This window comes from Anastrepha obliqua, chromosome 2 (genome assembly GCF_027943255.1).
Source record: "Anastrepha obliqua isolate idAnaObli1 chromosome 2, idAnaObli1_1.0, whole genome shotgun sequence".
NCBI classification, from domain to species: Eukaryota; Metazoa; Arthropoda; class Insecta; order Diptera; family Tephritidae; genus Anastrepha; species Anastrepha obliqua.
In genome coordinates this window covers 29,131,152-29,275,330 of record NC_072893.1, presented here as the reverse complement: position 1 = coordinate 29,275,330, position 144,179 = coordinate 29,131,152, and the positions used below count along the sequence as shown (strand labels likewise).

The 144,179-nt window shown below is 37.4% G+C and overlaps 1 protein-coding gene across 1 annotated transcript; it reads left to right on the top strand.

The window, feature by feature from the left end:
- The first annotated feature begins 50,505 nt into the window (after positions 1-50,505).
- On the top strand, positions 50,506-133,642 carry LOC129238072 (ubiquitin-like protein 3). The gene is made up of 5 exons (XM_054873111.1): positions 50,506-50,535; positions 97,073-97,087; positions 97,519-97,627; positions 125,500-125,664; positions 132,266-133,642. Exons 1-5 carry the CDS (start codon positions 50,506-50,508, stop codon positions 132,328-132,330), a joined length of 384 nt encoding a protein of 127 aa, XP_054729086.1. The 3' UTR covers positions 132,331-133,642.
- Positions 133,643-144,179: the final 10,537 nt, after the last annotated feature.

Here is a 144,179-nt window from a genome sequence, read left to right as displayed (position 1 = left end):
AAAGTTTAGTTTTTGTTTCTATGAAAACATGCAATTTCTCTTGCAAGCAAACTTTTTGCCATTTTCGCACTTGCAAGACATTATATTTCGGTCTCCCTCTCTCGCACTCTCTCTATCTCTCACTTCCTCTCTATGTTGCGGTTACAAAAAGTTGTGTCAGGCCAAAAGCCGTACAAACATTCCGCTTTACACCGCCCCAAATGCCACATTTCCGTGGCAAACCAAATTCCATTCGTCACCCAATTCCTTTTGCCTTGTGTGCCTTGTTGTTGTTTTCTATGCAGTAGCTGTTGTTACGACAGAATGGCAGTGTTTTTGTTTGCTTTTGTACAACAAATTGGAATCGTTATTCTAATTTCAAAACGTTTTGCGAGTTCCAAGTGTTTTTTGGTTTTGATAGGAATTCTTGATATTTTTATATTCGTATTTGGATATATGTGCTAGGTGGCGTAGAATTAATCACCCTATCGCAATAATTTTAATTTTTGCAAATGCGTTGTACGTCAATTAAACTTGACATTTGAGAAGTAGGCAGCAGCTGCAGTATGCAAACAGGCAAGCAATGGAGCGCGTAAAAGTCAAAATGAAGATTTCCATCACTCAAAATAATTTTTGTAATTTAGCAAAAAACTTTTAAAACTAGAATTGGATGATTAATTCTGTGCCGCATTATTGTATCACTTAAATATTTCTATTTATTTATATGCTTTTTGTTCTACGGATCGGAATATGCTTATTAAGAATATTTCATTTCTTTCTTTTGCAGGTAAGGAAAATCTTTGTAGCAAACGACGATAATTTCGGATTAAATGTAAGTTGAAGTAATAATTTTTTTATATTTTTTTTAATATTTTTTTTATATTTTTTTTACTTAATCCGTTACTACATTTCGTCGAATTTATCTCGAAAAGCGCTCGCACATGCATTTTCAGACTTACATCCGAACTCCCCGAAATAAAAAAATGTAAGTTTAATGTTTTTTTGTTTTGGGCGGTACCATCAAGAAAAACAAGTTTTTTTTGACCTCCCTAATATACCTGAAAACACACATTGCTCATAAAAATTGAGAATACAGCATAAAAACATGGTGAACAGTTTTTTAGAGGTGTACTTCCTAGCAGACCGTTATTCGGCTCTGAGCGAATTTAACAGATATGCCGACAAAATTTAGCTTTAGGTTAGTGAAACACAAAACAAATGATGTAGAATCCGCAGATCCCTCAACATTTTTTTCACTATACCTAACGAGCAAACCTGGCATAAAAAATATGTCGCTTGTTGCATATTGACCACGAAACCCCGAAGTGTGAAACTGTATTTGCTTCAAAATTTCTACGTGCTTGGGGAAGATATGCTTGTGTCTAAAAATCCAGATTACTAGGTGTGGTCAATAACTATGGTGAAAAGCAAAATTGTGAGGGGAACTTCGGATGCCACGGAAGTGATTCGCCAGCCGAATTCTTGGGCTACAGGCTGTGGCCTAAGTTTGAACGCGTGTAAAATAGAACTCATGCTATCTACGACCAGATATAAGGTACCAACTTTTACCCTACCAAATATTAACGGACAAACTCTCTCACCATTACCCAGCGCAAAGTACTTAGGAGTAATTCTGGACTCCAAACTAAGCTGAAAATTAAATGTTGAAGAACGGGTAAGGAAGGCAGAAATTGCTTTATATGCCTATAAACGTATGCTTAGAAGAAGATGGGGTTTTCAACCTAAGCATACATTATGGCTGTATAAGACGGTTATACGACCTATTCTATCGAATGGTTCGGTAATTTGGTGGAAGGCTCTAGGGAGAGAGTACAATACCAAACTACTCGGCAGAATACAAAGATCAGCATGTGCAATAACAGTCGGTGCAATCAGACCATGTCCTAGGGAGGCCCTGAACGCTCTGGCACACGTTATTCCGGTAGATCTACATATCAAGAAATGGCAACCATGAGTGCATTTAGGTTAAATGAAGCGGGTCGTTGGAAGGAAAAAACTAATGGCCATGCTAGTCTATTAGTGTGGTGTTGGAGCCTATATATATTCTCATAGACTTGGAATTGAAAAATCTGTGCGTCTCCCTAATACCAGCAGTGTCTTCCAGGCGGAAGTACTGGCAATTGGGGAAGTTTGTAGGTTACTAATCACAGATATCTCTTTTAAGGGCAATATCGCTTTATTTCGGATAGCCAGCTGCAATCCAGGCACTGGGTTCGGCGACAACAACCTCTAAACTGGTGGAACAAAGTAGAAATAGCCTCACCACCTTGAGAAAAAACCATAAAGTTACCTTAATCTGGGTCCCGGTACATCGGAGCATTCAAATTAATGAAAAAGCAGATGAACTGGCAAGAAGGGTATCGAATCGCGGATTGTCGATGGAGAGACCAAACTAAATGCAAAATTAGCAGTACGTTATGGCCAACCTACAACCTTAACAATCGTCAACATTGATAATACATGAAACGACGGGACGCCTGGAAACTAACGGCAGTCATAACTGGCTTTTGGTTTGTGGGAGAACAAGCAGCCAAAAGGGGCATACCTCACAACACATACTGTCCCAGTTGCAAACAACCGGAGAAAAAGGAAACAAGCTTCCATTTCCTCTGCGAATGCCCTGCCCTATGGAAGGACAGAATGTTAACCCTGGGCAAACCACTGTTCGAGAGTCTGGAACAGCTGTCTGGGTTAGATGTCAACAACCTGATAAGGTTCCTGAACCGCACAGACTGGATATAGTCATGCTGTAAAGCGCTGGTAAACAAATTGGTAACGAGGATATGGCAACAAAATGGCGCGGAAGCGGTAGTTGGATTCTGGACGAATCACCACTAAAACCAACCAATCAACCTTAGCATAAAGTTATTAAATATATCCACCTCGCTGCTAGGGCCAGCCATTTAGTAGCTTATTTTCTCCACCCATTTATCTTTAGCTTTTGGCTTTTTTTTAGAAATATCTCGACTCCAGCACCACCTAGCGAATTCAAGTAAACTTAAAAATCTTCACTTAAAATCTTATAAGAAAATACCAATAAATACTTGGCTAAAAATATGAAATGCCTGCCTTTCCAAACGATATTTCTTTGGATCTAAGGAAATGGATGCGACCTAAACAAATCGAAACAAAAAACAAAGACATCTCACGAGTACAGTAGTACAATAATAAAATGGCGCTAGTCGCTAATTATGTATATATATATACTCAACCACTACAACAACAACAACAACCTTTCACAAATGCTTCTTGTATCCCAAAGTTAAAAATACTTTTTTATGTAAATTTTGGTTTTTCAAGTCATGTGCATTTTGCACTGCACTTATCATTTCATTTGTTTAAGCCATTCATGCCACTGAAATAAATATACAAAAATATATTTCAGCAATATTAATATCCAATCTCATTTGGTCAACTTAAAAAAATCATAAAATTTCAATTAATTGATTTACCCCAGTTTGCGAGCCTCCCAGTATTCGCATGCGGATGCCACTACTTTCATATGTGCACTCGTACACATACATACTCACACATGCATAGCAATTGCAGGTTATGCAATTTCTTGTGTATTTACTTGGGTTTAAATTTTGCTTATACTCGTAATGAAAATATTAATTAATTATATTTCAACACGTAAGTTCCGTCTTATTGCGCAATTTTTGCACAGTTGCGTTTTAAAATAACTTCTCACATTTCATTTCATATCAGTACTCGCTTCCGTTTGCCAGTGTTGCCTTTGGCAAATTTTTGCGCGTTATACCTGCACACACTTGAGCTTACATCACTAAGTCACTTCACCTTTATTTGTTTTTCTACAAAGCACATTTTCGGAAGCCTTTGTATATGGAAGACAATTCTCTGCATCGTAAGCGACAAAAATTTTCAAAAATCAATCCAATTTTTGGATGACTTCAAACTTTCCTTTTATTATACCGGGTGAACGATATGAAGTGTTACCAACTTCACATTGCTTGCATCTGTAAAACAGCTCATGACATCAACGTCAAAATTGTTCTAATGACAGTTCAATATATTGTATAGGGTTATTCAATAGGTGCGCTTCAACTTTTTCCGATAGGGAGGGCGAACGACGCAATATTTTTTATTTTTCGCTTGTCATTTGTAAACTTCATTAGTATACATTTCATCATGGAACGCTACACACTTGAGCAACGATTGCAAATCGTGCAAATTTTTTATGAAAATAATCGTTCTGTTGCTGCTACTTTAAGAGCATTACGGCCATTTTACGGTCCATTTAACAAGCCGTCCCGTTATGGGGTTATGTGAAGTCATTGGTCTACAGTAACAAGCCGGCACGATTTGTGAGCTCAGAGCCAATATTGAACGCGAAATTGCTGGAAGTTCGGCCGATTTATGCAAAAGAGTGGTCGAAAATTGGGTTCAACGATTGGACTTCGTAAAACGTGCACGCGGTGGTTATGCAAAAGAAATCGAATTTCATACTTAAATGTATATGTTTAAACTCGATAAGAAAAAAAAATTAGTTAAAAAAGTCAAACCGTTTGTGTTTTATTCAAAAAAGTTCAAAAGTTGAAGCGCTCTTACTGAAAAACCCTATATATAAGCCATCAAAAGCATTTGCGTCTCAGTTTTGTTGAATCTTTTTTCTGTGATGGAATTCAGACGTAATAGTGTGATTGCGTTATATTTGGCTGGAAAATCACAACCAGCCATTGTTCGTGAGCTCAGTCACCTCAAAGTGAATAAAATGTTTATGCATCGCATTATAAAACGTTACAATGATACTGGTAGCATTGCAAAACGCTGGACCAAAAAAAAACCGCAACAACGCCAGAAATGGTTCGGAAAGTGAAGGCTCGACTTGAACGAAATCCATAAAGCTCGTGTGAATGGTTAAAAAATCATGTTCCACACTTCATTCCGTCCACACAATGGCTTTCGAATTCGCCAGACGCAAATCCGATGGACTATTCCATCTGGTCCATTTTGGAGAGCAAGGTGAGGACTAAAAAATATGCCAGTATGGATGCGCTGAAAAAAGCGATTATACGAAATACCTCAAGATCACATTCGTGCAGCATGGAACTCATTTTTTGACCGTTTGAAGGCTATAGTCAAGGCAAAAGGTGGTCATATCGAGCTAAAGTGAATATATGTTAAAATTGTAATCATTTTTGAACAATTTTGTCTTTGAAATCAATAAAAACTAATTTCACACAAAAAAGTTATGGTGTTTTGAATAGGTAACACTTCATATCGTTTACCCTGTACTAAAATTTAATGAGCTATAAAGCTGCATGCCCAGAAATTTTCTAAAGATTCTGATTAAAAGCCCTATCATAGAATGCGTCGTAGACTGTTTTTCGTAGACACTAAGAAATTGTAATCATACAGGTACAATTCGTATAGCTGCGAACGTACATTCGAAATTCGTGGAGTAGCATTCACCGAATACACTCGTAATGTCAAATCTTAGAGTTTCGTACAATTTTTCTACGACGATGTTAAACTAACGGATAAAAATTAGAACAAGTAATAAAAAGAGTATTTAAAAGGAAACAAATAAAAAAGCTGTAAAATATGAGTCCCATATTAACTAAACTATCTGACTTCCACAGGTTTAAAGTTGAACAACATGTTAGCAGTATGCCACTTTGTTAGAGCTAATAAAGGAGAAATCAGTCATGGCATTGATCCTTTAGTAGCCCTTCCGGTTGTAATAGAGAAATGTTTCCTTTGGTGGGGGAAATAATTTTTATGTGCATCCTGTCTACACACAAAATGATGCCAGGAAATCTATATTTTTGATAGAATACCATCTTGCTTTGCCGTTTTTCATTGGCTCTCATGCCGAAATTTACCCACTGAGGACACAACCTTGTTTGTAGTGACACCAATACGTCGTTTAGTACACAGCTAAATGTGAAATGCCCCATTGGCACGTTGAAATCTTTGCCAACTCCGTGTTGATAGCCTCCCTTCGCAAGAAACCGCGCCACAGAGGATAGTCGGAGTTATGGACGATGACCTTGCTGAGCTTGCGCTGTCTTGAATGAAACTCCAAACATATGTAAATGTAGCTTTATTTAACCGGTAATTTTTGATAAACGGTATTAAAGTAAACTTTTTTTTTACCAAAAAGGCAAGCACTTACAATGGTTCGTCCATATCGAGAGGGTTGCTGGCATCTCTTAATATTTTTCGCTCAATTTTGAGACTCCGTTTATTTCTCTCTTCCTCCATTAACACAACCGCACATGCCATTTTAATATGAAAATTCAGCTAACTTGATTATTTGCCAAATTGTCTTCTTTACATTGAAGTGAGCTGTTGTCGTAATATTAAAATTTGACATTTGAGTTTGGCAGCACTTTTTTCGTGTTCACATGGAACCCACGATTACAATTTTTTCGTATTCGTAGTAGACATTCGTATTCGTAGGTTTTTTGAAATCTGTTTTTTTTGTCAATTTCATGCAGCGCTTGGAATTTTAATTTATGTGGCTTTTGTTATATAAAATGCTATAGTAAAAAAAAAAATTAAAGAAAAAAATTGTGCATAAAAAATATTAGGAATATTGTAAAAAGCTGTCAAGTGACTTAAGTTTGTGAGCACAAGTGTGCATTCATATGCATATACACATACTTGGCTGAAGCAATGGAGCAGAGTGTTTGTCGGCATTGTTTTTATTATTTAATTAAATTCATTTTTCATTCAGTAAAATATAAAAAAAAAATTAAATAAAAAAACTATAGTCAAAAATGTAAATTAAAACCGTATAGCAAAAAAAAAAAAAAAATAGACTCCCCACCCTTCTTGTGGATCGCTGTGGATCGCGCAGAGCACGCTTATATTGCATTCGCCAGATATGCGCTCTTTTACCCATATGCTGTTGTAGTGGTGCTGCATACACCTTATGAAGCTCTCTGCATTGCATTTGAATAGCTCTGCTAACAATGACGTTAACTCTCGTGAGTTGTTTGTTTTTGCAATTCATAGGTACTTTGTCTTACTCTTGCAAGCAAGGGACAGGCATCTATTAAAGGTGGTGTCGGGGAAATTAGCTGTGATTTGTTTTTTTTTTCGTCGTGTCAATGTGGCGGTCAGCACAGAAAGAAGCAAAGCGATTTCATTCCTTGTCTTCTACTTAACCAATATTTGCCAATGACAATGAAACGTGCAAAACATTGTTGTTGGTCTAGTGCCTGGTCACCTTTTAATTAATGCGCCTTGATTATAAGTAATAGATGAGGTTTTTCTGTGTATTTTCTTGCAGCATTCAGACAAGTGAAAATGTGATTGATCTCGCAATAAGTACAAAAATAAGTTAACTCTGATCATCAGAGCAAAGCTCATTGATAAGAATTTGGATGTGACTTGAAGTCTTCTTGTAAGCTATCGAATTTACAGGTTATATGCAGCTTTTTGTGTTTACTTTGTGAGTGGTTTTGTATATTCCTTTTTTCTCCTTCGAACAAAAAAAAAATTAGTTTCCCTCTTCACCTTACGATTTCCCTCTTCACATCATAGTGCTCCAGTTGCATCCGATAGTCGTGTAGATAGACGTGTAAGCATTTTTTCGTATTGTATTGTATATATTTTTGGCTTCGCTTGCTTGTTTTTACTTTTTCGGTCTTTTTAACATCCGATATCTACCTTTATATATACAGTTGCGGTCAGAATTAGTGCTTATGGCTCAATATATTTAAGTGGCCACGTTTTTTTTTATCACAACAATTTTTCGCCATTAACAGTAAAATCCGTTAGATTAAGAAGTCGGCTTCAAGTTATGCAATCACTTGTTAAACTGAACCTGTTCGTTTCGTTAATTGTGCATGCAATTTTAGTTGCAACGCTTTTTTAGTCAGTCAAAATCTTAGTAGAGCGTGAAAAAGTGTGTGACAAATTAATGTTATCGCGACTATCTTTGTGAAAATTAAAAAAAAAAAAAACAACGGTGAGATAAGTTTATTTAATTGATATTATGTAGCTAATGGCCAAATTTTTATTATTTCTCATTCAGTAATATGCAGAAGGAAAAATTGCGCACCCGAGTAACGCGCCCTCGTAAAAAATTGATTGCTGATGGAAAAACTTATATGGAAGTGCAAAATATCATTGGTTGCTCACCATCAACAATGGTACATAATGCTATCAAATACAAACCAAATGGCAAAAAGCGTAGAAGAAAGCTAGCAATGTCGGCAAGAGAAGTTAAGTCTATCGTCAGATACTCAAAGCAGTTTCCAATTGCGGAGGCTACTGAGATAAAATATACCTTAAAAGTGTCTTCGAGCGTTGAGACTGTTCGTCGGCGTTTGCGGGAGCATTACCTGGGTGCCCACAGTCCAAGAAAAGTACCGTTGTTGACAAAAACGCATGTAGAAAAGAGGCTTCGATTCGCCAAAGAACATATAAATTGACCTTCGACCAAATGGCGCAACATTTTATGGTCGGACGAGTCGAAGATCGTAAGGGATCGCGCCAATATGTAACACTGAATACCAGTCAAAGTATACAACAAAAACAATAAAGCATGGTGATTCTAGCATTATGGTCTGGGCATGCTTTTCTTAGCTAGACGTGGGATCCATTCATTGGGTTAAGGAAATGATGACTAGCGCTTCATATGTGGATGCACTCAAGGAAGTCATGCTGCCATATGCCAGAGATGAAATGCCGCTTGTTTAGACGTTCCAACAAGACAACGACCCCAAACACACGTGCAAAGTTGCTGAAAGATGGTTTGAGGAGAGTCAGATGAACCTAATGGAATGGCCGCCACAGTCACCAGACATAACCGCCATTGAAAATTTGTGGGTTGATGTCAATACAAACCAACATCTAATACGCAACTATGGGAAGCTGCAAAGAGCGCATGGGAGTCGATTTCGATTGAAATATGCCAAAAACTTGTTGACTCAATGCAACGCCGTTGCGCTGCTATTCTAAAGAATAAGGGTCATGCGACAAAATACTAATTTAGATACTAAACAAAACCCCCCATAGAAAAATAAAAATAAAATCACCATCATATAAAAATATTGTGAACATTTTTCTTACAATTTGTTACACTACTAAGCTTTTGACCGCTCAAAATTCGCTGCAGTTTTTCTAAATGTAATCTTTACTGAAATAAGATAAACGTTGGATTTTGTTTTTTGCGATTTGTTTTGTTTAACATTTGGGCTATAAGAGGGAAAAAATAAAATTTTTTATAAAAGCGAGTACACGCACTTTTTTAACCCATTCCATTTTACGTATGTATGTGCGCTACTAAGATATTGACCGCAACTGTATATATGTATATAAAATCACTCTTAATAAAAAATAGTTATTTGTAAAATATATAAGGCAATTCTGTGCAACCCTTGCCGCATTCTTCCCTTGCTATCTTTTACTTTTTATTCTGTCCATTTACTTTTTAACTGCCACGAAATATTTAACTTCAACAGTTCGACAATTGCCTTCAACTTTTCCTCTAAAGTATGTAGGTGTATTTGTTTTTATGTAGATGTAGAATGTAGGGAGAGCGCCTGCTGGCTAACTTTTTGCGCTCACTCAATTCCCGTTAGTAGTTATTCAACACCTTTGTTGAAAAGTTTTTCACTTTACCTTCCCCTTAAAACACTTAGGAAACAACTATGTGCAAGTCCATTATGACGAACTTATTGCTACTGTACATAGACTGCACCACTTTACCTTAACGCGTTTCATATTTTCCCCTGTTTTGGTTGTGTGGGCTGAGCCTTAAATAGAATAGCAAGGTAAGATAAAAGGTGTAGCTACTTTTTTGTTTGCACACTTATAAATTTTCATTTGTCCCCCTCTCCCTCTATCACTCTTTGTTTACTTGGTGATATATAGATTTTGTACATTAAAGTTTGCGGACTACAAGTTTTTACTTTTCGATTTTCTCTGTTCCTCTTTTATGTGCTAAATTGCGCTTTTCCTTATTTATTTACTTTCTCAAATACTTTTAGCACTTGTTTTCTAATTTATTTCTTCTTTTCGACAAAATGTTGCTTTGTTTATTTATTGAATGTTAAAAAATGGGAAAAGAATATCTCAAGGCCTTCTTCCCATTATGCGATATGACTGCGTGTAATGGATTGCCTTTTGGTGGCTGGTTAATATTTTTGTTCTTGTTATTAAGTAAAATGAATTGCAAGCCTCCGGAAGGCTCAAAACATCACTTTTTTATTATTATTCGCGCTTACACCTTTTTTGGGTGTTTGGCTGAGCTCCTCCACCTATTTGTGGCGTGCGTCCTGATGTTGTTCCACAAATGGAGAGGCCTACAGCAGTGATGGTAAATGGTTTTTTGAAAAATCCCTACACAGCCCAAAAAAATTCCCTACTTTTCCCTATGCTTACAACAAATTTTCCCTACGAAATTCCCTACATTTTTTTCTCCTGTGTTTACACTATAATGGGGCAATTGCAACGTCAAAATTGAATTGTTTGCTTAAGATTTTTTAAAAATTCCGTACAGAGCTTCTGCAGTGCAATCAGTTCTTATTGGAATTAGATCCAGCAGCTTAACCACAAGCCGCTCGCTTTCCTCGTCGAAAAATCTCACCATGAGACACATATGCTCATTGAGTCCGATGTCTGTGCTCTCTTCGATCATTATGGAAAATTTGTTTACTTTTAATTTTTTAGCTAAATTGTCTTTTTCTTCTTTTGCCAATTCATTTTTTATTATGGTGGTGCACTTCTTTCTTCCAAGCTTAGATTTTTTTATTATTTCAGAATCGGGCACGATTTCTTTTAAGAGTGGGATTAAATGGTCCACCACTTGCAGCGCAACATTATGCTCAGTGAAGAACATGCTAAGTCTTATCTTAATTGCCTTAATATTTTTTGGTGCATTTTTGTTTCGGCGTGCTTCTGTAAATCAGACTTGCCACAGTTCAAAGCTTTGTCGCACGCAGTGCATTTGCATTTGAATGGATCGTTAGCCACAGCTTCAAACTAGCCACTAAAATTTCGTCGTCAAGCCACTTATTATTGAACTTTTGTTTCCGATACTTGCATTGTTTTTCCTGGTGTTCCTCCGAAGAGTCAGTCGAAGAGCTCATTTCTGTAAAATATATGCATTTTAAATATAAAAAAAGCTAAACCTAAAATAATTGCAAACTTACTTCAAAAGTGAAAAGCACCAGAAAACGTGGGACAACTAACAATTTTCGCGCAAAGAAAAAATCGTGCTAGCGTTAACGAAGTAAAAAAAGGCAATGTGCCGTATTAACGCTTTTAAAAGTATGCTGCCATAAGGAAAAGAAGTCTGGCATGAAATCTTACTGCGGATTTTTATTTTAAATGAACTTTTTTAATTTTACCCCGCTATTTTAAAATTTTTTCTGTCCTTCTTGAAAATTCCCTACATTAACAGAATTTAAAAAAAATCTGTCCTTCTTTTCGCTACACCCACATTTTCCGACAAAAATCCCTACATGTAGGGAATTTTCCCTACATTTACCATCACAGGCCTACAGTTTCAAGTCGACTCCGAACGGTAGATATTTTCATGGTGAGGAGCTTTTTCATGGCAGAAATACACTGAGAGGTTTGCCATTGCCTGCCGAGGGGCGACCGCTATTAGAAAAAAACTTTTTCTTAATTTTGGTGTTTCACCGAAATTCGAACCTACGTTCTTTCTGAATTCCGAATGGTAGTCACGCACCAGCCCATTCGGCTACGGCGACCGCCCAAAAACATCTCTTACTCATAATAATAACTCTGTCTAGCAATTAGTTCTCTAGCGTGCGATAACGGGCAAAAGTACAGTTGTTCCCACGACAATCGTTTCTACGTTCCCGCTACTTCCAGAATTTATAACCAGCCAAGGACTACAGCAATGTTTATGCTGGAACAACAACAGTATTAATCTAGGCACGATTCCATTACACATCTTTGGCGGTTTCGTCCTACTCCCTTCAGAACGATTTAGAGTGTATTCCCATTCCATTAGAGTATATTCCCAGCTTCGTAAAACGCTGACTCTCTGCATGATCCTCTTTTTTTCCTCTACTTTCTGAATAAGAGTGGAGAAGTTAGAACCATTTAGAGTGTATTCCCATTCCATTAGAGTATATTCCCAGCTTCGTAAAACACTGACTCTCTGCATGATCCTCTTTTTTTTCCTCTACTTTCTAAATAAGAGTGGAGAAGTTAGCCTTTCCTAGGCCACAAAATGGCTCCGTCCCTTTCCTGGCTATCCAGGCTTTCCTGGTTATCTCACATTTTGTTTCCAGTAATTCCTATGTGCACTGAAATCCATAGGCTCCGTACCTGATTGTATTGGCCTAAGATATGTTGCTTCAATTTTAATGTAACCGGGTAAGAATTGAGAGTCTTGATTGCTGTCTGGCTATCAGTAAAGATAACTTTTGTTTTTATAGTTGGTTCAAGTTTAGTCAAGGTTAAAGTGAGCGCATCTTTCTTTTGCGTAGACTTCCACTTGCGATGTTATCTATTCTTGTCTGTTGAGTATCTTTTTCTCGGCCCGCAGGCAACTGCCCCTGCATCTCCTTCCATGAGGAATCCATTCTGTGTCATTTTATTTATAGTTTAAAAATAACCCTTCCCAAGTCCTTTTTAGTGCCCAGTTCAATCCGAAGCATTTGACAAAACTTCGTGCAATTTTGATAATCACTTGAGCGAATGGCAAGTTTGGTTGTTCTTGGAATGACCCTCTTCGCTTGGGCTCGGGTTTCTTACGCAAGAAATTTTTGTCATATGGGTGATATTTGTGTTGCTTACAGGTACTCAAAACATTCATATTGGCCGAAAACTGGAATGAAATCTAGAAAACGTCAACTTCTTCTTTTTCTTAATTGGCGCGATAACTGCTTACACGATTTTGGCCGGGTTTAACAAAGTGCCCCAGTCCTTTCTTTTTCGTGCTAACTGGCGCCAGTTGGACACACCAAGTGAAGCCAAGTCCTTCTCCACCTGATCTTTCCAACGCAGAGAAGGCCTTGCTCTTCCTCTGGTACCACCAATTGGTACCGCATCGAATACTTTCAGAGCCGGAGTGTTTGTATCCATTCGGACGACACGACCCAGCCAACGTAGCCGCTGGATCTTTATTCGCTGCGCTATGTCTATGTCGTCGTAAAGCTCATACATCGTTCAATCGCCTGCGATATTCGCCGTTGCCAACGTGCAAAGGTCCAAAAATCTTCCACAGAATCTTTATCTCAAACACTCCAAGCGTCGCTTCATCGGATGTTGTCATCGTCTAAGCTTCTGCGCCATACGCTAGGACGGGCATGATGAGAGCCTTGTAGAGTGTTAGTTTTGTTCGTCGAGAGAGGACTTTACTACTCAATTGCCTACTTAGTCCAAAGTAGCATTTGTTCGCAAGAGAGATACGCGTGTGCGCCAACTGTTTGTTTTATGACAGGAGGTACTTCATTTTGTCCTCATTCACCACGAGACCCATTCGCTTTGCTTCTTTATCCAGTTTGAAAAAATCCGGAACTAACAACGTCAGCTTAACACGACCTTATTACGCTGATTTTCGGGGCTCAGTGGTAGTTGAACTTCGCTACAAGAAAAATCTCGTTGAAATCGTCCAGAATTGGTTACTATTCCAAAGAAAATTAAATTGAAAGTTCGTCATGTAGAGTAATTTACTTGTCTATCTCAAAACTTTAATAGCAATCCTCGTATGGTGCAATCACTTTTTACAGGTAGTTAGGCCGAGTTTCTACTCCAGTTTGTAGTGTGAGTATTCATTTTGTTTTACAATAGTTTTATGTCTCATCCTTGCAGCGCATGGCTTTTTTTCTTTGTTCGACAAAAAATAAACTCCAATTTTTATTTTTCTTAGAAACATCATCAAAGGTGCCGTTACACCAGTGGTATTTGGGGCATGCTCCCTCCCCTCCCGGCTGATTTCACTCCGGGAGCGCTAAAAGCATTTCATGAAGGTGGAGCCGCATTTGTGCTTTTTAGAAACATCAGATACCTCTCCTAGTTGCGCATGGGGGTTGTTCGCTATCAATAGCCTCCATTACCACTTTGTGGCCAATAATGGAGGGGGTCTGAAAGTTGCAATATCGTTGTTCGTTATTGAATTGTCATCTGTTTGGGTTCGTCTTGAGGCTTTTATCTCAGCCGTTCGTGTTGGTCGTATGTTCGTAAATACAACCATCCCCACAGGAGATCTACTTCTGTAGATGACGCATCTGTTGGATGTTGTAGCTCGGTCGCATACGCCTTGCTTTCGCTTCACGCTTCCATTCTATGCTTCAGAGTTTTATTACAATTCTTGCTGCAAACTTTTACTGCTTCCTACTTCTCCTTCGAGGGCGGCCGCCGTAGCCGAATGGGTTGGTGCGTGATCACCATACGGAATTCAGGTCGTCGGTTCGATCTCTGTGAAAGCAAAATTAATAAAAACATTTTTCTAATAGCGGTCGCCCCTCGGCAGGCAATGGCAAACCTCCGAGTGTATTTCTGCCATGAAAAAGCTCCTCATAAAAATATCTGCCGTTCGGAGTCGGCTTGAAACTGTAGGTCCCTCCATTTGTGGAACAAAATCAAGACGCACACCACAAATAGGAGGAGGAGCTCGGCCAAACACCTAACAGAAGTGTACGCGCCAATTATTTATTTTTTTTTTACTTCTCTTTCGAGTTCGGCATTTGTGCCAGGTTATCTCGCGTGAGGACGACGACGGGGACATTTGCGGGCTCAGAGTGCTCTTCGTAAAATCGAGAGCAGTGAAGAGTCACTAGTTCTGCACTCTCATCTTCGCTGAGACGTTCCGGGCAGGTCGAATTATCTGCTAGATTAAAACGGTAGAGGTATGCAATAAATCCATCATGTCCGCTGAGAATCTGGGTTCGATAGAGATCTGTTTAGCCATGCTTTCTACCTATCCATTCATCTTGTTTGGGAAGAGTGCTGCCATCCATCCAATTTTAAAAAGGCTACAGTGCTTCTGCCGTAGTTGGCTGAGGTCTTTTAAGTAACAGTAACTTTTTACCTAAATTTATAACAACTCGAAGACTGTGGTAAATATTGCAGTGGGTGATGAATCTAGTCTGTGCTTGTCTGCCTATTCGTTCTTCGATTCTTGCGGAAAATGTATTGCCACAGCAGAGAATAGTACACAGCCTGCCTACTTCTTACAATCGGCTTGATTGCTTGTTTTGTCTTCTATAGCCACTTTGCATGTGACTTATGACAGCGATTGGCAGCTTGTCTGTGTTTATACTCACTGTTTCTATTCCTGCTGAACTCTCTGTATAAAATTATTTCAAGATGATTAACGTCCGCGGCGAGTATAAGTTCCATGCAGCTTATGGAGAGACGCTCTTTAAGGGTGGTCAAATTTCTTATCTTACATGCAGCCAATTCGATAAATATCAGAATTAATTGAAATTTTTCATTTATCTATAGCATCAAATTCAAAGCTTTTTACTTATCGTCTTTTACTTTTACACATCCATTTGCCAGCACCTTCCATTTGCTTTGGCATACGGCTACATCTTCTTACTTTACAGTCTAAATGGATTCAACAACTGTCAGCAATTGGTGTTTCACGCGCAGCATGGCGCCCATAAATTTTATTGTGCATATGTTATTTATTTCGTTCTTTGACATACGAGCTCAAACCCAATTTCGGGAATGGAGTTTCAATTCACTTAACAAACTTACGCGTCACTTATTCATTAAAGCTCAATCGACGAACTGCCAAGTCCAGTAAGCGCATGGCCACCATGCCAGCCATGCACTGACGCGTTGTCACATTTTCCCCAGCAAATACCTCATACGAGTACATAGCAGTGCCAATGACCTTATGCGCTTTCAGGTGCGCTGGACCACAGTGCTCGTGTGCGAGTATTTGCGGGCGTCAGCTATGAATAATTGACACTTCCAGATGGGAGCGCGTTGGGCGAAAATTAGAAAATATTACCACATTTTGCACAGTTGATTGGAAAACGTTGGTGACATTGACAACCGTTGCGATGGGGGAAGTCAGCGCTCGTATAATAAAAGCTGCAAGTAAGATATGCAAGGCCCCAGCAAATGGAACAGCAAAAGAACTACAAATACTCGTCTTGAAATCGAAGAGAGGGTTGGCAAGCAAAATTGGAATAGCAAAGGTAGAGCGAACATGGAAAAGTAATATAAAAATGGAGTGCTACTTGTATTTGTGTGGGGCGGAAGTGTGCAGTGCTTGGTTGGAGTTGGAGTTTATTACAGCGGTTTACGTGCGTCAATCAGTTGGCATTTAGGGGAGCTTTTGCGTCTCGAACAAAAGCATTAGCATTGACGTTACGACTTTAGATGCAGCACACAAGCCTGACCGCAATTTGTTTATTGGGGAGTTATTGTGTCGGATGAGGTGAAATGTACACAGAATAATTGGTTACATGATTGGCTGATGCTGACTACGGAGTCAGTTGGTGAAATATTTGCCCAGTGATACGGGCTACAGTGCATTTGTAGATATGAAGAATTTAAAGAAATATACTCGTGAGAAAACCTTGGTGTTAGCTGAGGGCACACGTATAATACATCTACAATACTGCCAATTTTTCCACGTAGGCAGGATTGGAACGAGGGGAAAATCTGCACCGAAGTGGATTATTGTTATAGCAGCATAAGCATTTCCCATATGCTAAGACGAGGACAGTTCTTGGCCGGATATAAATCCGGGTCGTTCGTAGTTGCGTAGAACCAACTGTCGTGGAAATGGTGGTACCTCTGTCTTCACTGACGGCTTCAAAATGGAATCTGGAGTCGGAGCAGGGTCATCAACCAATTTATCTATTTCCTTAAAATGGCCGCATACTGATAGTGTTTTTCAGGCAGAAGTCTTTGCGAACTTGCAGGCATGCAAAATGCTTAAGGAACGTGGGAGCGAGGCGACTATTAACATTTTTTCCGATAGTCAAGCCGCGATGAAAGCTCTGACGACGCCATGGTGCGGATCAAAACTAGTCAACTCCTGTAAGGAGGAGATCAAATCTCTTGGGTTTGCAGGTAACACATTTCTGATCTGGCTTCCAGCACATATGAACATAGAGGGAAATGGAATTGCTGATGAGCCTGCCAGGGAGGGGACGGAATTGGGCGCAGACACCTTCTACTGAGTCAGCCATCCCCTGAGTGTTGTTAAAGGAGAATTACCACAACTTATTTCTTAGGAAAGCACAGAAAAATTGAAGCTCCATTTCTTCATGTGGCATTTTGAAAACCATGTGGCCCCAGTACAATAGACGGAGGACTCAAAAAGTCCTGGGGACTCCACGCTTTCAATTTCCAAACTTGTAGCTGTGTTTACCGGTCATTAGATGATCGCACATACGCGAAGAAGCTAGGTTTACTATTTAACCCCATTGCAAAAGTTGTGTGTACCTTTCAGAGAAGGAGACCATTGAACCAATTCTCTGTGAATGTACGGATTTGACAGCTAGACGATTAAGGTCACTGGGTGCTCCTTTCTTCGACAGTCTGGGGCAGTGCTCCGACCTAAATCCTATTAATCTCTTACATCAACAGTTCTGGCTGGCTGTAGATATCCGGCCGTTGAAGGTCTCGCAATGGTATCAAAACGGCGCTTTAGTGCTACTTGGGGAATGCCAGAATGGTGCTTCAACCATTTCTCTCCTATCTACCTACCTAACAGGTGAAGAAACTTAGTTCTTTATGAAGGTTCCTGAAACCAAGGAACATCATTCGATGGTGCTAATCCACCCATGAGGGTCAAGCTGTGAAGCCAAAGACGTCAACTTATTTAGCAAAGCAAAAGTTTTATCTGTTGTTAAAAATATAGAATAATTAATGGAAATTATAAAAAAAACACGTAAAATGATGGATATTCAAGTTATGGAATTAAAACTGTTTTTAGTGTTTTCTATATAATCAACAAATACAAGTTTTGTTAGTCCTCTCGTATATTGAAGTTGGCCTCAGAAGCCACTCTATGAATGTAAGTTGTTGAGGCTAAACTTCGTTGCAAGATGGAATACGCTCGAACTTATTTGGGTGACGGGACTCTGCGGTATTCAGTACAAAGAATTACTACAGCTGATGAATTCTTTGGAGCGTCCAATGGAATCGGAACCAATTTTAGGGACAAGCATAGCAAAAACAGTTGGGTACATCAAGGTTCTCATTAATAAAGCTCATGAAAACCGTTCGTACAGCACCTGCAAAACAACCAAGTGTTTGCATTAAAAGTTTGACAGAGTGGTAACAAATTTCCTTCGGTCACAAACCGACTGGTCACTGACGACTGGTCATCGACGATCCACTTTGTACATCTTGTTTGGAGGATGAGGATTGTACAGAACTCTTTCTCTGCCTCTATTCAGCCTTTGCCAGCCATCTTGTTCTTTGCACATCTTGTTTGGAGGATGAGGATTGTACAGAATACTTTCTCTGCCTCTATTCGGCCTTTGCCAGCCATTAATGGTGCATTTTTGGCCGTACGCATTGAGAATGGATTAGCTACAATCTGTTTGGCTCGACAAGCTGTTATGATTCATTAAAGAGTGTGGGCAGTTTACAGAGGAGCAATGAATTCTCTCCACACATGTCTCTCCCTCTTTTTCAAAATTCTCTCTTCTTAGGTAGTAAGCAAGGATGATAGATGACCAGGTTTGCTATTCAGCTATGGTGAAAAAAATGGTGAGGAGAACTTCGGCTGCCACGTCACTTGGGAGATTCGATAGCCGAATTCTGCACGATCATTTCACATGTATTCACACACTCGTCCAATCAGTCGTTGTTCAGACGGCAACGAAGTGTCATTGGTTGATTTTTTTCGTATATCATCAACGCAAGCTAAATTTTATTGAACACATCCCAAATGACGTCAGCCCAACAGCTGATTCTGTCAAATTTGCTCAAAGCTGAATAACGGTCTGCAAAATAGCACCCCTTTCAAAATATTTTCAGCATGGGTATTAAGTGAGAGGTGGCGTAAAATAAATCACCCTATTGGTAAATATATAATTTTTACAAATGGCCTCGTACGCCAAACAATTTTTTCACTTGTCAACTAGACTGATTAATATGTATATAACTACACCCTTTCTGGATATTTGACCGAGCTCCTCTTCTTATTTGTGGCGCGCGTCTTGATGTTCTTCCACAAATGGAGGGACTTACAGTTTTAAGCCGACTCCGAACGATAGATATTTTTTATGAGGAGCTTTTTCATGGCAGAAATACACTCGGAGGTTTGTCATTGTCAATCCATTCGTCTACGGCGGCCGCCGTATTTTTTTTTATTTAATACAAAAATTATTAAAAAGTAAAATTGGATGATTTATTTTGTGCTCCTTGTATAATGGACAATATTGTGTGAGTGCTTGGAAATTTCCTGACCGTTGACAATTCCATTCCATAGTGGGTACATTTATGTGTAGTCTTTCGGCAAAATAATTGAAGTGGGTTTAGTGCTTCTATGGTAAAAGTAGAACCTACTAAAGCCATTTAGTAACCTGCTAAGACCTTTTTTAAAGTAAAAAATCCACAAGTAACGTCACGTAGCATAACCACCGTTCCATTCCCCTTTAAATATTTTTATAAAGTACCTAGTTTTCGTAATTCTAAAAGTTGGTAACCCTGGTCGCAGTTCACGTGGAATAAGATAATCGACAGTTGCTGTAAATCTTTCATTTATTTGAAAGTAAATATGGAGCGTTGCCAACAACGCATCTACACACATACAAACAGATGTGGCTAAGCTTTTGAAATATTTGTCGGTGAAAGAAGGTAACACAGAAAACACTGTTAGGCAAGCAGCCAGCCGAGTCGAGCGTCGAATGGGCGTATGCGTCAGTTGTGTGTGGTGTTGTGGAAAACTAACAGCCAAACTAACTGTTAATGCGCCAGAAGAGGTACGACGAAGTCTATATTGCGCTGCGACACGCACCGACGCGCAAACAGCCATGAACTCGCAGGCGTTGCCACAGTACCACCACATAACACTGCTGCAAATTAAAGACACACAACATCAGAGCGAATTAAAGAGTTGCAACAGACATTTTCCTTTTTCATATTTGCATAGTACATTCAACAAACACTCCACTGTAATGCAATCTGCCCGGTTTTGATTTCATTACTTACAGTAGAGTGTTTTGTTGAACTACGAGTCTACACACACATGCAAATATATGCAAATGAAATGAGGTTAGCTGTGTGGGTCACATTCAATAAAACTTTTTATTTTTCGTGTTAACTAAATTACCTCGTTTAGATCTTTTCCTCCCTCCACCCCCACATGCAAATGTACAGCGCATTTTGGTATATCCTAATTTCAACTGAGAGTTAAAGTTTACTGTTATTGATTCACGACGTACCGGTTAAATAGAGTGGCTGATTTGTAGTTGGATCATACGATTGCGATTTGGATCACAAGCAAATTTGGACAATTTGTGCAAGCTCTGAATGAGTTTACAAGCAGGTCAAATCACCACGAGGTGGAAGTACATAGCAAACTCTGACCTTTCAAAGTGGAAAAAGTATAAAAAGGATAGAGATTCTCCTGCCAAGTGATTCAAGTAATTCGGACTTTGTCATTAATTCTGCTAAAAATCGGTTTATTTCTAGGCTTCAATAAAATAATAACAAATCGTACAAATATTTTCTTTAGCGATGGGTCCAAGAGTGCAATAGTTTCTGAAGCCGGATGGTACTTCAACGATAGTAATACCTAAGTATAGCTATGCTATGGGAGGAATGGCAACTGTTTTCTAAGCGGGAATTCCCGCCATTCTGAAAGTAGCAGAATGGATAATTCAGAGTAGATGGAGTAGGAAACAGATTGGAGTCTTTAGTAACAGTCAGGCTGCGCTAAAGGCCCTGGAGAATGCAAAGCAAACCTCAAAGATGATTGTTCAACAATGTAAGAAGAAGCTTAATTCTGTTGCAAGACGAAAAAGGCCTGTTTTTTCATGGTTTCCAGGACACCGCAGTGTTCAAGGAAACGAAATTGCCGATGAATTGACCAGCTGTGGATCAGCGGTTATCCCACAGCGACTAGAGCCAATAATCGAAATTAGTGCTACCGGAATCATGAATTGGAGCAGCGATTATTTATGAAATTTAGACAAAGAGCGATAGTCCAGTCAAAAGGCTGGAGAGGTGCGAAGTGTTCGAACAGAAAATTGTCGAACTTTCTTCTAAAAGACGGTTCTTTCTTGGAAGAAGAGACGTTCGGTTGGTCAGCATATAACCACCATTGGAATCATGGAGGACCCAATTTGTTTTTCTTAGAGGATCCGGATAGCACTCAACATTTTCTCTGTGAGTGTCCTGCCTTTGCTAGCCCAACGCTACGAATTTTGGGTTCCGATTTCATGAGAATGAGTAAAATTCGTTCGCTCAAACTGGATGATATTTTCAGATATGCCAAAGATTCTGGAAAATCTTCACGGGCTAACTATCTTTGTCTCTATCTCTATTCTTTCTTATCTCTTTCTGACACTTCTCTCCTTTCCTTTTACTTTCCAGAGCTTCGAATACATGGGCTTTTTAGCCTGAGTGTTTGGGAGTTACTATTTTCGCGGTGTTTCTTGTCTCTCGTTTTTCAAATTTGAATTTTTAATATTAAGAAGTAAAAGAAAAGAATTAAATTTTTTTTTTATATTTACTGCTGAAACTTTTGGTAGACTTGTTTAAAGCTAGATTTCTTCGGTTTCTTTTTAATACAATATTTAACATTTTTGTAGGATAAAATATACTTTTTTTTTTTTTTTTTTTTTTTTTTTTATTTTACATTGCGACTAGGTACAAAGAAAAAATTTTATTAACTAACGAGCAATTTGTTTAGAATTTAGAAAATAAGGTATATACAACAGTTAACGCTAAGGTGTGGTTAGTACATTAAGTCTTTGGGCTTTCTGCGTTTCAGTCTTCTTCTCCAATTAGCTGGATTAGCGAGAATAATGGCCTCCGTATTGACGTGGTTTTTTAACCTTTCATCATGGGCTTTTGCTGTCTTTTTTATCGTGTCTACCACCGAGTCAATATTTAGGTCGCGTTCAAGATCGGAGCTACGGATATACCACGGAGCACCGACTGCACATTTAATAATTTTGTTTTGGAGCCTTTGTATAGATTGAATGTTACTTTGGCTGGAGCAACCCCATAACTGTGCGCCGTAGGACCATACAGGCTTCAGAATTTGTTTGTATATAATCATTTTATTATTGGTGGATAGTGCTGATTCCTTTCCCATAAGCCAATACATATTTCTGTATTTTAATTCCATTTCTTCTTTCTTTTTCTTTACATGGGCTTTCCATCTTAGCTTGGCGTCTAGAGTCATGCCCAGATACTTTGCAGTATTTGAGTATGGAACCTGTCTACCATTTAAATATATTGGAACATATTTAATTTTGTTTTGGGTGAAATTTATATGCACAGACTTGCTTTGATTTAATTTAATATGCCATTTATTGGTCCAGTCATATATTTCATTTATGGCTAATTGTAATTTTGATGTCGATGTGTTTTCCGTGTTTCCTATCGAAAGAATAGCTGTATCGTCCGCAAAAGTAGCTGTTACGCAGTTTGAATTGCATGGCAGATCGCATGTAAAGAGCAAATACAATAAAGGGCCAAGTACGCTTCCCTGGGGCACCCCTGCTTTGATTGGTTTGAGACATGAATATGAATCTACTTGTTTTACTCTGAAGTAGCGGTCGGATAAATACGAATGTAGGATGGTGGAGTACTGCTTGGGTAGCAACGCATTTATTTTCTTCTGTAGCCCATAGTGGCATACTTTGTCGAACGCCTTGGATATATCAAGGAATACCGCAGAGCAGGTTTTTCTTTCTTCGAAAGCATTTTCTATTATTCGCACTATCCTATGTACTTGATCGATAGTCGAATGCTTCGTGCGGAATCCAAATTGGTGCGTCGGTATAATTTTTTTGTTTTCTATTATTATGTTGATCCTTTTAATTAACAATTTTTCCACCATTTTCGATAGTATTGGAAGAAGGGAGATAGGCCTGTATGATGTTACATCGTGAGTATCTTTGCCTGGCTTATTGAACATAACGACTTCCGCTGTTTTCCAATATATTGAAAAATATTTTAGCTTAAATGTGGTGTTGACGATATTCGTCAATACAGCAATAATATTGTTCGGAAGCTGTTTCAATATTTCAGCAGTAATGAGGTCGTAGCCTGGCGATTTTTTTATCTTTAGATGTGAAATTTCTTCTAATATTTCGTCTTGTGAAACCGGAGGGATCTCATTTATAGCATTGCTACCGCCGTCGTGATCCATATCATCAGCCATTACCGATCCATATGGTGTGAACGTCTCCTCGAGGTAGTTTGCGAATGTATCTGCTTTTTGTTTATTTGTTTTGGCCCACTTATTGCCATGTATCTTGATGCGTGCGTTCTGAGATAACGGTTGTTTTAATTTTTTAGTACATTTCCACAGTGAATAATTTGTCTTCCGTTCATTTGTTAACTCTTGCAGGTATTTTGTGAATGAACTGTTTTTGTACGCTTTAATTTCGTCGCTAAGTGTTTTGGTTATTTTATTTAGCTGAGCTTTGTCAAGAGGTGATCTTGTTTGATGCCATCTTCTTCGTATTTTCCGTTTCTTCAATACCATTTCCTTTATTTCTTTGGTATACTTGTGACCTGAAATCATTTTCGTTATAGTTGGTGTACTCTGCCAAGCTGCGCGTTGGATGTTATTTGTCAATCGAAGTACTTCGTCATCGAGTTGATCCTTTGTGCTGATTATCGGCAGGTGGTCATCTGGGCCTTCCAAAATGTGTTTAAAGTAATCCCAATCTGTAAGGTGGTTAGTCAGTTTGAATGGATGTTGTATTGTCGTTACATTTTCGTGCAGTGTTAGATAAATAGGAGAGTGATCTGATGACATATCCATGCCATTCTCAATGTTTACATAAGCGGTTGATACTTTTTTAGCGATGAAAAAATCAATTAAGTCCGGTGTTTTATGTGGATCCGTTGGCCAGTACGTTGGGCTGCTCGTCGATATAGCAATGCATCCTGTCTTCTTAAGTGCATCGTAAAGTTCTCTTCCTTTGGTTGTTGTGAGTCGCGATCCCCAGTGAGTATGCTTGGCATTGAAGTCGCCACCCATTATAAATCTATTCTTGTGGCTGTTTATCAGTTCAATATATTGGGCGCATTTGATTGTATGTCGTGGAGGGCTATATACCGCGGAAATTGATATTTCATTTTTGGCGTATATCGTAACAGTTGTTACCTGGAATTCTTCCGTGTATATTTTTTGGTCTTCGTGATGTTTCAAGTTTCTTTTGATTATAATTGCACTCCCTCCTCTTGCACGGTTGCTAGGGTGGATAGTGTGATAAACATTGTAATTTTTAATTTTTATTGATGACTCCTTTGTGAAGTGTGTCTCTGCAATCAAAACATACATCCACTTTTTGAGAATCTAAAATAAATTCCAGCTCTTTTTGATGCTTTAAAAGCCCGTTTGCGTTCCAGAGCATTACTTTCAGGAAGTTTGGCATTATGACTTATTTTGCAGATATTTTTCGACGTTTTGCAGTCTTTTTTCGAGTACCAAATTGAATTCATGTTGTTTTGTTAGTTTCTCTAGGATCAGTTTCAAAATGTTATCTTCCTCAATTTTGTTAGCCTTCAATGCTTCTGCAAATGTAAGCACCTTTGGTGCCGTATCTGATGATAGCAGAGTTTGCTGTTTATTTTCTGTTTCAAGTAGCCCATCTTTATTATCGGCTTCAGCTACTTCTTTGTTTGGGTGTAAAGTTCCGGTAGTAGCTTTATTTTTGTTAGTTTGCTTGTCACGTATCTTTTGTAGCTCTTTTGCTACAATGCAACCTCTGTAACTAGCCGGATGGTCTTCTCCACAATTGCAACATTTCGGTTGATGTTCCTCTGGTTTTGTGCAGAGAGAAGTTTGGTGCTTGCCTGCGCACTTAACACATCTAGGTTGCTTTCCGCAGTAGTTATGTGTATGTCCGAAGGATTGACAGGACTTACATTGAGGTATAAACGTTGGTTGTCTAACTGGTTCAATATTGACTACTGAATGCAGTATGGTTTTTATATTATAAATTTTATTTATGTCTTCCGAAGTTTCAAACGTAAGAAGGAACATATCAAGCGGTTGCTTAGTTTTCCATTTTAATTTGTTTATCGCGTTGGTTATTTTTAATCCCTGTTTATTCAAGTCGGAAATTATATCCTTAGGGTCACATGAGTGGTGTAAATTTTTGGCTATGACCTTAATTGGTCTTGAATGCTTATCTTCATAAGTGTACCATGAAATATTTTTGTTTTTCAGTGCTTTCGTAATTTTCCTATAATCATTTGGGTCCTTGGTAGATACTTTGTAATATTTGTTGCTAAGCAGTTTAATTTGAAACTCTTCGCTTGCCTCAGCTTTCGCTATGTTAAAAAGCTGTTGGTAATTACACTCTACCGAGACCATTATAGGTGGAGGTCGATGGGCCTTTTTTTTTACTTCCTTGGTTTCTTGAGGAAAAGTTTTTCTGAAAGAGAAAAAAAAAATTCTAGAAACAAACAATTTCTAAAAACAAAAATGTCTCTAAAAATAAAACAAAATAGAAAGGCTTTTTTAGAAAATTTTTGAGAATTTTTTTTTTTGAGAAAATTTGTTTTTTTTGTTTGAGAAATTTTTTTTTTTATTTTTGATATATGTTTTTTTTTTGATACTTTTTTTTATAAACTTACATCGGAAACCTATCTCATACAAACAAACAATCAGAGAGTAAATTTTCTATCAGATTCTTAATGGCAATGTGAAAAAATTACTAGAGATTTTGCATCTTCCTCTAACTTATGGATTTTGTCGACAAATTAAACATACATATAACTTATGCTGCTCCCTGCATCAGTGATAGAGGTCATTAGGATTCCTCTAAACGAACTGTAGACTGCGAGCTGTTGAGATGAAGAAGAAATTGAGTCATTACAGCACCTCCTCTGTGAATGTCCTGTACTTCAAAGAAACCGTGCCGAATATTTCTTTGAAGACCTGGGAAACTTGCAAAGTGTCTCTTAAAAAAATCCAAGTGGTTTAAGCAACTTAGGGGAGGTATTGCAATAGGCCTTAGGGTCACCGAGTGTCTTGATAAGCAACCTGGCTAACCTAATCTGCTGCTCCTTCTAATTCCTCTTTGTATTGAAGGATGAAATAAATATTCGTCACAGTCGGCAAAACAAGCTTGTTGTAAATATTAATCACATATAAATGAAAATCGAATAAATCTATTTTTTCCTTCTTTCTCTTAACATTTTATAATAATTATCCCTATTTTTACTATTATTCGAACTTCAAAGCATTTTGGCTATTTCGTTTTCCGAGTGATCCACTTTTCGGATGACCTCCTTGCATGTACGTTGACATATCCGCATTGTAAGAGTTTAGTTTTTAATATTTTTGGTTGGAAATGAACCATCAGAAGGTTGTCAAATACTTACGCGAAATTTCAATGGAGCGCACCAAATAATTATCTATTTGTATTTTTTTTCACTCTGTCAGATACATTTTTTGAATACAATGGATTCTCTTGAGCACTAAAAAATATTTAAAAAAAATTGTATTTATATTACAGTTTTCATCATCGAATTCTTGTAGGACTGTGTAATCGAAGAAAATCTCGATTTTTGAGCGACTTTGGCGTGATTTTTTCTATTTCTGCTCGCCTCTCTTATAAGAATAAATCCATTGCTCAGATCTTTGGGGTTAGATTGGTGTACGCTAATGGCTCAAATAAATTAAGCAGCAAACAAGCTCGCACAGAAAATGAAATAATATTCTCGCTATCCCCGGTTCCCCCACTCAGCCTTAGCTATTCGCCAGTTATGATGCGTTTCATGACAGCCTCGTAGCCCGAAATCATTGAAAAAAAAATCATTCTAGAAAAGATTTTATTATTTTGGAGCAAATTGAGATGATACCCGTCTGAGGCACAAATAAAATGTGCTAAAAATTACAAAAAAGTCGCTAAGTAAATTTTCGATTTCTCCTAAATAAAACCAAAAAACAAAGTTCACTATGTACCAGACCCTTATTCGACCAATCCTAACATATGGTTGTGAGGTATGGACTCTTAAGGTTGATGATTGTGCTCACATTGCTCGCATGGAAAGAAAAATTTTAAGAAAGAAGAATATTGGCCCAATAAGAATGAATGATGGTACCTATAGAATCCGATTGGTCTCTGAACTGAACGATCTAACTCAGAACGAGACAGCTGTGCCTTTTGTTAAAGCGCAGCGCATAAGATGGCTAGGTCATGTGATCCGTATGCCTGTTGACTGTACCGTGAAGAAAGCCTTGACAGGAAAGCTAATGGACGTGAAGGCCAAAGGCAGACCGAGGAACCGTTGGATAGACGCAGTGAAACACGATCTTAAGAAGCTGGGAATACGTAACTACGAAGCAACAGCTCAAGATAGACCGCTTTGGAGGAGCATTTTGAAGGAAGCTTTGACGCACCCCGCGTTGTAACGCTATGAAAGAAGAAGAAGAAGAAGAAGAAGAAGAAGAAATAAAACTAAATAAGAAATTCACACATTTTTTCCGAATCTATGTACCTATAAAGTTTAGATTGAAAAGCCACCTTTTTTTTGTTATTTATGCACTTTAGTATTTCTCTCGACAGCTTTTTATTTCACTTATTACAATCCACATTTTCGGAAATTGAGTGGGTTGATAAGTTTTGATTATTTTGAAAATATTTTTTTCTTTCATTTTTTTTTAAATTTTTTTTTTAATATTTTTTTTTATTTTTTTCTCAACCTCTTAAATTTTTAACTATAAAACTGATTTTAGTTGTTGTTTTTTTTTATATAAAAATGTATTCCTTTTTATAACAAAAGCGACATAAATCCAAATTTCAAACTTTTTTGTAAAATTTTTAGGTATCCTATTTCCATCAAAATTCCACAATTTTTTCACCGAGTTTTTAGAAAATTTTCGGCTATGCAGTTGCAATCGTATTTAATTCTAATATAATAATTTGCGAGTTTGAAGTCGCTCAAAAATTCTCGTTGATTTTTGTTAATTTTTTCCCTTGACGTTGACCGATAAAACGGCCGTCCATTTGCTTTGAGTTGTTCCGCGAACAGCTTTTGTTGGATTAAGCAATGCAATGAAAAAAATAAAAAAAATAAAGCTCGTAAGTGAAAACGTAAAACAATGTGAAGTCCAAAATAAATAAGACTCAGCTAAAATAGAAACGACATCAGCTTTGTTCTGATAATTTCAAGTTTATTTATAAAAAAATAGTCCCCTCTGGCCTCGATACACTGTTTTACGCGATCTAAAAGCTTTTCGAAAGAGTGTTTCAGGTCATTGGATGGCCTCTACGGACACAAAACGTTTTCCTTTCATGGCCAAATATAATTCTCCGAATACGTAGAAGTCACAGGGAGCCACGTACGGCGAGTACGGTTTGTGATTGATGGTTCAAATGCGATTTCTAGTCAACAAATCAGTCACAAGAGTGGATCGATGAGGTGGTACATTATTATGCAATAAGCGTCAGCTTCCTCCTTCGCTGTATTGAGGGCGAATTCGATGAATGCGATGCAACAAACGCTTCAAAACGCCAAGATAGAGATAGAAGAATTGCATTGATGGTGTATCCCATTGACACGAACTCCTTGTTGCCAATTCCCATTCGGCACTTTGACGCTTAGTTTCAGGTTCTTGTTGGAAACGCCACGTTTCATCACCAGTTACAATGGTATAAAGGCAGCTCTCGTCTTTTCTTGTATCTTTAATTATGTCTTTCGAATGTTGAATTCTGAGCAATTTTTGGTCCTCAGTTAACCTGTGGGGAATGAAACATGCACGGACCTTTCGTAAGCCCAAATGATCAGTTAGAAAGCGATAAATCGATGTTTTGGAGATATTCAACTCCGATTCCACGAGTTTCAGCGATGATTTTGGTTCAGTTTTGATAAATTTACGAACAATTTCGATGGAGCTTTCGCTGATTACTGATTCTGGACGGCCCATTGTCATTTATGTCCTCACAACCAGCTCTGAAACGTGTAAACCACTCATGAACTCTGGCAGGACATAGAAATCATCGCCATAAACTGTTTTCATCAATTCAAATGTTTCGTTAAACATTTTACAGATTTTAAAACAAAATTCGATATCAGCTCTTTGGTCGAAACTCATTTTTGTACCGATGACACAAACATACTGACACTTTAGACGCAGTAACTTCGCTTCCACTGAACCGAATGTCACCAAGCTTTCAATGGAAGTCAGCCAGGGATGTAACTTCCAACGCACTAACTCATTAAAAAGATGGCGCAATCCAAAACATTTTTATGACACCGATCTTGTTTATTTTGGACTTCATTTTGTATGTAAGTTTATGCTAAAAAACACCAAACTTTTCGATAAAAGTAATAAATATTAGAGCTCATCACAGGTAGTGATGCAGAGACGCAAAATATAATAGGCATCTCTGGTACAAATTACCGTTTATTTAAAAATACACAGATAGTATAGTTAGTCTATTAATGCAGAAAGGCAGAAATTCGGCGAGAATTTTTGAAATTTTAAGGGGTTAAGGGTAGTCAGAGGCCCGAAAAAATTATGATTTTCAATAATTTTTGTTTGCTAGTCAACTGCTTTATTTTACAAAAATAAAAAAATGCATTAATACGTCATGTTTCGACTTGACTTTAGCACAATTTCAAAAAAAAATTAATAATTGTAAAAGTTATCGTTGTTTTTCTTTCAAAATTAACAATATGGCAACCTCAGGAAATATTTTTCAGATTTTCGAGAAAAAACACACAATTAATTGTTAAAAAAAATTGAAATTTTTGAAGAAAGAAAATCCTTCGATCAAGCACGAGTTTTTTATGTTTTTCGAAAGCAGTATAAATTTGATTAAAATTTACCAAGCGGGTTTTAAGTTACAGTGATCACCAGTTCCAAAAACTCAAAAAAAAACTATTTTTTGAAAATTCTGATTACCCTTAACCACTTAATAAAAATCTATCGAAATTTTATAAATCTCGTACAGAGCTGGAAACCTGGATCATTGTGGTATTTGTGATAAAATGAATTATAATTTTTATAAAAAACAAAATAGTTTGATATAAAAAAATGTATACTATGTAGTCAAAACTTGTCAACGTTTTCTAATTTCGTCACTAATTTCATTTCAAATAGCAAAATGTTATGTGCCTTGCAATTAAATGAGCAGCAACAACATTTTCCCACAAATGACCACTTGAAGCAACATTTCGCTGCAGCGCCTTAGCCAAAGCACTTAATTCCATATATTAAGGTCCAACTAAGTGTCTACTTGTAAAATTTTATGTTAGATTGGCATATTTTTTGTTTTTGAATTTCACTGCAACTCGCGTTTTGGTAATTGAATTTTTTTGCTGTTGCTTTGCTTGCTTTTTTGCTCTTTTTAGCGCTTGCCCGTTGCCGTCTTCATTGCTCATTGCTCTTAATACAATATTATCTGTTTTTATTTTTTTACTTTTTTCAATGTTTTTGGTTTATGCCCTAGTACGCTGAGCGTTGCAAAATCCGCCTTGCTTGCGCTCGTTCTTGTCGTTGCTCTAATTCTATTTTTGCTCCGCCTCGATTAGCCTTTTTCATTTGGTTTGTTTTTATTGCGCTCATTGCAACAACATACAAGAACTAGATTTTACTCTTGTGGTGCTCGTTGCGACTCATTTGGCAACTTGCAGCACTTCTGACCTTATTTCACTTACGAGCAGAAACAGATTTACCAAACATTATTATGCAGCATTACCCACTTACATGCATACTTTGTACGCGTACTTACATACGTTTATGGTTGTGTATGTGTGTGTGTGTGTGTTTTGTGTATATATTTTTTGTTACTTATATTTGCCTTGTACGATGGCTTGCATGCGCCATAGTCAGCGAAAGGCAGAAATGCCCCACCGCCACATCGGCCGACTGGCCGGACGGTGGCTGGTTATGGTCATCACAGACGACAGAGAGCAGGCGACGGGCGATGGGCGTCGAATGTCGGACTACAGACGACATTTTCTCTCGGTGCGTTGCGAACGATGAAGGCCAAAGTCGTATATTTTTGTTCGACTTGACTTTGGTGTTTACACACCTACGTATTCACGTACATACATATGTATATATGTGTGTGTGTGTGCATCAAAGTATTGCAGTTATGGCTATTCGCCAGTCGGTTTGATCATCTGCCAGCCGCTGCTCGTTCTATATATCTCGCTCTCTGTTGTGATTCTTACACTTTTTACAGTTGTATTGGTCATTTGATTGTTTTACCTTTTTTGCATTTATTTATTTTTTTTTTTTTGTTGTGCCAACACAGTTTGTCAGTCTGTTTCTTATTGTTATTGCAACTTGCATTGCTGGCTGTTACCGTGCGATGTCATAAAGTGGTTTAGAAACGCAAAAACACAGCAGAATAAATACAAATACAAATGCAAACACCAATACAAATACCAGCCGTAATACGTCCTGAACTGAACGACAACTGGATTTCGCCTGTTTGCTGAGCCGGTACTAGATGGCTTGATTACTCACTGCAAGTTTAAATAAGAAAGTACCTGCCGCAATCGTGTCTATAACTAGGAGACCAACTACTCTATGCACACACACACACACATACATCCATGCATATGCACGTGGATAGCAGTTGGCGCATCTCCATTGCAGATTCGAATAGTTTGCAGAACATTTGGCTGTACAATTGAACGCAGCTGGTTGCTGGTTCTTGTGATTGTTAACTCTGTTTGTGGACAACTGTAAACACTGTGTGTTTGTGTTGTTTTTCGGCTACACGCTTCGATTGCTGTTCTGCTTTGCGAATGCAATTGCAAGCTGGTGAATAACCTGTACAGCTTTCCTACCTAGCACATACATATTACACCTATAAAATAGATTTGTTTTTCTGCTTCTTTGTTGTGTTTTTCTATTTGTAGTTGAAAATTTGTTGCTCTCGATTGCATATCGATACCCGTTGCGGCTTGCTGTTGTGACTTTATTAGTGTGGTTGGCAGCTGAGGTTTGGTTCCTGCAATTCAAACATTTAAGCTTTTTTGCTAAAAAATGCTCCAGAAGTGAAGTGTTTTTGGGATACTTTTTGCAAAAATATTTCTGTTAAATTTTTCAATATCAATCATAGCGTTTCATATTGAACAATTCATTCCAAGAGATAAACTCCTCACGCATCAATAGTCCCTTGTCATGCAACCAAAGGTGTAGGGAGCTCGCTTAGAGACAGAATTCAAATGAAAAATGCTTTAGTATAACAAAGTGCGAATTTGATGTTGCTAAAAATTTTGGTTGATTTTTGATATTTTTCCCTAACGATATTTCGCATTTTCTCCCTATCAAAAAAAACAAAAGTGTCGTGTATTTGTTATACAAGGTGATGTCCAAAATAAACAAGACTGGCGTCAAAAAATGTTTTTGATTTCGCCATATTTTTAATGAGTTAGGGCGTTGGAAGCTACATCTGTAGCTGATTTCCAGTGAAAGCTTTGTAACATTCGGTTCAGTGGAAGCGAAGTTATTGCGTCTAAAGTGTCAGTATGTTTGTGTCATCGGTAAAAAAATGAGTTTCGACCAAAGAGCTGATATCAAATTTTGTTTTAAAATCTGTAAAATGTTTAACGAAACATTTGAATTGAGGAAAAAAGTTTATGGCGATGATTGTCTATCTCGTGCCAGAGTTCATGAGTGGTTTACACGTTTCACAGATGGTTGTGAGGACATAAATGACAATGAACGTACGGGTCCAAAATCTATAATCACTGAAAACTCCATCGAAATTGTTCGTAAATTTATCAAAAATGAACCGAAATCATCGTTGAAATTCATGGAATCGGAGTTGAATAATTCCGAAATATCGGTTTATCGCATTTTAACTGATCATTTGGGCTTACAAAAGGTCTGTGGACGTTTTATTCCGCTCAAGTCAACTGAGGACCAAAAATTGCTCAGAATTCAACATGCGAAAGACCTCATTAAAGAGGCGAAAAAAGACGAGAACTTCCTTTACAATATTGTTATTGATGATGAAACGTGGTGTTTCCAAAAAAAACCTGAAACCAAGCGTCAAAGTGCCGAATGGAAGGCCGCAGACGAGCCACCAGCCAAAAAATCGCGTTTGGAGAAGTCAAAAATCAAGTCGATGCTCATTTGTTTTTACTATTCCAAGGGAATTGTCCACAAGGAGTTCGTGCCAACGGGCCAAACCGTCAATGCAATTTTCACTATTTGCGTTTTGAAGCGTTTGTTACATCTCGTCCGTCGAATTCGCCCTGAATACCGCGAGGGAGGAAGCTGCCGCGAATTGCATAACAATGCATAATAATGCAAACCATCTCATCGATCCACTCTTGTGTCTGGGGTCCACCAAAGAGTGAGAATTGTGTTTTTTTTTTTGAAACGTGGATCCAGCCACTGGCCACTTTGCGTACGGTTGTCACAGAGAAGGATCGTAATGAAGCCTCTGATATGGTCCATTGTCTTTTCTGTTGCTGTTTGTCAAGGAGCATCTCCAAAAGTAGCCTGGCAGCTAGCCTGTTTACTACATCACGGCTTCGCACTGGCAGAGCTAAGGAAGATCCGTTCTGTTACTTTAGGTAGACCAAATCTGTTTAAAAGATTTGCAGATATACAGGCATCTGTATCCGGCCAAGGACTAGCACTCCAGCAGCATTCAACGTACATGATGGGGAATGTTTAAGCTGATACAACAACAACAACTGCAGCACTTCTCTAGCCAGGTAGTTCATAACGACCTAATTTTAGATTGTGAAACAAAGAAGAGGTTGAATATTGTATCACCTATTTATCTATAAAGAGTTTCTAGGGAAAATGGAAGAGTTGGAAATTCCAACAAGAAAGAGATTTTTTTTATAATCCCGAATAGAAAGAAATCTCGACAACCAATTGAAGGGCAAAACCATAGGAAAAAGACCATCTGTGGGGCTCTATGAATCAGTCCTTAAAAATGGGCATCGGCAGCTAGAGCTCCATAGAGAAGTTGAATATATTCAGTTAGGGTTACAAAAAGCTCACCTTGTTCGAGCTAGTGTAGATCGGTTATCACCATCATCTCTTTCAAATAAGATTAGAAAAAATGGGTTATTTGAGACTAAGAATCAGTTTAATTGTTATGATCGAGTATCGGCAGGAAGGATTAGAATGTGTGAACTCTTTAGAACTCCCTGTAGTTTTGTTGAAGAGAAAATTCGTAGCAATCGAATCAATTGGACATATCTGACACACGACGGACTGCAATTTTGGTTGCTTCTGAATAAGATGACGCAATGGTAGCAATAGAATTTGAGTAGCCGATAAAATGGCAAAACATTTTTTCGGTACGGACATAGGACGTACGGTCACCCTATCGTAATGGAGCGGCTCTAGCAAAATGGCTTGGAGCGTTACTATCATTCGTAAGTGCGTAGGTTCGAATCACTGTGCATGAAACACCAAAATGATAGAAAAACTTCATTCTAATAGCGGTCACCCCTCGACAGGCAGTGGCAATCCTCCGAGTGTAGGTAGGTGAAATGGCTGAAGTACCACACTGGAACATCAAGAACAACAAAATTGAGTGATTAATTTTGTGCCACTTAGTATAAGTGGTTCTACCTGATACGGGGCACTACATAAAAGAAATTTCTTTAATCAAGCAGGGACTTGCATCTGCTCTGGATATAAATAATATGCGAGGGGTGTCAAAAAGTAAGGTGATTTTTCAAATTTCGCAGTTTAGTGTTTTAAAAAAACCATAATCTTGTCCCAACCACCGTATTCAGTGGACTTGGACCCTTGCGACTTTTTTTGTTTTGGTCCAAAAGCAGAAAAGACTTGTGAAGGAACGGGGAGATTTGTCACAATTTTGGAGATTAAGTTCGCAAAGCTGGAAGAGCTCAAGGCACACCAAAGCGCTTTTTAATCAGAAGTCATTCGAGTATTGGAAAAGCGTATTCCAAGGAGGATTTCTTTCAAATTTTTCCAGAATAATTAAAAGTCACCCTACTTTTTGAACACATCTCGTATACTGCGATGATTTTTCTGTTCAATGATTGACGGAAGGCGGTCGTGGGAGCTTCTGCAATTACAAGCGCCAAGCCAGTAATTTAATATTTTTATACAAAGTTGCAAATGTATTCGTTCGCCTTTTTTGTGGCAAAAGTTTACTGTTCTTCTACTAAGCGGTTTCGCAAGTTTGTTTGACAGCTTTAAGCTGTTCAAGTTTATTTTTATCAAATAATTTTCGGCTACATTAACAACAACACTAAAACTTCAAATTTAATTAAATCCTGCGGAGCTGGCGCCATGTAGGCTTTCTATCTGCCGCTCCAATCTCACTCTATGTGCACATGTATGTATGTATGTACGCGCGTGCTTCGAGCTAAGTGCATCTGAAACATAGAGAAACTCCGGCGTTGCACTTGTAGAAGTAGTGGCAAGTTGCCTTGCATTTCCGTCCGCATAAATTTCCATTACCGTAATTAAAATTCCTTCTTGATTTCGTACAGAAGCTCAACCACTGACTGGCTGGGGGAGTTGCGCTGACACTTTTAGATATTTCTATGTTATTTAGTAAGAGCATTAAAGCTTAGGGCGCAGCTTAGGATTTGTTGTTGTAGAAACTTGTGTGGAGAAAATTGTGTCTAAAGCACTGTGTGTGTGTATGAGTGCTCTTTCACAGTGTTCCAGGCGTACTAGTTCAAGCATGCAGGTACATACACCTGTGTGCACAATAATAGCAGCGCGATATTAGTTTTGTTTTAATAATATATATATATATATATTTTTAAATATAAAATCATTTAACCCAAACTTTGTACAAAATTTTAACAAAAATTCAACAAATTTTCGATCAAAATCTCAAACTTTGTAGTTAGAATTTTATTTACAAGTTTTGATGATTAATTTATTTCTTATTTACATTTTATTATTTTCTTACAAAAGTATACTTTATTCTCCTAAAAAATCCTTATAAATCCAAAGTTTAAGTTATGTACAAAATTTAAAAAAAATTCAACAAATTTTCACCAAAAACTCAAACTCGTTAGTTGGAATTTTATTGACAAGTTTTTACAATTTATTTCTTTCTTCTTTAGTTTTAATTATTTTTAGACGAAAGTATGGTTGATTCTCCACAAAAAAAACCTGGAAATCCCAGTTTCAAAAATTTCAATAAATCTAGGAAAAAAATTCAACAAATTTTCATTAAAATCACACACTTTTTGATCGGAATTTTATTGACAAGTTTTGATAATTTATTTGTTCCTTATTTAATTTTAATATTGTTTTACAAAAATATATTTCATTCTCCTAAAAAATCCAAGTTTTAAACTTTGTGGAAATAAATAAAAAATTACACAAATTTTCAAAATTATTCTTCTACAATAAACATGTAAATCCAAGTTTCAAAATTTGTATAAAATTAAAAAAAAAAATAATAAAAATTAAGAAAAAAATTCAACAAATTTTCATTAAAATCTCACACTTTTTAATCGGAATTGTATTGACATATTTTCACAATTTCTTTCTTTCTTCATTAATTTAAATATGGTTTTTACGAAAATTCATACTCCTAAAAACCAATAAACCCAAGCTTTCAAACTTTGTATAAAATTAAAAAATTATTGACAAGTTTTGACAATTTTTTTATTCCTTATATAATTTGAATAATTTTTTTACGAAAATATAATTTATAATATAATAATCTCCTACAAAAACCATATGAATCCAAGTTTTAAACCTTAAATAAAGAATTCAGCAAATTTTCATCCAAATCTCATAACTTTTAGTCAGAACTTTATTCACAAGTTAAGACAATTTATTTGTTTCTTATTTAATTTTAATTATTTTTTTCGAAAATTCAGTTGTTTCTCTTGCATAAAATCCTAGTTTCATATTTTTTTTGCAAATTAAAAGAAATAAATGCAAAAATTTGCTTCAACATCTCAAACTTTTTAATTAGAATTTCTATATTGCCAGTATAAAGTGGACCCATTTTGCGTTGATTATTTTTTTTATGTGGAGAAAATGCACAAGACTGCCAGCAAAAAAACAAAAATGTAAAATTCAACGCGATTTTTGAGCCACTTCAAACTTGCTCTGTAAAAGCTATAGAATTATACTCGAAATTTTTCTACAAATTTTTTTTGTTTAAATTCCACAAATTTGAAATTTTGGTGAAACTTTGCAGAATTTCCATCATTTTTATAGCTTTTGCACAAATAAAGCCGAAACTGTTAAAAAAATGTCACACACCTATTTTATTGCTCCTGAGTGTGCATGCTCGACCATTAGTATGCACAATCATACAATTTGTACTCATTTTTTTTTTTTTAAATAATATTTGCCCGCAATTTAATTTCCTTACCGCTTTGACGCTATGCAAGCAATTTTAATTACACCGCAACAACTTAACGAAAGCGAAAGAAGAAAAACAAGAATAAAGAGGAATAGACGACATCAACAACTCCATCACCAACAACAAAACCCAATATTTTACTCAACCTGAAATGTGGTCGCTTGTCCCTTAGCCGCTCACCGCGGGTTAATACGGGTACATATCGCCCAATTGCAGCAAGAAAGGTCATAATCAAAAAAATATTTTTAGGCAAGTGCGCAGAAATGACTACCGGAGAGGTGGTAAAACATCAATGGCGATATCTATTAACAGTCGGTATCTCATTTTTTTTTAATTTTTAAATTTAAACAATTTTTTTTTTGTTTTTAATTTTTTTTAATTTTTTTTTTTTGTTTTGTTCTAAATAATATATTTTTTATATACATTGTATTTTTATATACATTTTATATACATAATTTTATTGTTGTTTTGTTATTTAATTAAATTTTTTTGTGTTGTTTTTGTTTTATTATTTTTTTTTCGTTTTGGCATAGTAAAATGCAAGCTTTGCGCCGGTTTTCTCAAATTTTCAATTTTTTGCATTATGACGTTCTTTCAGCAAATGAGCGATATGCCCATGTGTATAGTAAATGTAAATAGTACATACCTATTATGCACAATTATATAAATTTGTCTGCTCACAGAAATAACACTTCCCCCATGTCCTTCTGACGCTCTGAAAAGGGTGCTTTTTGTTTCTATGAAAATATGCAATTTCGCTTGCAAGCAAACTTTTTCCCACTCTCGCCCTTGCAATATATTATATTTCGGTCTCCCTCTCTCACACTCTCTCTATCTCTCACTTCCTCTCTATGTTGCGGTTACAAAAAGTTGTGTGAAGCTAAAAACCGTACAAACATTCCGCTTTACACGGCTCCAAATGCCACATTTCCGTGGCAAACCAAATTCCATTCGTCACCCAATTCCTTTTGCCTTGTGTGCCTTGTTGTTGTTTTCTATGCAGTAGCTGTTCTTACGACAGAATGACAGTATTTTTGTTTGCTTTTGTACAACAAATTGGATTCGTTATTCTAATTTCAAAACGTTTTGCGAGTTCCAAGTGTTTTTTTGGTTTTGATAGAAATTCTTGATATTTTTATATTCTTACTTGCATATATGTGCTAGGTGGCGCATAATTATTCACTCTATCGGTACATTTATAATTTTTGCAAATGCCGTTGTACGTAAATTAAACTTGACACTTGAGAAGTAGGCAGCAGCTGCAGTATACAAACAGGCAAGCAATGGAGCGCGTAAAGATCAAACTAAAGATTTCCATCACTCAAAATAATTTTTGTAATTTGGTAAAAAAAATTTAAAACTAGAATTGGATGATTAATTCTGTGCCGCCTTACTGCATCACTTAAATATTGCTATTTATTTATATGCTTTTTGTTCTACGGATCTGAACATTCTTATTAAGAATTTTTTATTTCTTTCTTTTACAGGTAAGGAAAAACTTTGTAACAAACGACGATAATTTCGGATTAAATGTAAGTTGAACTGGTATTTTTTTTATTTTTTTACGCAATCAGTATCCATTTCTACAAAATTTTGTACTCAGGTATCGAGGTATCTTTATGGATCAATTTCTGGTCTATGTGCCATCTAACCTATTTTAATATAAAAGGTTAATATCGGGAAATCCGCGTCTTTCCTTTCCCTCAGATAATAGTTTCTGCTCGAATTTGTATTTCAAATAGTACAGGGACCGGCACTCGAACTATTAATTGGCCATAACTTTAATTTGGAAAATTACTTTTATTCAATTCAAAGTAAAAAATGTGTGAAAATAATACAAAATTAATACTAGAAAGACTGAAAGTTAGTATATACCTATATTACCCAAATGCAGTCAAAATGCTTTATGAAAGAATAACTAATGTGTAAAGAAATTTGTTTAAAGTTAATTTTTAATATTTTTGAATGGCTTTGAAGTGAAACTTCTTAGGCGTCGATGGACGAGCGAGAATGGAGAGTACAATTTCAAGGTCATGCAACGTTTTGGGCATTTTCGTTCCGCGAGAGAGAAAAAAGATATAACGTAGAGGAAAAGGAGAGAGAGAGCTATACCTTATATATATCTTAGATACACGTTAGGCTATTTTTCCTGAGTTTTTCCTTGTGGTTGCTAATTTCTAGTGAGAAATAACACTGCCTACTTTTTGGCGTTATATTTCCTTGGAGCCTACTATTTGGGGTGTTTTTTGGTCCCAATTTTTTTGGCGTTTTTTTTTGTGCCTCTTTTTTGTCGCTTATTTCCAGTGCTTGTGCGTACTATAAAGTGCTATCCACTCCGGCGTCGAATTTATTGGTATTGCCTTGCGGTAATTTATGCGGTCCTGGAATCGCTGCGTTTGTGTGGGAGATAAATTCTCGGAGTAGTGCGCGTTGTTGCCACGGTTTGTGTCCGGCGTTTACCTACACCGGTCGACCCTTCTCCGTTTTTTGTAAATTTTGTCTATTTGTATTCTCTGCAATGTTGTGAATTTATTTAGATATACCTATACTCTTTCTCTCTCTCTCATTCTCTCTCGGGTGTCTCCCTCTTTCTTTGTCTGCCTTGAAAGTTTCACTTCTGTTATGTGTACTACGCTACACGCACTTTGTTTTTGTTCTTCGGATGCGCTATTGCTATTCGTATTTGCCTAAAACCGGCTCACGGGACCTCAGCATTCCGTCAGTCACGTTTGGGAGATTCAGCATAGTGGGCAAGTGTTCCCTCAATAATTGAAAATTACTCTGGACATCAGTCACCACATTCTTACAAGAAATCGACGCAGTATTGAAACTTACTGTTGTAAGCCGTCGAGCAGACAGGCAATGGCAAACCTGCGAGTGTTTTTCTGCCATGAAAAAACTCCTCATAAAACTTATTTGCCATTCGAAGTTGGCTTAAAGCTGTAGCTCTCATTTCTTGAACAAAATTTCTGAGAACTTAAATTTTTGTTCAAGAAATGAGAGCTACAGCTCATAAAAAATCACCCAGTAAATATTTATACATACATGCAAGTATATACATACAAGTACGTCTGTCCGTCTGCAAGGCAATAAAATTAGCAAAGTTCAAGCATCGTTTTGCATTTTTTCTAGTTTTTTTTTTGCGCCCTCTAAGCACATTATACGAATCCAAATTGGTTGAAGAGGCGCGGGGACTTTAAAACAATTTGACCCTGAAAAGGACAAATGGTGGCGACAGAGCATCGAAATTCAACCAAACTCGCATTCGGCAAAGGCCACCACAAATCAGTGCCATTTGGATAAAGCCAACTAAGATAATTTTATTACACAATGCAGACTACATAAAGAAGTGTTCTATATACATATATACTTTCATATTACATGTATTTTTACGTCTACATACATACATACTCATTTATGCGACAGTGATGTCGCTTGAATGTAAGTAATATAAATTGAATAGAAATGGGGCATTAAAAGGCAAATTCACTTTTGTTGTGTAATGGAATTTTATTTGATTTTACATGCATATGCATGTATTGTGTATGTGTGTGTATGTAAATTGCGGTATTCGTTGCGCGTGGCTCATTGCAAAAAATCAATAATTGGCATTCTCTGTGCCATGACTGTCATTCGATATCTGTATGTATTTGCACTATACATGAGCATGTGTATATGTGTGTGTGTGTGTGTATATATTTAGTATATTTTAACATATTTACAAATACCAGTATTAACCTGCATACATACATATATATGACTTTCTATCACGTTAGTAGTTGCTACAAAATTAATTCTCTGCCGAATGGACAGTGAAAATGTTTTTAATTAAAGGAAATTCTGTTGATTGAAGCAAACAGGGAGGAGTCTTGATGTGTAAACCTCATATCGCATCATACGGTTTTCGATGAAATTTAAAAATAACGAAAAGTTGTATGCATCAAAGCAGGCGGATACGAGGGTGGGTCCAAAAGTTGGTAGAATGGAGGAAATGGAGGAGTGGTAAGACCATTTTTACATAGCACAACTTAGCAACACAATGCAACTATAAATACTAAGTGGAACGACTTAGACAAGGTGGCACAAAATTAATCACCCTATCAGAAGATTCGTAATTTTCGCAAAGGACATCGTGCATCAGTATGTATACGAACAGCAGTATAGAAACAGAATCAAAATCATTTTTTTTATTTAGTAAAAAAATTATTAAAAAACCAAATTAGATGATTAATTTTGCGGCACACATATTAGGTACAGCTGTTTAATATGACGGTAGAAAAATAGCCACTGTGTTATTTTTTTATTTTTTCCCCCCTGTTCACTCCTCTCGGAGCATAGGGCCTCAACAAGACTCAGTTTTGCGTTGGTTTCATTGATCTATTTTTGATTTCTGACAGGATAGGTTATTAGCCTGCCACTACTAGTCCTAAATAGTGGGAATGCCCACCTGTCGTTGTTTAGGAACAACGCCTTCTTACTGCTTGGAGCGTCATCTGTGTTTCACATTTTTCTGGCAGAAGGATCGCACAGATGGTTGAGGACTTCGCTAAATTTGGGCGTGTCTGCACTATTACCGCGGTTGCTTGCTTCCTCTTGCTGGCGCCACTGATGCAATGTGTAACTGTGCATTTTTTCTTTGTTTTTGCTAGTTTTAGTAGCCACAATGCAACTAATGCGCTGACTAATGTGCGGTAGTAAGGATGGAAAGGATAAATTGTTGGGGTTGAGGTATGCGATTTTTTGCTTTGTTATTTAACTACCTAAATTTTTATTTCATATACGATATGCTGTCCGAAACCAATAGTTTAAATTCGAAACCAGCTTACTTACGAACCAGCTACTTACTTACTTAATTGGCCGTAACAACTCGTTACCCAGTTACAGCTTGCCGAATGAAGTCTCGCCAGGTGTCGCTATTCTCCGCACACCTTTTTCAGTTTCTTAAGACAAAAGAAGCCAAGTCATCTTCAATTTGGGTCTTCCACACGAGAGCGTCCTCTTCGCTGTCCACCGCCAATTACCGTCTCAAACACCTTCTTCGCCGAAGTAATTCCTTCCATACGGACGACATGACCCAGCCACCTTAGTCGCTACAGGGTGACTGGTTTGACAGCTCGTGGTTTATGCGAATACTACCGTATCTACGCGAGTAGAGCCGAAAGTTGGTGTGCATGATGTCTGCCATACACCATTACACTTACACAGTGTAACAAAATCCATTGAAATTGCACCATTTTTACAGATTATCTCATAAAAAAAACTAAAGGGCTTTCCAATAACAGGTGTTATTTTGAATCGGATTGCTCTATCGAGAGATGATTAACGAGATATTTTATGCCCCGAATCGGATGGTACTGGTTTGGACAACGTTTATTTTCAACAAGGCGACGCTACGTGCCACACAAGCAACGAAACTATTGATCTTTTACGGGAAAAGTTTGCGGACCGTTTTATCTCTCGAAGAGGTGATCACAATTGGCTACCGAGATCTTGTGAATTAAAACCTTGTGAATTTTTTCTTTAGGGCCACGTGAAATAGAAGGTCTACGCCAACAGCCCAGGGTCGATTCAAGACCACAAGATGGAATTCGTGAGGATATCGAGGACTTAAAAAGGATATTGTCCTGTAAGCGTGATCGTGGTGGTCATTTGCCTGATGTTATTTTCCACTATTAACGGCATACCTTCCGCTTTATAATGAAATAAACATCCGATCATTTATATTAAAAAATAGCATTTTTCTTTGAATATCAAAATAACGTCTCTGATTGAAAAACCCTGTATTAAGCGTATTTTCAAGTTCTGTAGTTCAATAAGACTTAAAAATATTTTGAATAGTTTTGCATGATTTTAGATAGGAAATCATTCCATAGTATCTCAGAATTGTATATGAAACGAGAACTGCAAAATTTGAGGTGCCATAAAATAAAAAAAATCTGGTAGAAATGTTTGGTAAAATTCGTGTTACGTGCCTTCTTATTTTCCGAAACCTATCGGAAAATGTATGAAATCCTAGGATTAAAAATTGGTTTCATTTTGTTGCATTGTGTAATTGGAAACCTGTCGGAAACTGCAATACGTTCCACTTCTTACGAAAATTATTGGGGCATTAAATTCGAGCCAATCTGTTCCATCGCGAGGTGATTTATGATTGACGAATATGAATCGCAAGGTGTTCTGATGGTGGTAAGACATTCTAATGAATCCAAAGGTTGCAAGCAGATTATTTCCTTTTCTTGTTATACTGAGGAGGTCGATTTCACTTACCCAACAATACAACACCACACTTTGTTGGGTCCCCGGCTACTCTGAAGTGGGCGGAAATGAAAGAGCGGATGAGTGAGCAAGGAAAGACTCTGAGTTTGACATTCACCGAGTGGTAGAGAACATTAGTATTCCTATAAACTAACTGTAACTACTGCGATTGACTTGAGCGTAACTGACCACTGACTGCAGGGTCTCCAAAGCGCTCTGGCCAAAATTGAGTCTTAAAAGCACATAATGTCTGCTTGGATTCAATAGATCAACCACCAGCGCCCTCACAGGTGTTATAACGGGTGACTGCGCCATTGGCACCCTAGCCAGTAGAATGGGTGTACCTCAAAATGACTTCTGTAGGAGCTGTGGAGATCAAAAAGAAATTGAGTCGGTACAATACCTCCTCTGTGAATGTCCTACACTTCAAAGAAGCCGTGCCAAATATCTTGGCGATTATTTCTTTGAAGACTTAGGAAACTTGCAAAATGTCTCACTGGAGGGATTAGTTACCTTCTTAAAAAGATTTAAGTGCTTAAGCAACTCAGTTAGTGGAAGGAAATCAAATGCAGGTATCACAATGGGCCTTAAGGCCACCGAGTGTCTTGTCTTAAACAAACAACTGGGCTAACCTAATTTTGTTCTACTTTCAGTTCTAACGTGGGCATTAGATGATAAATGTAACTTTCCTTCGCAAGACAGATCTTCCCCCAAAATTGTTTGAATCTGTACTCCAACACATTTGTTTCTGAATAGCACTCAAATCGCATGCTTCCAGCGACTGCCTTAGTGAGATCTAAAGCGCCGTATCCATACAATGACATTAAAGCAACGAAAAATGTGAGAAAATTCCGGAATATTTACGTTTACCCAAAATGTTTATGAAGCTTTGTTAACTCTGCTTTTCCCCCTTTTTGTTTATTGATGTGAAACATTCAACAAACTTCTACTTTTTTTCATTTTTTTTCCTTAACTTTTACACTGAGGGAATTCAAGTGTATTCGCTTCATGCGACTTTATGGCGGGTACACATATTTTGTGATACAAATCAAAAATTGGCTAGCTTGACAAAGTAACTGACGCGACCGACTCAACAACCCTCGACACGTCTTAGCGATAGACCACAAAATGTAATTCAATCGGTTTGCGGTGGCAGATTTGGAAAATAAGGTTAGCTGCACAGTGACTGCCTGCTGCCACACATGTAAGGGTAAATATATGCGTGTGTATATACAATATACCTAGAAAATAAAAAAAACGTTAACTGCTTCACATTAAGAATGCTGCTCAGCATTGCCAACTTCAGCAACACCAGTACAACGTACATGTAGATTTCACGTTCACACATAAGGGCCAAAAGCGGGTAGGAGAAAAATTGCATTGGGAAAGGGTTAAAGTTATGTGAATTTAGGCTTGCTTAGCGCTGTAGTTACAATATTTTTGTATTGTATTTATGTGTGTGTGTGAGTATTTTTGTAGGTTTTGTGAGATTTATGGCTTTTGAAGATGTAGTGAATTGTATATTGTGTGCGCATGGCGTATGAGTAACCTGATACCGCCTCGAAGCTTTTCCCATGCAGCCTACGTTTTGGATAACATCATTTGAAAATTTCATCGTGTAAAATATATGATTAATGCGAGTTAAAGGCTGCAAGATGAATAGCTTAGAAATATGCTTAATGTCATGGCCTCCACACTACCTGCTGTCTACCTGGCTGGCCCTTTTCGCTTCAATACATACACATACCAATGTATGGAATGGCTTAGGGGCCCCATTGCGTTGCAAAAGTTTTTGATTTATTTAAATAGCGAAATATTTTCAGTTTCAATTCCACCTTCTAAAGAATTTCTAGTAAGAACTAGTTCCTTTTAATGTATATTTACTTGTATTTACTTACAAAAGTACTACCCACACAGGTTTTCTTTCACGTGCATACCCAGCAGGGAAGTCTACTGCTTTCAAATCAGACTTGCCATTCACTGGTAAATTTTGCACTGAGAGTTTCTGGGGTATGCTACTTTTTGTCCCTTTTATTGTTCAGAAATAGCGTTTCAATTCGCTGAGTAACGCACGAATTCCATTTTATCAGAAAACGAACGACTTTTCGCTCTGGATTGGAAATAGGCTACTATTTTATATATATATATATATATATTGAAAAAGTTAACTTAAATTAAATTAGTGATATTACAATTCAGGTAGCAAATAAAAAAGGGTTTATGGGCTTAATTTTGAAAATATTTTTGTAGAAGGTTGCCACCTGTTTGAAAAGTAAAGCTTAAATAAAAATAATAAAATAAATGAAATACAAAAGTATAGGTCTCACGGGAAAGAGGTTTGCAAAATCTTCATTTCAAATAAGTTTTTGTGTAGGGTTGCTACCTATTTGAAAATTAAATTCAATAAATTAAATAATTAAAATGTTGTTTATCGGCTGTTAAAGTAAATTAAATATTAAAAAAGATCTAGATTGAAAATAGACTATTTTTTAAGAGAGTTGCCACCTGTTAAAAAGTTAAACTAAATTAATAATATTACAATTCAGGTGCCAAATAAATAAAGATTTGAGCTTAATTTTGAAAATATGTTTGAAGAGAGTTGCCACCTGTTGAAAAAGTTGACTTAAATTAAATTAGTAATATTGCAATTCAGGCACAAATAAAAAAAATATTAAAGAGCTTAATTTTTAAAATATTTTTGAAAAGAGTTGCCACCTGTTTTATAAATGAGGGTCAAATAAAAATAATAAAATAAAAGAAATAGAAAAAATGGATGTCAAAGAAAATATCTAGATTGAAAATACTACTTTTAAGAGAGTTGCCACCTGTTAAAAAGTTAAACTAAATTAGTAATATTACAATTCAGGTACCAAATAAAAAACGGGTTAAGATCGTAAATTTTAAAAATAGTTTTAAGAGAGTTGCCACCTGTTAAAAAGTTAAACTAAATTAGTAATATCACAACTCAGGTGCCAAATAAATAAAGATTTAAGAGCTTAATTTTGAAAATATTTTTGAAGAGGATTGCCACTTATTGAAAAAGTTGATTTAAATTAAATTAGTAATATTGCAATTCAGGTGCCAAAAAAAAGGTATAAGAGGCCTTAATTTTGAAATTATTTTTGTAGAAGGTCTGTTTGTCGTCTGTTTGAAAAGTGAAGCTCAAATAAAAATAATAAAATAAATGAAATATTAAAAACTGGATGTCAAAGAAAATATTTAGATTGAAAATAGACTACTTTTAAAGAGAGTTGCCACCTGTTAAAAAGTTCAACTAAATTAGTAATATCACAATTCAGGTGCCAAATAAAAAAAAGATGTAAAATCTTAATTTTGAAAATATTTTTGAAGAGAGTTGCCACCTATTTAAAAATCAAACTCCAATAAATAAATTAGTAAAATAACTGAAATATAAAAATGTGGGTGCCAAAGAAAAGAGGTTTAAAAAATCTTGATTTCAAATATGGTTTTGAGTAGGGTTGCTGCCTATTTAAAAATTAGATACCATAAATTAAATAATTAATAATTAATAATTAAAGTGTTGTTTATATATGTAGTAGGCTGAGTAGAAATAAAAAATTTAAAAAAATAATTTGGTTCAAAATTTTTCTAATTGATTGTTTTGACTTTATTAACCCTCCGTTGGGCACCCTTTTCGACTTTTGATATAAATTTAACATATTTATATTATAATTAACGACTTGAACTTCCAGGTGGCGTCCTAAAATTTAATTTTCTATCGATTTAAGGGTATAGACTTTTAAAAAGGATCCTCGAACAGGAGGAAAAAAGGATTTAAAAAGTTACACCATCGGTTAGGCACATCGGATCTGGATGGGCCCCTATACATTTACATGCATTTGTATGGGAATATGTTGCAAATGCGCCACATTTATAATTCATTTTTAAGTATCGCAGTTAAATATTTTCAATTTCATTGGTTTGGTTTGCATTGAAGCAAAAATAATCGCTGAAAATATTTAGGCTTGTGAAAAAAAAACAATTTTGGTTTTCTTCTTTATTTCGACTCATTTCGAAGAAGATTGAAGAAAAAAAGTAGATTACAATGAAATTTATGGTAAAATATGAAAAAGTATTTACTTATGGTTTCGTTGGAAGGTAAGTAAAAATTGTATACGAGATTTTTAAGTGCTGTTGCCATACTGGATTCTTGCATAAAATACAATAGAAATGAGTTTTTCGACGAAGCTTTTCGTCTCCTTGCAGACAAAGGCGACAAACTTTCTTCGCTCTCAGTGTTTTGGCTCCGGTTGATTGTATTGGATTCCCAGTGATAGTAATTGGTATTTTGAAAAATGATTCCATAGCCAAACGAGTAGGGAATTGAGAAATAACGGCTGTTTGCAACGGCTGTTCGATAAAGTCGTCCAAAAATTTCGTCTCGCATCACTTTTTCTGAGCCCATCATTATGAGTAATGTAAATGAAAATGCAGTCAAAAATTAGACTGATCGAATGTACCTACATGGCTACCTACTCGTAGCCGCGGTGGACACATGCTGGGCATCATATTGAAAAAAAAAATGCCATGAAATTATCTACTAGATTATAATAAAAAAATGCATTCTGACAATATTCTCAATCTTAACCCCTTAAGAAACACGCGATATTTTCATACAAAATTAACAAAAAAAAAAATTATCAGTGTGCCAAAACTTTTTTGACTGCCTGTATGTGAGACCTTATCTTGGCCCCTTGGCTCAACCTAGTGCAACACAAACGTTTTTTGTTACACACAATTTATCAATACCGCAATGTTTTAGTACATTGTCTGCTGGATTTTGCATTTGTCCTACAGGGAAGCATTCAAAGCTCTCACATGGCGAAGGCAAATATTTGTTGTATACGCATATGAGAAAACACAAGCACAAATATACGAATGTACATACAAACATGGTTACTTAATTATGCAGATACGAGATACTCTGCCGCCTGCATTATCCACCCACACACTGTCATGCATATCTGTGTGAAAGGATACTGCAACGCCGCCTGACGTAACCTTTATAGTTGAAAACAGCCACAGCAGCCATATGCAGTGAAAACACTAAAAACAAAGAACAAAACATTAACAAGAAGTACAGCAAAAACAAAAACAAAAAATGAGAATAATGTAACTGCAAGTGCAAATTTTAATAGGTCAAGGTCTTTAGAAGCGAATCGCCTCCTATAGCATTTGCGTAAACAACAGCAGCACCAGGTACAACAGCAACTACAACAACATTGATAAACAGAAATATAAGGACCGCAAGCGTTTATGCAATCTGAGCACTGAAAATATCAATGACACATCGCACATATGGATGCTTTTATTCATACTACATGCATACATACATACATATGAATGTGAATGGGGGTGCTATTTGGTTGGAAGTGCATTGCGAGTATTGCAAACAATTTGAAGTGCTTTCCTAAATCTATCGGAATTCTGTCAACACTCACAATTGTTTTATTGCTTTCAAAATGGCTACTACAATTGAAGCGATTTGAAATATGCATGTATGTATGCATTTAAAAAAATGGGACTACGAGTTATATTGAGTAGTAATCTAATGTTTATATATAATTAAAATTCCTCGCCAATGAATTATGGCTGATGCTGACAATTTCAGTTGTTGACAGAATTAAACGAATTTTATTAAAATATTGTAGGAAAAAATTATATTGAATCGTTATTAGTGATGTGCAGATGTACAGCTGCGTTCAATATGAAGAGGCGCGACAAATTATCGGGTTTTAACAATTTTTTTTTGCTATTTTGTTTTTGTGTTTTTATAAAGGTATAGTACTAACCGCACTCCTATAAAATTCACAAAAATTCAGCAAGTTTCAAATCAAAATTTTTTAAATTTCGAATTTTTTGCAGATTTTAAAAAAAAATTCTGGGTATGTCGTTTCATAGGACATGCAAAAATAAATAAATTCAAGTTTCAAGTGGCTCCAAATTCTCGTTGATTTTTGACAACTTTTTTTTTCTCAGGTATTGAGCATTTTCTTCCACATAAAATTTGTCTACAATCAATTCGATTTTTGATCGACTTCGAGCCTACACTTTACGAAAATTGAAAGGGCTTAAAGCTGCATTCCCAGAAGTTTTCTAAAGATTATGATGATTATTTTTTGAAGCTTGTTAAAAATTTAGAAATTTGCATAAAGCTGGGGGTTTTGGATTATACTATGGCTTCCATTGTAGAATCCACTTATATTAAATTAGCAATATTACAATTCAGGTGCCAAAGAAAAAAAGGTATAAGAGGCCTTAATTACGAAATTATTTTTGTAGAAGGTTGCCATCTGTTTGAAAAGTGAAGCTCAAATAAAAATACCAAAGTAAATGAAATATAAAAAAATGGATGTGAAAGAAAAGATCTAGATTGAAAATAGACTACTTTTTAAAAGAGTTGCCACCTGTAAAAATTTTTAACTAAATTAGTAATATTACAATTCAGGTTGGCATGCATTCTAAGAGCAAAGTGTAGTTTTGTCCTGCTGGATTCCAGAGCCGGAGCCGTGCTCGGTCCTGGAGCTATCCGTAAAAATGCGAAAACAGTGTTTGCCGGGCTCATTTTCAGAGTTTGAACACAACTGAGCCTCTGGCAGCACCACACTGTATCTCTTTTCAACTACAACTCTTGATAGCATAGAGTCAAGGGGCCTGGAGAGAATCGTTGGGTCGAAGTCCATGCCTTCTCTGTTTTCCAATGCCGGACAGGGGCCGTACCAGTTCCCATTGTGTTTCAGCCTGCAGATGGCCTTCAAGACCTCTCCTTAGATGAAAGCATCAAGTGGTGGTAGAGCAATCAGAGCATCTAAATCCAATTCACCAGCACCCGGTCTACAACATGTCTACTGGTGGAGCTGCACATACTGTCGTAAGTGGCATTATCAAAGGCCCCTTCTATATCCAAAAAGATGCCCATAGCGTAGTCCCTCCTGTCGATGGCCTGATCTATCCTAGCAACAAGGTTTTGCAGTGCCGACTCGTAGGATTTTCCGCTTTGGTAGGCATGCTGAAATGGAGAGAGTGGGTGAACCTTCAGCGACCTCTGACGCATATGCAACTCCACTAGTCGTTCGAGACTTTTCAGCATAAAAGAGGTCATGCTGATAGGTCTAAAGCATTTGGGGCTGGTGTAGTCATCTGTCCCAACCTTAAGGATGAAAGCGACCCTCACCATCCTCCACGAGCGTTGTATATAAGCCAGTGCTAGGCATGCAGTGAAGATTTTCTTCAGGGATGCCGTCACTGACTCTATGCCTTCCTTCAGCATAGCAGGATAAATGCCATCTGGTCCGGGGAACTTATAGCCGCCAAAAGATTCGATAGCAAATCGAAGGGCGGCTTCATTCACCATACATCTGACAACGTACCAATCACTTACAATGATAGTCTTTTTCGATGAATTTGCATTCTCAGGCGCTTCATAACGATCAAATAATATTCTTTATTTAATATCTGAGTTTTTTTTTGTATTTATTAAATCTTTTCAGACAGGCTTTAAACAAAAATAGTTCCGGTTACTTTTTTGACAGAATTTATATCAGAAATCTATTATCTGAATTTTATTTTGGCATGATTTTTTGCAATGGCGTGGAAGTACCCTGCTTTTCATATAAGCCCAGCGAACATCGATAGCCTACGAATTCAAAGTGTTCATGCTCCACTTAGCTGTATTGCGCAGTGCCTCGTCCTGTGTGAAAATATGAAAATATATTCGTCCTTGGAATGACATAGTCTATCTATACATAAGTATTAAGCAGTTTGGAATAACTTCTAAAGTTCTGATATTCCCAACAGAGCGAATTGTTTCCTCCACGAAGTAAATGGGTTATGGAACTTAAAGCTGTATAAACACGCTTCAGATCATCACTGCAGTTGGCAGCCATAATTCAGATCTCTCCCAAAGAATCAATTAAAGGATATTAAATTACAAGTACAGCGCAACTGAAGCCAGCTCTGACTTTGTTAATATTTTCTGAAAGTTTACTTATCTGTAATTAAAAAATCGACAAATTTGCAAAAGTTAGTTAACATTGTTTTTAAGGTCTACTAAAGTTTGCATACTCCGGCTGAATTGTTTCCAAAAAGTGTCAAAAATGGTTGGAGTATTTGTCTGAGCGAAATAATATGCAGTAAAATGTCACTGAAAATATTTCCGTTTAACATTTTAGCCCATTCGCTTCCACCTAAAAAGGTCATTTTGCCATTTATTTCAAGAAACCGTTCAGAAAACAAATTTCGAAAGGATGAAAATGTTGGAAAAATTATTCTTCGGAAAATTTTACTGGGAGCCTCTCAGGTAAAACCTTCATATCACCAACGTACAAAAAATTAAAAGAATAAATCTGTGCGAAGGAGGAATAGGCCAATAGGTTGTTTGTGTACTGTGTTAAAACCATAATATTTTATAAGAATCTTTAATAAAAACTAATTTTTTCCAATAACTGCTTTCCGATGACCTTTCCAACTAGGAGCATATTCGCCATTCCCTACGGACATTTTCAAGTTATATAATCTACTTCAAAATTATTTCACTTGACGCATTTCACTCCTGCAAGAGGTGGTGGCATTTGATTTTATCTTCCTAATATTCCGATAGTTTTTTCGTTTATCGATATATTCTGTTTCTGCATGCAGCATGTAAACCAATTTTTGCGTTATTGAAAGTGCCAAGGAAAAAACTTTTGGAACAGGGAAAGGAGAACTTTTGGAACTCGCACTGCATCCAAATTGGCCACGAACAAGCTATCCGCAAGGTGGGTGTCGCTTTTGCTCACACTAGACCAAAAACGTATAGACATAGACACTTCGCTGGTATTCGAGTATTTCAGCGTAATCTAAACGAATTTCTGTACCGATGCCTATCCGTTGAGAAAGCTCGAGCGAGCTCGCGTGCTACAGAGAAGAGTGCTACAAAAAAGAAGTTTGTTCCATCGGCTGAAAACTTTAAGCCGGCCTTGCGTTCCGACAATCTTGAAAAAGTAAGAATCATATCTAGCAAATACTACGCACCGTTTTTGCGTGGTGTGAATGATGAACTAAATTGTTCTCTCAGCAAAACAATTTATGGGCACACACTTCCATGGCAACAGTTTCCGAATTAAGCGCGCAATCGGGTCAATTGTAAGAAAGTTTTGCGAAATGAGTACGTTAATTGAGAAGCTAATGTATCAAAACATGCTGAGTACGCTTATGGTAAGATATGTCAAAGTTCCCAACAGAAACGTCAAGATGACGTCTGACAGACCTACAAATGCCTAAGGTTAGAAATATCAGTAGCAACCCTCGTATTCCATATGCGCGGATAATAAATGATGTAAAGAGAAGCTTAAAGGTATACAGATCAGATAATTTAGAAGCAGACATTACACATTACAGAACCTAGTACAGGGTAATACTTCGATGTTATATAAGAAATCTGCGTAGTGAAAGAGATCCGCTAGTGCCATATCTACTACAAAAGTGTCATGCAACAAAGTACGTGCTGTCAACATCAAAGAGTCCTCGCGTCTTGGACAACAAGTCACTGTTGGCAACCGCGAATTTAAAGTGTGGAAGGACTTTGATTATCTAGGTACCAGTGTTAATAGCCTTTGTGAAGGTATCATGACCTATTCTTTTTTACGGGAAATGTGGGTGTCAGCCCTAAGTCCACGTGCCTTTCAGCAAGTTTGCAGCAGGAATTTTTAGGATGTTAGGATTATCCCGCCCTTACTCGGTCGACATTGCCTCGTTGGCGATAACAGGGGCACCAAGTCTAAAAGACAGCGGGTGTGGTTGTCATTTGAAGAAGAGAGGCTATAGATTTTCCATCCTGCTGACTGTACCGTGAAGAAAGCCTTGACAGGACAGGAAATGGGCGTGAAGGCCAAATGTAGACCGAGGAATATTTGGATAGACGCAGTGGAACACGATCTTAAGAAGTTGGGAATATGTAACTACGAAGCAACAACTTACTTTGAGCTCAGTAGGCAAGTGAGAAGTAGATGCCACTCTCCAAAAACGAAAACAACGCTGTGCCAAAGCCTAATCATCCCCGTCCTTGCACTGGGACCGTTCGAGAGAAAGCTTTTGCAAAAAATCTTTGTGTACGCGGGAATGAGTTCAGTATCCGATGGAACAGCGAGCCGTATGAGCAATACTGAGATGTGGACATAGTGAAGCGTATTAAAATCTGGCTTGGCAATGTCTCGAGCGAGAACGAAAGTGCTCGGGCGCGGTAGTCTTTCGAGAGGGAACTCACTGGTAGACGACCTTATTCCAACAAAACTGGCTCCAGCAAGCAACGAATCGAGCTACATGACGAAATGTTTTAGATTCGACCAAAAGCGACCGAGTAAGAGAGATCGAAAATTACTCCAAGTTCTCTTAATTTCACTAGCGCTCTTTTTGCCACAATTTGATAAACTGTGACTTTAACAGTTACTTGAGTATAGTACTCTCTGGTGGTTGTTGTTGTTGTAGCAGCATAAACATTCCTCATAGATGTTGGCGAATGCTGCTGGAGTGAGAGTCCTTGGCCCAATATAAATCCTCGTCGTTGCGATAGCCTAGAAACACCCGCCGAGGGAATGGTGGATGTTGTTGTATGGGAAATGCTGCTGGAGTGGTAGTCCTTGGCCGAATATAGGTTAGGTTGACCTGGCTGGCTGAAAGCCATCACATAGACCTATTCGTCCTTAGTGGTACAAGATTAAGCTTGACCGTTACGTTTCCTTGTAGTAGTGTAATAAGCCTGCGCCTTTTGCAAATCTAAGTAAGCTCTATAGCTCTAACCCCGAGAGACATTCTAACCTATCATATAGGTAGTAGAGCTCTTAAACATTGCATTCGGGTTCTAGCTAAGGCAGGGCAAGAACATAGAAGGTCTACAAGAGTTTCCCTCTCTTCTAGTTCATTGCAAAATCTGCACTTATCATTTTTTGCAATTCCCATCTTGTATGCGTGTGCCGCTAACAAATTGTGGCCTTGCAGTATACCTTCGATAGTTCTGCCGTCCTTTCTAGAGAGGGCTAGTACGAATCTGGAGTATTTGTCTGCATTCTTTGGCAATCTCATTTACAATTTCGTTTCCTGCAATGCCCTTATGTCCGGGTACGCAAAAGGTATGTAACCGTCTGCCTGCGGATAGTCTCTCTATGGCTTCCCTTGTCCTAAGAACTTTTTAGATGAAATTATATGAGTTTATTGCCTTTATTCCCGCTTGACTGTCAACGTATATATTTATGTTGAAGTTGCTCGATGTCCTTGCTAGTGCTATTTCTGCAGCCTTTCCTACCGCAAAGACTTATGCTTGAAAAATACTGCAATGGTCAGGGAGCTTAATTGGGCAGCTAAACCGGTAAATATGTTAAGCGTATTGGCGCTAGGGTTTATACCTCTTTTCTACCCCTCTTCTTCTCTTGTTGTTCGGAATTTCTTCACCCAATTGTATTTCGGAGTCATATAGTCCGTATTGGTCCGATAGCTCATACCAATTGAGCTACGTCCGAATATTTTACAGGTAAATTCACGCGTTGCGTGAAGTCTTGCGGCAGATCTAGTTGCTAGATCTTCTGCCGCAATGTCAATCGGTGGTAGCTTGAGTATTCTTTCAAGTGCTGCTGTAGGAGTGGTTTTCACCATACTAGAGCACCATAGAGTAATATTGGCTTTACTACAGCTGAGTAGCAGCGCTACATTATTGGCCGAATATAAATCCGCGTAGAACCGTAGGGCTGTAGTGGGAACGGTGGTCTTCGGGTCGGCCTCTCAGTTATCAATATTCAATAGCAGCCACTTTATTTCTTTCACTGTACAATTTTATTATCTCCTTACGTTTTCTTTATAGCCTCTTTGCTGGCTCCACCCAGACTATAAATAATATTTATTTTACTTTGAGAATACAGCTGAAACTTCTTTCGTTTCGTTACTCCTATTCGTTTCTTATTCCACTTTTTTATGTATTATTATTTTTATTTCTATCCTTTCACTTTCTTTTCTTCTTTTCATCGCTTTTATTGTACGAGTATTTTTACTTTTTTGTTCTTTTCTATTTTATTCTCCACTGCCATTCCCCTCCAAATCATACTCTGCTGCTGCCGCCATAGTCACACACTTTTCGACATTTCCCAATGTACACAATTCTCACTTTAAGCAATCACACAAAAATTTATTTTTACTTATTTCATTTTCTACTCCGATTTCGGTATTTTGCCTCCTGTTCGTGTCTCAAATATGCCAACTAGAGTTACTTATCCTTCATTGGCACTCGTCAATTTAGTTGGCTTTTGCAAACTTTTTACATTTGCGCGCATGCATACAAACGCACTGGTGTACGTATTGGCGCGTATGTGCATGCATATGTATGTGTGCAAGTGTTTCTTAGCTCCACTTATACTTGAGCTACTTATTTGCGCCGAATAACTATTGTTAGTGGCTCTTGTCGCTGCTCGGTTGTGATCTACTTGCCAACGGCATGGCATTAAATGCGAAATTCCCTTGGGTGTGAAATTCCATTATTCTTTTTTGGCTGCTACAAACTTCTGCTCCAAAGAACACTTATTTGTTCATTCAAAAAGAATGGGAAAACAAAAACAAAAATAACGAAAAGCGCGCGACACTTCTTCGCTCATCCTGTATAATCTGTTGGTAGCATCTAATAAGAGTATCGTATTTTTCGCTTTTTATTGATGTTACGTGATTTTTTTGCCAACTTTTTTGTGTATCAAGTGCACACACACTTGCCTGGCAAAGGGTTTGCCTTTGTCTCGCCCTTTTATATTTATGTAGCCTTGATGCTTTGTGCGTTTTTATCTACCGACTCCAGTACTTGGCTGTCAATTTCTTTCGCTACCTTTTTGTGTGGGCCTGCGTTTTTCGGTGACATCAGAAAATATTTTTGTATTTGCGTAGGTTTGTAAACTTGTATAATTATATTACACTCGCAGCTTATTTTTGTTATCCTTCAGATAGCGGCATATAATTTTTAACATTATAATTATACCTTTGCGCTGAAAATTATTAGGTTGCGACCGTAATCATTTTTTAAGTTATGAAGATGAGTTTGATGGCATTTACTTCCACTTAGGCTTCACGTGTAAATAGACAATTCTACGCAAATGCAAGAATAAACCACGTCATTCTAATTAACTATTTACATATACAGCGTTGTACATCAACTTAAGATTACTGCAATTACGGGAAAAGTTTCCGGACCGTTTTATCTCTCGAAGAGGTGATCACAATTGGCCACCGAGATCTTGTGATTTAACACCTTGTAACTTTTTTCTTTGGGGCCATGTGGAAGAAAAGGTCTACGCCAACAGCCCAGGGTCGATTCAAGACCTCGAAAATGGAATTCGTGAGGCTATTGAGGACATAGGGCAGCCACTTTGCAATTCGGTTATGGAAAATTTCATGCAAAGAATATTGTCCTGTAAGCGTGGTCGTGTTGGTCATTTGCCTGATGTTATTTTCCACTAATAACGGCATACCTTCCTCTTTCTAATGAAATAAAAATCCGATCATTTATATTAAAAGATAGATTTTTTCTTTGAATATCAAAATAACACCTCTTAGTGGAAAACCCTTTATTTGGCTGGCAAGATTCCAGATCCATCTAAAACCTATGCCGCACTTTGGGTGCAATGAATCTCTAATCGCGCTGACCTAAGAGCAAACTCTCCGCGCATTGTGTCAAACCACAGTCAACTCCACGAAATCCCTATAAAGTCTCTTTCCAAGTTCAGTTTGGTATCTGTAGGGAAGCCCATCTTATTCTTCTGCTCGATTGGCGCGATAACTGCTTAAGCCGAGATTTATAAAGCGCACAAGTCATTGCTTTTTCGTGCTAACCGACGCCAATTAGACACACCAAGTGAAGTCAAGTCCTTCTCAACCTGATCTTAGTCCAAGCGGAACTTTCTCCACTCATATCCCATCAAGGGATTAGTGGGTCGTTTGCAACACTTGGGGACAGGGCTTGGTTAACCTGTTCACGGATGGCAGGAAGTTGTACGGTAGGATTGGTCGAGGAGTATTCTGCAAAGAGCAACCCATCAGCCTCTAATACAGGTTACCGGATCCCGGTAGTGTGTTTCAAACAGAGGTGGCCGCAATAAAAGTAACAGCTGATTGGCTACCTACTTCCGAAATAACTGTTAAGGAGGTAAACATCTACTCCGATAGCCATGCGGCAATTAGGGCCCTGGACTCTATTACAGTGCACCCGAAAGTGGCCAGCCAGTGGCTGGTTTCACTTTCGGCTGCAGCCGAACTCTTTGACATAAAGGCTAACTTGGGTACCTGGTCATATTGACATTGCGGGAAACGGCGAAACGGACGAGCTGGCCACACAAGGGACCTGTGAGGTATTGTCCCCGCAAAGGTAGAAAATCGGGATCCACTTCACAACCTGTCCTCTACTCCTGGAAAGATTGGGTTCGCGTCAACTCAACGAGCACTGGGCAAGTACACAAACGTGTAAAGTCGCAAAATCTTTTTGGCAACGGTTGGATCGGAGGCGATCGAGGGATTTTCTGAGAATGACAAAATCTCAGCTCTCAAATTTCGTGGGCGTTCTCACAGGGCACTTTCCGCGGGTTAAACATGCGGTGAGACTCGGAATTACTGCGAGTCCTTTTTGTGGCAGCTGTATGCAGGATGAGGGGGAATCAGCTCAGTACCTGCTGCTTAGCTGCCCTGCTCTCGCGGGACTAAGTTTTAAGTATCTTGGTTCTCACTTCTTTCCTACGACTGCTGACATAGCAGACCTTGATATCAAAAATCTGATGAACTTCATCAGCACCATAAAGCGGGTACCACAGCCGCAAATTAGACACCGTTGGTAATCCACAAATACCGCCTCTCTCGGATCTGATACTTTTAAGCAGAAGACATAAAACCGCTGCTCTTAAACAAGCCACAGATAATCGGGAAGAAAGGAGGGTTGAATCCCAGAATAAGACTCGCATCTGTGCGACACTAAACCTCCTTCCGATAGATCTACAATGGTAAAAAACTGGTAAAACCATAGCTGATATTTCGGGGCTTCCCGGACTGGTGGACTATGCACTCTAGCCTACACTTACCATTACGACGTTCACGATCCTCCTACCTCCAAGGAAAGAGTGCGGTCGGAACGGGGTAAGACAGGGCGAGCCCATTCATTTATAAACAGTAGGCTCAAAGCCGGTGGCAGGGTAGGCGGAGGTGTATTATCCGAACATCTGCGGATCTCCTTCAGTGTCCGGCTTCTCGACTGTTGTAGTGTGATGAGATACGTGGAGATGATATCTATATTTTCACTGATAGCCAGACGGCGATAAAATCCCTCACAGAAAAGTCGACAACCTCTAATGAAATGCCGCACAACTTTTAACTGAGTGCCTGAGACATTTCACCTAAAGGTAACATAGGTTCCTGGCCATTGTTACATTGAGAGTAAGGCATAGATTTGCAGGTAGACCATTTTTTAATGAATTGGAAGATCTCAGTGCTCTGTCTCTAAGGAGATCAACATCATTGTTTAAGCTGGAATACAATACGAGGGGTGCCTTTTATATTTCGGGATTACAAAAACAAATTTTAATCATCGAAAATCACTTTATTGTTTTTCAAAATATTATCCATGAAGATCTATACACTTTTGCATGCGTTTGAACCAATTGTCGAAGCACTTTTGCCACTCTGAATGAGATACCTCCAAAACATGCATTCTTCAGGTGTCGAAAAACGTTGACCTCTCAGTTTGTTTTCTACGTACGGGAATAAAAAGAAGTCAGTCGGTGCCAAGTCAGGACTATACGGCGGATGACCCATTAATTCGATGTTTTGGGTGCTCAAAAATACAGTTGTTTGAGCCGATGTGTGAGAGCTCGCTTTGTCCCATTATCCTGGTGAAGAGTGATCCGTCTTTAGCGATTGGTTTTCCTAATTTCTTGGAAGACAACTGGCAAACAAATGGTTGTGTACCACTCAGAATTTACTGTTCTGCATTGTTCTAGTGGTACGGTTGCGACATGTCCAGTTTTTCCGAAAAAACAGGCGACCATTTGCTTGGAAGTGCTTCGTGGGCGAACAACTTTTGTTGGATTTGGCTCATCTTGAAATACCCATACAGTCGACTGCTGTTTACTTTCGGCCTCATACGCGTAAATCCATGATTCATCACCTGTCACGATATCATAGACGTGTTTCGAAGCCCCGCGATCGTATTTTTTGAGCATTTCCTTCGACCAATCGACACGAGCCTGTTTTTGAGCGATTGACAAATTGTGTGGGATCCAACGCGAACAAATTTTTTTGACAGTCAAATGTTTATGCAATATTGAACGAATGCTGGTCCCAACTAATGCCTAAGATTGTCTCAATCTCACGATAGGTCACATGACGATCTTGCAATATCAGTTCGCGCACAGCATCAATGGTTCTCGGAACAACAACTGATTTTGGACGACCTTCACGAAATTCGTCTTGGAGTGAACTACGACCACGATTGAATTCACCATACCATCCATAAACACTGGTCCTTGATGGAGCTTCATCGCCAAAAAATGAATTAAGTTCATCCATGCAATGTTGCTGAGTTAATCCACGTCGAAAGTTGTAAAAAATAATCGCACGAAATTGTTCACGATTTAATTCAATTTTTGGACCGAGATGAATCTTTTAAGTTACTGTAAACAACACAAATAGCGCTGGTATTTCAAAACGTTCTGAGTACGTAAAAGCCAAAAAATGTCAAACTTTGCGTTACAGCGGTCAGTTGCCAGATTGCAACACCAAGATTTCCAAATCCCGACATATAAAAGGCACCCCTCGTAAAGTTGTTTAGCGTGCTCTGGCGTTTAAGCTTTGTGTTGATGGCAACGATTTTTCGAAATACCAACTCTCCGACATGATTGCTATGGATGAGACCGCGGTATTCCTAGGCCAAGGAGCTCGTACGACAGTTCACTACAAGGCTTCTTCGTTAATTTACGTGCCTTCTACCGGTTACGATAGTGCACGTGTTACCTGTATTTTGGCGATTCGTCTAGATGGCAAGAAAGTATCGCCATTTTTAGTCACTCAAGGTAAAAAATACCAGATTCAACGTGTTTCAGGAATTTATGTCATTGAAAGGGAGAAAGCCTGGTGCACCCAAGCAGTTATAAGACAGTGGGTTGATTTTATGCTGCCACCACTCTGTTGAGGGGTTAGAATAGAGGTTTACTAGTTTGGGATTCAGCAAGTACTCACCGCGCTAAAGACATGAAAAACTTTCTTGCTGAGAGGAAGATTGATCAAATAATGATTCCGGCAGGAATGACTGGTCACCTCCAGACACTTGACATTGCAATAAACAAACCATTCAAGAATCATATGCGAATGGATATATTGAAAACAGAATGGTGAGAAATCATCGAGGTAATTTTGTAAAACCAAGCTTATAAGAAATTGTTAATTGGGTAAAAAATTCATGAGGCAAAATAACTGATAGTGATGCTGCCAACGCACCACGAAGAGGCTACTTAGACAAGAAGTATTCATTTAACGGTAGCTATATCGCAAGACATGAGAGATTCGGACCAATGCATCAACAGGAAATTAATTAGGAAGAAAATCAGAATATAATTCAGAATTTTATTTATGACGATGTTCCAGAAGAAGATGACATGACTGTATTTGAATAAATTTAAATTTTTGTATTCTGTGTACAATAAATATTAAATAAAAATATATAAATATACTTTTATTTTTGCCCTCCCCCGAAAATAAGCTCTAGCGCATATTTTGGACCAAAAAAAGAAAGTAAGACAATGTCTTATTTTCGGAAAAAGACGGTAGGTAGAGCGAAGAGCGGCAGTGCGCTGCTCCGGCGCAGCGGATAAAAGGCGGCGCAATATTAATCACGCTATCGAATGATTTATAATTTTTGCAAATGGCGTCGTACGTCAATCATATTTGACACTGGTGAAGTAGGCGGCAGCTGGAGTATGGAGCACGTAAAGGTTAAAATAGAGATTTCCATCACTTGAAGTCATTTCTTTTTATTTAGTAAAAAAGTAGTTATATATATATTCACAGAACATCTGTATATATATTTTTTAGTTATTCCAGAATGTTGGTTCTGATGTACTGTACTATTAAATTACATTAGAGCCCGCGTTTTATACCCGCCTGGCCTAGAGCCTTTACAAAAGTCGCGCACAAAGAAACTGACGTCAGAAAAACCTTGTCATACTCTTGTGTTGACCTTGCCAAGCTTTTCTCCACCAGCTTTTACGTTTCCGTCGCCTTCGATGCCATTAAAGGCCAACAAAGTGATTTCGAGTGCGCGAGCGCGAGTTTTATACGCCTCAAAGTCGGCAACAGCATCAACATTTCTAATGCAATCCAGCAGCTGAGAGCACTTGGTGGCTTGATATATTTTATCCATACATAAGTACGAGTATAAATGGCATTTATGTACACACACACACACATACCAAATACCTACATTTATATGGTACACTTTTATGTAGGGATGTGTTGCTGCAAGCAGTTACTTGCTTGCGGCTAGGTGAGCTGGACCACTGCGCTCGCTACCATCTATTTGGAATTCACAACCCACACACAGTTCCGGCACCAAGCCGACGCAATAAATAAATCCTTTTCATTTGTGTTTTGGTTTTGTTGTTTATTTTTATTTTTTATTTATTTTTGTTTGGTTTTGCATTGTTTTATCAATTGTCTGTATAAAGCAGTGGCATGTGGCAGTGAATTTTAATGTTCTCATGGCTGCTGCGCCTGCTGCTGCTCTGCTGCATACTAATGCATTCCGTGAGAAATGCACTCGAATGCTATAACACTGAGATCGAAACACACACACACAAAAACCAAAAGTTCCGAAAATATAAATCTGCAGATAAGTTTACGTTATGAACATTAAATTAAGTGCAGCCAACTGGCAGACAACACAAACCAGGCACCCGAGACGCCTTACGCGCATCTGTATGGGGGTGCAGGAGTGAGTGGGCGGCATGGGAATGGCAACCTTCGAAGTGGTGCTGGCTGAGTGTTGATGACGTTATCTATCAGTGCACTCACTACACGCGCTCTTGAAATGGATTTGCGTAGGTGGTGTTGCACATAAGGCTTGAATTGTTGTCGTATGCGGCCGTCTTACTTAATGATAGAGTGGAAATCTAAGTTCAATGCAGCGATTGGCTGGAAATTTTCGATTAATTTTTTATTGGGTTTCTTTTCTTTAATTTATTTTTTCTTTTCGCTCCTCTTCACACATTTTTTGCACAACACACACAATGGACAGACGCGTCAGGGCCAGAGCAGACGGAGGAATGTAGCTGCCTTCCCTGCTTGACCTAAACTAGTAAAGGGTGATCAGATTGGAGGTACTTTTTCCAATTTGACACATCACGCGTGACTACTGTCAAACTCAACTCTGTCGTAATTGACATTTTATCATGGAAAGACTTATGCCTCAACAACCTTTAGAAATCGTACAATTGGATTACGAAAATCGACGCTCTGTGAAAAATGTTCATCGCGCGCTCAAGTCAATTTATGGCGTATGCACATAACTGTCTTACCGAGCGCTCTATTCGACAAACCATCGGCAAAATTGAGAATAAATTTAACTTTATTAGATGGTAAGCGACCGATTACACCACGTACAGCCCGAAGTGAAGAGCATCCTGCGGCTGCAAATGAGAGTTTTGCCGAAGACCCTGAAGAATCGATTCGGCGCCAACAACTTAACTTGTCTTATGGCACTAATTTGGCTATTTAATGCAAAGATCTTGGTTTGAAAGCATACATATAAAATACAGCTAGTCCAAGAGTTGAAGCCGACCGATCTTCCAAAGCGTCGTAAATTTAATCATTGAGATCCTGAAAAACTCGGCGCATTTTGGGACCCGATGTCTTGGTCTTAATGGTCTCGGGACCCTTCCCATCAGTAATGGCTGAAATTTTGGAAGGTGCACTGGCTACAATCAGTAGTTGGGCTGCCTGTTGCAGTCTCAGAGTCAACTCTGACAAAAAGGAGTTGATGCTATTCCCCAGAAAATACAAGCTTCCGCCTTTTAAGCTTCCAAGACTAAACAACCAGTGTCTTACACTCGCATCGGAAGTCAAGTATCTTGGTGTAATACTTGACCCCAAGCTTCACTGGAAGCTGCACATAGAAAATCGAGTTAAGAAGGCCAATATAGCCTTCTACGCCTGTAAATCTATGTTCGGCTAAAAATGGGGTCTCAAGCCACGTGTCGTACCTTGGATGTACAACTTAGTGGTTCTGCCAATTTTGACATATGGTTGCTTAGTTTGGTGGGTAGATCTTCAGAAAGGCTACACAACACCACTAAACTAGAGAGAGTGCAGAGAACTGCAGGTGTGCGCATCACTGGTGCTTGTAGAACATGTCCCACTGCTGCGCTCAACGCTATTCTGCACTTACTTCCAGTGGATCTGCAAGTTAAATCCATTGCTGCTCAGAGCACTATTAGGTAGAAGGAGATTGGCCTCTGGAGACAATTTCCTGTAGGACATAGTAGCAACTTGTAGCAGATCTCTCCTTCCTTCTCTGTTCTTCGCAATGATCTCTCCATCCGAAAACTGGGATTTGAGAGTTGTGCTATGGCTACCTTTCCGAGCAGGCAAGATTGGAAATAGCGGAGAGTCGGCACGGATATAGGTTCCTCTCTTTTCACTGACGGATCCAAGATGGAATCTGGAGTGGGAGCGGGGGTTTTCTCTAAATCAGCCAGCATTTCGATCTGCTTTAAAGAAAACGGAAACGAGCAGCGTTTTTCAAGCAGAGGTCTTTGCGATCCTGCAAGCATGCAAAATGCTTAGGGATCGCTGTTGGGAAGGAGTCACTAATATTTTTTCCGATAGTCAAACTGCGATCAAGGCCCCGTCGTCGCCGTATTGCAGCTCTCTTCTCGTAAACTGCTGTAAAGAGGAACTCAAACATCTCGATCAAGCGGGAAACATTTCCCTTATCTGGGTTCCTGGGCACAGCAATATAGAGGGAAATGAAATTGCCAATGAGCTCGCCAGGAAGGGGTCAACAGAACCGGTTTCAGTTGTCTCCTTCTCAGATATTGGTGCCCCCTTGACCGTTGGTAAAGGGAAACTACACAGTTTCTTTCTAAAAAAAGCGCAAGACAGATGAAGGTCTGTCTCATCATGTGATATTTCGTAAACACTATGGCCTCAATACGATATAAACAGAACGCTTAAGGTGATGGGAATCCACCGCCATTCAATTTCCAAACTCATTGCGGTGTTCACTGGTCACTGGGTGATCGGTACTCATGCGGAGAAACTTGGAATTCCGAATAAGCCCTATTGCAGAAGCTGGGGGATCCTGCAGAGAAAGAGACTGTGGAAAACTTTCTCTGCAAATGTCCGGCTCTAGCGGCTAGGCGCTTGAGATTTCCCTTGAGTGCCCTTTGGGGATGGCTTAAAGATATTCTCCAGCCTACATCCCTCTTTCTCCTCCACTACATCAACAGCGCTGGCTGGCTGTAGACGGTTTTCTCTTCCCTAAATGTTTTTACAGGTAGTGGTCCACATTATGGTATCAAAACGGCACGTAAGTGCTACGTAAAATGTGCCATCTTACCTACCTCTTGTCATCTTACCTACCTACCTTGGGACCCGAATTTTTTTCAGCGATGAGGCACATTTTTGGCTTAATGAGTATAGTACGTCAATAAGCAAAATAGCCGTATTTGGCTGAAGAGCAACCCGAAGCCATACAGGCATTCACTCATTGAAAACAAGCGTTTGGTGCGGTCTATCTCCAGCCTATAGGCTAATATTTCTTGAAAAACGAGGCTGACCCTAATGTAACAGTGAATGGCGAACGCTAGCGCGCCATGATAAATGACTTCTTCGTGCCGGAAAAGCCGAAAATTTTATGCTCGAGATCTCCACAACGCACCCGTAGTTCCAACAAGACGGCGCTACTTGCCGTACAGGCCGTGAAATAATGGGTTTTCTGCGTCATCGCTCGGTGAGCAATTTATCGCTCGTCTCGGACCAGCGGACTGACCACCAAGATCGCGTGATATCACACCTTTAGACTTTTATTTGTGGGGGTATTTAAAGTCGAAATGCTTTGTGCTTCGATTGAGGCGTTGGAAGCCAACATTCAGCCAACTATTGTTATTCAAGAGATACCGACTGAAGTCCTCCAGCGTGTCATTCAAAATTGTTGTTTACGGATGGCTGAACTACGGCGCAGTTGCGGCCAACATTTGACAGGGATTATCTTTAAAAAAGCGGCCTCGGTAGCCTAGCGTAAGTGCACTAGCCTGCCATTCCAGAGGTTGTGCGTTCGAATCCCACGTAAAGCTCGGTCCTCCGAACTTTTCCAAATTTACCTACTTTCCCTGTTTCTAAACAAACAAGAAAAAAAATCTCATTCCTCAAGCCCAAAAACTTATTCTTTCCATTCTTACTCCCGCACAATCACCAGCGCATTATTTGCATTGTGGCTGTTAAAACTAGCGAAAACAAAGAAAAAATACACACATTGCATCAAGTGGCGCCAGAAAGAGGAAGCAGGCAACCGCGGCAATAGCGCAGACACACCCAAATTTAGCGAAGTCCTCAACCATCTGTGCGATCCTTGTGCCAGAAAAATGTGAAACACAGATGGCGCTTCAAGTAGCAAGAAGGCGTTATTCCTAAACAACGACAGGTGGGCATTCCCACTACTTAGGACTGGTAGCGACAGGCTAACCACCTACCCTGCCAGAAATCAAAATAGATTAACGAAACCAACGCAAGACTTAGTCTTGTCGAGGCCCTATGCTCCCGAGAGGAGTAAACAAGGAAAAAATCTTTAAAACATAAATGTCATAAATGGTTCTACACAAAAATAATAAAGATTGCCCAATCAATTTGAATTGTCGTTGTTTTATTCATATTCCGATACCTCAAAATTGATCACCCTTTGCATGTACTTCCCCTCACTATTTGCTACTTTTAAGTGTTTTTTGTGCAACCGCAATGCAGAGTGGATAATGTATGTGCATGCATGTGAGCACATCGAGGATCTAACAAAATATGCCACATGCAACAATCGCTACCTCCCCAACTGCAACTGCGCTTACTGAATCTGACACTCTATGTCGAGTAAATGTGGCACGCACGCACTGTCGCCTCTTGCTTCTTCTTCTGTTTCTTCTTCTTCTAAGCTCCTCTCCACATACCGCGTGTGTCGCTGATACCTCGATTGGCTTCTGTTGGCGCTCAACTGTAACGGCGGCCTAGCTGACTGGCTGACGAGAGCTGCCCGGTTACCCGCCTTTGTCGACTGTTCAAAAGTGTGGCGGCCGAGTGGCTGAATGGCTGTTTTATTAATGACTTTGACCCATGAGTATGCATACCATATTGCGCATAAACTAGTTTTCCTCCATTTCCATCGACATACTCATAAGTTGTTGCGAATACGTGTGTGTGTGTGTGCGTATGTGTGTGTGTACCGCATAGAAGAAGGTAGCAAAAACCAAATAGAAGAAAAAGAGTTGTGCATATTGGCGATGTATGGTGTGCGTGCTTAAATTGCCACTTAATGCATAAATAACTGAGTATGTCTGTGTGTATGCACGAATTAATTTGTAGAGAAGGTGTGCATGCGCATGTATGTACATATGTGCCCATCTTCAGTGCAATTATGTGTGTACGCAACCATTCAACATTCAACTGCTCTCAATTAAGGCTAAATTAAAACATTTTTTTTACGATTTTTGTTATTCTTTTTAAGTGTAGAGTGTACATAGGCACATATGTATGTATGTATGTATGTGTGTACAACTTATTTTCTCAGTTCATAATTTTTCATGTACGTAAGTATGTGCGAACGTTAGTATGTCTTGACCGCCATAATTTTTATGTGACCCAAAAGAGTTTTTGAATGCAGGCGCTTTATTAATCGTCTGTGGAATATTTTATTTTTAATTTAAATCGCGATTACAATGGAAATGTCTCATTTGGTCTACAAATAGAAAATCGTGCATGCACAATGAATGGCGTGTCAAAAATGTTAGAGCAGAAGCGTTGCGTGGTAAGCTTAGGTACCTGTCAACAAATCTGAGGATATGCGAATATGCCCCACGCCGTCAGGGGAAAAAATTAAAAAAAAAAAATCAACGCGATTTTTTAGCAACTTCCTACTTGCACTTTAGTATACTAACATTTAATTTGCTATAAAACTGCATTCCAAAAAAATTTCTAGTAATCCTAATTAAAGCACATTGAATTGTGATGAAAATTTATAGACTTTTTCCATTTTTTGTATAAAATTTGAAATTTATACAAAAATAATGAGCTTAGAAAAATGGCAAAGCTGACGAAAGTGTTGTTTGTCCCGGGCCGTATACTCACTCGAACATTTAAATAAGGGGTCTTCCACAAGTGATGCCTAGATGTCAGTAATGAGGAATTCCTACACGGTACCTCTTTATATGTCATCTTTTGTATTCGTTCAGGAGACAGATGTGTAATTTTACACATAAAGGTTAGGTTGACCTGGCTGGCTGAAAGCCATCACCCCTATTGATGTTTAGTGGTACCAGATGGAGCTTGACTCTTACGTTTCCTTGTAGTAGGCTTCTTGTGATAAGCCTACGTCTTTTGCGAGTCTAAGTAAGCTCTGAAGCTCTAATCCCGAGAGACACTCTAACCTCTTATATTGTAGAGCTCTTAAACATTTCATTCAGGTTCTAGCTAATGCAAGGCAAGAACATAGAAGGTGTTCAAGAGTTTCCCTCTCTTCCAGTTTATTGCAAAATCTGCATTTATCATTGTTTGTAATTCCCATTTTGTATGCGAGTGCCGCTAACAAATTGTGGCCTTGCAGTATACCTACGATAGTTCTGCCGGTTTTTCTAGACAGGGCTAGTACAAATCTGGTGTATTTATCTGCATTCTGTATACACATGATTTTCGCGGTTTTGCAAGTGGCTAGATTATTCCACCTTCTGTCTACCCGTGTTTTCATGTCCGCCGCGAGGCCATTGTATATCACATTTAAAGGTTTCAGTATGTCGATTTCTTGTTCGAATTGTAAAGGGTGCTTAAGTTTCAAGGGCCGGTGTTGATTTTGAATAAAATACAATTTTTTTAGGAAATTTTTGTCATTTTTCTTTACTATGATAATATTGGTATGGCTCAATTACGTATGGAACAAAATATCGGCCAAATGGCCTCGGCGGCTCACCTCCATCCGATGGTCCAAATTTTCGATGACGCTGACGCATAATTGAGGTTCTTTGCCGTTAATGTGCCGAATTATCTCATCCTTTAGCTCTTGATTTGTTGCTGGCTTATTGACGTACACCTTTTATTTCAAAAAACCCCAAAGAAAGAAGTCCAACGGTGTCAAATCACATGATCTTGGCGGCCAATTGACATCGCCGCGACGTGAGATTATTCGGCCATCAAATTTTTCGCGCAAAAGAGCCATTGTTTCGTTAGCTGTTGAAACCACATATCGTCCACATCCATATCTTCCAATGCGGGCCATAAAAAGCTCGTTATCATCTCACGATAGCGAACACTATTCACAGTAACTGCTTGACCGGCCTCATTTCGAAAAAAAAAATACGGCCCAATAATGCCGCCGGCCCATAAACCGCACCAAACAGTCACTCTTTGTGGGTGCATTGGTTTTTCGGCCATCACTCTTGGATTATCATTCGCCCAAACGCGGCAATTCTGCCTATTGATGAATCCACTGAGGTGAAAATGTGCCTCATCACTGAAGATGATTTTCTTCGAAAATTGGTCATTCACTGTTGCCATTTCCTGGCACCATTCTGACTATTGACGACGCTTGAAATGGTCAAGAGGCTTTAGTTCTTGAGTTAATTGCACCTTGTAAGCGTGTAAATGCAAGTCTTTATGCATAATGTTCATCAACGACGAACGTGAGAGGTGCAATTGTTGGGCACGACGACGAGTTGAGGTGGACGGCTCTTCAACCACACTATCGCGAACAGCAATATTTTCTGCAGTACGAGCTGTACGAGCATTTACTGGTGTTTTCACATCTCCTACAGACACGGTTTGCTCAAACTTTTGCACATTTTTTCCGATTGTACGCACATTTGGACGATTAAATTTACCGAAAAAATCACTAAGTGCACGATATGCGTTTTGATTTAAACGCCCGTTTTCATAATAAGCCAGAATAACTTTAACGCGTTGCTCGATTGTGTATCTTTCCACAGTTCAAATTGAGTTAGTCTGAAATTGAAAAATGACAAATGAAATGCAGAAAAAAACTTGATGCTTAGGTGTGGTTCACATTCAACATCGGCCCTTGAAATAAACTCGCTTTTGGCAATCTCATCTACAATTTCGTTTCCTGCAATGCCCTTATGTTCCGGTACCAAATAGATGTGTAACCGTCTGTCTACGGCTAGTCTCTCTATGTCTTTCCTGGTCCTAAGATCGTTTTTAGATGAAATTGCATATGAGTTTATTGCCTTTATTGCCGCTTGACTGTCAACGTATATATTTATGTTGGAGTTGCTCGATGTCTTTGCTAGTGCTATTTCTGCAGCTTTTTCTACCGCAAAAGCCTCTTCTTCAAAAAAATTTTACACATAAAACAACGCACTAAAATTATTGAAACTTATTATGAAAATAGTCGAACAAGAAAAATTCTTAATTTTTTTTAATGGAAATAATAGTCCAAATCAGTCGACAATTCGAAGTTTGCTGAAAAAAATGTCAAGGAACTGGTTCTGTGGCGGATAAAAAAAGAACTGGAAGACTACAAACTGGACCATCTGTTGAGAGTATTGCGGTTGCGCTGCTGTTATAACCTTCAGCACCGATAGCTCGACGTTCTCAACAATGAAGAATTCATGAATCGACTATTTGACGGCTTTTACCGGTTGATCTGTAGTGCTCTTGGTTGACATTTAAATGGTGTAATTTTTCACATAAAATTGTTTAGAGTCGTATTTTGCATAAAAATCGTGAAACCTGAAAGAACATTTTACATATTTTATTTTAAAACAATATATAGGTGCGTCTTTTGAAATACCCTTTCTATAAAAATTAATAGCTGTTTTGCGCATAGGCACATCATCCACGAAAGGCTCAACAGATTCGCTTATTTTTTTTAAATATTGTACTTTTCTAGCTGTGTTTATAAGGTGAAAAAATGGGGAAAAATGATGTTGCCAGATTTTCTAAATATAAAAAAAAATTAAAATTAAGTTAGCGATATATTTCAAATAATATTTTTAATATTCAATGTAAAAAATATGAAACAAGTTTTGCAGGGTTGCCATCTTCAACCAAGAAATTGCTAAAAGGTTATTTAAATATAATATATTAACGCATGAAATATAAGAACACTACAAGCAAACGAAGCGTGTTTTCCTGCTCTCGTCTGGCAAAGATTCAGACATCTGGGCTCTCATTTTTTCGCTACGCCTGCGAATATAGCGGGTATAAATATCACAAATCTGGTGAAGTTCATCAGTAGCTTCTTGCGGCTAATTACGAACGTAAATCTGCCAACGTCGGCGTCGTCGTAAATGCACGGCCATCATCGTCTCTAATCCCAAGGCTCTTTCTTCCTTCCCTTCTCCTTTCTCCTCTCTCCTGTATGGCATCACAACGGACGAATTTTGAATATTTGTCCAAGTGTTCCCTAAGCTAAGGCTGCCATTTAACCTATGTCCCAAAATTTGCGCTATGCACCGTACAGTTGCCCCACAAATGAATGACCCTACAATTTTATGTCACCTCATGAGTAACTTTTTCACGACAGATGCATTACCATGGCCAACAGAAAATAACTAATAACCAAAAAATAAATGCTACCTCACAAAATCATCATAATTTTCAGTGCAAATAAAATTCTAATTCTTGGGTGAATTATAATACATCATCACACTGACTGCCAAGTCCGATAACCAATTAATGCGAAAAAACTGTCATTTTTCTTTAATGTCATAATCATAAGATTCTTGACGTTTTCACCCATCAACATTGTTTTCAGTCAGTTTGTCCCTTCTTTTTTGTGCTAGTTACCATGCGCAATAGTCTTAGAGGTTATGTCAGAAATAATGATTCCGCAAAAATAAAAATAAAAACTCATGCGCATTTTTTAAGGTTATCGCAAATAGCAAAACGAGGAAGAAATATTTGTTGAACCAAAAAAAGAAGATATGCAATTTGTGAACAAAATTACATAGCATTTCACGTTGCAGCGCGCAATTCACCGAAGTCTCCGTATTAGTCCACTTGTGTCTGCTTATATGCACTTATGCATGTACATATGTATGTGTGTGTATTTGTAAGTATGTGACGATAATGCGCTAATAGAATTTCTATGTCATTATTTCCTTTTTCACAATTTCTTTGGCGCATTTGCTTGTGCTTCTTCTTTGTTTGCCATATATTTATTATCTAGCATTTGTCATTGCAACCAAATGCAGCAACAACGAACCGAAAATCAACGCCAGTGACGGCAGCGGCAGCGCTGATTGTCACACTTTCGTAGCTATTCTTAGAAAGAAAGACATTTTTGAAAAATATGAAACGATTTCCCACATTGTTTTTTTGTGCCAAAGTATTATAGATTTTGTAAATACCATAGAGAAAAATATTAAAAGAAAAAAAAAAAAAACAAAAAAGAACTGACTTAGAGGCGTTACGTACGATGTGATGCGATTCACGAAGCATTCGAGTGCACAGAGTTGTAGAGTGTACGAGTAGGCAAATACACTCTTATTATGCACGTTTGTGTGTGTGTTCCATTGACGCTGTAAAGGCACAGGTGGGGCACAGGCAAATCCCCTCCACTGTTGAATGTGCACTCAAAAGAGTCGGAAATCGCCCATCGAATGCACGAATGAGAAACTATAAGAAATGCTGCACTTGCAGTGTGAAATATAGCGAGCGAAGAGCGAGCGGGGTAGAAGAAGTGATAGAGCGACGAAGGATGTGCTGCATGAAATGAATAAAAGTGAAGAACAAAAAATTAATGATGTTCAATATGTTTGACCTATTTTACTTTGATATGCAGCGCCGCTACGCTTTCTGCTACTTTATTCTATTTTTGAAGTTCGTTTTTTTGTTTTTGTTATTTTTTGTTTCTGATGTTTTAAAACAATGAATTAATGCATATCTTATGTAAATTTGAACTTTTCTCAAATACATACATACCTACACACGCCTGCATCCATAAGTACTTATAAGCAAAATGCTTAAATTGTGTTTTCCCCAATCAACATATGAAATAAGGCGTAAAAAAAAAAGAAATAACAATAATAACGGCTGTAAACTTTGTTTAAATTCTAAAAAGAATCAGCAACGTAATGCAGCGCGTGCAAGTTGTTTAAAAATACACACGAAATGATATGCACAAAAACAAAAAGTTGAAGCGGAAATATAAACTTTCAGTTATCGCTTTTAAAACCAACTGCTTGTGGCTGGCGGGCAATGCTCCCACTTTTTGTGTGCCCAGCAGCAGCGCCTCTTTTCATATATATTTTTATTTATCTTTATCGTTGTGTGGTTTTCAATACTGACAACTTTTTGGAGACATAAAGTTTTATCAAAAACTTCGACACAAAAAAAAAAAAAAACAAACAAAGAAAGGAAAACCGAAAACCCACAAGGGAAGTGAAATTAAAATGTTTAAATGCTTATTTTTTCCGCTGTGCGTCTTTTACATATTTTTTTAATTGCACATATCACTTAAGTGCTTATTTAATTAAGCTCAATTGCAACATTTCAAAATATTGAAATCAAAGATAATTAACTGTGCGTGGGGAGGGAATTAAAAAATCCCAACAGTCTTTACATTTAGCAGCAATAAAAATGAGCAGCGCGGGAATTCAAGTGTCTTGTCAGCGTTGGGATGAGGATTTTTCTTGTTCACGTGCAGTATTGGGGAAAGTTAATGGAAACCGCTAATCGCTAGCTATGAGCTTTTCTTTCAAATTGATATTCCCTATTGATTGAAAAGCATGGCGACTTACGGTTTTTGTTGTTTTGGAAAATATTTGATTCCACTGCCTCTTGTTATTTTCACAAAGTGGCCCAAAAAGTACAATCGGCAATCGTATCTTGTTGTAATGGCACAAAAAAAAAATTTTTTTAAATAATCTTTTAATGCGATACTCCCAGTAGCAAAAATCTGCGTACAATAAATACTACATATTTAATATTAGGAATATTTAGCATTATTTTTTTTATAAACAACTTAAATCGTAACATAAAATAAAAAAAAAAAACGAGAAAATTCAACGATTTAAACATTTTTATCAACATTTTAAACTTTTTGTCAAGATTTTAAGTTTTTTTACCAACTATTTCCTTAGAAATCTTTAGAAAAAAATTTTTTATCAACATTTTAAACATTTTTGTCAAGATTTTAATTTTTTTTACCAACTTTTTTTTAGAAAATTTTAGAGCATGCAGTTTTATAGCCCATTCAATTGCATTACAAGAGAAAGTAAGTAACGGTAGCGACGGTGGAATTTCTAGGTACAGCTGGTGTATTGCTAGTCGGATAGTGACAAAGAATCGATAAGGTTTTCCTTGTCTTCCTTTGAGAACTTTAAGGGGTTATATACCTTGTGTTTTTCAAAAAAATCAAAATAAATTTTATTTTTTTATCGTAAAGTACAATCCCTTGAGAACATTTTCCAAAAATTTCATAGAGATCTGAGCAATAGATCGAAAGTTACAGCGTTTTAAATTGTGCGTCGTCACCTCCTGAGCGTACGGCCTCATGCGGCGCTTGAAACTTTAAACGCGATTATCTCAAAAACGTGTTTTTCCAAAAATGCTTTTGCGGTGGACGCGATTGCAAAAAAAGTATTCAACCGATTTTTATAATTTTTTTTTTAAATTGTTCGTAATTGATGTCGCCTCTTAGTGAACGATCAACTTTTTATGTATAAATTTTTATTTTGCAGATATGAATTTTTTAATGCCAATTTTAGGACTGTAGAAGTGGAGTTTTTTAAAAACATGTTCCTATTTTCACAAAAATCAAAATATTTAATATATTGATCGTTCACTAAGAAGATATAACCCTATACTAATGAAATCTTTTCGATTTTTTGATTTCAGTTGACTTGGTGGACTTGAATCGCGTCCACCGCAAGCCTCTTCCAAAAAAAGGGTCTTGGGGGAAAACGCCATAACTCCGCCATTTTTAAATATTTTTGCACAAACAAAGCCTTTTTTTTCTTTAAACATTGTAATATCCAATAATAAAAACTTTTATACAATAAAATTATTGCTACATATCTTTAAAAAAAACCCAACTTTCGCTAATTTCACCGGACCACAAGGTATATAACCCCTTAAGTCCCCTGGACCTGACGGAATATATCCAGCAATGCATAAAAAAGGAGGAGACCGGCTGATTGAGGCCCTGAAAAGGATCTTCACAGCCTGTGTTGCAGTTGGTTATATACCATCGCAATGGCGACGCGTAAGAAACCAGAAAAAGATGACTATTCCCTAGCAAAAAGTTTTAGACCAATCAGTTTGACATCGCTCGTGTTGGAAAGTCTAGAACGAGTGGTGGAGAAACTTATTCGAGTGAGGGTATTGCTGAGAAGTCCACTTAGTAGAAATCAACACGCTTACCAGAGTGGAAAATCATGTGAATCAGACTTACACGATCTTGTTAGCAAGAGTGAAGCCTGGCTGGAAGCTGACGAATACCCAATAGGCGTGTTCGTGGACATTGAGGGGGCTTTTGATAGTGCCACTTTCGGCTCGATATATTCTTCTGCCGAACGACATGGAGTTAATCAAACCATTGTAAAATGGATACATTCCATGCTCTCTGAGAGGCTGTTAACCGCTGGTGGGAGCGATGACGAACTAATCACCGTCAGGGCCAAGCAAGGATGTCCCCAAGGGGATGTTCTTTCTCCGCTGCTGTGATGTTTAGTCGTAGACTAATGTTTAGTCGCAGACTTCTAGCGGAGATGCAGGAACTCGGTTTTCATGTCCAAACATATGCGGACGATGTCTATGCGCTAAAATCGGATAAATTCCTAAGGAGATTTGGCACGAAAGTGCAGAGGAAGGTCATGAGACAAGGTCTTTCCGTTAACCCAAAAAAAAAAACAACCATAGTCTTGTTTACGAGAAAACGGAAATTGGATGGACTCAGTCTTCCAACACTGAAAGGTGTGACACTTGGTCTTTCCGATGAAGAAATCGCGCATTAAGGATTTTTCAGCAATGTCGCAGAGCCTTTGGTAAAAACTGGGGTCTGAAACCTGCTGTGGTCCTATGGATATACACAGCACTTATCAGACCAATCATCACTTACGCCTCTGTGGTCTGGTGGCGACGGAGCATGGTTAAGTCCACACTCCGGGAAATGTACAGGCTGCAAAGAAGTGTATATTTGGCGACCGCCGTAGCCGAATGGGTTGGTGCGTGAATAGCATTCGGAATTCACAGAGAGAACGTAGGTTCGAATCTCGGTGAAACACCAAAATTAAGAAAAACATTTTTCCAATAGCGGCCGCCCCTCGGCAGGCAATGGCAAACCTCCGAGTGCATTTCTGCCATGAAAAAGCTCCTCATAAAAATATCTGCCGTTCGGAGTCGGCTTGAAACTGTAGGTCCCTCCATTTGTGGAACAACATCAACACGCACACCACCAATAGGAGGAGGAGCTCGGTCAAACACCCAAAAAGGGTGTACGCGCCAATTATATATATATAAGGGTCTTATGTATTTGCTTCCCTATAACGCATGCATGAAATGGTTTGTATCGGGTGTTTTTTAAAAGCTTGAGAATTAAAATGATAATACCAAACAAAAATATTGTTGGAATGAATTTTCCTGAATTTTTTTGAAAGTTTCAAATTTAGATATATTAATGATTTATGTTATTAAATGAAATGTATTTTTTTAATTCAATTTAATTTTTTTTATTTAAAATTTTAACATAAAAATCATCAAAGTTTAAAAATAGTTATTGTACGCCGACTTTTCTTCCAAGGTGTATGTTTATCCTGAGCTATGAATATAATTTTTTCATGTTACGCAAGCATATCTCAGAGGCAGCAGCCTCTTTTTCATAGCATTTTAATACACGTTCCGTAGGATTACCATTACCGGCATCGACAAACTCGAGTTCCTGCTGAATGTTGTTCTTGAAGAACTGAAAAGCCTGTGGCTTTTTATGTAGGCCGAGCGTTTTGAGAAACACCAAAGAAAAGCCATTAATTTTGGCCATAATCAGAACGAGCGATCTCGCTGGCCAAACACACTATTCTCAACGAGAAATCACGTGACATGAAAAGTTGTTCCTTAAGATCTTCATGGGGTCGCGTGTTGTATGAGCGTTGGCAAAATTTTGCTAGAGCGACGTATTCGCTTACTCCAGCTCAGCCAAATGGCGCATCAAAAACTGCATGTTGCTCAGCAAACTGTTCGGCATGCTTTAATGTCGGACGTCAGTGACGATTGCCGCGTCTCCATTCCATTGTCTTCCTAAAACCGTGGCCCAATCATATGGTATACTTTCACTTTTCACTATTTTGTTTGTTTACATCTCACATCAATTTCTGAAAAAATCATAAATTTTGTTTTTCAGTGGTATCAACTGGCGACTTTACGCCTCACGAGTTTGGTGGTGGCCGCCTGGCATCAGCTGTTGAACGGTTTGGATTTTTAGAGTAAACATTTTCAAAGCTATTGTCATAATACTTTGAAAGAATCGCCGATAAATGGCCAGCTACGTTGCCCATTTTGTCTTCTCCGACGCTGTTTCTTACAACTTGGATATCCTCAAGTGATTGGCATATTCGAGGGCGTCCTAGTGATTTCCCCATCTTGTATTGGTATGTAACGAATTGGTTACGAATTGCTCTCTCATCTTAAGCCTTCCCCTAATTTGCCCCTCTATGATTATTGACTGTTTTCAAACATAAAAATGGCGCGATGATGAGGCAATTTATCAAAAGGGTGAAACAGGTAACTGCCAGATATTTGTGAGAATTCAAGAAGAAAAAATTATTGGAAGAGCATTAAATAAATTGAAACACCGAACGCTGAAATGTGTCTTCATTGGAAAATAAAAAGAAATATAATTTCCCGGTAAATTCAACGACTCTCTTCTCGTCGTATACTCGTTCGTATAAAATGTGATTTAAGAACAATTGCAAAGTTTCAAGACCCATGTACACATAATTATAGGTTGATATATTTTTAGTTTTATCATTAATAAATATTCTCTTTTGATTTCTTTTTTAAATTGAGTTGTGGTGGCAGTGTATTTGTGCGCATATAAATACTCTCGTGTAGAAATGGCTGTCTCTCCCATGCCAATTAATGTTGCCACAATATTTCAGTGTCACTTTCAATGACTAATAAACCAACAATGCCAATGCTATATATATGTACGTACACACATACATACATACATACTTACGTACATATACGAGAACATTACATAGTTGTCGTACATTAATTTGTTTTGTTCACCACCCGCGGACTGTCATGTCACTGTACACTTGGTGAGCAATTCACTGGCACCGCGGAAGGAACTTAAGAAGAAGACCAAGTGTACGTATGTACATACATAAGTGAATTGATGGGAATTCGAGGCTAATGCGTACGAATAAAATAAATCTGTAAGCATTAAAAAACGATTTATTATTAAATAAATGAAGCGCTCTAACCGCTACGCATGAATACAAACACGCAAACATCGAAAAAAATAAAAATAAAAATAAAAATAAATAAATAAAATGATGAAATGAGAAAGGCAACAAAAATGCACAACAACGAAAGCAACTTTTCAATGTCGTCTAATGAAATTCAAATGGCTGTTCTAGGCATACATACGACGAATTCATTTGTACAGAAGCATGCTTACATACGTATGTGTATGTGTATGTATTAAGTGAGTTCAAGGAACAGAAACACGTGTAACTCGCTTACATTGGAGAATTTTACCCCCTGTTGGGTTGGGTCGAGTTTCATGTGCTGTGGAAACACATGTGCTGCTATGCCCTCTCCATCTGCTCCAAGAAAAATTTTTTTTAGTACAATACATAATTACTTTTTGGCTCATCAAATACTATTTTCGATTTTCATTCACAACCACTTGCCACTTGTCACTTCGCTAGTGTTCTATGTTGAAGAAGCGTATTTTTGAAGAGTTTTGAAACTCCGCATCTTTAATAGTCACAGCATGCGAGTACTTAAAAAGCAATACGAGTAGTTTTCGCATCGTTGAGGGGGAGTTCTCTCTTTTCTGTAAGAAAGTATGAATAACTTGGTATCAGATGGAGTGGAATGATGCAAATTGAATTTTTGTTCAATGCAATGCTCTCATTACTAATTTCTAATATAGCCCAAAGCGGGTTAATTTATATTGAATGACATTTTTCCACATCCCTCCTAGGAGACTCGGATTCTACATAAAGTACAAAAAGTAAAAACAAACAAAAAAAACAAGGCCCACTAATAGCTCTTAAGTTAATTCAGACCCCCCAAATTTAAAAGAAGCTATGATTAATTAAGGAATATGAAAATAGGGAGGGAGCTATGGCTGTGAAGTTAGATGTCAGAAAACAAAAGACGCTTCGTGTTAAAGTATAAAAGATATAAAACCAAAATAATTGTAAATACGTTGTTAATTGTAAAAAGAAAATTATAATGAGAAAACAAAGGTTAAATGTAAATAAATATAAAAAACAAATTACATAAAAATTGATATAAAAAATAAATTTTAAAAAATTACATAAAAATTTATATAAAAAATAAGATTTACATAAAAAGATATATAAAAAGTTACCTAAAAATGTACGCAAAAAATATATATAAAAAAATTCCATAAATAGATATTAATATAAAAAACAAATATATATTATATTAAGAAAAATTAAATAAAAAGTTATATAAAAAATAAGCATAAAAAATATTCAAAGTTTACATAAAGAATTAAATAAATAAAAATGTATGCGAAAAATAAATATAAAAAAATTATTTCAAGATTTAAAAAATAAATATAAAAAAACTATTTAAAGATTTGAAAAATAAATATAAAAAATTACCTAAAATGTACGCAAAAAATAAATATAAAAAATAAGCATAAACAATATTCAAAGATTTACATAAAAAATTACATAAAAATGTATGCGAAAAATAAATATAAAAAAATTGCATACAAATTTATATAAAAAAAATTTAAAAAAAAATTTATATAAAAATAAATATAAAAAAATTGTTGAAGGATTTTAAAAAGAAATATAAAAACATTACATAAGAATGTATTTAAAAAATAAATATAAAAAAATTTAAATAAAAATTGATATAAAAATAAATATAAAATATTACATAAAAATGTTATTAAAAAATAAATATAAAAAAACTTATATTATAAAAAATAAATATTAAAAAGTTACATAAAAATGATTTATAAATATATAAAAAATAAATATAGAAAACTTACATAGAGATTTTTATTTTAAAAAATATATTTTTTATACTGAAAGATCGCCAGTTCCAATATTGTATTAAAAAGTAACATTCATAGAAATTTAGTAAATATTAATCTTCATATCAACTCCGTATTAATTAAAGGAAGTTTCTTTAAATCTGATTGACTCGAAACTGACTTTAGAGCTATGCTAGAAAGGATATCGAAAAAAATAAATTAATCCGCCCTAATATGCACGCTCAAAAAGTTAATGTGCAAGAAAATTAAAGAATATGCTTCAAAATATTGTTTCTAAACTTTTCATCAAATTTTGTATGTCAAAAAAAAAAATTACCCACCCTAATGTGCACGCTCAAGAAGATAATTAATGTACTGGAACATAATAGGAAATTAAAAAAATATATATGGTTTCTGATTTTTTAATTAAAAACTTTATCTCGAAGAAAACTTAAAACTCAACACTTAAAAATTAATGCACAGGAAAATTTAAGAAAACTAAAAAAAACAAATTATTGTTTCTGAACTTCTTATTTAAATTTTGATTTCGAAAAAAAGAAATATAAAGAAAATTATGCCGCCTTTATGTGCACGCTTTATATTATTTATTTACAAGAAAATTTAGGAAAATTAAAAAAAAAAATTATTGTTTCTTAACTTTTAATCAAATTTTTTTGTCGAAAAAAAAATTAGCTCGCCCTAATGTGCACGCTCAAAGGGTTTATGGTCAAGAAATATACAAAAAATGTTTGAAGTTTATTGTTTCTACACTTTTAATCAAAATTTTGGTGTTGAAAAAAATTTAACCCGCCCTAATGTGCACGCAAAAAAATGAATGTGCAGGAAAATTTGAGAAAATTAAGAAAAATATTGTTTCTAAACCTTTAATCGAAATTTTGATGTCGAAAAAAATTAACCCATCCTAATGTACACGCTCAAAAAGTTAATGTGCAAGAATTATACAGAAAATGTTTCGAATTATTGTTTCCAAAGCTTTTAAACAAATTTTTCATGTCGAAAAAAATTTGCCCACCCTAATGTCCACGTTCAAAATAATTATGGTCAAGAAATATAAAGAACATTTTTGAAATTTATTGTTCTACACTTTTAGTCAAAATTTTGATGCCCAAAAAAACAAAAATTTAACCCGCTCTAATGTGCACGCCCAAAAAATTTAGGTAAATAAAAAAAAATATTATTCCTAAACTTTTATTTAAATTTTGTTCTCGAAAAAAAATTTATCCGCCCACTCAAAAAGTTAATGTACAGGAAAATTATAAAAAATAAAAATTATTGTTTTTGAACTTTTAAACTAAATTTTGACGTGAGCTTCTGCACACGAATATATAAACCCAAGGTATACAAAATTGCCATCAGCTCAATAGCTGAGCCCAGGACGGGAAGTGGCAGTCCCATTTTGCCAAAAAAAATAAAAAATTTTGTGTGAGTCTATGCTGCTGTCTAGTTGAAAAGTATGGAAAGCAACAACTATTAATAATTAAAAAAAAATGAAATTTATACGGCATTTTAATACTATGTTACACTGTAATATGATTCAAATAAAGATTCCCAGGAAAAGATTTGTAAAAGAGCAAAAACAGCTATAGCAACTAGGAATAAGACTCTAGAACGAATTGTGCTTGTTAATCGAGCGTCCACTACACATAATGGAACTCACACAAAATTTTATTTCGACCTGATAATTAATTTTTTATTTACAAGCGTGCCAATAGTGCGTGAAAATATCAAAATGTGAAAAAACCGAACATTCTAAATATGTATTCCATAAAAAAGGTTGTGCCAACTACCCGGAATTAGTCTGCTCAATATTGCGTACAAGGTTTTATCGAGCGCATTCTGCGAAAGACTGAAGCCACACCTAATCAATGTGGCTTTAGACCTGGAAAATCCACAATTTGACCGAACATTCACGATACGCTAAGTCTTGAGAAACACCCATGAAAGCAGAATTGCCACACACCATCTTTTCGCTGATTTTACAGCCGTATTCGACAGCTCGCATAGACGTATGTATGTATGTAGTTCAAAGTATAAAATTGCCTTACTGCAATGGTTATGAAATCGAATTGACATCATTACGTCCTTTCTATACTTGTGATAAAATTTGAATTCTATCGAATTATACGAATCCATATATTCGGTTACTCATAAGACGCCGATTGTCTGGCAATGTCGCAAATATCAAATATGAAACTGCCAATATGTGGTTTATCGAAATGTACACATGAGACATTGCATTGCAAAGGTTTCGATTCCCTTGCCGGTTTTCTTGCATTTGGCTCACTTCCACATTTGTTTTATTTTGTTTTTGTTTTTTATTTAAGCTGGGAAATATTTTTGCTGGCAGTCTATTGATAAAAAAAAGTATAGATTCAATAAATTGCTAAACCGCTTGGCGCTCAAGTTACTTGTATGGGAAATAAAAAACACACATGGAAATTCCAAGTATGCCGCAACGATACCAAATCTAATTACAATTTACCGGCAATCACAAAAATAGCAGGCAATAAAGAAAATCAAATAAAAAAGCTAAAACACAACATATGCAGTCGTAAATAAAAAACAAAAACGTGAACTTAGGCATGCACATAATTAACAGTTGGTGCCTATAGAGCTTGCGTATGTACGAGCACTTGTATAATTTTAAAGTACAAGGTTGTGAGAGAGGTCACGGTGCGAGTGGACGCTTTGAAAATAACAACTGCTCCTTTGTTTTGTAAGTAAGTATTTGTAAGTAATATTAGGTTCATTTTAATTCTGGTTAATTTTTCTTGAAACATACATACAAAGTAATTATATTAGAGTGCATCACGAAAATTAAACAAAAAAAAAAACAAATCTGTACTGTTTTGTGAAGTTAATTATATTTTAAGACTTTCGCCAAAATATTTCGAAAATATCTAAAAATCGATTTTTTTATTAGGTGCACAACTAAGTTCTCGCTGTTTTTTTGATGAAAATAAAACTTTATTCTGAAAAAATGGTTACAAGTGAATCAAGGAAAGTATTGCCCATCGCTGGCTACTACTTTTTCCCATCTTTCTAGTAAATCTCTTATACCGTCCGATAAAACTGTTCATCTTTTGAAGCTATCCACGGATCAAGCCATGTTTTTATGTCTTCATGTGAATGGCACTTGGCGCGTGGGATAGAATTTCCCATTTCAGTGTTTCCAGGTAGATTTTAACGTTTTTGGCAACGTGAGGCCGAGCGTTGTCATGCTGTAGAACCACTTTTTCATGCCTCTCCGCGTATTGCGTCCGCTTCTCGCGCAGTGCTCGGCTCAATCGCATCAATTGAAGTCGATACCGATACCCAGTGTTGGCTTCGCTTGGTTTTAACAGTTCATAATAAACAACAACTTCGACCCACCAAGCAGCAGCATGACCGGGTAGTCCCATGACTTTCTTTTCTTTGAATTGCTATAGTGAATCCATTTTTCATCACCCGTCACGATCCGTGAAGAAAACCCTTCCTTTTTTGCCGCTGGAACAGTTGTTCACAGCCGAAAAAATGACGTTCAACATCCCTTGGTTTTAACTCATAAGGAACCCAAGTCCTTTGTTTCTGAATCATTCCCAAAGCATGCAATCGCTTGGAAATGTATTGGCGGGTAACTCCTAATACTGAAGCAAGCTCTTCTTGAGTTTGACACGAATCCTCATTGAGCAATGCCTCCAATTCAGCGTCTTCGAAGGTCGTCATTTTTCGGTCGTCAACATTAAAATCACCGTCTTTGAGACGACGGAACCAATCTCGGAACGTAGTTTCACTTAAAGCAGCATCTCCATAAACTTTTTGTAGCTCTCGATGCGCTTCAGCCGCCGTTTTTTTTTCGAATGAAAGAGGAAAGTCAACACTTTCCGCAAATGACGATTATTCGGCACAAAATCAGACATTTTCCCAAAACCAAAAGTAGATGATACCAAAACAAAATCACTAATGTGTCGAAGCAGTTTGTTTACAATATCTTCTGCTCAAATATGAACGAGACGTTATTTGAACAAAAATAATATTAATATAGCACCGTATTCGCCTGATATGGCTCCATGTGACTTTTTCCTGTTTCCCAAGCTCAAGTTGCCGCTCCGTGGAAAACACACTCGAGCTTGACTTGTTTACAGTAGCACTGAAAACAAACTATGTGACATATCACGCTGAAATTTGTCATGTAAGCTTATAACAGTCCTACCAAAAAACAAAAAATTTATTTTTGCCATATGTCATCCGCGGACCGTATTATTGATACCGTCTCGTTCATATTTGAGTAGAAGGTATGTTTAAGCTTGGTTTGTGACGTTTAGGTTATGTTAGAATCGACTAGCACACAGCCACTTAAACTAACACTTAGCATTAAAGGAAAGTATCGGATCTTGAAAACGTAGTAACCGAAGAGCAAACGCATGACGCAAACGTTTTTATGGCCGTCATAATGCGGTATGCATATTCATAAATTTTCAATTAAAAATAAACCAGCCATAGGCTCACCCTTTTAAGTCCATTAAATATGATTTTTGGTTAACAAAGGAAAAAAACTTATTCGAAGCGTAATAAACTTAAACTTTACATCACACATTACATTGTTCTTGCGTCAGTACATAACATTTATGAGCTCATTTACAATACATTTACGTGCTTGGTTTATTAGGCTTGTCACATAAATTCCAATACTCGTTTGAATTACATGAATTCCTCATTTTTATGAGATCAATAACTAAAAATAGTATGCGGAAATTATGACGGCATTTATGTTTTCGTTCTAGCCCTAAATTTTGTATTTATTTAGAATAGCATTTATGATTTTCACTCTTATTTAGTTCTTTAGTTTTTTACTATGCTTATAGACATGCAATTTTTTCAATCTTAATAGTAATATTTGCCAAAACCAATCTGAACATTTAAACATTTTTAGAAAATCCCTGATTTTCAGTACTGAGGCTCATTAAAAAATTGTCTACTTAAAGTGGTAGAATCAACGTCTGGATAGAGCAGGACAGTGGCACAGAATGTGCGTGCGTCTCTTCTTCTTCCTCTTGTTAAACATCCAAGCGATTTTTGAACGACTTTAAGCTTGTATCGGAGTTTATTATACTACAATTGAATGGACTATAAAGCTGCATTCTCAGAAGTTTTCTAAAGTTGAACATTAATTAATAATAGTAAATTAAATATGTTAAATTTTTGCGAATTTGAATTTTTGTGCAAAATTTCGAGCATTGAGTTACATAATTTTTGTTGTAAAATACACTAACTTTAGAAGCACAGACTATATGGGAAGCTTCGACCTCCCACAGGATTGCCTAAATATTGGCGTGATTTAATCGTTTTTCTGTAAACACAAAAACGGCAATCTGATGACTGACATTCAGAACGTTTTTGAATCATGTAGCGAACACTTCTCAAACTTGCTAAATAGTGAGAGTTGCGCATATCACATATAATGTGAAGATCACAGTACCCCAATTGTTCACGACCATGGCGAGGTGAGAATAGCAACAACGCGCCTAAGGAACAACAAAACCAAGGGGGCCGATAGGCTACCGGCAGAGCTATTCAAACATGGTGGAGAGGAGCTGTAAGGTGCATGCATCAACTGCTCCAATTTATGCCATTTACAGCGGGATTAGTCTTTTAAATATCGCGTATAAGTTTCTAACGAGCGTGTTATGTAAGATGCTGAAGCCCACCATCAAGCAACCGATTGGACCTTACTGTGGATTGGATTGAGGCTTTAGAGCTTGAAAATTCGCAATTGACCGGACATTCACAATATGCTAAGTCTTGGGAAACATCTATGAAAGCAGAATCGACACACACCATCTATTCGTCGACTTCAAAGCTGCATTCGACAGTACGGAAAGGAGTTACTTGTATGCCGCGAAGTCCGAATTGGGAATCCCCGCAAACCTAATACAGCTATGCAAGATGGAGTTGCTCAATACCAGCAGCGACATCAGAATTGGGAAGGCTCTTTCTGAGCCGTTTAACACCAAATGTGGTTTCAGGCGGAATGGCTCTGTGTCGTGTGACTTCTTTAACCTAATGATATTGACATCATCGGTCTTAAAAACCGCGCTGTTAGTTATGCCTTTTCGAAAGTGGATAAAGAAGCAAAGCGAATGGGTCTGGTGGTAAACGAGGACAAAACGAAGTATAGGCTTTTTGCAAACAGAGGTGTTATTTTGATATTCAAATAAAAATGCTTTTTTTTTTTAATATAAATGATCGGATGTTTATTTCATTGTAAAGAGGAAGGTATTTCGTTAATAGTGGAAAATAACATCAGGCAAATGACCACCACGACCACGTTAACAGAACAATATCCTTTTTATGAAATTTTCCTAACCGAATTGCAAAGTGGCTGTCCTATGTCCTCGATAGTCTCACGAATTCCATCTTTGAGGTCTTGAATCGACCCTGGTAGTGCACCTTCTCTTTCACGTGGCCCCAAAGAAAAAAGTCACAAGGTGTTAATTCACAAGATCTCGGTGGCCAATTGTGATCACCTCTTAGAGAGAGATAACACGGTTCGGAAACTTTTCCCGTAAAATATCAATGGTTTTGTTGCTTGCGTGGCACGTAGCGCCATCTTGTTGAAAATAAACGTTGTCCAGATCAATACCATCCAATTCCGGCCATAAAAAATCATGTATCATCTCTCGATAGCGCAATCTATTCAATCCCTATACCTCCTGTCACCAAACAAACAGTCGACGCTTTCGCGTATCGGTACTCACGTCCCTATTGACAGTTATGATTTCGAGGTTGTAAGAGACTTCGTTTATTTAGGAACCGGCATACACATATAACAATGTCAGCCTGAAAATCCAACTTAGAATCTCTCTTGGCAACAAATGCTACTTTGGATTAAGTAGGCAACTGAGTAGTAAAGTCCTCTCTCGACGAACAAAACTAACACTCTACAAAGCTCTCATCATGCCCGTCCTAACATATGACGCAGAAGCTTGGACGATGATAACATCCGATGAGGCGTCCCTTGGAGTGTTTGAGAGAAAGATTCTGCGGAAGATTTTCGGGCCTTTGAACGTTGGAGACGGCAAGTGTCGTAGGCGATGGAACAATGAGCTGTGTGAGCTTTGCGGCGGTATAGGTATAGTGCAGCGAATAAAGATCCGATGGCTTCGTTGGTTAGGTCGAGGGGCCATATGAATACAAACGCTCCGGCTCTGAAAGTATTCGAAGCGGTACCAGCTGATGGTAGCAGAGAAAGAGGAAGGCCTCCTCTACTAGAAGATGCTTTATATGAAACATTTATTTTTTGTATTTATAAGTCAAACGAGTATTTGAGGCCTACACACATACATACATACATATATTTCATTTCATGCACGCTCGATTTCATCATTAGTTCGGAATTAAGTAGTTCATATAATATTTGTATACAATATGTGATGTACATATGTATGTATATAAGTATGTAAGTATAGACGCCATCACACTTGTTTCGCCAGCTTAACTACTATAGAAGTAGCAAACGCACGTACTCAAACAAATATGCTTCAAAATCTCCACGCGAATTGGTAAATGTTAACACGTTTTCTTATATGTGTATATGTGGTCGTATTTCGTTAGTTTATGCTTATTTTTGCACGTAGGTGTAATGAGAATGTGCGCTCACGCACCTACAAAAAAGCCATTATTATGATGGTATCATCAAATGGAATCATCGTTGTGGCCTATCATCAACCGCCGCAAAATTGTCAACGTCTTTCCACTTGTATTTGCATGCGCTTTGTTGTTTTTCCGTTTTTTCGTCTTATGTTTCCATATGCTGATCTACAAATTTATTCACATATTTATTTCGGTGTTTAACTCTTTGTTTATTTGATTTTCAAATTTTGTGTCGGCTTCTTTTTTCGCATATTTTTTGCTTACATGTCTGTTTGCCTCCAATATCCACCTATTTTATATTCTGCTTCATACAAACCACACGCGATGAGCTTCTTGTGTTCTGTGTTCAGGTTGATACTTCTACTTAGTTGCGAGGCACTTACTTTACTTTACTGTGTGCTCGTACATGTCTCACTTAACTTATATATTCAGTTTACTTATTTACGAGTCTTTGTTGTTGCCTATTTTCACTTCACTTCCAATTCACTTAGCAATGCTAACACGTGGTATTTTTTTTATTTTTAACCGATTATTCTGTGCGCCTACCAGCTTTGAATTGCTTTTCAGTTCATTATTCACAGCTGCTCAGATGTACGAATGTATTTGTACAGTGATGAACAAAAGTCTACATACATTCCCCCATTTTCGTTTTTTTGAAAGCCTAAACAGTTTATTGACAAATGTATTGATACAGTTTTATGTGAAACATATTTCTAATCAGAATGAACCGGAAAATTCTTTGCTTTAAGACAAAATAACAAAGTTATGGGGAAAAACGCAACAACAGCGTTGATAAAAGTCTTCATACAGAACGAAGTGCCTAGATTTATACAGTGGTATGCTATGTTGCGATAACGGTATGTCGTTTGTTTTTTCTTTTCTTTTATTAGTGTAAAAGTATAAAGTGTCGTTTGTTTTTTCTTTTCTTTTATTACATTTGCTGCTTTGCTAAGATTGCGTTCAGTTGTAATTTTTCCACCGAAGCATCAAAAGTGGTTCCACGAAAAGGAATATCAGTTGACGTAGGAAATGCGGAGGTACAGCATAGAAAAGAAAGAAAGTCATATGTAAAATTTTAAATTTGAGATGACCAGTTGTACATGTCATACTATTCCGGAAGCAGCCCGTTGACAGATGAGCTAATATAGATACTTGCAAAATAACTAAACAAACGTGACCAAATTTCCACAAATCCAGAACTGAGGAGTTGTTGAGAAAGCCATAAGCAGACATTTTCCGAAATACATCAACAATAACCGGCCACTAGCCTTTGGGAGACCATGCCAGGACAATGGAGTGGCTGTACAACGATAGAGGCAGAAGTTGTAATCAAGAAGAATCTAAAGAAACAGTCTTTCACTATCTGTGGGAGTGCCCAAGTCTGGGTGCTCTACGACATAGAATGTGTGGCATGAGTATTCCCAACTGCTGTTTAAATAATAGGTTGGGGAAAAAGAAATGTCGTATTTGTGATCGAAATTTGACACTTTATTTAACGTACTTAGAATTATCCGATTCAAGTCAAATATGCCTCGTTTTGTTCGCAAACTTGTTGCCATTTAGAAGGCAACTTCATTATCCCCCCTTTATAAAACCACTCCTCCTTGTTTGCAAAACACTCAGACAACCAGTTTTCGCAAACCTCTTTTGAGGCTAACTTGGATCACCAAGGGCGTGTTGCATGGACCGGAAGAGATGATAATCACTTGGTGCCAGGTCCGGACAATATGGTGGGTCATCAAAGATGTGTGAGGACGAGCGTTGTCCTGGTGAAACACAACACCATTCCTATTGACCAATTCTGGCCGCTTCTGGTCAATCGCCTGCTTCAAACGGTCAAGTTGCTCACAGTAGAGAACCGAATTAAGGGTCTGGCCATAGTTGAGCAGCTTATAATGGATAATTCCCTTCCAATCCCACCAAACACACAGCAAAACCTTCCTGGCGGTCAATCCGGGCTTGGCGATGGCTTGGGCCGGCTCGCCGCTTCTCGACCAGGATCTTTTTCGCTTGGCGTTGTCGTACGTGATCCACTTTTCATCACCAGTCACCATCCGCTTAAAAATGGGCCAGTTCGTTCCGTTTTAGCAGAGAATCGCAAGCGTTGATTCGGTCCAAGAGATTTTTTTGGGTCAACACGTGTGGCACCCAAATATCCAGTTTTTTTTGGAATCCAATCTTCTGCAAATGGTCCCAAACGGTTTTGTGGTCTACACCTAGTTCCTGACTAATGAAGCGAATGCTCACATGCCGGTCTCTTTGGATAATTTCAACGATTTTATCAGTCTACGACGATTGGCCTACCAGGACGGGGTGCATCTTCGACTTCTACTACACCAGAACGAAATCGATCGAACCAACTCTGTACTGTGCGAATCGTTGCAGTATGAGGCCCATAAACTTCACAAATTTTTGCCGCCGCCTTCGTTGCATTTTTACCTCTATGGTAGTAAAAACGTAAAATATGACGAATTTCTTGCTTGGTGGACTCCATCTTTGACGCGCTATAACTTAAGACTGAAACGTACGATCAAAACACTGTTAAAGATACACTTGTAGTACATATTGTCGTCTTCAAATCGCCGTTTAGTGTGACCTGATGCACTAAGTACGACGCAAGATATGTTTAAATGTCGCGCTCAGTTGACAAAATACGACATTACTTTTTCCCCAACCCAATTTAATAAGAATTTCTTAACTCCAATTGACGTTTTCTAAAATTCTATTGACTTAATCTAAAATGCAATTTACGATTTCTAAAATCCAACTGTCGTTTTCAAAAATTCAATTGACTTATTCTGAAATCATAAACAGTTGAATTCGATAATTTTAACCTCTCACCGATCTCGCGTGTTGTTATTCGCCGATTTGCATCAACTTATGCCTTTATCGCGTCTTTATGAGCATCAACTGGCCTTCCAGAACGTGGTGCATCTTCGACATCAAAATTGCCAGATCGAATTTCGCAAACCAGTTCTGGCACTGGCGTATTGTCAACACATCTTCTCCATACACATCGGTTAATTTCCTTCTGGCTTGAACAGCAGTTTTACCTTTTCTATAGTAAAAAAGTAAAATATGTCGAAAAACCTGCTTATTCCTCTCCATATTTAAAAGGGCACTGACCAAAAACGGCTGCGTGAAATCAATTGAACTTATTCACACACAAGCCTGGCTATATCAGCTGTCAAAACATATAATGACAATGCGACTTAAGTGTGAAGTTTGGTGTGAAAAAATACAATTAAATCCTCTGTCGGGGAAAAAACGAAACTACTTTCCGAACAACCAATAAAAAGCAAGTTACGCTTTCTAAAATCAAGCTGACGTTTTCTAAAATTCAATTGACTTATTCCGAACTGCAATTTACACTTTCTAACATCCAATCGCCCTTTATAAAATTCTACTGGAAGTGGTACAAAAAACTGACGTTTTTGTTTTGATAATCAGCGACACGAATTTTTTATTAATAATCAAAATCAAAAATTTTTTTTAAGCACAAACATTCACATTATTGATATAAAATGCAAAAACGAATTTTTTTTGAATTTTAAATAAAATGTATGGTATGTTGTGTGCAGCCTCACTGTGTTATCGCCCATTAGAGCGCGATGGAATGTCGTATCCTCTGGCCTCAGGATCCTAAAGTCACTCCGTATTATCTGTGGCATATATGATCGCCTTTTTCATGCTTCTATCGCAATTTTTCTAGTTGGAGCTACTTGGGGAGGATACATCGAGGTAGCGAGGGAATTTTATCTAATCCAAAATTGAGCATTTATTGAATTTTAATGAGTCTTAAAATTTACGCCTTTCAAATCAAATTGAAATTTTCCATCAGTTATAAGGTGGCGCAAAATTAATCACCTTATCGGAAGATTTATAATTTTTGCAAAAGGCGTCGTTTGTGAATCTTTTTTGACACTTGACAACGACAACCAGACAACTGCGGTATACAAACAGACAAGCAATGGAGTGCGTTAAAGTCAAATTAAATAAAGGTTTCCATCACTTAATAATTTTTTTTTTGTTAAGTACTATTTTTTTAACTTTTTTTGTTTAGTTTGGTTTTTTTAATAATTTTTTTTTTTTTGCTTAGTAAAAAAGTTATTAAAAAAGTATTGTGAAAATGGGCTGATGACCACTTATTTAAAAAAAATAAAGATTTCCATTACTTAAAAACTTTTTTTTGTTTAGTAATAATTTTTTGATAACTCTTTTTTTAGTAAAAAAGTTATTAAAAAAATATTACTGGAATTTCACCTGAAACTCTTTGGGTTATGTGAAAATGGGCTGATGACCACTTATTTAAATTTCTCATGCCGCCTATTGCAAGGAGAACTTCTATAAAAGAATTCTGTTACACTACTTTACATTCTTGCACTTGCTTCTTTATTCACCCTTTGCACAACATAATCTCCCTATGTTTCATGGCAACACTCATTAATAAAGTCTGCTTACGATCTGTGTTAAATGGCGATAGAATGGAGACAAAATCTGTTGCATACGTTGATTTGTTTGGGCATTTCAGAAATAGAGTGCATGGGTATTATTACATCAATCCCTTGTCAGCTACTCCATTTTTCATCTTTTTATATTTCCTATTTTTCCCGAGTTCTCACTCTCTCTCTCTTCCTCTATCTACCATTGACCGTCGTTGGCCTGCAAAAGAACACTTTTCGCACAGCAACTTGCCTCCTATTACATACATACACACTTTGGCGCCAGAAAAATACCAAGCCGAAGCGAAGTAGGCCAACTGTTGTAAGATATGCCTGTAAATGCAAATGAGTAGTGGTCCGATTGCTTCACCTACGTAGGTATGAACCAAACCTAGATTATGTGGGCTATTACACTGCCATTGCACTCACTCGCTTCTGGGTGTGTTGGTTTTATTTGTGAGGTATTTTTGCTTGAATTTGCGCACAAAATTTTAATTTTCATTGAAATTCGAGTAGGCGTATACTTTATTTTTTCCTTACTTTTCATATTTATCATTGTGCTTACTTTCACTTTATTTCTAACAAAAAAGTGCAATTTCGCAATTTTTCAATTACTTTGCTGCTGCAAACACAGTGAATGGTATTTATGGCTTCAATGAGAAATAGTATTAGGAAAATTAAGTTGTACCCAAAATAAAGAACCACATCTGTATGTATGCAACATTAAAAATATGTAATAGGTAACTTGCATCTTCTGAAAAAACAAAAATATCTTTTTTGTCTTCATGACGTTTTCTGAAGTCAAGTTTGACACAAGTGGGGCAAAAGTGAGTTTCAAATGATGGTCAACAGAGAACTTTAGTAAAGTGAGGATTGCCGTTTATATTTTAATTTAAGTTTGGTATTTTTTAGCATAAACTTATATATAAAGTTTTCGCTTACGAGCTTTATTTCTTCATTTTTCAACAAGTTGGAAAAATTCATCTCGCCCAAAAGATAGAATTAACTTATAAACATTTTCGTGCGATGATTTATTACGATTTTCAACGTGTATTATTGAGTCAGAAGTGCATTGCTCACACTTACTTCGTCTCTCGGCATTGAAGTCTCGCATTTAACCCCTGTGAAACACTACTACAACGAATTATAACGTAGCCGTCGATCCATGCAGGATGCATTTCGGCCGTTCAAATACGATTGTTGTGCCAGAACAATCTATGCATCCCAAAGCAAATATACATTCGGTCAAAAAAGGGCCAGGAATTGTTCAATAAAACGCAAAATAATTGTTTAATCTTCAACATTTTTTTTGTCGCCTGCAAAATAGGCTTCATTCGAAGCTATACCCATATGCCAACGATTACTCCAGTCACCAAAGCACCTTTTAAACACGTTTGAAAAGATATTTTTTAGCGAATTATCCTTAATGACCTCTATCGAGTCAAAGCAGCGTCCGCGGAGTGGCAATTGAAGTTTTGGGAGAAGGAAAAAGTCACGGCTTAATCCGGCTAACAACCACCGTAGTTCGATGATATTTGTCGAGTTTTTGGTCAAAAAAGTGTTCACAATATGAGCCTTTTGAGATGGCGCGTTATCATGGTGCAATATCCATCAGTTTTCTTTGCACAAATTGAGCTGTTGGGGCGTTTCCTACGCACACCCTCTCTCAAACGTCGTATAACTTCCAAATAATATTCTTCACTTACCGAAGAACCATTTGGAACGAATTCCGAGATTTCGAGTGCACAATACCATGAAAATCAAAGAAAACGAGTAGCATGACTTTCACTTTTGACCGAATTTGACCGACTTTGAAGTGGTTTTTTGGGTTTCGGCTCATGTGGGTAGCGCCATTCAGCCGCTTGCATGTCAAACTCATCTACCCACCTCTCATTATGTGTTATAACGCGCTGGATAAACGTTGGGTCCGAATTCACTTGCCCAAGCATGTCTTCAGCCACCTTCTACCGATGAATTTTTTTAAAGAAATTAAACTCTCTTGGAACCAGTCGAGCTGTCACGCGTGCCATGCCCAATTGATGGTGTAAACTCTTGCTAAGGTCACGAACTCTACCTCCCTCAAACTTAAATGAGGGTTTTCCAGCCTCATTTCCTTGACTTTGTCGACGTTTTCATCCGTTGAAGACGTTGATGGGCGACCAGATCAGAACGAATCTTCTACGACTTCTCGGCCCACTGCAAAAGCCTTATACAGGGCCTACCATCTATCGTTACGGATTTGAACTAGGTATTATTTGAAGAATGGTAACACTTAGCTGTCATCTGATTTGACATAAAATTAGTTTTATTCTTCCGCTGAACGAAAATGGTTGTATATACGCTCAAAGAACGCTGGGAAATATTGCGACATTACTTTGAAAATCATGGTAATGTTGCAGAATGTGTACGAAAATTACGTACGGCAATGGGAAGAAGAAAAGCACCGAATAAAGCGTATGTGCGTTACTTTGCGAAAAAAGTAAGAGAAACTGGGTTGCTTATTGACAAACCAACGCGTGACCGACCAAAAACCGTGCGTACACCCGAAAATATTGCTGCTGTGGCCGAGAGTGTTCGTGAATCACTGTAGACCAACATACGCGATGTCATAGCTGAAATACAGCCGCATACAATCGAAAATGTGTTGAAAAATTGGACCGATCTTATGGGATGGTGCATGGCTAGCCGAGGCAGCCATATGAATGAAGTTGTGTTCCATCATTAATCGGAAGGATTGTACTTCAAAATAAAAAAAAAACAGTTTGGAAAAATATTGAGTAGTTTCTTTTTTATAGCATTTTTAATTCCGTAAAGTTATATGGCGGACCCTGAACCACTCGTGGCCTCGAGTTTTTGATAAAGCACACTCGCCATAGGCTTTCTGCAACACCTGCACTTTCAACGATTCGGCACACGAAATCCCATTCAAAACACAAAATTCTTTGTTCGATATTTTTATCCATAGTGAAAATCGCAGAGCACACCTGCGGTGGACTGATATAATTAAGTGCCAAAAACAAGCTAATTGACCGATCATCTTCAAACTCTGCGGCACTATAGAGGACAGTTGTACTAAAATTCCAACAAAAAAAAATTTAACGAGCGCTTTTTAAATGAACAATTCTGGATATTTTTTCGATATGTATTTATGTTTGGAAAAAAATAAATCGTTGATTTTTGCGTAAAATTCAAAACTTTATTTAAGATTTTTCCGATTGTCCGATTTGTCCAATAGACGTTATACCCAACTTATACGTAACTGAAACTGTTAATTTCAAAATGTCATAACTTTTTTTTTAAAAATCGTACAATAATTTAAAAAAATGGGTTTTAAAGCTAAAGAGTTGTACTATGCAACCTTTTCGTCGAAAATTGAAAAAAAAATTTTCTATCCCAAAAAAAATTATCAAAAATGGCTAAAATGGCCATTTTTTGACCTTTTAGGCTTCATTTACCAAAAATCCTGACGTGATGGAGCATTTTGAAGGTCAGATTCGTTTTCAGCGCATAAAAAACTACAAGAAACAAGTACAGCCATTCTAGAAACTCACCCTCGCAGGACTGTGTTATTTCTGTAATTTTATCGACATTTTCTTTAACATCAAAAATTTTTGAACAGAATCGAGGAAACCAAATTTGTACGTAATTAGCTGTTATGATGCTGATGTAAACGTACGCCCGTATCAGCTGACACAATGAAACAATGAAATGAGAGCCCCAAGTAAATGAATTCTCACCACCGTTCCGTTCAGTAGTATCGTAGATCGTTGTTTCATCGTGTCAGCTGATACGGACGTACGTTTACGTTGGTGAGTGTGAGCACCAATACAGTATCGGCACCATAAACACCATTCACAACTTCTGCGATCTGGCTTGCATTTTCCCTTTCGTCAAAGAGAAACTGTGAAATGTACCGAATTTTCTCTTTGTTGACTTCCACTGTGAACACCCTGCAACTCACAACTGAATGGAGCAAACAAAACACAGCGAAAGAACTTTTTAGTGTGGAATGTCAACGAGCATAAACTCTAAATTTTTTGATCGATACGAGATATTTTTGAGACTCCATCTTATTTTAAAATCGTGTAAAAAAGTAAATTTAAAAAGTGCTAAGTTTAATTGCAATTGAAAAGTGGTAGTTAGCAGCTAAATCGTCGGAAATAATTTTACACAATTTGATCACCTCTTAAAGAGCGCTTTTATTTAATAGAAGAGAAATGCTTATCACTACTGCCATCTACACAAAACCCCCAACAAAGGTGTCAATGACGGCAAATTAACATAAAAACTTTGAATGATTAAATCGATTAAATCGATTACGCTTCCAATTGATAACTGTTTATAAAGCCAAGTTTGTATGTTTTGCGCGAACATTTTACGCTTCAAATTGATTACCATCAACTGTGTGGGATTTTCTATAGTCAAAATAACGGTGCTTTACTTTCTCATCTGTCACGAAAGTGATGCTAAACAAATCTTGTGCATATGTGTGAATGTGTGTGTGTGCGGTATAGCAAAACAAAGATGTCTATTTACCCGCAAAATCATTTGTTTACAAAATACGTGTAGGTACATTGCTTTGACATGCCATTTGGGTACGTGAGCGCAACGCATCTACAAAAAAGGCGAGTAATCAGCAAATGACTTGACAGTTTGTTTGCCGCATTGTCACTTTAGATTGACAGTGCGAGCGAGCTTTTTGTAGCACTTAACCCGCAATATTTCACAGATCGTATATATTTGTGTGTGCGTGTATGTATGTGTGTGCATATGTGTATGTAAATGCCAAAACATATTCGTGTAATCCATAAATATAGAAGTCAAAAGCCGTTTGTAATTATAGCTAATGACTTTTTCTAACGGCGTTGGAGGTCGTCGTCGCTGAGGTGAGTGAAAGTCGTTTAGTTGAATTTCATATTAATTAAAAATTTTTTTTCTCGACATCCCTGCAAATATTTATTCACATTTAATTGCATACATACATACATACATACACATGTATGTGTGCACCTTGGCTTACATGTGTATGTGTATGTATATATTAATAATAAATAGTTTGCATTTCAATGCGCCAATTATTTCAGTAAATTCAAATTTAAAATCAAAGTCGTACTCCATTCGAAAAATGCGCCAGTGACAATCAATAAAACCAAGGTGGATTTAGAACCGAAAATTAATAGCCTAAATTAGCCTTTGAATAAAAATACTTTCACCATAAATAATAAATTTGTAGTTTTTGTGTATATGCAAAATATTCTTGTACCGTAAAACGGTTACTAATTTGCGTTTTTTGTGTTCCTCTTTTCTTCTCTTGCAGATAAATTTACGTTTAATACTCGTTAGTGGCAAAACAAAAGAATTCCTATTTAATCCATCAGATTCTGCTGGTGATATCGCACAAACAGTATTCGATAATTGGCCTGAAGGTGAGTAAAAATACGGGTGTTGTTTTTTTTTTGTGGGTTTTTCAACGCTGATTACAAGCGCATTTACGTTTGGCTTTTTACTACATTATTTATAAGCTTTATCAAGATTTTGAGTGCAAACAAGTGACAAAGTACAGTGAGTCGTTTTTTTAAATAAAAATTTAAATGCTATTGTTTAAGAATTTCAGTTACTTTTTGTACAAAATATGATCAATAATAAAATATTGGGAATAAGTTTTCAGCATTTGCTGGAAGCCATGCTTCATTATTACCTTTTAAAGAAAAGTGCAGCTGAAACGTGTCGTATATTAATTAATTCTTTTAGCCCTATTAAGTAGGCGTCAGTCATCCAAACTTTTTTTTCCATCAAAACTTAGTGTACGTATTACTCCCCACCTCATTTTGAGCCATTGAGATTGTTTTATTTCAGACTTCCGAACGTATGCATTTTATGGAAGAAAATTTAATTTTAACATAATCCAGTGAAAGTTTTAAACAGCTCAAAATTCTCGTTGACGTTTGATTTTTTTCCATATAACGAAATCAGTAATCACCGAAAACTCCATTAAAATTGTGCGTAAATTTATCAAAAATGAACCGAAATCATCGTTGAAATTCATGGAATCGGAGTTGAATATCTCTAAATCATCGATTTATCGCATTTTAACTGAACATTTGGGCTACGAAAGGTCTGTGCACATTACATTCCGCACAAGTTAACTGAGGACCAAAAATTGCTTATAATTCAACGTTCCAAAGACCTCATTAAAGAGGCGAGAAAAGGCGACAACTTCCTTTACAACATTGTAACTGGTGATGAAACGTGGTGTTTCCAACATGAACCTCAAACTAAACCTTAAAGTGCCGAATGAAAGGCCCAAGACGAGCCACCACCCAAAAAACCGCGTTTCAGTCGATGCTCATTTGTTTTTACGATTTCAAGGGAATGGTCCTTCCAACGAAGTTAAATATCTAGGAGTAATCTTGGATAAGAAGCTGACTTGGGAGACACACGTTTCACTGAAGGTGAATCGTGCATTGAAGATTTTTCAGCAATGCCGTAGAGCCTTTCGCAAAACCTGGGGTTTGAAACCTGCTGTGGTCCTATGGATATACACGGCACTTATCAGACCAATCATCACTTACGCTTCTGTGGTCTGGTGGCGACGGAGCATGGTTAAGTCCACAATCCGGGAACTATACAGGCTGCAAAGAAGTGTATGTTTATTCATTACAGGTACCATGAGTACAACCTCCGGCGATACCCTAAATGCTATGCTTGATTTGCTCCCCCTGGATCTTAAGATACAACAGGAAGCAATAAAAGCAATGTGTAGACTCCAAAATATGGTTTCTGGCACGAAGATGGAACTTCGGGACACAGAGAAATCTTTAAGTTGCTATCGGAGCAGTATCCACTGTTTTTGGCACCTAAAGATGACCTGATACCCACAGTTTCATTTGGAAGGAAATTTGATGTCAGATTTCCATTGCATGAGCAATGGAGCAATCCAGAATGCATACAGGGAGGTTTGACGGATATTTTCTTTACCGATGGGTCCAAGAATGAAATAGGGTCTGGAGCCGGATGCTATTTAAATGATAGTAATAAGTATCACTATGCCATGGGGGGAATGGCAACTGCTTTCCAAACAGAAGTTTTTGCCATCCTAAAAGTGGCCGAATGGATAATAGAGAGGAGATGGAGCGGGAAACAGAGTGGAGTCTTCAGTGACAGTCAGGCTGCATTGAAGGCCCTGGAGAACGCGAAGCAAACCTCAAAGATTGTTCAAGAATGTAAGAAGAAGCTTAATTCTGTCGCAAGACAGAACAGGCTTGTACTTATATAGGTTCCAGGACACTCCGGTGTTCAAGGAAACGAAATTGCCAACGAATTGGCCAACCATGGATCAGCGATCCCCCCACAGGGGCCAGAGCCAATAATCGGAATCAGTCCCGCAGGAATCATAAATTGGTTCAGCGATTTTGTAGGGAATCCACATAAAGAGCGATGGTCCGGTCTGGAACGCTGCAGAACTGCAAAGTGTTTTGTGACAAATCCGAACAGAAAACTGTCAAACTTTCTACTAAAACTTAGAAGGAAAGATATTCGGTTGATGGTCGGTATCATTACAGGACATCAGCATATGACCACCATTGGAATCATCGAGAACCCGGTATGCCTGTCATGCTTGGAAGTGGCGGATAGCACTGAGCACTTTCCCTGTGAGTGTCCTTCCTATGCTAGAGCAAGGCTACGAGTATTGGGTTCCGATGCCATGAGAATGAGTAATATTCGTTCTCTAAAACTGGAGGATATTTACAGATTTGCCAAAGAATCTGGAAAATTCTCATAGGACTAACTTTCTCTATCTCTTTCTTTCCTATCTCTTTCTCTGATACTTTTCTCCTTCCCTCCTTGACTATCTACCCCCTTTCCAGAGCTTTAAATACAATGAGCTCTTTAGCCTGAGTGTTTAAAGAGCCACCAAATCTCCTGGTGCTCCTTGGCTCGACCTTTTCAAATTCAAAATTCAAGGGAATTGTTCACAAGGAGTTCGTGCAAACGGGTCAAATCGTCAATGCAATTTTCTATATTGGCGTTTTGAAGCGTTTGTTGCGTCGCATTCGTCGCCATGAATACCGCGAAGGAGAAAGCTGGCGCTATTGCAAATCCATGATAATGCACCATCTTATCGATCCACTCTTGTGACTGAACTTTTGACTAGAAATCGCATTTTAACCACCAATCACTTACCGTATTCGCCTAATATGGCCCCCTGTGACTTCTACCTATTCGGAAAATTTCATTTGGTCATGAAAGGAAAACGTTTTGCGTCTGTAGAGTCCATCCAAAAGACTTGTACCGTTATCCTGAAGGGCATTCCGGTCAATGACCTGAAACACCCTTTCGAAAAGCTTTTTCATCGCTCAAAACAGTGAGTCCAGGCCAAAGAGGAGTATTTTAAATAAATAAACTCGAAGTAATCAGAACAAAGCTCCAGTCGTTTCTATTTTAGTTCAGCCTTGTTTATTTTGGACTTCACCTTGTATGAGTTTGTATGACTAAAATTCCTTTTTAGGTTACAACAACTGTGATATTGTTTATATTTCTCAAAATCGTGCTTTGAGTCCCAGCGAGCCCTTTGAATGAACACTTCTTTAAATTGATTTATGATAGCTACATTTACCCTTGTCTCTGTGCATGTGTATGCGTCTACTTGGCGCGCCCTCACATTGACTTTCGAACTTCTATTAAAGTGTGCTTTTGTGATAGGAATGAAAATAATACACATTTTCCCTCACCACCGCCCGCCAGCGCCACGCAATAACTCATTGAATCGGTGTCCGTGAAACAACAAAGACTCGCGTAATTATTTATAATCTTAACACAAATTAATTGTCGCACTTTGCTCTCGGACAGCTGTAGTGAGTGACTCGCATTATTTTTAGCTTGAAAATGATTGTCTGCCACAGGCTCCATCCTAGCCGCCATCTTCGGCTCAAGCAGGCATTACACGCTGCGGACCTCTTTAACGCAGAACACACAATTGATTGCTGTGGGACATGAACTAGGATGGCGGCAGCAGCAGCAGCAACAACAAAAAGGAATTTCAATCAGTTGCACACATGTATGTATGTATGTAGGCATGTGTGTATGTAGAATAATAACGGCTAGGTCAAAGTGGAGCACAAATGCGTGAAATGCAATAAAGTGCGAATGGTCGTCAGTCGGTCATCTCCATTTGTCGAGTTGCAGCGTCGACGCAGGCGTAATAAAATGACGCTGGACAATGTTGTTGCATCAAATTCAATTAGCATGCAGAACATGAAGAAAGAAAATGTGCAACATTGCAGCAGTTGGCGCGCATGACATGAATTAATGAGGCTGTGATGAAATGTGGACAGTGGACAATGGACACTGCAGGGCTGTGTTGCGCTTTAAGCTTTTGCATGTATGTATGTATGTCGTATGTTCTCAGGCATTCATTGAAGATCTGATGATGGATGGGAAGAAAATATCTAAAAAAAGGAGTGCACAAGGAAGAGCTGATGAATTTTAAAGTAAGCTACAAATATCGCGAAATAATGCTGAACCCCAGCAGTGTGTTTGGTCGAATGCAGCTTTCATGAGGAACCTTTTACTTCTTGAGGCTTACATATTTAAACACCCTTGCGACCATCAAACACCCTCAACTCTTTGTGGCACCAAAAATAACGTTTTTTTTTCGTTTTCTTATGATACTTTCTTCTCTCGCAGTTCTTCTACGAAGAGATTCGCAAGAACAGATTTCGATTACGAAAACTTTCACTTGAAATATGGTCGGATTTTGGAGGATCTTATTCGAAATATTCCAGTATACTAAACATGAGATCCGATTTGTCGATAGATGGTAATATTGCTCACAGCGGAAGCTTGTAGGGTTCATTGTAATTTTTATAGCTGATATGGGAGCATTAGATAGCGGAGTTATTGGGGAATGTTTTGAGGATTTCCCATGTGACCTCAGATATCACTACTGTTCAAGGCACCTCATGCTAGGTAATGAATGTATTGCACAATCGCCTAGGACTCCACTAAATTAGAAGGAGACGAAAGTCTCCTTCATACCTAAGGCAGGCAGGACCTCACACACTAATCCTACAGGCTTCAAACCTTTCAGTTTCACGTCTTTCCTGCTTAAAATTCTAGAAACGACTTTTGATGAGTATTTACGGGGCACTATATCAATCAGCAAGTTCTCCCCGGCACAATACGCCAACATAAAAGGCAAATCTACAGAAACCGCTTTACACTCGCTTGTCGGGTTCGTGGAAAAGGGTCTGGCAGGAAAAGAGTGTGCTTTGGTAGCTTTTGTGGACATTAAAGGAGCTTTTAATAGCATTGTAAGTGTGCTGTAGAAGATTTTGGAGTCTAATCTAATATTGCTACTCTGATCGAGAATATACTACGAGGTAACTGCCAGAGGTATTCCTTAGTGAGGTATTCCTCTGTAGAGGTATTCCTCAGGGAGGGGTCCTCTCCCCTCTCCTCTGGATTTTGGCACTGAACTCTTTTTTGCTGACCCTAGAGAGTGAGGGCTGCCACGTCACATTTGGCAAATGCGGTTAAAGACAAGTACCACAACACACTCATGGATATTCTAACATGTGCACGCTTAGTAACTGGATAGAGAGTAGGGAACTCGGATTAAACCCCGATACAACTGAATTAATTCTCTTTACAAGGAAACATAGACTGCCCGCAGTCTCCACGTTAATTTTCATGGGTATGGAGATTCCTTTGAAGGAGAACTTTAGACTCATATTAGACAGGAAACTTACGTGGAATCCTAATATTGAGGCAAGAGTAAAGAAGGCCAAAAAGGCTGTCGGAATCAAATGGGGACTAGCACCTCGTATTACACATGGGCTTTACACTTCGGTAGTTCGGCCCATTGTTCTAAATGGAATACTTGTGTGGTGGCCATCAACTCAAAAGGTAAGTTATACAAAACAGCTGAACAAGGTCCAAAGAACTGCCTTTTTATGCATCACTGGCGCTTTGAGGACTACCCCCAATAAAGCGGTCGAGGTGCTAGTCAACTTGCCTGCTCTAAATCTGATAGGAAAACACGTGGCCGCCGCTTCAGTGCTCAGACTTGGCGCTTTGGAAGACCCGGCGGTTCGTCCACGTTTCTAAGCTACGTGGTTATAATCAACAAAGCGACTACTATTTCCCTAAGCCCACCTTCGACAAGCTCTTCAAGGCTAACATCCCATCAAGAAGTGGGTGACAAAGTCAAAACCATGGAGAACTGAGAAAATAAATTTGTACACGGATGGATTCAAGCAAGAAAATAAAGTAAGCTATGGCATTTTTTCAAACGAATTAGGATGGGAATTATCTTTCAGGCTTCCGGACTACTGTAGGACAGACTTCCGGCTACCAGGCAGAAGTCTTCGCCATAAAGAACTACGATAAATATCTTCTCGAACAACCAGGCGGCCATCAAATCAATGGAGGCATTTATACTAAGATCAAAAGTTGCTCAGGAGTGCCTGGTAGCGTAAAATGATATTCGCACCGTCTTCAAGGTCAGTCTTATATGGGTTGCGGGGAAGAAAATTGTAAGGCTGATAAGCTAGCCAGAAGTGGTACTAATCTTCCACTGCTTGAAAACAAAGGCAATATTAGAATTCCTATAACAATTTGCAAATTAAGGATAAAAAATAATATTCTTCAATAGATAATGTGGAGAGAAGAAAATACCTGAGCTACAACCAGGTTAATTTGGCCGCAAATAGATAAGAAAAGGTCAGGAGAATTGCTCAACTTCTCAAGAGAGAACATCTCAAAGGTCGTGGCTTGTGTCACGAGTCAAGGGCTGTTATGTAGGCACTCTTCTAGGCTAGGAATGTTTTCGCATGAATACTGCAGAAGTTGTAGAGACGAGAAAGAGCAAAAAAAACACTAGAAGACTTCCTCTTTAGGTGTCCAGCCTTTGCAAGGAGTAGAGCAAATTTGTAAGGAATATACTATTTTGACTCTCTTACGGAACTATCCGGTGTTGGGACAAAACCTATCCTACGCTTCTTAAGACCGTCTAAATTGTTCCATGATGAATAAACACTGAAGTTCCCGCGTTACACAGTGGTACCAAAACGGACCTTCAAGGCCTAAGTGAGTAGGCTATTTTTAGCTGACTGCCACAAAAACCTAACTAACCTAGGCAATCGAAGAGCTTCCTCCCTTGCGAAGGAGGTCTGTAATGACGCCATGAGCATCAACCAGTAGGACAGGTACGCCTAGCTTCTATGATAGCCACACAAACCAAACAGTAAATTTCATTTTACCCAAATTAACGCCGGAGCCTACTTGCCTAGCCTTTAGCCTCTAGACCAATGACTGCTCTAGGCCCCTTATTTCCATACATAGAATATTATTTTTTATTTGACAACTGAACGTTTTTAACAAATACGTCAATAAACTGAATGTAATTGCACTTGATTGAGTGGCAGCAACAACAAAATGTATGCTATAAATAGCTCATTCAACTATGTAATAAATAAAATAATTGCAAGCATAAATGTCAATACATATACATACATACATACATGTGCATGTAAGTATATTTTTATTGTGTATGCATTTGTAATAATAGCAGCGTGCATCAATCACAAAATATGAACTTGGAGTCCCACCCTCCAGCCTTTACATTGACTTGCGGCCAAGACCGTGAATTTTTGCCTCCATAAGTTGTAGAACTCGATGTATATTTGCTTGTATGTATGTATGAATGTATTTATGTACTCGTGCAATACATGTTTTTCGTATGTATGTGCATGTATGTTTTTATGAGTACAACTTTTTCAGCTTTAATATTATTATTGACAATTTATTTATGATTTACTGTCACCAAAGTAACTCCATAAGCATTTATAGTAGGGGTTTTCACACAGAGTTCGTTAAGTTATTATTCGTTATATAATACTATACTTACGTTAACTTCTGGTGCGTATTTAGTTTTCTGTAAAATTTCGCATTTTTACGAGCTTCAGACCTGCCACCTGATAATGGTGTAGAAAATAAGTTAACGAAATTCGTTAACACACCAGCTGATTTGTGTTGTCATATATTTGAAGTACTAATTCGCCTTTAGACCTAGAAATACTGAGTGGGTATATAAAGAATTAAAAATACAATCTATTTAATGCATGCGTGACCGGTAAAATTCAAACTCAGAGTTCCGTTATAGAAAAAATAGGTATATCCTTTTCACGATATGCATTGGGCGGTCTGTTAGTTTTGTGAGAAATTCAGAAAGCGTACGTTGTTTTTACAAAAAACACGATTTGAGGTAGTGCTCCTATGTACACACCCGAAAGGTCCAAAAATGTCAGGTGCATCTGCAACAAAATATTTGAAGAAGTCGAAGACGTTCATAAATAAATGGGTCCAATAGTATACCGAAGTTAAAAACGTTGACGACTGTCCGGTGAAGAAGTTTTAAGGAAAAGTGGTGTTAAAGTATCCAAAAACACGAGAGCACATCGAAAAAAGACTTGCGTGGGTTTGTGCAATTTCAGAACGGAATTAGGTAAACATAATATTCACAATATTTCTGTTCTGCAAATAGTTGCATACGTCAATCCTGGTGTACTCGACAACTTTAATGAACTGTTAAGCATCCAATTAGGGTTCATGTTTGGCGCTGCTTCTACAAAAAAGGATTTGGCCATTTATTTGTATTTATCGCCAATTTGAATGCAGTTTTGATGAACAAAAATTTAGCAAAAAACATTACTAAAGGGGTTTCCAATAAGAGGTGTCATTTTGATATTCAAAGAAAAATGCTATTTTTTAATATAAATGAGCGGATGTTTATTTCATTATAAAGAGGAAGGTATGCCGTTAATAGTGGAAAATAACATCAGGAAAATGAACACCACGACCACGTTTACAGGACAGTATCCTTTTCATGAAATTTTCCATAATCCTATGTCCTCGATAGCCTCACGAATTCCCTCTTTGAGGTCTTGAATCGACCCTGGGCTGTTGGCGTAGACCTTCTCTTTCACGTGGCCTCAAAGAAAAAAGTCTCAAGGTGTTAAATTACAAGATCTCGGTGGCCAATTGTGATCACCTCTTAGAGAGAGATAACACGGTCCGGAAACTTTTCCCGTAAAATATCAATGGTTTCGTTGCTTGTGCGGCACGTAGCGCCATCTTGTTGAAAATAAACGTTGTCCAGATCAATACCATCCAATTCCGGCCATAGAAAATCGTTAATTATCGCTCGATAGCGCAATCCATTCCCCAATAACACCTGTTATTGGAAAACTCTACCATCAGCTGCGCAGATATTTGGAAGAACTAGCCAACCTTGAATTCTACAAGAAGAAAACGATCCCAAGCATCGAAGCCGTATTTGTATAGAGTAGAAAAAACAAAATGAGATTGAAATATTGGATTCGGCCTGACAGTCGCCTGATGCCAACCCTACTAAAAATGTTTCGGCAATAGTTAAGCAAAAACTCAAATGGAAGCAACTATAACTTCTGCTCAAATATGAACGAGACGGTATCAATAAAACGGTCCGCGGATGACATATGGCAAAAATAAATTTTTTGTTTTTTGGTAGGGCTGCTATAAGCTTACATGGCAAATTTCAGCGTGATATGTCACATAGTTTGTTTTCTGTGCTACTGTAAACAAGTCAAGCTCGAGTGTGTTCTTCGAATTTAACGATGGAAATTCAAGTTGAACAATGCTATAAGCTTACATGGCAAATTTCAGCGTGATATGTCACATAGTTTGTTTTCTGTGCTACTGTAAACAAGTCAAGCTCGAGTGTGTTCTTCGAATTTAACGATGGAAATTCAAGTTGAACAAAGAATTTGTTTGAAATTTTGTTATTCCAACAAAATTTCGGCTTCAGACGCCTTAAAAATGTTGGAGACAACCTATGGGGACTCTGCTCAATCGCGTGCACGTGTTTTTGCAGTGGTACAAATCGTTCAAAGAGGGCCGTACATCGGTTGAAAACTTGCCTCATGAACGTCGTCCAGCAACATCAGTAAACGACGAAAACATCGGAAAAGTAAAGGAAATTGTGCTTGAAAATCGCACAAATCGCAAAATCGGTTTACGCTGAATATTATATTATTTAGAGGTTTTAAAGCGTTTGCGCGAGAACATTCGTCTTAAAAGGAAGGAATTGTGGGACAACAAGTCATGGTTCTTGCATCACGATAATGCACCAGCTCACACATCACGTCTTGTTCGCGATTATTTGAACAAAAATAATGTTAATATCGTTCCGCAAGCACCGTATTCGCCTGATATTGCTCCATGTGACTTTTTCCTGTTTCCCAAGCTCAAGTTGCCGCTCCGTGGAAAACATTTTGAGACAATTGAAGTCATAAAAGAGAATTCGAAGAACACATTCGAGCTTGACTTGTTTACAGTAGCACAGAAAACAAACTATGTGACATATCACGCTGAAATTTGCCATGTAAGCTTATAACAGTCCTACCAAAAAACAAAAAATTTATTTTTGTCATATGCCATCCGCGGACCGTTTTATTGATACCGTCTCGTTCATATTTGAGTAGAAGGTAGATGGTCAAACAGTTATTAAGTCAAACTCAGCTGGTTTGGAGCCGATTACCTGCACAATTTACGCAGAAATTAACACAAAGTGTGACTCGAAGCAGCCGTCGACCTACAGTTTTCAGCTGAATCCGAACGCGAAATGGTTATTTTTTTTTATGAGCTTTTTCATAACAGTAATACGCTGGGAGGTTTGCCATTGCCTGCCGAGGGCGACCGCAGTTGAAAAACACTTTTTCTTTTTCATGCACGGAGATTCGAACCTGCGTACTTCACGCACTAACTATTCGGCTACGGTGGCCGCCCCGTTACAATAGATATATTTAAAACAACTTAACAAAACTATACGTAAATAGTTTTGGATTCAGTTGCTATTCGAGTTTTAAAATATGCGTTTTGGTTTATTTTCATTTTCTTCTTCCATTATCCCTTTAATACTGAGTATCCCAGCTACATCTGTATCTATATTTGTTACCGCCATATTTATCGCTTCCCTATAAAGTCGAAGAACAAAGTGAAGTTGCCAAAGAAATTGAATGCAAATTTAATGTGTGTTAATCGAACGCCAGTGAATGAGTTGATTCTACAGTTGGAAATCAAGTTGAATGTTGTATACTTTGCTTTAGAATATCTGCTCTAAATCGTTGTGTTCCCTCAACTGCATGGTTTATCAAATATTCAGAGACTTCAGAAACTTTTCGTGCTTACATTTTTCGTGCCTTACTACAAGGTTGTTATTAGCATTGGGCACCTCCAATGTTGTCAGGTCATATCTGACGTCTTCGTAAGTTTGACATATTTTACCATAAACGCACTCAGAACGTTTTGAAGTGTGAACCATACGAGTACAATTATTTACGGTGTCCTTAAAAACTCATTTGGGAAAAAACCGTGCACATTTTCGCCAGGTTATTTTTCATAATATTAATAAATCCTTAAACTGCTGTAGGTTTAATTTCTACTAGGAGGTTTGGATCTATAATCCCGCTTCCAAGGTTATTTAGTCTGCGTCGGGCCACTGGCGGACAGTCGCATTGAATATGTTTCGTTGTTCCTTGTGCCTCTTTACAGAGTCTACAAGAATGATTTTCCACCATCCCTATCTTTTTATGTGGTAATTAAATTTACCGTGTCCTGTTAATAATTCAGTGTGTAATGTTATGACTTTTCTGCTGAAGTTTAAGATTGCCTCTACGTTTGTACGCCCCGGATCAATGAGTCTTTTTGAATGCCGCCTGCCCGTTTAGGATCTCCAGTACTCGATGAGGCCTCATTGTTCCCGCTCACCTATAAAGGCACTTTTGAAGCTGTTACATATTTACCCCTCAAAAAGGTTCAGGACCTGAAGAGAGTATTGGCTGGCACCCATTTTTCGCTACAGTGTCCGCAATTTCATTTCCTTCGTGCCCCTTTTTTCGCGGTACAAACATCAGAGTAACAAAGTTTCTTAATGCTAGAGTTTCGAGAATTTTAAAATCGTCCCAAACCAAACTTAATTGGAATAAGAAGCTATCTAGCGATTTTAGAGCTGCTTGACTGTCAGAGAAAATGTTGATATTGACACCACGCGTGCACAACCTCTACGAAGACATTCTCTGGCACATGGGTGTAAGGCGTGGACCTCCGCGCAAAATGGAAGTTGTGATTGAGTAAATTTGCTATGTCACATACCGTAAGTAGGAGACATCCTTGGGCATTAGTAGGAGTATGAGGAGCATTCATAAGATTTTGCATGGACGTAGCCGATTGGGTTGGTGCGTGACTACCATTCGGAAATCAGAGAGAACGTAGGTTCAAATCTCGGGGGAACACCAAAATGAAGAAAAAGTTTTTTCTTATAGCGGTCGCCCCTCGGCAGGAAATGGCAAATCTCCGAGTGTATTTCTGCCATAAAACAGCGGTGAAAAAGGTGTGCTCGCGTTGGACCGATTGCGACTGGAATAAGTGCTTCGAAAATGGGTGCTAACGAATGCATAAGTATATTAATCAGCATGAAGGATACCTTGAAAAAAAAAATAAAAGCGTTTTTTTTTCTTTTTTTCAGTCAGGCCAGAAATATAAATGCTCTTAGCACCGAAGGTCCTAATAGCCAGTGTGCTAAGTAAGTTAGGGTTCTATTGTAACGGGTGATCAATCATGAGGTGCTTTTTTCAATAGTTAAAAAAAAAACAAAAATGTAAATTATGTTCAAAACCTTTATTTATCATTTGAAAGGACATTCTTTGACATTTATTTTTGAATATGACTTCATTCAAATGTTGGCTGCAACTACGCTTAAGGTGGTCCATTCTGAAGGTCCAGTTTTCAATCACTCGTTCGAGCATTTCGACTCGTATGTCGTGAATAACACGCGTAATGTTGGCTTCCAGAGCTTCAATCGTAGCTGGTTTATCAGCATAGACCTTGGACTTCACGAATCCCCAAAGAAAAAAGTCCAAAGGTGTGATATCACAAGATTTTGGTGGCCAACTCACAGGTCCTAAACGTGAAATCAGCTGCTCTCCGAAATGACTTCTCAATAAAGTCATTGTTTCACGAGCTGTATGGCAAGTGGCTCCGTCTTGTTGAAACCAAATGTCGTAGAGATCATTAGATTCAATTTCAGGTAGCAAAAAGTCCGATATCATGGTACGGTAGCGAGCACCATTCACAGTTACGTTGCGGCCATCATCATTTTTGAAAAAATATGGACCGATGATTCCACCAGCCCATAAACCACACCAGACCGTTGTTTTCTCTGGGTGTAAAGGTAGCTCTTGAACCTGTTCTGGTTGCTCTTCATCCCAAATACGGCAATTTTGCTTATTGACGTAACCATTGAGCCAGAAATGCGCCTCATCGCTGAACAAAATTTTGCTCGAAAACAGCGGATCTTCTTCAATCTTTTCAAGAGCCCAATCAGCAAAACGGTGACGTGCAGGAAGGTCATTTGGCTTTAGTTCTTGTACGAGCTGTATTTTGTATGCTTTTAAATGAAGATCCTTCCGTAAAATTGACCAAGTTGTTCCATACGACAGTCCAAGTTGCTGAGAACGGTGCCGAATCGATTCATCGCGGTTTTCACGTACACTCTCTGCTACTGCCGCTATATTCTCAATGCTTCTTGCTGGACGTGGTCTATTCGGTCGAGAATTATCCACCAATGAATATTCGGATTCAAATTTGTTGATGGTATGTCGAATAGTGTTTAAGGCAGGCCGATTATGTTGACCATAATGCGGTCTAAGCGCACGAAAAACATTTGTCACAAAACGCTGATTTTCATAATACAGTTGAACAATTTGTAGACGTTGTTGCGGTGTGAGTCTTTCCATGATGAAATGCCAAACGCTGTTCAACAAATCCACGATGACAGTTTGCCACAACTCGCGCGCGATCTGTAAAAAAAACGCAAATGAAAAAAACTCCTCTTAATTGATCGCCCGTTATATATCTTTATACATGAAAATGACTGTTTGTCTGTATGTCATCGATGAGCTCAAAAACTACTGGACCGTTTATTATAGAAATTGGTATATATATGTATTTTTCCACGGAGAAGGTTTGTAGAATATGCTCATTGATGCCACTCGCCACCTGGTGGCGCTGCAGAGTAGCAACTTCTGCCCCGTTCAACCGATTGTCATAAAAATTAGTATGCCCATGTATTTTTGCACAGAGGAAACGAATATGACATGTACATAGATGTGTGAATGTGCAATGTCTCACAAGAAAGCATTGCAAGCGCTTGATCGTACACTGCGAGATTTGAGAGGAAACAGACGGATCTTCGGTGGCGCACTCATTTTATTGTCTTTCGACAAACACTGCCCATTATACCACGTTCAACACCCGCTGATGATCTTAATGCATGTCTTAAATCATCAGTTCTATGGCGTCAATTACAGAAATTGACTTTGAAAACTAATGCGTGTACAACTACAACGGGATGCATCGGCTGGAAATTTTGCAAAAGAATTATTGGATATTGCAAATGGGCGAATGGAAGTTGATGAATCTACACAATGTATCACCCTGCCATCAAACTTCTGTAAGATCACAGAAAGCATCGAGGAATTAGTGCAAAAAATTTTCCCAAACATTGCACAAAACTACAAAAACTATCAGTGGCTCAGTACGCGTGCTAAATTAGCACCCAAAAATATCGAAGTCAATACCATCAACTTCACCATTCAGCATAGAATACCCAGTGAAACGACAACATATAAGTCCATCGATACTGTGGAGAATCAAGACGAGGTTGTCAACTATCCAACTGAATTCTTGATTTCGCTTGATTTTCTAGGCATGCCGCCGCACGTTCTTACGTTCTTCTTCGAAACATAAATCCACCACGACTTTGCAACGGAACCAGACTCTCAGTCAAGAAAATGGTGAACAATGTTATAGAGGCAACAATTTTGGCTGCAAAATTCAAAGGTGAAGACGTACTGTTGCCACGTATCCCAATGATCCCGACAGATATGCCATTCGAATTCAAACGTTTACAGTTCCCAGTGCGACTCGCTTTCGCAATGACTATTAACAAAGCACGAGGACAATCATTAAATTTAGAGAATCCATGCTTCTCACATGGACAGCTCTATGTGGCTTGCTCACGTGTCAGAAAACCTTCTGATTTATTCGTCTATGCACCAGATGGAAAAACAAGAAATATGGTGTATCCCACATCACTTCAATAAACATCGAACTAAACTTTGTAATGTCACAGTTTTTTCGAAATAAACAAAATCAATAAAATGGTTTAGAATGATTTGAATGTTTGTGTACTGATTTTTCTTTAAAGTTATTTTTCTTAAATTTATTTTAGTTGTTGGCGTAGCAACGCGCGCCGGGTACAGCTAGTCCCCTATGAATAATAGTAATAAATGCTCTTAGCAAGTTTCCTACTTCATTTTAATCTTTTTAATTTTAAATGAAACACCAGAAAAGCACAATTTTTCCTTCGGTAAATACAAAATCAGCTGATTTAAAAGACTCACCTATATTTACCTATGAATGATTGGCATTCGCACTTAAAAAAGTTTACCGAGTTAGCAAATACCAAATAAAACTTTAACGAGTTCGGTGTGAAACCCCCTATACCCGCTGCATTTATGTGTATAATAACTGCATTACGTTGTTACTTCAGTTGAAATTGCTTTTATGCAATTGTTTTTTTTCGTTGTTTTTTTGTTTTTCGTTGTTGCTACTCGTACAACTGTTTGCGTGGCTGCTGTTACGGGCGGGTACTGCCGATTCAATCGCATACTCGTTCAACTTGTGCGCAACAAAAGTTACGGAAAAATTGTAAACAAATGCAAAGGTAATTTTTTTTAACTGTTGCTTTCTTTTTTACTACAAAATAAACATATTTGTGGTCATATAGAAGAACTGCTTACGTGCAAAATGACAGTTTTACAATTTTTTTAATTTACTTTTATAGCTGATATTTATTAAAACTTATTCTGGAAAAAAACTTTTTAGATGAAAAGTAGTTATCTATTCCTATTAATGACATGGGAATAATTGAAAAATAACCCTAATCCCATGTCGTTCCATTTGGCACCTTAATCCCATGTTGATGGGTCGGCGCTTATTTCTACTACAAAACGCCAACAGAAAATTAGAAAAAAATCAAAAGGTATCTTCTAAGCTTTAAATAACATATCTGAGGAGATTTTTTCAAAATTTTTTGTTTTAATAATATTTTATCATAAACAAATGGTATGAAACATGCATCGGCAAGTAGTTTCATAAAAAACGGGCCGTACACGAACGACCATCGACATCGCTTGAATGCAACTAAGCTCATTTGCTCCTTAACTCGACTTAAGCTCTTCTTTCATATAACCTCAGGTACTTATGGCTATATATTTATTTAAATATTTACCGAGAATGTGAACTTGAAATGTGTGCATTGAAAATATGCCGTTATGATTTCATAGAACTAAAGTTGACTCTTTCCGGTGAAAAAAAAATTATCTAATAAAATAATTGCGGTTGTGATTGTTTTCTAATCGATATTTTCCTCAATTAATATGCGGTTTTTATTGCAAAACCGTAAACAATTTTTTTGAAAACTTGTGCAACTATGATTGTATGAGTTAATCACTGTGTTTTAGAGTGTTGAGTTAAGTAACTTGTAAATAAAGTGAGTTTTTGCCAAGGTGACAGATTATCGTATTTTTTCCAATGTGGATGTGGATATTAGCTCAAAGGGGCTCTGATGAATAAGCACGGTGGGACCTTAGTGTGTTTCGCCTTAGAAGTACAAGGTGGCGCATAATTAATTAATTTTGTCTTTGAATAACTTCTTTACTAAGCATATAAAAATTGTCTTCAGTGATTAAACTATTTTCTATGTCCTTTACGCGCTTCATTGCTTATTTGTTTGTATTCTGTTGCTGTCTAGTTCACCGGGTGATTAATTTTGCACCACCTTGTATTTATTAAGCACCTTAAACGGTAGGCTGCTCACGTAACAACTGCTGTGCTTGTACTTATGCAAGAAAAGATTTCCCATAGTGCATCCTAGGGGTCATCCTGACTAATGTAACTCTGAGCTATGTTGAATTTCATTTTTGTTTTCTCTTTTCTTTTCTTGATACACACAAAAATTCAAATATAACTGAAATGTACATTTTAATGGATGGTTCCATGTGTGGGGAAAGTTACTGATCGCCATTCACTTGGGAGTGGCCCGGACGATTCTTCTGCCTATGGTTCAAGTAGCTCACAACTCCCGGGATTAGCCTAAGTATCCTCTGGGTTGCTTCCGAACACCCGTTCGGGAGTGAGCTAAAGTGAGAAGGCGAAACATTCCAGGATAGCTGGTTATGCGCTGGGTTTGGGACCCGCCACTTAAAAACTTCCCCCAATGAAAACATACACAAAGCCTCGGATGAGAACTTCCAACACTGATGACGACCCCTGCAAACGAGCTAAGGACTATGATTTGAGGGCATGCACCTGGAATGTCCGGTCCCTTAATGGGGAAGGTGCCTCTGCCCGGCTGGTTGATGTCCCTGTGAGAGTAAAGGCTGACATCACTGCCATCCAAGAGATGCGATGGACGGGGCAAGGCAAGAACTGTCGCTCACTCCGGTGGACGAGCGTCTCGCAACAATCCGCATCAAAGCCCGTTTTTTTAACATATCGCTAATTTGCGCCCACGCCCCGACGGAAAAGAAGGACGATGCGACCAAAGATTCCTTCTATGAGCGCCTGGAACGTTCCTATGAGCGCTGCCCCCGCCATGACATAAAAATCGTGCTTGGCGACTTCAACGCCAGGGTGGGCAAGGAGGGAATTTTTGGTCCCACAGTCGGAAAATTCAGCCTGCACAACGAAACATCCGACAACGGACAGAGGCTGATCGACTTCGCCGGGGCCCGAAACATGGTAGTCTGTAGCACCAGATTCCAGCATAAAAAGATTCACCAAGCCACCTGGCTGTCTCCTGATCGAAAAACACGAAACCAGATCGATCATGTTGTGATAGATGGAAGACACACTTCTAGTGTATTAGATGTACGTAAATACGATCCGAGGACCCAACATCGACTCGGATCATTACCTTGTTGCAGCCAAACTGCGCACACGCCTCTGCGCACCAAAAAAGACGCAAAGAATGTTCGACATCGAAAAGCTGCAATCACAACAGACAGCTAGAAGATTCTCCACTCGACTCTCACTCCTACTCTTTAAGAGTACTGCCCAACAAACCGGCATGCACGAGCAATGGAGCAACATTTCTCGTTCTCTACGTACCGCCGCCGGAGAAGAAATCGGGTTCCGGCGAGCCCGAAAAAACAGTTGGAACGATTTGAGGAATGTCATGCTGCCGCAGAAAGAAAGGATGACTCCTATAGAACCACGCTGCGATCGGGCGCAATGCGAGCCATGTGGGATCGCTACCGGGAGCTGAAAAAGGAAGAGAAACGTATTATTAGACAGAAAAAACGAGGGGCCGAAATATGTGAGTGCGAGGAGCTTGAGATGCTGGCCAATAGGAACAACGCCCGAAAATTCTACCAGAAAGTTCGGCGGCTTACAGAAGGTTTTAAGACCGAGGCGTTTCCCTGTAAGAACAAAGACGGCGATCTGGTGACTGACATCCAGAGCATTCTTAAATTATGGATGGAACACTTCTCGAACCTACTAAATAGTGACAGCTACGCTTTTCACAAAGAATGTGAAGATCCCGATACCCCAAACGTTGACGACGGAACTGTCGTTCCGCTACCCGACCATGGCGATATCAGAATAGCGATAAAGCGGCTAAAAGCTCACGGACTGCCGGCTGAGCTACTCAAACATGGCGGCGAGCAAGTGATAAGGTGCGTGCATCAGCTCCTATGCAAAATATGGAGGAAAGCATGCCCGCCGATTGGAATTTAAGTTGTGCTCTGCCCAATCCATAAGAAGGGTGATCCTGCAATCTGTGCCAGTTACAGCGGGATTAGTCTTCTAAATATCGCCTATAAGGTTCTAGCGAGCGTATTGTGGGAAAGGCTGAAGTCCACCATCAACCAACTGATTGGACCTTATCAGTATGGCTTTAGACCTGGAAAGTCTACCATCGACCAAATATTCACAATACGCCAAGTATTGGAAAAGATCCATAAAAGGAGAATCGACCGATCTTTTCATCGACTTCAAAGCTGCATTCGACAATACCAAAAAGGAGTTACCTATATGCCGCGATATCTGAATTTGGAATCCCCACAAAATTAATACGGCTATGTAAGATGACGTTGCTCAATACCAGCAGTACCATCAGAATTGGGAAGGACCTCTCCGAGCGGTTTGGTACGAAACAAGGTTTCAGACAGGGTGCCTCTCTGTGGTGTGACTTCTATAATCTGATGGTGGAAAGGATCATGCGAGCTGCAGAGCTTAATCGCTCAGGTACAATTTTTTATAAGGGTGTACAATTGTTGGCGTATGCCGATGATATTTTCACCATCCGCCGCGCTGTTAGTTCTGCCATTTTCAAACTGGATAAAGGAGCAAAGCGAACGGACAAAACGAAGTACCTCCTGTCATTTCATATAGAAACTGACTTATTCTGTAAAATGTGACATGCAATGGGTGACTGGTTTCAAATTAGTGCAAAATAGGCGAGGAGCTCAATTATAGCTTTGATTTTAGTTAACGGGCACAATTCATGATCTTTTTGTAGAAGAAGTAGACTAGTACCGAGTCAAAATCGTCTACTCCTACGTCCGTCTTGAAGCCGTTGGTTGTACATACATACATATATATATGCGGATATGCATTGTATCCACACGAAATTAGTATTCCGACAGCAGTTGCGTATTAAAAAAATGTCAATTTACTTTCACATACATTTGTTGCTGTTAAGATTTAAAGTCTGACAGCCCACTTAATGTTCAGGCAATAGAGGTTACATCCACCCAACTCCCCATTACAATTCATCGGTGTTAAATTGACCAACCGCGGGCGAAGCTCAGTGCGTGAAACTCCCATCGGCCACACTAATACGTTTATAAATACACATACATACCTACATAAGGATGCACACACGCATACCATCATGATCAAAAAGTTCCCGGAACAAACGCCAAGTGACGCTGTATGGTAAATCAAATGATTTGAGTTCTGTTTTTTATGTTAGGTTGCCACATCTGTGATTAAAATTCCTAACAAAATTTGATCGCCATTGCTTGATATTTCTGAAAATTACGTCGCCTTGATTAAATCTATCTCGCGCGTATTTTCGATTTTTTACAGTTTTAAAAATGGACTTGAGTTTGCAACAACTATTTCTTTGCGTCAAAAATGGGTTCAGGGTACGAAAACCTCTGAAATGTTGAGAAGCTATTTCGGTAATGATTCTCTAACAAAAAGAAAACGACCGCTTACGAAAGGGATGAACGCTTCAGAAGACATCGTGAGTCCATCGAGTATGACGAACATAGAGGCAGGCCGTCGACATCGAAAACTTCAATGAAGTGGATCAGCGGTTCCCCCACAAGGGCCAGAACCAATAATCGGAATCAGTTCCGCAGGAATCATGAATTGGATCAGCGATTATGTAGGCAATCTACATAAAGAGCGATGGTCCGGTCTGAAACGCTGCAGAACGTCAAAATGTTTTGTGAGAAGTCCGAACAGAAAACTGTCAAACTTTCTACTAAAACTTGAAAGAATAGACGTTCGGTTGATGGTCGGTATCATTACAGGACACAACCCATGGGGTCAGCATATGACCATCCACTCATTGAGGACCCAATGTGTCTGCCTTGCTTGGAGGAGGCGGATAGCACTGAGCACTTTCTCTGTGAGTGTCCTGCCTTTGCTAAAGCAAGGCTACGAATTTTGGCTTCCGATGTCATGAGAATAAATAAAATTCGTTCGCTCAAACTGAATGATATTTTTAGATTTGCCAAAGAATCTGGAAAATTCTCATAGGACTAACTATCTCTATCTCTGTCTCTATTCTTTGCTATCTCTTTCTCTGATACTTTTCTCCTTCCCTCCTTGACTGTCTACCCTCTTTCCAGAGCTTTAACTGCAATGGGCTTTTTAGCCTGAGTGTTTTAGGAGCCACCAAATCTCCTGGTGCTCCTTAACTCGAACTTTTCAAATTTCATTTCAATTTCAATAAAGTGAAAGAAAAGTTGATCAATAACCGCAAATTAACCATCAGAGAGCTCGCAGATGACTTGAATATTGTTTATAGATCTGTTCACGACATTGTAGTTAATAATTCGGGTTTGTGTTGTGTTTCTGCATAGTTGGTCTCAAAGGGCTGGAATTTCACACAAAAGCGGGACCGCGTTGATATCGGTAAAGACTTGATTTCCACCGAACACTCGAGCCAAAATGTGAGTTTATGAGTACGGCTGTGATAAGTATGACTGTCATTGTTGTAATCAACCGGAGAAAAAGGAAACTATCCTCCACTTCCTCTGTGTAGGCCCTTCCCTATGGAAGGCGATTTTTTTAAACCTTGGCAAACCAGTTTTGGATAAGCTCACAGAACTGGCTGGTACAGACATAAACAACCTTGTAAAGTTTCTCAATCGCGCGGACTGGAAATAGTCGGGTCTAATAACCGGTAAAACTTGTTGGTAGCGAGGATGTGACAACTAAATTGTGCGGAAGGGCTAATTGGATTCTTAGTGAATCACCACTTAAACCAACTAACCGACGACACGCAATCCTCTCATCAGGCGAGTGAGTGGAGAGCTCCGTGTGAACCAAGACCAAAAAAGTACGTCATTTTCAGTCAAAAAAGAAGGCGCTGCATAGGATTTTTCTAAATTACAACGGTTTTGTACACTACGAGTTTTCGCCATTATTTGGGCGTTATGAGCGTTTACGTGAAGCAAATCGCCAAAAGAGAAAGGATTTGTGGGAAAACAACTCGTGAAATTTGCATCATGATAATGCACCGTCGCACAGTGAAATCAGTACCCGTTAATTTTTGACGAAGAACGAAACAAAACCATCCAACAGCCAACGAATAAACCTCATATGGCTCCCTGGGTTTGTATTTCTGTTTAATCGAGTACAAAAGCCACTACGCGGAACGCCTTTTAATAACCGAAAGAGCCGCAAGGAAGTAATGGAAAAATCGAAGGCGGCTCTGATGGCTACCCTGAATAGAATTCCAGAAATGTTTCGAGAGCTGGATCAAACACTGGCATAAGTGCGTAGCAGTTTATGGGGAGTACTTTGATGGCGATAATATCACTTTTGAGCAATACACTTGTATTTTGAATTTTCTGAATATATTCCGGGAACTTTTTAATCAAGGTGTGGTATCTATATTACGAATCGTGGTGTTGCATTGCTTTGACCACCAACAGCGTACTCTGTGTGGGTCACTCGCCTGGCTAAACACATGCACATGCACACAAATGCGTAGATGTATACTTATTTGTAGTCGCTTCCTGCCGTTTATCCCTTTCCGACACCCTCCTTGCCATTGCTCTTGTAAATAAGCTCGAATAAATGTCAATTACAGCTACTGCTGTTGCTGCTTGCGTTTGCTTGTTACCCGCAGTGGGGCAACTTGGGCGAATGTGTATGTTTCCATATGCAGATATGCAGGCAGGCGCCGTGCTAAGGCCAACGGCACTGTTTTGCGAATTGGGGCGACTGATATTCGCCGCCTAGTGCGTAGAGACTATTTAATATTCATTTGTCGTTTGCTAATGAAGGCGCTGCATTTGTCGCTAACTTATCCTGATTTATTTACTACTAGCAAACAAACGAACTCACGTCCTCTCGCAGGCAACACCTCGCTGCCGTGCGGTGGTGGTAGGAACAACAACAATAGCAACAATGATTGCAACATTAACAACAGAACAGTGGTACGAGCACGAGGTTTCACCCCTGCACGATGGTGCGAAGTTGGTATTTATGGGAAAATCGAGGTATGCGTTTTATAAGACCCTGCAAAATATTCACATACCTAATTTTCTGACTGAGTTGGTCTCGGAGACCTTCTACCCAGTCATCGGCATCCTCCTAACTGTGGTTATAGGGGAATTGCACAACTTATTTCTTAGGAAAACGCAGAAAAATGGAGCTCCATTTCTTCGTGTGCTATTTCGAAAACCCTGTGGCCCCAGTACAGTAAACGGAGGACTCAGAAAGTCCTGGGGGCGCCATTCAATTTCCAATCTCTTAGCTGTGTGCGCGGCAAAGCTAAGCTTACCATTTAACTCCCATTGCAGAAGCTGTGGGGACCTTTCAGAGAAGGAGACTGTTGAGCACTTTCTCTGTAAATGTCTAGGCTTGGAAGCTAAACGATTAAGGTCACTGGGTGCTCCCTTCTACGACAGCCTGAGGCGGTGCGCCAATCTAAATCCCATCAACCTCCTCCATTACACCCACAGCTCTTGCAGGCTGCTACATGGGGAATGCTAGAATCTCTCAAATAGCATTGTTGTGACAGCTATTTAGAGTAAACGCCTTCGAGAGAGAATTAAAAAAAAATATATAATAATTTTGTGTACTGATTAAGGAATATTCTTTGTCATCACACAAACCAAACAAAAACCAAAAAAATTCCATCGAATGGAACTCTCTGCTCAACCAGCACCAGCGACGCAGAACTTTCTGGTCTTTGACGGCCTGAGATCACCATCCCAGAAATGGTTGATAAAATCGCCGGTATAATATTGGATGGTCAGTGTTTGAAGGTACCTGAAGTTGAACAGATCACGAGCCTTCCACATGCATCAATTTATATCTAAATCTTGAGATAAGAAAAGTTATCCACAGGATGAAACAATTAACCACAAACGCAAACGGTTCACAACTTGAAAGGTGTGAGATTTGGGAAAAGGAAAAGTGCTCAGTGATAGAAGTACCATTGGCATACCTATGACCACGAGCCAGTTAATAACTAAGAATAACATTAGATAATAACAAGAGACCAATAGCGCATGGAAAGATGCCGGAACATGCCTAACAGCGCGGCTAGCCGCAAATAAACAAGAAAAAAACCAAAGGAACTGGTTAGCATCGCAAGAGTTGATATCTCGAAGGTCGAAGCGCCTATAACCGGACAAGGCTATTTGGCAGGCATTCTTTGAGACTAGGAGTTTTCTTCCATGAATATTGTTAGGAAGAGGAAGAAACAGAAAACTTAATTGACCAGCCTTAGCTAAAATCAGAGCAATCTTCTAGGTAAATTTTTTTCCAATTTTCTTACGGAACAGTCTGGCGTATGGATGAGACCAATCCTGCGCTTTATAAGAGCCACAAAATGATTCCACGAAGAAAAATAAATAAGGTTTCCGTGTCGCATAGTGGTATCACAACGAACTTGTAGGGTCTGAGTCAGTTGATCGTACAGACCGACTACCACCATAACCTAACCTAAGGTCCTATCGCGGTTCGCTCTCGATCAATGCAATATTATCAGGTAAGAAGCCAAGGTTGATAGATTACTAGGTTTGGCATTCGATGCAACATTACCATCAGAATCGGCAGCAATCACTCGTCCAATCAGTCGTTGTTCCGTCACAGCGAAACAACATAGGTATTGACAGTGTTGAAATTGCGTAAACAAACCGCCGTCACAACTGTAAGCAAATCAGCTGATTCCTTCAAAATCGTTGAGAGCCGCTTAACGATCTAATGTTGGCCACATATCTGCATTCATACTATCTGTTACAGTCAATATTCGCTCCGATCCGGTTCCGTTCACAATCAACCTCTAAACAATTTTTTGTTTTCATAGCGAGATCAAACTGCTATAACCCTATGAAAAGACTGAATCGTGAGTCAGGCCGTATAATGTGGGCATGAAAATATTTTACCAGATCGCAAAAAAAAATAGCACGAACCGTGATCGGCTCTTTGGTATGGAGCGACCGAAAAGAGGTAATGATGAATATCCCACGATCTAATGATGAATATTAGAGTATTAACAGATGCAATGCAGATGCTAGTGATTGGCTTCACGATAGTCGGGAAGCATCGAAAGTCATAAAGTGCCATCCATAATTTCAGAACTCTATTTTTTAGAGGAAATAATTAAATTTTAGTGTTTTTCAAGTCACTGTCCCACCGTGCGCTGTACTATTTAGTCTCATATCGGCATATATATCATTGTGCGTGTGTATGTGAGTTCTTTTTACAAAATAATTGCGTTTGTATGTGGCGCTGTATGAGAGCGAGGGCAAGAGTGAATGCATGGCCTCTGGATAAAATATACACCCTCTATTCCAAAACAAACTAACTATTCAAAAAAAAAAACTAACTATTCCAAAACAAACCTAAATGTTTTTGTTTTTTAATTTTTATTTATTTATTTTATATCGTACTGCAGATCGTAAAGTACCTTACAAACCTGAAAAAATATAAGATGTAGATAATGAACAATTCCATGTCAAGTAAAAATTAAGCAACTAAATTAAGAACCTTAATAAAAACCGATTTACATAAAGAAGAGTCAAGTAAATTCTCTAAGCTGGTTTTGAAGCTTTCCGCACAAAATGTTTAGCATAGCATATCGAAGACTCCTTTGTGAAATATTAAAATTTTTCCTCTTAAGTAAAAAAGTAAACGATAATGAACGAACTGTTCTTCTTAGCCGCGAACTTTTTAAACGGTTGGATTTTCAATGTAATACGAATTTGAGAAAAAAGCCTTTTCAACTCATTCAATTCGAAAGGCTGATAAATTTAGAGATATCGGCTTTTAAATTGAAATAAAACAGCGAAAATTCAAATTGATTGGACAATCTTTATTATTTTTGTGTAGAACCATTTATGACATTTATTTTTTAAATAAAGTCCCTTTCAAATTTTGGCCGCATTTGCGTTGTAATTCGACCATCCGTTTTTTCGGCCAACACCAATTTTGAGTGACCCACTGGAGAACTTCAGTCGGTATCTTGTAAATAACTTCAGTAATGTCCAGAGTGAAAAAAATTACATATTTTATAATATTTTATTGTTCAATTAAAATTGGAAAAGTAGTAGGACAACTGTGAGAATTAAAACGAGGGGTGGCTTTTATATTTCGGGATTTGGCAACCCTGGTGTTGCAATCTGGCAACTGACAGCTGTATCGCAAAGTTTGACATTTTATGGCTTTTACGTACTCAGAACGTTTTGAAATACCAGCGCTATTTGTGTTGTTTACAGTAACTTAAAAGATTCATCTCGGTCCAAAAATGGAATTAAATCGTGAACATTTTTGTGCGATTATTTTTTACAACTTTCGACGTGGATTAACTCAGCAACATTGCATGGATGAACTTAATTCATTTTTTGGCGATGAAGCTCCATCAAGGACCAGTGTTTATCGATGGTATGGTGAATTCAATCGTGGTCGTAGTTCACTCCAAGACGAATTTCGTGAAGGTCGTCCAAAATCAGTTGTTGTTCCGAAAACCATTGATGCTGTGCGCGAACTGATATTGCAAGATCGTCATGTGACCTATCATGAGATTGAGACAATCTTAGGCATTAGTGGGACCAGCATACATTCAATATTGCATAAACATTTGACTGTCAAAAAAATTTGTTCGCGTTGGATCCCACACAATTTGTCAATCGCTCAAAAAAAGGCTCATGTCGATTGGTAGAAGGAAATGCTCAAAAAATACGATCGCGGGGCTTCGAAACACGTCTATGACATCGTGACAGGTGATGAATCACGGATTTACGCGTATGAGCCCGAAAGTAAACAGGAGTCGACTGAATGGCTGTTTCAAGATGAGCCAAATCCAACAAAAGTTGTTCGCGCACGAAGCACTTCCAAGCAAATGGTCGCCTGTTTTTTCGGAAAAACTGGACATGTCGCAATCGTACCACTAGAACAACGCAGAACAGTAGATTCTGAGTGGTACACAACCATTTGTTTGCCAGTTGTCTTCCAAGAAATTAGGAAAACCAATCACCAAAGACGGATCACTCTTCACCAGGACAATGCGAGCTCTCACACATCGGCTCAAACAACTGCATTTTTGACCACCCAAAACATCGAATTAATGGGTCATCCGCCATATATCCTGACTTGGCACCGAATGACTTCTTTTTATTCCCGTACGTAAAAAACAAACTGAGAGGTCAACGGTTTTCGACACCTGAAGAAGCGGTTGCGGCATTCAGAATGCATGTTTTGGAGGTACCTCATTCAGAGTGGCAAAAGTGCTTCGACAATTGGTTCAAACGCATGCAAAAGTGTATAGATCTTCATGGAGAAAATTTTAAAAGCAATAAAGTGATTTTCGATGATCCCGACATATAAAAGGCACCCCTCGTATTGGTACAGTTTTAGCTACCGGCGAGACTAGTAACAATAAATCGGATGTAAAATCATTGAAATAGAATTGGATGTTCGTCAGAATATACTGTGTATCGCATTTTAATCGAGTATTTAGGTCAATTCAAGGTATGGGCAAGAGTGGTGAGAGAATTTCTAACAATTTCTTTGCTCTATTCGCCATTTTTTTGAGTAAAATTTGACAACCTATGACTTTTTTATAAATTACAATACGAAAATGGTTTTGTGCGACAAAAAGTAGGCGATGAATTAATTAAAGTCATTCAATCCGATATGTCATTAAAATCATTCCTAAAGAGAAAAATTATGTAAAATTCTGTATCGAAGCAAAAGGTGAATGTATGAAAAAATTATTATATATTAATAAAAAACATTTATTCCAAAATATGCACTGATTTTGTAATAAATTCGGCTACTTGTAAAAAAATCGGTTTTTTTTTTGTATACACGGTGTAATGTGTGAGTGTGAGGTGGTCTATGAATACGTATCTATGTGGCTTTCGTTTCTGCCCGCACTAAACACCAAACAGTGAAATTAATGCGTCGACGTGACGAACACAAACAAGCAACAACAATCTAACCAATAATGATGGTCCACTATTGTATGCTTGGTCCTTGCAAAGTTTCACAGCTCACACATACTTGCATAAGTATATCCGCTGGTACTTGCAACCGCACTCTATCATCAAACAATGCACTTGCCGAAAGTGGGTGTCGCAGCATATATTGGCCGCCACATATTGTTGCCATTAGGTTTAGTGTGTCGAGTTTGGTGGCTAGAAAGTTGCAATCGCGAAGAGGATCAAAGTGCTTGTGCAAGGGAGGGAGTAAGGGGTCGGGGAAAGTTTGCGCAGGTTTTGCAATTAATTTCACTACATTTTAAGGTAACAACAACAATTAGTTACAAATAAGAAATTTGTACATATTAAGTGTAATATTTTAAGTTTAATATTTTTGAAGTATTTGGTGTGAGTAAAAATAATAATTTTGTTGTACTTATTTGCCATTGCAGATTGGGAACGCGAAGCCGTCTCCAAGGCCGAAATATTACGTCTCATATATCAAGGTAGATTTCTACATTGCAATGTAACCTTAGGCGCACTGGGACTTCCGCTGGGCAAAACGACTGTTATGCATTTAGTGCCGCGTGATAATTTGCCAGAACCCAATTCGCAAGGTGAGTTGATTATAATTATTTCTTAAAAGAAAATAAATGTTCTCTGATGCTTTCCATTTCAATTCAACCGGGCTATTTGGGTCATGTTCTTCGATTTCGATGTAACTCAAATATGTTGCTCTCTGGTCAAAATAATGACACACGTATTTTTTGTTCGCCCGAAAAAAATTTTTTTCAAGAGTTATCGGCAATTTTGTTCTTCGGCTCAAAATCGATTTTTTTTCATTATATAAGAACTTTTTTTTTTTAAATGCTCATAACTTAGTCAAAAATGAACCGATTTTAATGATTCTGGGCTCAAACTCATCGTCATTACTTACACGAACGACTTCATGTAGAAACAATTGCAAACAAGTAGTTGAAAATTTTTTATTTTCCAAAAAACAAATAGTGCGAAACAGGTTTTTTACTCAAAAATTAATTACTCAAAAACAAGTCATTTTAGCTACTGGGCATTCAGCTCAATTGAAGTTCGAAGTGTCCTCTTAATTTGAAAAAAGTTATAAAAAAAAAAAAAAATACACTTTTTGAAATATTAAATTTCGAAAAAATTTCAATTTTTTTTCTTTTTTGCTAAATAAAAATTTTCAACATTCAAAATTTTTGTTTCTACATGAAGTCGTTCGTGTAAGTAATGACGATCATTTTGAACCCAGAATTATTAAAATCGGTTCATTTTTGACTAAGTTATGGGCATTTAAAAAAAAAAATTTCTTATATAATTAAAAAAAATTGATTTTGAGCCGAAAAACAAAATTGCCGATAACTCTTGAAAAAATTTTTTTTTGGGCGAACAAAAAAATACGTCTCTCATTATTTTGACCAGAGAGCAACATATTTGAGTTACATCGAAATCGAAGAACATGACCCGAATAGCCCGGTTGAATTGAAATGAAAAGCGTCCTCTCTATAGAATGTATAAATTGTAAACAAAATCTGCAACCTCACAAGTTTCAAAATTCCCACAAATCTCGGAGAGTTTTCTAGCCCCCCTCAAGAACTGTTAAAATTTGTATGAAACATACTTTTAGCGAGCAAAAGGGCAAAATGAACGCAAAAAAGTGATGAAAAGTCTCTCGTAAGCTTTTGCGGGCAGCTTTTAAATGTCAAAATAAGCTAACAATAAATTTCATAAACTAATAATTAGCGTGTACTCTTCGGCTATCCAGTTCAGTAACGATCCGAATCATTTAAAGTGATGTTGACAGCACTGATTTACAACTCTTGATTTGGTAGTAAAAACAAATATTATATAATTGTGGATGAATTTCTCACCAATTTTCGTGTTCAGAAGATAACAGCATTGAAGATAAAACATTAGGCGCCTTCGATTCGCCATTTCTCTGTTGACTACGTTTCGGCTCTGCTCGCTTGACGAAATATTTGCATATGAAAGCAACAGTAAAGTTACCATTTTCAATGCCACCAACTCTCTTCTCTGATATTAGACAAGTTTCATTACTTTCGATCCTTCCGCTTTGTTGAAGGATGCAATTGTTAGTTTTTAATCTATAGTCAACAAAAAGCATTGAGAAGAACGGGAACACTAAGGGTGTTGACAGAAAACGAGCATCACAAGTAACGAGTTTAAGCAATAAATGATCCCTGTATGAGGCCGCCGCCGTAGCCGAATGGGTTGGTGCGTGACTACCATTTGGAATTCACAGAAAGAACGTCGGTTCGAATCTCGGTGAATGATTAAAATTAAGAAAAAGTTTTTTCTAGTAGCGGGCGCCCCTCGGCAGGCAATGGCAAACCTCCGAGTGTATTTCTGCCATGAAAAAGCTCCTCATAAAATTATCTGCCGTTCGGAGTCGGCTTGAAACTGTAGGTCCCTCAATTTGTGGAACAACATCACGACGCACACCACAAATAGGAGGAGGAGGCCAAGCACCCAAAAAGGGTGTACGCGCCAATTATATATATATGAATGCGGTCTTCTTAATACTCATTAAGGGGTGAGCCTGCTTTAGAGGCTTCAAAAAATCGATTTTTTCTTGGATTTTATGGGAAGGAAAGAAATATTCGATTCAATCGAAACTTTCAGGTTTTATTGTTATATATTTCAACAGTCTTCTCAATTTTTTTCATTAAAATATATTATATGTCATATTATGCCTGGTACAAGCATTTTGCCGAGGCGTCTCGAGTGTGCATTTGCCGTGCGGCGGGAAAGATGCAGGTCGCAATTGAAACCAAAAATCCAAAAAAAATATTATTTTAGTATAGTATAGCTTCTAGTTAAACCAAGAAAATTAAACAAAATGTGAAAAATTCAACAATTTTTCGCTAATTAAAAAAAAAACTCATTTTTGTGGAAAAACAAATTCACTTTAGATTGTTTAAAAAGTGGGTTAATCATAACTTTCTTAAGGTTTTTTAGGTTCAACTAGAAGAGAATTTAATTCCAAATAAAATCAATGTTATCTCGTTTCGTTTTTCCCTATCTTTCCCGCCAATTAGGAAAAATCGTAAAAATAAAAAACACTTCGAGCGATCCGGCCGCTCGTATACCTGCTCAAAGCTTGCTCACAATTTCTTCTGAAACTCCGAAAATAGTTTGAATTTGCTCCTGAAATTTTGAGGGCTATCTTGGATAGTTTTGGGAAGACATTTATGCAAAAAAAAATCGATTTTTTTAAGCCTCTAAAGCAGGCTCCCCCCTTAAGTGCTTCCAAACAAATGTGCTGCCAATATACAGCCTTGGCCAAATGTAGCGAAGTAATGATCTTTTATTAATAAATCAGTACAAATAAAAGGAATTAGTGATAAAGTCATTCATATTTAATAGGTCCATCCAGCAATTCTCTGGGGCATGCGGCGTATCAGCTTGGCACATTCGACTGTACTTATGGCGCTCTACTCGTGAATTAAAGCATTTTTCAGCGCAGTTTGCGATGTTATGCTGTGTTCCTTTATCTTATGTTTTAAAATAGACCACATGTATGGGGCTTAGTTGTAGAGACTGTACTGGCCAATGTAACAAAACAATGTTATTTTCACTAAACCAGCGCATTGAGACAAGGAGCTTCATCTTGTTGGAATTGAACTCCATCTAAATAAATGTCGCCGAAAATGTGCGTTTACGCAGGCAAAAGTACAGTTTCTAATAAATATATTTATGTACTTTTAACCGCCCATGCGACCCTCGCAAATGAATATTTCGCCGGCACCATCGGCAGCCATACAGCCGGATTATGTAAACTAAGCCTCCCTCAAAGTTAGATTCATCAGCACACAGAATATTCGACCAAACTTCCTCCGTAAAATATTGGTACGGAGAGAGCCCCTTCTAAACGGTTTTTTTCTATTTTTTTCTGAAAGCCAAGGCTTCCTTCGGGCTTTACATTCTTTTAAACCTGCTTCCAGAAACCTTCTTCTAGTTGTTCAAGCACTAACGGAATTTTCCAATTTCTTCCGACAGTACAGCTGCAAGGGCAGAAGAGAATTTTTTAAGATACCCGAATGACTTGCGTATAAGTTTTCGGCGTCTTCCCGTACACTAATGAAGTGTTCTTTTGCATTATTTATTTGTTGTGGTGAAATGTATTGTATTTATCGTGGAAATTTGTCTCCGCATATCGCTTTATAGCACATTCGACTGTGCACCGCGAACAACCCAACAATTCGACAATCTCAACCTGAGACTTCCCTTCCTCACTTAAAACTTGGATTCTCACTCTTTTGTCGTAACAAAGTTTTGTTTAGGCATTTCGATAAAAATAAACTATTTATATCCGCTTGATAATTTTGCACTAAATATTATATTCACACATTGCCTACCCCATTTAAAATGCCAAAATATTTTAGGTATATTTTTAAAAATGCAACTTTTTAGTCTTTAGGCATACTCGTGGTCATGGCTTTTCCATAATACATTTTTTTATTGTAATCAAAGGTTAAATACACTAGATGCTTTCCATTTCAATTCAAAAGAAGATTTTTTATTTTGCAAAGAACAAAAAGTGCGAAACAGGTTTTTTACTCAAAAATTCATTACTCAAAAACAACTCAGTTTAGCTACTGGGCATTCAGCTCAATTGAAGTTTGAGGTGTTCTCTTGCTTTGGAAAAAGTTAAAAAAAAAAAAATACACTTTTTGAAATATTGAATTTCGAAAAAATTTCGAATCTTTTTTGTTTTCCAATTTTCAACTACGTTTTGCAATTTTTTCTACATGCAATCGCTCTTGTAAGTAATGGCGATCATTTTGAACCCAAACTTATTAAAATCGGTTCATTTTTGACTAAGTTATGAGCATTAAAAAAAAAATTTTCTTATATAATTAAAAAAATCGATTTCGAGCCGAAAAACAAAATTGCCGATAAATCTTGAAAAATTTTTTTTCGGGCGAACAAAAAAATACGTGTCTCATTATTTTGACCAGAGAGCAACATATTTGAGTTACATCGAAATCGAAGAACCTGACCCGAATAGCCCGGTTGAATTGAAATGGAAAGCACCACTAGTAACAAATTTGCAAACAGCAGTAGTTTTTTTAGAACCCACATTTGAAATTACTTGTATTGGGTGCCTAATACTTTTGGCCCATACTGTATGCTTATTAATGCCAGTTACTTCATCTATTCGACACTCACTTTTTTCGTTAACGAATACAAATAATGTTTTTGGCACTATGGAGTGGGATATATGCTGGCAGCCTGTATAGACAGGATTCTTACCACAGCTTGCGCTATTTGCACATCAGCGGCAGTTTTTATCGCTAATTTACACGCTGAAAGAAATTCTTCAACTTTTGAATTTTTTTTTCATTGATGATTTTGCTTATGGTTCACTAATTTTTATTCTTTATCAACAACGCGCAATTCATGAAAATAAAATTAAAACTAAACAATGAAATAAGTGAACAGAAAATATCTGTTTAACCAAAATGCATAAGTGCTCATAATTTTGAAAGTGTTCTAAATCACTAAGAAAACAATTTTTTTTTTATTTTATTATTTGAAATCAGATTCTCTTAATCTGGTACGTCTAATGTACCCAAAGGGTTAATATAACTAAAAAGCTGTTCACAAAAGTTTTTCCGCAATTGTCGAAAATGAAGCCGATAATAAAAACGCAGTAAAATAGTAGTGAAAATGGCTTTATTATTTTTCAAAATGTTCTCTTTGGAAGTCTATATATTTCTGCATTCGCTTGAACTAAGATTCAAAGCACTTTTGCCACTCAGAAGTGGATACCTCCAAAACGAGCTTTTTAAAGGCTTCAACAGTTTCTTCAAGTTTTGGCCTCGCATTTTGTTTTTAATATTCGGCAACAAAAAGAAATCGTTAAGGTGTCAAATCAGAAATATAAAGTGGAAAACCTATTAACCCTTTGGGGACGGAGCCGAGGACGAGATGTATTGGAGTGCTCAGTAAAGAAAATAACGTTGAACGTTATAGCACCTAAGGCTTTGTTTAACACAAGAAAACATTTTCATAAACTCAAAAACGGATTTCACTTCTACTTGACGAAGTAATGCCGTCATCTTTCGTCTAAAGCATCATCTCGAGAGCGGTTAACCATCATGCATAGGATAAAATATATAAAAAACCTGATAGTTCCTCTGGCAGTGAAATTCGTTCTGACTACCGTCGTCTCACATCGTAAGTTTACATTATAAGGAAGATAAGACTTCATCGCTAATGGCGCCTAATGTCTTTGAATGAAAACGTGACTCTTTTACTATACCTATGCGTATCTTATCGCTCAGAACGACAGACGTCGCGAGCCTTATGCTGGAAACAGTGAACGACGTAAACGCAGTCCCCTGTCAGCTGTTAGAATCAAACTAATGAGAACCCCATGTAAATGAAAAATTCTTTCCTTCCGTATCGTAGTATCGTAGATTTTATTTCACAATATTTGAAAAATCCCGTAAAACCATGTCAGCTGATTGCTCTCTCACCACACAGTGTTGCCAAGCTGTACATTTCGCAATCATTTACAAAATAAACTTAGAAAAATTATAATTTTTATTAAAATAATTTAAAAACACTGTTGATTAATGTTAATTATAGATAAATGAACTATTTGCATTTGTTGGTTTTTGGCTTTAGTTTATTAAACAATGAAAAATTGTAACTGAAAACGCGGATGTGTGAAAAAGTGTGTAAGCATTGTGTAGATACAGCCAAACACATACACACACAAACCGATGTATTGTGTAAATATGTAACTAGAAGAACGCAGTTGTTCTCTACGAGATGAGTTTTGCTCAGTTTTGTGCTCGTTAGGGGCTGCGGTAAGTGACCGCGTACGTCGGTCACTGTTTTCAGCATTACAGCTATGAACTATGTAATTTGGGCGGCTAAATGCCGACACGCGTCCGGAACGGTCAAACGGCTTGGGCAGCTATATGCCGACACTCGTCACCAAAGGGTTAATTCAGTATTTTGAGTGTTCAAAAACTCTCTTGTGTGAGAGCTCGCATTTTCTTGGTGAAGGATGATTCGTCTTCGGCGGTTGATTTTCCTTTATTCTTAAAATTATTTTTGACCCATGTTATCAATCGACTTACTTAGTTTTAAAGTTGTTTTTTTGAAAAACATTCTTATATAACTTGAAACTGACAAATAAATATTTGTTTTCTCTATCAGATCAAAGGCAAAAGAGTAAAGGAGGTTCCAGTAGATGCTGTTCAACGACATGCTGTATTTTGTAACTAAATTAGCCTATAGTAAATAAATTAATTTAAATGCTATATTATAATTATAATTATAATATTTACAAAAAAATAAAATTAAAAAACGGAAGAAATATATTTTCTAATAATTGAAGTGAAACTTAAATAACCGAGAATAGTTTTAAATCAAAACTAAATAATATAATATGAAACAAAAAAAATGAAAACGAGTAATTAGTAGAAAGTTTCAAATGTGAAAATGATTGTGAATTCAAGAATCGTAGTTGGCAAATTTTTAAAACCATAGTGAAAATGAAAACGAAATAAAAAAAGAAAATAAATTTAAATAAAAAGTGAAAAAATAATTACAATGTCGGAGCTCGACTCAAAATAAAACAATAAATAAAAGTAAAAGCAAAAGCAAAAAATACAAAAAAACAACATACAGAAAAAAGTAAGAGAAAAAAGAAACGAAAACATGAGAAAGCAACAGTTATAAGTATGTGTAAGTGTAGGAGTCTAAGGGAACTTAGAGGTTTATAGTTGTCGACCGGAGAAATTGTGCAAAAAGGGTATATTATAATAGAATATAATAAATAACACAACATTATACTTACCTACATATATTTACATTCAAAATAACGTGTAATTGTAGATATAATATTTATGTTAATAAAATTAAGTAGTGAATTAAAACAAAAGCAAAATTTATGAAATTCAATTGCATTACATTGCATTGCATTGCATTGACTTGACTTGAGTTCAGTTATATGTAATATGTATGTATGTAAGTAACATAATGTAAAGACGGCGATGGCGAATGCAAATTGATAACAGCTAACTGCGATGAGTGAAAATTGAGAAGGTAGACAAGCGAGAAGAGAGTAAAGAGTAGAGAGTAGAGAGTGTAAGGAGAAATTGAATTTAGAAATTGCGTTATTCCTTCCATTTTCATTGAGTTGTTATGTGTGTATGTAAAGTGTTTGCTAGCTAAATTTTACTTTAAATTTACATTTATATACAATTTACCGTTACAATCGAGCTATATGTGATTGATGATCGTTTGATTGATGGTCTATTTTACGCCGCATCGAAATGCAAATGTTAGATGCAAACTGCAAGCTGCAAGTCGCAAATTGTCAAGTGCGAGAAGAGCCGTATAAAAAATGGAGAATGAAAAATGAAAAATGGCAAAGGAAGCGAAACTAAAAAAAAACGAAAATGTTTACAGGCACAGAAAGGTGTATATGTGTTGTTGAGTATAGGGTTTGCACTGTCAAGTATTTGTAGCTGATTTATACTATATGTATGTATGTATGTAATTAAACTGTTATTTATGTATTCTGTTAAACGATGTGTTTTCATATGTCAACATAGAACAACATTCAGTATGTCGAGAGGAATGGAATGTCTTTCAATTATAAAAATGCTCACAAGTATGAATGTACATAATTGAAGGATGGCATGCAAAGAAGTAGATGTATGTAATTAAATTAAAGTATTCAATATTAAAGAAAAGGTACATATAGAGTTGGGTATTTCCCGAGAAAATCCCAATCTCGAGAATCGGGATTTCCCGAAATAACGAAAATTTCAATTCTCGAGATGCGGGATTTCCCGAAAATAATTTTTGAGATTTCTCGAGAATTCTCGAAAATTCGGGAAAAATTCCAAAAAATTAAAAAAAAAATCTAAAACCAGTGTAAGAGCAATGAATTTCATAAAATATTATTCTTATTTATTTTTATTTAAGTATAAATTACATAAAAAAATATTTGAAAATATTACTATCTCAATTATTGCAAACAAAAAAGTGAAACAAAAATAATTACAAAAAAATTCAAAACAAAAATAATTCAAGATTATACTTATTAAAATAGGGGAAAAAAGTGATTGTAAACATTATTTCCCAAAATGGTGTTTTAAAAAACACAGATTCCTCTCATTTTGAGTCGATTTTGGCTTAACAGTGTTAAAAGCCCCGATCAGTCTTTCAACATTTTTTGTTTTCTCTCCAGTTTTTTCATATATATTCTTGAATTTCAAAACTATCTTGCGAACCTTTTTTACGATTTCAAATGCAGACTTTACAGAGACCGTCTTGTCAGCAACAAATACGATATTGTCGTCCTCGTCATCGGAAGCGTTTTCCGCATTAATGTCGGAAAATGAAGTACTGGCTGCATTGTTTTCATTTTCATCGGAGCCTCTATCATCCGAATCGTCTCCATCGCTTACGTCACTATCGTATATCCTGTTTGCGACTTTTCGTTTCTGGTACATTACCTCCATGACCGCCAAATGTATGCCGTGATTGTAGCAAATCTGTTGATGCGCTGGTGATAGTCTCCCAAATTTGATCATGACACTGGCACCATCACTTCTAATAGCCACGATGTCGGACTGTAGTTTTATATTGAAGTCTGAAAGCTTTGCATTTACGAGCTCATATACTTTTTCAGCGGGACATGATTCCTGAATGCGAATCAGGCCAAGGTTGTCAGATTGTCCATCGTCATAATATATATGGATGTTCATGTAACGTCGGTTTCGCACGCTTGTCCACTCGTCGATGCTCAAGCTGAACTTACGCTGTGCAGATTTAAAATTTTCAATTTTGATCTTCAAATCGCTTTTTATTTTCGTGCAGTACTTCATAACCAAACCCAGAACAGCTTTGTGACACTTTGGAAGATGAAATCCTAAGCGGCTGATACTATTACGAATGAACTCACTTTTTGTTGTCGCATTTATTGGAATTCCATCTTTTGCAGCCAATTTTGCAACAATTTGTTCAAGCGATTCAGGCGAGGAAGAAGTATTGAAAAAGTTGTGAAGAGTTCGGGTCTTCTTGGCTGGTGGCTGTTCTTTTGGAGCCTCATGTTCCCTTCGCTTCATGTTGTGTATCCTCTCCATGTGACGGTGAAGTCCAGATGTTGACGATGACTTGCATTTATTGATTTTATTGCATTTCAAACATGTTGCTTCGTCGTCAAATCGCTTGAAAAGCTGCCACACTTGGTCGTATTCGTATTCTGAACTCATGATTTTTAATGCTAAAAATTCAAAATTTGTTTTAAATTTTGTTTTTTAAAGGAAGTAACTAACCGGTACTCACAGTCAACGATACGTCGATTCAAAACTTAAAAATAAGTAATATTTGGACCACAAAATATTTTATTATACGGTGTATAATTTATACTTAATCAGGTACCACAAAATGAAATGCACCCGCTCACTACAAAAAATAAATTTACAAACGCGGTCAGTGCAGTCTGCGAACAAATTGAAATTGCTTGACTATTTTCAAAGCATTTCTAATTGCTTAACTGCTGCTACATATAAGAAACACATAAAACTAAACTTCATTAGCTTGATGTTACAGTGCTTTCCCTCGACATAGCATAGCAACGCATCTAGCATTTACTCTGTAGTCACCCTAAAACAAAAAAAAAATAAAGAAACAAACAAATGGAACAGTTATACTGTTGTGGCTTTTCGCATAGCAATTGAAACTATGGTGTGAATTGTATGTGATTCTGCGAAACAGTATGTAGTGTGCGATTCTTTGTAACATAATGGCCGTTACAGTTTGGTGTTTCCAGGTATTAATCATATGTATGTGTATTCTTTTACTTTTGAAAGAATTGTTTTTTCTCTTAATATTTGACAACAAAAATTTAAAAAAAAAAATGGTTTTCTCGAGAAATCTTGAAACATTCTCGAGATTCGGGATTTCCCGAAATGCTAAAAATTTCAATTCTCGGGATTCGGGATGGAAAAATATCGAGAATTTCTCGAGAATTCCCGTCGGGAAATTCCCGAAACCCAACTCTAGGTACATATACATATAGATAATTAAAGCATACTAGCCAAGGGTAATAAACTGCAGCCGCGATAATTAAATAAAAAAAACACACAAACACAAAAACACGTTGACAAAAAATATGACCCACACACCCAATATAAATATGTATGTACAATGTATACATGCTATAAGGACTATACATATGTATGTACACCTGTGTTCACAATAACAGCAGCGCGTATGCATATTGCAAAGTTTTGACTTTTTATTTATTTCTTTCTTTTTTTTTGTTTTTTTTTTTTCTAAAATTATAATTCATGATAGAGCAAAACCAAATAACTCAAAATATCGAACTTGGTACAAAATTTTAGATAATTTTAAAAATATTCATTGAAAATTTTTAGACAAATTTTAGATGTGCAGTAGTTTTTTAAATTGCATATACTATTGAATTTAAGTTTCAGTTTAAAAAATGTTTGTCAGAATTTTTAGACAAATTTTAGGTATGCAGTAACTTTTTCAGTTGCATAACCTATTGAATTTCAGTTGGAGGTTAAAAATTTTAATCAACATTTTTATACAAATTTTGGATATGCAGTAATTTTTTCCGTTGCACAACCCATTGAAAATCGCTTTCAGTTTAAAATGGTTCCAAATACACGTTGATGCTTGATACTTTTTTTTTTGTGGCATGCATTTTTTTCATATAAAGGTTTTCATTCAAGAAGACCGCCAGTAAAAAAATTTTTAGACTGTATATTTGGACTAAGGGGTCCCGGTGGTCTAGAACTCGAAAATTTAGGGTATTTTCAGGAATTTTTTTTTACAATAAAAAAATGAAAAACGATATTTAAATTTGTTAGCCTTTTTATTTAACTTCTTTTACATACATGAAAAAAACAAAAATTGTTTTCTTTAATTTTAATAATCTTAAAAAAGGCGCTGAAGTTGACTTTCCCGAAAAATTGGTGTTGTCCTTTTTGACTCTTCTATTTATCTGAAACACAAAAACCAAAAAAAATTTTAATCAGTATGACTGTAGCTATGTCCAGCTACTAGAATAAAAAAACAAACAAAAAATTGTACAAAATGGCGCAGTTTTGAATTTGACACTCTAAAAATCGGGGTTTTTTTCGGTTTTTTAATAAAAAAAATACGAAATAATTGAAATGATAAATGATTCTAGTACCGGCTGACTATTCGGTGGAATAGTTTTTTTGACAACACCAGGCCGAAAAAATGTAGTTTGGAGGTAAATGAGTTTAAAGTTTGAGGAACAGGAGCGCGCGGACCGCTCTCTACCTAGTTAATGGGCTGTAGAAGCTATAATATTGGGAATTTCCGTACGAAAATTTCACAGTATATTCTTAAGATACTACACTTTCGAAATATCAAAAAAACAAAAAATCGAGTTTTTGAAATTTCCAGAACACCGGGTCCCCTTAAAACAATAATTAATTAAAAAGTTTGAAATTCGTATGAAAATTTTTTAAGTTTTTTTTTAATTTCGTACACAATTTTAAACTCTAAATTTTATGGTTTTTGTTGTAGTATGGGCTATACTTTCATAAAAACAAATAATATGAAATAAAAAGTAAAAAAAAGGTCAAACTGTGTATTTGAATTAAAATTTGTATGAAATTTTTTTTAATTTTGTGCAAAATTTTAAACTCTAAATTTTATGGTTTTTGTCGTAGTATGAACTATATTTTTATAAAAACAAATAAAATGAATAATAAATAAATATTCAGAACTTTGTAATATGTCACCCTGCTATTATTGTGAACACAGGTGTATGTATGTAAGTATAAAAATTCAGGAACGTATCAACAATATTAAACCAAAAACAAAAAAACAATATGAAATAAATCGATCAGAAACGCTAATTTCTTGCTAATTGTGACTCACAGTTACAAAATCAAAATAATTGTAACTTAAAAACTTACAACTGGAAAAGTATGAGAAATTAAGATTAGTTAAATAATGTTTCACTTTTTCACCAGATTCTTAAGTATTTGCTTGGTTTTTTTTATTATTTTTTTATTTAATGGAGCCACTCAATTGCTGCTTGTATTTATTTACATTTATATAAAATCGATCGGCGCCAGGCAGCAGACTTATGTATGTAACTGTAACTTTCATTCAAAAATTGCTCAGTCTTTCGAAATTCAACTTTTTTCGTGCGACCAAAATAAGGCACTTTCTGCGTCTTCGAGTTAATTTTGAGCGTATTTGAGTTTAAAATTTTCCATCACTTGATGTTTTCGAATTAAGGAGTATTCTGGTCTAAACATTTTTACTATCCATTTTTTTTATGGTTTTTATTAATATTGGAAAAGTATAAAAAAAATTAATAAAAAAAAAATAAATAAATAAAATCGTGGAACTACAGGCCGGCGGAGTGGGGGATACATAAAAAACGGTTGACATGATTCCAACTCTTGTAGTGATCTAAAACAAACAAATTAAAAAAATGCTTCATTAGTTAGGATGTCGCTATCGGATTACGCCAAATCAAAGAATAAAAAACAATTCACAAAATGGCGTCAATTCACAAAATGGCGACCTTCTTTTTTTTACCTTTTCAAATTTTTTAAAAATACTTCAAACTTAAATTTTTCAAAATTCGAGGCAGGCGCGATAGACAAATGTATAATAAAAAATTCTTATCAAACTTGAAAGCGATCGGTCAAGTAGAACTTGAGATATCATGACGACCATCTTAAAAAAAGTAGTTCAGAGAAAATCGCGTTTGAAGTTTGAGCAACAATTCCAATAGAATAACGCAGATCATAATATCTACTACTCACTCTGGGTTAATCGGCGATATATTTCCAGGTATATATATATATATGTATAGAATAAATAAAGGTTGTGGTGGATACAAAAGATTTTCTGGAAAGAACGAGTCCTCAAGTCGTCCGGTTACATCTGCCGTTCATTGTGCGATTCACTCTACTCGGCCGGCTTAGACGCCACGTCATAAAATCCGCTATATCTCCGAAAATAATTCGAATTTTAAAAATCCGTTAAAGGGCATATTTTTGAAGGTCTAAACTTTGAAAATATGCAAAAGAAATCGATTTTTTCAAATTTCTAGACCAGAATACCCCCTTAAAGGGTTTTGGAACAGCTAAAAGTAGCGCTCTTGCTCATTTTCGAAAACTGTTACAGCAGGTCTTTGGCATGCTTTAAGCTTTGTTGTCATTAGAATATGAACGTTGAGCCTTTGCTTTTCAAAATAAATTAAAGAGGAATATTTTTTCTTACAATCCATTTTCCAGGCTTTCATTCACAGCAAGCACCATTTCGAAATCAAATAATTGTTCATACCAAATGTGTAGTTTATATGCCTGCGTATCGTACATGTTTGAGTGTTCAGCGACGACTAAATGTGCATATAAATTTTAAGTTTTTAAAATATTTTCATTCAAATACTTTTTATAGTATCTGGTCGCTAGAGATCTTTTATTATGCAGTTTATTTTTGACATTTACTAAATTTTTTTGTTTAATTTTATTGACATTTTTTTTTTGTTTTATTGGATTGATTTGATTTTTTTTGAATTTCGTTTCATTTAATTATATTTTGAACTTACCTTTTTTTAATGTAATATAATTAAAAAAAATTGTTTTTTTTTTCCAATCTTTATTTTTTATTTTTATTTTCTACTTTCATTCAAGTTATTTAATATCAATTTCATTTCGATTCAGTTTATTATATTTTATTTTTTACATTATTTTATTATTAGACAATTTTTATTTTATATTCTTTACTTTTTAGTTAAATTTTTTATTTTGTGTTACTTTAATTTCTTCTTAGTCCAAAAAGTGGCTACCGTATATACACAGCACCCGTCGCGAAAGTTTTAATATTCTATTCATTTCTTACTTTGAATAGTTTAATTTAATTTCGTTTTAATTTTTATTCAGTTCATAATATTTTTTAAATATTTTTTATTACTACGCAATTTATTTTTATACTCGTATTTCTTCTCGTAGGCTTCCTAGAATTACTTTATTTCGGTAATTTACCTCAAATTTATTGCTTATTTTGTTAAATTTTGTGATTATTTACTGAATACAAGGTGGCGCAAAATTAATCACCGTATTTATTTATAATTTCTGTAAATGGCGTCATATGTTAATCATATTTGAATATTGGTTTTGGAGAAAGTTATAAGCAAAACCGTTTTGGAAAATTTTTAACACTAGAATACTTTAAACAATTGTTTAAGAAAATTCAAACTGTATTTCATTGTTCATATTTTTCGTCTAACGCCCCTTTTTCGTTACTACAAATGTATTGGATTTCAAACTAAAATTATTCGGTCGCAACTCTAACCTCTGACTGATTAGCTTAATTTATGTGCAAGTAAATATCCCAAGCTTTTACTCATATTATTATTTATTAACGATTGTTTTGTTAGCTATAATTTAATTTTCATTGCCAAGTAAATTTACTTACTACCCATACATACGCGTTCATTTGTATGTATTTTGTAAAATTGTAAAATATTTAAAATGCATTTTAGTTTTTTGTGTTTTATTTTTATGTGTGAATTATCGTCGTCTTGCTCCCTCCTATTTACTCTTTTATATGTGTGTTAATTTGTAATGTATAAAAGTAAAAAAAGTAAACGAATTTTGTTATAACTTGTAAAGTTTTATTATATGGAGAAATGTATGCTCTAAATTGCATTAATGGCAAATTATTATTAACTAAATAAATAAATCAAAATTGTAAAATATTATCTTTAATGCAACATAAAAAAAAGGAAAAGTGTTTTCAATTATTTTCGGTTTATTTTTTAAGGTTTTAGCAAAGATGCAATATTTTCTGCTCATAAGTGGTGCCACAATCGGGCAAGTCACAAGGCCCTTCGCCACTTGGTGCTTTCATTGTGTTGGTGCGTGTCCCTGCTTTCGTTGTTCATTCAGGTGTGCTGAAGCGAAAAGGAAGGAAAAAAGTGCAAAGAGATTATTTCACAGCAGCCGCAGCATCATCCAAGTGTATGAAATGGTCAAGCTAATGTAATTGTTGTATTTTTCAAGGTCAAGGTCATGAATTATAAAATTGCCGAATGTTAGTAGCCTCTTTTCATCTTTACCGGTATGGTCCACGTGTCTGCGCCATAAAGAGGACAGCCATGTTAAGAGACTTCTAAGGTAGTACGAGGTGTGTTCAAAAAGTATCGCGAATTTTGTGTTTTTTCAAAAATTATTTATTTATTCATTAATATCTACTATTTTGTCCCCTTCAAAGTAATCCCCATGAGATGTTATGCACTTGTGCCAACGTTTTTTCCACTCTTCAAAGCACTTCAAAAAATAATTTTTTTTATCTTGTTCAGCTCCTCCTTCGATGCCGTCTTTATCTCGCCAATCGTAGCGTAGCGTCGTCCTTTCATGGGCCTCTTCCATTTCGCGAACAAGAAAAAGTCACAGGGGGCCAGATCTGGGGAATGCGGTGGCTGTGGCATCATTAGTGTGTTGTTTTTGGCCACAAAGTCGCGCACAAGCAATGATGTAAACAGGAGTGTTATTGTGATGCAAGAGCCAATTTTTGTTCTTCCAAAATCCGGACGTTTCTGGCGTATTGCTTCGCGCAAAATTGCGCATAACTTGCAGGTAATATTCCCTATTGACCGTTTTACCCTGTGGCAAGAACTCATGATGCACAACGCCCCTGCAATGGAAGAAAACGGTAAGCAAAACTTTTACATTCGACCGAACTTGGCGCGCTTTTTTCGGCCTTGGTTCGTGCGGCAGCTTCCATTGAGAATATTGAGCTTTGGTTTCCACATCATAACCATAAACGCACGATTCGTCACCAGTTATGACCCTCTGGAGCAAATTCGGGTCGTCGCGTCGGCGGACAGAGTCCTACATCTCATTAGCAATGTTCATGCGATGCTGCGTTTAGTCGAAATTGAGCAGTTTTGGTACGAATTTTGCGGCGACCCGTCTCATGCCCAAATCACTGAAAAAAAATTGAATTGCACAAGCCAATCGATATGTCTAGGTCCCCAGCAACTTCTCTAACGGTGATTCGACGATAGGCCAATAGTATTTTTCACTTCATCAATTTTTTCGCCCGTTGTTGAACCTTTTGTACCACCGATAAACTTTGCTTTGGTCCAAAATAGCTTCTCCGTATGACACAGTCCACATTCGGAATGCATCCGCGCACTTAATTTCGTTTTTCATACAAAATTTGATACAGGTTCTTTGATCCATCTTTTTGAATAGGTAAAAATCGAAGACGAGACGAAACTCGTGCAAGCTAAGCAGCTGTCAACAATTAACTGAACATTCAAAATGGCCGAACTCGTCGGCATGAGTGAGAGACATGACTACCAACATATCGCCACAAAAAAATCGAAATTCAAATATACGTAAAACTCAAATTTTGATCTTACAAAAAATAATGTTTTTTCGCTTAAGTTTTAAGTTTATAAATGAAAAAAAAAGTTAGTTATTTCGACCGAAAAAAAGCATCTTTTTGACGATGCGTTAAGTGCTGCAGCTACTAAAAGGTATTTGATGTTAACCTTTAAACGCCTATGTAATTAGCAGACCCGCTGGATTAGAATAGATTTGTGGAGGGTTCGACAAGTCCAAGCACTCAGTCAGGAGACCATTGTACTACACTCGGATAGATTTCAGTAGAAAGAATAGAGATAGGAAAGATAAAGAGTGGGCGGTAAAACGGATAAATTAGTTTGTGGTCACTCTTCCGCGAATCTCTTAGATTCATTGACGAATCTTAAGAGATCCCTAAGGTGAAAAGTATGAACCTTATCCATACTCAGTACATCGCAACCGAATATCCTAAGTCTCATTCTGGAAAACGCCGGACAGCTACAGAGAAAATGCTCTGCAATGTCGTCATCCGCAAGACAGGATGTCGACGACCGCCATGGCAGTCATATGCTGACCACAGGCGGTGTGCCTTGCGATTACACCCACCAGTACTCTCAGGTCCTTTCTGCTGAGTTTTTGGAGAAAGGTCGCTGCACGAGTTCAACCCAGACCAACGTCCTCTATGAGTAGACCTCATGAAGTCATCAATCCATAGTTGAATCGATGCGAAATTGACCCCTAGAAAGGGTTCAGGGCCTAGTGGCATACTTGCAGAGCCTTCATTAGCCAGTTAATCAGCTAACTCGTTCCCTGTAATACCACAATGTCTAGGCACTCAAATAAGACTATCTTTGTTGTGTTTTGCAACACTGTTCAGTTTTGTCTTACATTCACCAACTAACTTCGAAGAGCAGCGTGGGTTAGCAAGGGCTTTCAGTGTAACTTCACTTGACTGTAACTACAAATTCCAATACTGATACCCCGCCTTTTCTCAATTATCCAGTATACCACTTTCAAGATGGCATAGAATTCCGTAAAGAATACCGTGGCTTAGCCATCTGTCCTAAAAGCTACTCGTAATAAGGTGAATTCTCTAACTTTGAATTCTATACTTGGCTAGAAAGTTCTTGATAGACAAAGCCAAGGCACTCATTGTCGTGCTTTACTCTATTTTTACACTTAACATTTTTCCGGCGCTCCAAAAAAAACATCTCAAAACACATTATAAAACTTGAGCCAACGCAATATTGCCTTGGCCATAATAACCCATTTAGTAGCTGATGTGAAAATGGAAAACGGAGTGGCAAATACTCTGAAGATTTCAAACCTTTTCTTTGTAGGGATAAAATCTGGCGTAATAAATTTCATTTTCTTTAATGCTACTCCCCAAAGTATTGATTCTTATTGAAATCGAATTCATATTTAAAGTTCAATCAATGGCTGACCAGCAGCTTTGACACTTGGACTTAAATTTTCGATAATACAATAATAAAACCATGAGCAGGTCTACAGATAAAATCCGCTAAACAGTCGATTAAGATCGTCGAGATATCGATATTGAAGATTGTTCAGCAACACTTTGCGCTACAGCCGCAATATTTTCAACAGAATTCCCAGTTTTTCGTCTGCCAGCCCTTTTTCTATCCTCGAAAGAATCAGTTTCTTGTACGATAGTTTCCAAAAAAAAAAATTAGTTTCAATTTTCGTACTCGTAG

Bases quoted from the DNA above. Each gene is read 5' to 3' on its own strand.
- LOC129238072 (XM_054873111.1), top strand. From the start codon at position 50,506: ATGTCTACTGGTGGAGCTGCACATACTGTC. The intron at 97,628-125,499 runs GTGAGTAAAAAT...TTGCCATTGCAG, and splicing joins ATTCGATAATTGGCCTGAAG to ATTGGGAACGCGAAGCCGTC. The intron at 125,665-132,265 runs GTGAGTTGATTA...TTTCTCTATCAG, and splicing joins GCCAGAACCCAATTCGCAAG to ATCAAAGGCAAAAGAGTAAA.